General features: G+C 57.1%; 5 protein-coding genes across 14 annotated transcripts in view; 4 read left to right on the top strand and 1 right to left on the bottom strand.

Moving 5' to 3' along the window:
• The first annotated feature begins 23,905 nt into the window (after positions 1 to 23,905).
• ADAMTS10 (ADAM metallopeptidase with thrombospondin type 1 motif 10) lies at positions 23,906 to 64,624 on the top strand. Its single transcript, XM_054396102.1, has 24 exons — positions 23,906 to 23,993; positions 28,905 to 29,269; positions 33,120 to 33,279; positions 34,184 to 34,401; positions 36,612 to 36,695; positions 37,473 to 37,618; positions 40,626 to 40,669; positions 41,882 to 41,987; positions 42,135 to 42,281; positions 43,240 to 43,381; positions 46,872 to 46,979; positions 47,921 to 48,066; positions 49,004 to 49,067; positions 49,998 to 50,100; positions 54,133 to 54,266; positions 54,812 to 54,935; positions 55,408 to 55,488; positions 58,030 to 58,193; positions 59,772 to 59,898; positions 60,945 to 61,074; positions 61,716 to 61,920; positions 62,591 to 62,767; positions 63,619 to 63,775; positions 64,515 to 64,624. The coding sequence occupies exons 1-24, from the start codon at positions 23,906 to 23,908 to the stop codon at positions 64,622 to 64,624; spliced, it is 3,330 nt and encodes a 1,109-aa protein (XP_054252077.1).
• A 9,025-nt stretch (positions 64,625 to 73,649) lies between these two features.
• On the top strand, positions 73,650 to 91,891 carry MYO1F (myosin IF). Its single transcript, XM_054396074.1, has 28 exons — positions 73,650 to 73,721; positions 74,746 to 74,883; positions 77,863 to 77,952; positions 79,061 to 79,155; positions 81,777 to 81,864; positions 82,093 to 82,182; positions 82,756 to 82,887; positions 82,987 to 83,121; positions 83,196 to 83,328; positions 84,236 to 84,432; positions 84,537 to 84,617; positions 85,222 to 85,308; positions 85,462 to 85,548; positions 85,686 to 85,853; positions 86,756 to 86,841; positions 87,126 to 87,207; positions 87,453 to 87,559; positions 87,868 to 87,966; positions 88,045 to 88,189; positions 88,434 to 88,548; positions 89,100 to 89,269; positions 89,372 to 89,517; positions 90,034 to 90,180; positions 90,262 to 90,410; positions 90,661 to 90,744; positions 90,873 to 91,074; positions 91,559 to 91,725; positions 91,815 to 91,891. The coding sequence occupies exons 1-28, from the start codon at positions 73,650 to 73,652 to the stop codon at positions 91,889 to 91,891; spliced, it is 3,369 nt and encodes a 1,122-aa protein (XP_054252049.1).
• A 5,358-nt stretch (positions 91,892 to 97,249) lies between these two features.
• On the top strand, positions 97,250 to 101,577 carry ZNF414 (zinc finger protein 414). Its single transcript, XM_054396324.1, has 8 exons — positions 97,250 to 97,406; positions 97,814 to 97,909; positions 97,989 to 98,096; positions 98,285 to 98,390; positions 98,888 to 99,405; positions 99,770 to 99,820; positions 100,567 to 100,725; positions 101,501 to 101,577. Exons 1-8 carry the CDS (start codon positions 97,337 to 97,339, stop codon positions 101,575 to 101,577), a joined length of 1,185 nt encoding a protein of 394 aa, XP_054252299.1. The 5' UTR covers positions 97,250 to 97,336.
• Positions 101,578 to 105,824: 4,247 nt separating this feature from the next.
• Positions 105,825 to 113,320, bottom strand: LOC128978446 (acidic leucine-rich nuclear phosphoprotein 32 family member B). Of its 10 annotated transcripts, none has more exons than XM_054396367.1 (8): positions 113,234 to 113,287; positions 110,157 to 110,306; positions 109,405 to 109,527; positions 107,896 to 108,101; positions 107,789 to 107,793; positions 107,481 to 107,602; positions 107,038 to 107,089; positions 105,825 to 106,331 (listed from the first exon to the last, which is right to left on the bottom strand). In XM_054396367.1, the coding sequence occupies exons 1-8, from the start codon at positions 113,285 to 113,287 to the stop codon at positions 106,243 to 106,245; spliced, it is 801 nt and encodes a 266-aa protein (XP_054252342.1). In that variant the 3' UTR covers positions 105,825 to 106,242. The 10 variants fall into 10 exon arrangements, with proteins under 10 accessions (XP_054252342.1, XP_054252347.1, XP_054252348.1 ...); XM_054396372.1 differs by lacking the exon at positions 107,789 to 107,793 and adding an exon at positions 107,659 to 107,660 and having other exon boundaries at positions 107,920 to 108,101; XM_054396373.1 differs by lacking the exon at positions 107,789 to 107,793 and having other exon boundaries at positions 107,038 to 107,092; positions 107,903 to 108,101; positions 113,234 to 113,320.
• Positions 113,321 to 128,620: 15,300 nt separating this feature from the next.
• Positions 128,621 to 135,967, top strand: part of ACER1 (alkaline ceramidase 1) — a 10,282-nt gene continuing 2,935 nt past the window's right edge. Inside the window, exons 1-3 of the mRNA XM_054396300.1 lie at positions 128,621 to 128,713; positions 134,250 to 134,364; positions 135,564 to 135,702. Of these exons, the coding sequence (XP_054252275.1) occupies positions 128,621 to 128,713; positions 134,250 to 134,364; positions 135,564 to 135,702 (347 nt within the window). The remainder of the gene's footprint in view (positions 128,714 to 134,249; positions 134,365 to 135,563; positions 135,703 to 135,967) is intronic.

The raw sequence follows: 135,967 nt of genomic DNA, 5'->3' as shown, positions 1-135,967 counted from the left end.
CTTCTCTGCTTTGGAGGTTCTCCAACTCTTGGCTGACTATCTCCAGGGTGGTTTCTAGTGCTGCATGGAGAGTAGCAGGGAATTCACAGGATCATAGAATAGTTTGGGTTGGAAAAGACCTTCAAGAACATCCAGTCCAACCATTCTCCAACTCTACCAAGGCTGGGGCTAAACCATGGCCCTCAGCACCACATCTCTGTTGCTTTTAGACCCCTTCAGGGATGGGAATTCAACCACCTCCCTGGGCAGCCTGTGCCAGTGTTTGAGAATCCTCTCAGTGAATAAATTTCTTCTAATATACAACCTAAACTTCCCCTGATGGAATTTGAGGCCATTTCCTCTTGTCCTGTCACTTGCTCCTTAGGAGAAGAGACCAGCTCCCACCTGGCTCCAACCCTTTTCCAAGGAGCTGCAGAGAGCCAGAAGCTCTTCCCTCAGCCTCCTTTTCTCCAGGCCATCACTGCAAAGTGAGTTTATCCCCAAAGTCTCTGTCAAGCTACAACATCATCCTGAACCCCCCCAGTTCAGAACAGCCTCAAACCAGAAACCAACCAACCTACCTCTGTGCTGCTGGGCACCAGTTTGGGTGGGAATCCAGCAAGAAATGGAACTTTGTTTTGTTGCCTGAGTCAGCACAGAGCCCCTTCTGCCAACGAGCTGCAGGTCTTGCATCGAATCATCACCAAGGCTGCCCACAGAGAGGAGCCAATTTCCTCTGATCAGAGGGGAGATTTGGCAGAGTGAAAGAGGCTCATTTGTTCCCTGGGGCCTGCTCCTTGCTTGCTCAGGACCTGGCCCCCAAAAGTTTTGAATCTTGGTCTGCAGCCTGTGTTTGCCCTCTCCCCCTGCGTCATTCACCCTCAGAGCGAAGGCAGCAGAAGCTCTCTGGGCAGGGTGCTGAGTGCTGGAGCTGATCCCTCCCAGTCTAACTCATTTCTGAACGTGGAAACATGGAGTCACAGAGCAGTTTTGGGTGGAAGAGACCTCCAAGGTCATCAAGACCAACAGTTAACCCAGGGCACCACTAAACCATGGCCCTCAGCCCACATTTCTGTGGCTTTTTGTTCTCCCCAGGGATGGAGACTCCATCACTGCCCTGGGCAGCCTGGTCTAGGGCTTGACAACCTTTTTGGGGAAGAAATTGTTCCTCCTGTCCATCCTAAACTTCCCCTGGCACAACTGGAGAAGAGAAGGCTCCAGGGAGATCTTCTGGTGGCTTTTCAGGACTTAAAGGGATGAGCAGACAGCTGGGGAGAGACATTTGAGCAGGGCCTGTTGGGACAGGACAAGGGAGGATGGTTTGAAACTGAAAGAGGGAGATTCAGATCAGATACAGGGAAGAAATTTGTGATGCTGAGGCTGGTGAGACTTTGGCCCAGGTTGCCCAGAGATGCTCAATCCCTGGCTCCATTCCAGGTCAGGTTGTTTGTGGCTCTGAGCAGCCTGCTCTGGTTGGGGATGTCCCTGCTGCCTGCAGGAGGGTTGGACTGGCTGATGTTTGAGGGTCTCTTCCAACCCAAACCATTCTGTGATTCTATTTATTTGTTGTCTTCATGAAGCCCCAAGGTGGCCCTGATGAGAACAGGAAGGGAGAGCAGGCTCTGTTGAGAGGGTTTTCAGCTGAGGCAGGAAACCACAGCAGGAAGCTGTCAGTGGAGTTTGCAGCTTGGGCATGGGACTGGTGTAACCCAGACCAGGCACAGCCTGAGCTGTGAAGCCATTTCCATCAAATTCATCAAGGGAAGCCAAGTGAGGGATTGGCAGAGGCAGGAGGCAAAGGAAACCACTCTGTAGCTCAGGTCCTGACTGGAGTCAGTGCTTGGAACCAAAGCAGCTGAGCTAATCCCTTGATGCCACCAGCATCAAGACACTGGACAGGTGGATCCCCCAGGCTCAGCTCCTCAGCTGAGCTGCCTTCCAGGTCTTCCCACCCAGGGGAGAGCAAGTCCCAAGCAGGTGAGCTGAAGGACGTGAGGGGATGAGGATGGGCAGCTCTTGGCTGTAACTGCAGAATCAGCCTCATGAGTCACGTTCATGAGTGAAGGAAGAGGAAGCACTGAGTGGGCAATGGAAGGTTTGTGGCCTTCTTGATGTGCTCCTGATTTCCACAAGCTGCCTGAGATAAACAGGGATGAGCTTCTAGGACTCTGCAGCCAAACAGGCTGGCTCCCTTCTGTGGAAAGTCCAGGAGCAGAAGGTGACAGCAGGTGGAAGACATCTGACAGTTGTTCAGCCAGGTGAAAATGAGAGGGCAGAAGCCATTGATCACCACCAAGCTCCCACAGTTTCCAGCTGCCCACACAGGCAGTTCTGTGCCAAACAGCTTGGGGTTCCTCTCAGAGCACAGGGCTGGGAGGCAAGAAAGCCTCAGGGAGATGTGAGAGCAAAGTCCAGAGGGACCAGAGGTTGGTTCAGGCAAAGCCTCCCATTTCATCCAAGCTTTGCTACCACAGATGAGCCCTGTCAGGAGATTATTCTTTGTAGAAAAGGCTGCAAAGTCCCCAGCCAGGAGGGAAAGTCACCTCCTGAGGTCTGAGAGTGGATATGAAGAGGCCAATTTACAGCCCCCCAGCTTCTGTACAGCTCTTCCTCTACAGAAGTTTCTCCTACCACCCTGGCTCTCTTCTGGGGGTATCTCAGCTGCTCTTCCATACTGCAGCTCTGTTCCTTAGCACAACCTCTGCATGGACCTGAACAGCCCTGACATAGCCTCAAGGGAGCTGCACAGACCTCAACCAGCTTTGGCTTCCCACTCTGTAAGATGCAGATGAAAACAAGAACCAATTTCATGAGTTCCTTTCATGAGCATGGAAGAAGCTGTGCCAGGGACCCTCCATCACCATTAATTTTAAGTTACAGGACCTGCTGGTTGGATTTGGTGACCTTGGAGGTCTTTTCCAACCTAAACAATGCTGTGACTCAATGGTTTTTCCAGCATTGGCTTCATCTCTATCCCTTAGCTTGTATCAGCCCGGGCTCTGGGTGTTCTGCTTGGCTTTGGGTGCTCCCCCCAGGTTGGAAATAGCACCCAGAGGGAACAGAGCATGACTCCAGGGCTCGAGGAGCAACAGCCAGGTCTGCAAGTTGGTGTCATGAGGCAAAGATGCACTGAAGAAAAGCAACACCCAGGTGAAAAGGAGTCAGATCTGTGCCCCATGACACCAAGAAAGCCAGGCAGGGAGCTATTGAGATGTCAATCAATTAGCTGCCCACTTGCTTCTGCTGAGATCAGAGGAGAACCACCAGGAGCTGCTGTCCCCATCCCTAGCCCTGGGCTCCCTTCTGTTCCTGATGTGATCTGAGATGGAGATTTGCAGTGCAGAGCCTGCCTGAGGATGTGAAGGGCTGAAAAAATGATTGCAGTGCCCAAGGTCCCTTCCCAACAGGTTCCCATTTGCACTTGGGCACGAGGCTGAGCTGAAGAGCTGAGCCCTGGAGCTCAGAGGCAGCAAGGTTTTGAAAAGCTTTAAACAACAAAAGGTTTTGAAATAAGTCTGATTCAACTTGAAATGTTTCTTAGGTCAGAGAAAAGAACTGAAAAACAAACAAACAAACAAACAGCCTTAACCCTGACCTTCTAATTGCCCCTTGATTATTATTTTTGCACTCCATGGCAGCTCTTCCCAGGGTTTCCTCATGGGCACTTAGACCCCTGCTCTTCTCACCTCCCTGCTGACTGCTCATTAGAACCTCAGCTCCCCAATCAACTCCCCACGAGTGGGAGTTGATGAAAGTGTGAGCCCAGTGCTGTTTGCCCTCATTACCAGCAGTGCCTTCTGCTTGCCTGGGAAGATAATCATCTCCTCCGCTTCTCAGGGAGGGTCACTGACTCAGTCCTGCCTGCAGTGGTTGTGTTTACAGGAACTCCACAGACAAACCTGCATCATTTCCTCTAAGGACCTGGGCTGCTCTTGCTGACCTTGCAGCAAGCAGGTGAGTCCAAACCACTCCTCCTCTGCCTGTGGATTCCAGGGCAGGGCTGGAAATGCTTCATGTGCCTCCTCCCCTCCTCGAGGTGGACTGTGATGGTTTGAAACTGGCTTTTTAATTTTTCCTCTGCCAAGTTCAAGCAGAGAAAGCTAAAGAATGGAAATAAGTCATTATTGGGTGTAAGAAAGCAAACCAATGATTGTTCTAAACACTTCCACTGGAGAGAGAGAAATGTTTGAGAACCACTGCTCAAAACAAAGTTGGGGGCAGTCTGAGCTGGGGAGTTCACAACTTGCTGGGCTTCTGGCTGCTGTTTCTTTTTTTCTGGCTGAAGATAACACACTGACCTTGATGACCTAACAGCCTCTCTGCTGCTTAACTCTCTGCCTTCTGCCAGGGGGTCTGGGGATTCCTTCTGGTCTGGGGGGAGAGTCCCCTTGGGAGGTCCCCTCTTTGGGGGAAGCAAAGGAAGCTTGGTTGTGCTTTTTCTGTTGCTTGTACACATCTGTAAATGTTGTGACTAGTTTCTATTTGTACAGATTCATTGCATTGCGTCACAGATTGTAGATTTGCTTCTAAATACAGCTTGCATTTGCTGCCAGACTGAGCCAGCCTGGTTATTGTTGCTGTGGGAAGGGGATTTCAGCTCTCACACTGTTACAGTGGGACACTGACAGACAGGAGCTGTCTGGGGACAATCCTCCCTCCCTTTTGGAAGGCAAAAGCCCCCACAGCAACACCTACAGTGCCCATGGAGGGACCTGGTGCTCTGTGATCCACTGGGTGTGGAGGCTCCTGGCAGTGACAGGACTGTACCAGACGCAGCTGGTTCTGTGGAGCTCAGTCCCCACTCTTCCCCCATCTGAACCATTGGCCAGAGATCTAGTGCCAGCCCATCACAGTCCTGGAGAGGGGGGATGGTGCTGCTGAAATGCTGCTGGCCTTGGTCTTGTGCTGCCCCAGGGGCAGGGCAATGGTTAACTGGTTCCCTGTCCCTCTGTCCACCCAGCATCCGAGCTGGGCAGGCTGCCTTGGGTCCCCTCAGCTCTGCTCAAACTATTTATTCCCAGGAGCCAGTGCCCTCCTGCAGTTAGTGTTTGAGGGTCAGTGCCTGAGCCTTCCTGCAGAGCCAGCCTGGCACTCACATTGGTGCCCAGAGGCTGCAGGGCTGCCATGTGTCACCTCTGCTCCCACCCTGCAGCTCTCAGATGCTTCCTTCTTGCCTCTCTGGTTTGCCTTGGCCCCACCCGGGGGAGGGTGAGGGTGCTCATCCTGATCCAGAAGGGAGCAAGGGGGCAACAGAGCATGGAAAATCGGTGACATGCTTGCCTGGTGCAGTCAGATGGCAATAAAGGCCTGAGCTCATTCATCCCCTGCTGGGGACTTGTTTGCCTTCGGTGGTTATTTGTCAGATGCTAATGAGCGGAAGCGATTTGCTCCTTCAGCTTGGAGAGCAGGAGATGGGGAGGGGGCTGGGCAGGGGGAGGCCACCTGCATGAAGTGCTGGTGGGTATAACCCTCTGCTTTTTTGTTGTTGAAGCTGTTGCTGTAACGGCTGGGATCACCTTTCTGCTGCTCCCCTGCTTCCTCTGAGCCTGGCACTGCTGGTGGTGAGCCTGCAGTGCAGCTGCAGCAGCGGCAGCTTGAGGCAGGGCTTGGTGCCTCCCCCCCAGGAGGCTGGGGCAGATTTGCCTGCAGTGCCACAGCAAGGAGGGCAAACAGGCTGAGAGGAGTCCCCTGAGCCAACGCATGGGGAGAAAGTTTGAGCTCCCAGCCCAGACCCAGCTTGTCCTGGGCAGGAGGGGCAGGGAGGGGATTCTGCTCCTCTGCTCCTCTGCAGTGCTGGGGCAGCTCTGGAGTCCTCAGCACAGCCAGGGACCTGTTGGAGCAGGGCTAGATTAGACTACAGCAAAGCTGGCAGGGCTGGAAGCCCTCTGCTGTGAGGCCAGGCTGAGAGAGTTGGGCTTGGGCAGCCTGGAGAAGAGAGGAGGTCCCTTCCAAATCAAAGCATTCCATGATTCTGATGGTGCTGAGCAGATGCCATGTCTGGAAGGACTGAAGCTTGCTGAGCAGGTCTGATGCTGCTCTGAAGAAGGTGCCCCTCTCTCCCCACCCCCTCTCCCTGCTCCAGGTGGCTGACAGCTCTATTTCCAACCACAAACTGGGGGTGTTTTTGCTACAGACACATCTGCAGTTGTGCTTTTGCTTTTGCCACTTGAGAAAAAAATTAATAGCTGAGCTTCAGAGTTCAGCAGAGTTTCTTTTTTAGAAGCCTAGAGACTCCCTGGAAGATCTCAGCCACCCAGGAGTGTGCAGTCCTGGTCCTGAAAAGCCCAGGAAGAAGGAAAGACTAAAGGAGAAAGGGATAGAGGTCAGCTGAGGAAAGGAGGACCTGGGTTCAGTTTTGGGGCACTCACTCCAAGAAGGGCATTGAGGGGCTGGAAGAGGTCCAGAGAAGGGCAACCAAGCTGGGGAAGGGTCTGGAGAACAGGGTTGAAGAGGTGCAGCTGAGGGAGCTGGGGGTGTTCAGCATGGAGAAAAGGAAGCTAAGGGGAGAGCTCATTGCTCTCTGCAGCTCCCTGGAAGGAGGTTGGGGTGAGGTGGAGTTGGTCTCTTCCAACATGCAGCAAGGTACAGGACAAAAGGAAATGGCACAGGCTGTGCCAGGGGAGGGTTAGTTTGGATATTAGGAAAAATTTCTTCCAAGAAAGGGTTCTCAGGCACTGGAAGAGGCTGCCCAGGGAGGTGGTGGAGTCCCCAGCCCTGAAAGTGTTCAAGAAATCTGTGGCCATGGCACTTGGGGCCATGGTTTGGTAGCCATGGTGGGGTTGGGTTGATGTTGGACTGGATGACCTCAGAGGCCTTTTCCAACCCAAACAATTCTCTAATTCTGTGACTCATCAGGGGGTGGAACAGGGGAAATAGTGGAAGTCCCATTGCTAGTCACTCAGAAAATGTAGTGCAGGGAACAATCCTCTGCAGGCAGGAAGAAATGGATGAGCTAATTGGACTTTCCCATATCTCAGTTCTGCGATTCCAGGTTCCATTAGGGAAAGTAAAGCTTTCAGTTTCTCTCTCTGGCCAATGTAGTTTCCAGGTCAGTCAATGTTCCATGGAAGGCTGAAGGACACTGAGTGCAGAAGGATTTCTGGTGGCCCTGTGTGAAGCCCTCTCCTTTCAGGCTGGGCTTAGCTGCACAGCTGTAAAGATTCTCTGGCACATTTTTATACCTCCTGACCCACCAGGCTGCCCAGGGGGGCTGTGGAGTCTCCCTCTCTGGAGATATTCAAGACCTATCTGGATGCATTCCAGTGTGGTCTGCCTTAGGTGACCCTGCTCTGTTCAGGGGGGTTGGACTGGATGATCTCTGGAGGTCCCTTCCAGCCCCTTCTGGTTCTGTAAATCCCCAGCTCCACAAAAGTGGTGAAGCCAAGCTCAGAGTCCCCTAACTCACCCCAGATTTAAAAGCCAAACTGGTGCCAGGGTGAAGCAACCCAGACCTGTTCACACCAACACCCCCCCAGGTTCTCCTCTCCCACCACCAAACTCCTGATGCCATCAGGGCTGTGCAGAGAGGTACAGGACAAGGAACAAAGCAGCCACGACACCCAGCAGCCACCTACAGTACCCACAGCCACAAAACTGCCTCTTACCTGCTCTGAGGTCCTCCTGGGGCTTCGTTTGCAGCAGTTTGGGAGAAAGAAGGGAGAGATGAAGGCAAAATGTTCTCCAGGGGGTGAGAAATGAGTTGATCTGGGGGAGATGAGAAGAGGCCACAGCAGCCAGCGAGCTGCCTGGCATTTGCCCACCTCTGTGTCTGAAACGTGACCTATTTCCTTCTTGCACAGGAAAGGAAAGAAGAGAAAATAAAAGCTGTGTGGAGTTGAAAGAGCCCCAAGACCTTCTCAGTGCCAGGGTCTTCTGTGGAATAAAACAAATCAAAGGTGGTAGAGACTTCTTGGTCCTTGGACAGATGAGTTTGAGTGAGGAGATCTCTCCTCTTGCCTGTGGAAGAGAGGTGGATGGGGAAGTGAGCAGTGCCCTGTGGACATCTTTGTCCCTTGGAAGTCACAAGGTGGGTAGGAGGAGCTTTGTTTCTTTGGATCTTCCACACCCAGGCCTCTGTGGAGGGCTTCTTTAGAGCTGTGATGGTCAAGACCTAGGCTGGATAACCCAAAAGCCCCCAACAGCTGGGCTGGGAACCATCCTCCACCAGTCCCACCAAATGGGGCTTGTTTCCGGCAGGACTTTGAGGTGCTCCTCAGGGGCACATCTGCCTCAACAGAAGGGAAAAATTTCCCTGGGTCATCCCCAGCCATGGTCAAGAGGGCAGTGCTGGTGGTGACTGTGGAGAAAGGCTTTGGCACCAGGACTTCTGCTGAATGCTAAGAGGATTTCCCAACGAGGTGTGTGAGAAATCTCCAAGTGTCTCCCTGTCCTGGGCAGGAGACTCTGGACTGCAGAAGGAGTTGGGGCTAGGACCTTAATCATGGCAGCTTGGGCTTGCTGATGACTTTATGTAATTAATTAATTAATTGAAGGAGGGAATTCAGGTGAGAGAGAAAGAAGAAAATTTTGGTGCTGAGGATGGTGAGAGCCTGGCCCAGGTTGCCCAGAGCTGTAGGAGATGTCCCATCCCTGGAAGCATTGCAGGTCAGGTGCTGAGCCTGGCCTGGGCAGGATGTGAGCACACAACCTCTGCCTGTAGCCACAGGAGGGTGCAGTGTCACCAGGCTCTGAGCTCCCAGGACCAGGTCCTGGTGCTGAGCTGAGCACAGGGTCCCCTCTACCCCAGGAGGGAGTGAGGATGCAGGGGAGCTGGAGGGAGAGGATGTCAAGTGCCTCCTGGAAGTGTATCCTCCTCTCCTCACCTCAGAAAGAGGAAGCCAATGGTTAGCACTGATTGATGAAGAAAGGCTGAGAGAATTGGGGTTGTTCAGCCTGGAGAAGAGAAGGTTCCAGGGGGACCTTCTGGTGGCCTTTCAGTGCTTAAAGGGGTGAGCAGAAAGCTGGGGACAGGCATCTGAGCAGGGCCTGTTGGGACAGGACAAGGGGAGATGGTTTGGAACGAAAGAGGGAGACTCAGAATGAAGAGAAGGAAAAAAAACTGTCCCAGGTTGCCCAGAGAGGTGAGAGCTGCCCCATCCCTGGAACCATTCCAGGTGAGGTTGTTTGGGGCTCTGAGCAAACTAGTCACCACATTTACCATCCAGGAGGGGCTGGAGACACTGCACAGCAGGGAAAAGAAAACTTCCCTGGGAAGGGAGAGGAGAAGGGAAGGGAGAGGAGAAGGGAAGGGAGAGGAACAGGGAAGGGAGAGGAACAGGGAAGGGAGAGGAACAGGGAATGTAGAGGGGCAGGAAAAGGAGAGGGGCAGGCAGGGTCGAGTTGCTTGCAGCTGGGCAGGGCAGATGGCTGCAGGGTGTGTTTGGAGCCAAGCTGCAGCAGGCAGAAAGCCTCTGGCATGGCTCTGGGCCACGCTTTCAGCAATTCTTTTGTGACTGGCCCCAAGTGGCACTGTTCAGTCAAACCCCAAATCCTTCAGTTGCTCCTTTGTGTGTGTGTGCTGGGGGAAGCTCGGATGGTGGCCAGCACAGGGGAGGAAGGAAACCTCTCTTTCCACCCAGGCAGGGAAGCAGCCAACAGTCCAGCCCAGCAGCTGCTCAAGTGCCTTGGAATTGGGTGTTCAAGTGCAGAGCCTTCCCTGTCTGAAGGTCTGGAAGGAAGAGTGGCCCTGTGCTCGTGTTGGGATGGCCCAGGGCTGGGGGCTGTGCTCCCACCACCTCCTGGGAGCAGTGGATGCTTTCTCCTCTTTGCTCAGGGCTGTGAGGACAAGCACCAGACAACACCAAATACCTCAGGAGGTCCTTCCTGGGCATCTCCTGCTCAGGCCACACTGCTGTTTCTCCAAGGAGTGGAGCTCAGAGAGCTTCAATGAGGGTTCAGACAAATCCATGGGAGAAAATTAATTGTGGCTGTGAAATGCAAAGATGCAGCTTCTGGCTTGGGAGCAACCCTGCACTTGGTGTGCTGCTGGTGGAGGATGTAGGAGGATACACCACAGAAAGCACCACAGCTTCTTGCTCTGCTTTTAATCCCTTCTCTTAGACTCACCAGGACCAGCATCCGACCAGGATGTTGAGCTGGCCAGGCCTTTGTGGCTTTTTTCCTTTCTCCACTCTCATCTAATGGTCAGATGGTTACAGACTAAGCGCTAGGTCAGCCTGGGTGGCACCCAGGAGCACTGCCAAGAGCCCTGGCTGCTCAGGCCTGCCAGGCTGGATCCTGTGGCTTTGGCAGTGACCACAGCTAGAAGGGCCACGGCAGGACACACAGTCTGGAGGAGCTGGCTGTCCTCCAGACCTGGCATCCATGCCATGCTTCACAGGGCTGCAAAGCCTCCAGCTGCCTGCTTTAAGCCTCCCCTTGCAATCTGCTCCTGGGTAGAACCATCTCACATTCAGGGAGCTCAGTCTAAGACTCAGCTGACAGCTTCCCCCAGTGCCCCTCTTAGTCTCCATTCACATCCTCTTAAAGCAAAGCTTCTGACTGCAGAGGAGCTGCACCAGGTGAGCTTCAAAGGTCCCTTCCAACTCAAAGCATTCTATGATTCTATGATTCAGGATGGTCTTGGAGTCTCTCTGTCCCCAGCGGTGGGCTCAGGCTGGAGGTCCTGCTGCTGTTGTCCTTTCTCCCCTCTCTGTCTGCAGGGGAGAGCCAAGCAGTGCAGAGCAGTTTGGGAGGGCTCCTTTGGGTACCAGCTTTCTAATCTCAAAAAGGTGACTTCAGAAGATAGAAGGAAATGAGCTCCTGCCCTTTCTTGTTGCTGATTGTTTTTTATGTATCCTGAGAGGGCTTTGTTTTCCAGCAGGCAGCATTTGATCCCTTGCAGTGTTTATTCTTTGCTTGAGGAGTGCATTGTCCTCTGTGGGACACTCCATGGTGGCAGCAGAACAGGAGCAGATGTGGCACCCCAAGAGCCAGCAGAGCAAAAGTGATGTACCTGGGGAGGGAAGGGACTTAGAGAATCATGGAATTGAAAAAGACCTCCAAGATCATAGAGTCCAACCATCAACCTAACACCACCATGGCCACTAAACCATATCCCCAGCTGCCATGGCCACATGGTTCTGGAGCACCTCCAGGGATGGGGACTCCACCACCTCCCTGGGCAGTCTCTTCCAATGCCTTCTCCTAACACCAGTGAACTCTTGAGAGCTTTTTCAGCTGGAAAGCCAACACCTGACAGTGCAGCTCAGCTGCCTTTCATCAAAGCATTCTGAAGGCTGGGGTCAAAATGAAGGCTGGGAGGAGTGGTGGTCATAGGGGAAAACTTCCCAGATCTCAGTTTGCTTTTGGCTGGCACCATCAGTGTGACCTCTCTGCTTTCTCTCTTTCCTTGGGTTTTTGGTCAGCCAGGGATTTATTGCTTCCCTTGGACTGTTTGATCAGCCAGGGTTATCTCCTCAGGGCTCTGCATGCTCTTCTCTGCTTTCTCTCTTCCCTTGGGCTGTTTGATCAGCCAGGGGCATCTCCTCTGGGCTCTCCCTGCTCCTCTCTGCTTTTTCTCCTTCCTTGGGCTGTTTGATCAGCCAGGGACATCTCCTCTGGATTCTGCCTGCTCCTCTCTGCTTTCTCTCTTTCCTTGGGCTGTTTAATCAGCCAGGGTTATATCCTCTGGGCTCTGCCTGCTCCTTCTTCACCCATGAGCTTTATACTGGTGCAGGCAAGACCTGCCTTCTGCACTGATGTCAGCAGTCAGGGCGGGACGTCTCCAGCCCTCTAGCTTTGGGGATTTTTCTATATTTTTTTTCTTTCTTTCTTTCTTTTTTTTTTTTTCTGGATAATCCTGGCAAAAATTCCTGAGCAAGGAAGATTTTTTTTGTTGTTGTTTTGGTTTGGGTTTGTTGGTTGTTTTTTGTTTTTTGTTTTTTTTTTCTCTCTCTCTCTCTTTTTTTTCTTTTTAGATTTTTTCTTTTCTTTTCTCCCTCTCTCTCTTTTTTTTTTTTTTCAGCTGCCCCTATACATGCTGCCTCCGAGCTGCTCTCTTGTTACTGCTCACTTCCTGAAAGGAGACTTTTTAAAGCAAAGCCCTTTAGCTCCAGCACTGCCTGGGTCTGACAGAAGAAGGTTATTGAGGAAGGCGACATAAAACCCTCAGCCTGGAAACTTTCTGACACGCACAGGACTGAGAGAGAAGAAAGAGAGATTTTTTTTTTTTTCTATTTTTTTTGGCTGCTGGTGGGAAAAGAAGAAAAAAAAAAAAGGAAACAACAACAACAACAAAAAAGAAGCTGAAGGAATTAAAAGGGGGAAAAATAAAAATAAATTTAAAAAGAAGAAGAAGAAAGAAAGAAGGCAAAACACTAGAAAAGGTAAAACACTCTTTAAAATAATTTTTCCATAGAAGGCTCTTGGAAGTGGGGTGGTCTGAGGTGGAGGGAAAGGGAATGTTCTTTGAAATCAGAACCTTCTCCCTGGAGAAGGAATGAGCCCGAAGAGTACTGCACGCTGGAAAAACATTTCTGAGAATGAAAACCATGTTCACCCTGCTCCAACATTCAGAGTTTCCATAAAAACCCCAGGGTTGTGTTTCAAAAGTGGCTGCAGGCAGCGGCAGGCAGGCAGCGGCGCTCGCCGCCTTGCCTCCCCCCATCCCCTCTCCGCTTCTCCTCTCGCACTCAGGCACCAGAGCCCCATGTTTGCTGCTCTAAAACCTCCTTCTCCCCTGCACAACTGCTTCAGGCAAAGCTCTCGATTACAGAAGGCAACAGCTTTAATCTCTCCTTGCAGGTTCAGACGTTCCTGGCTGTCCTCATTCCCGAGGATAAACACAGCTTCTGCTCCCTCTCCTTCTTTTCCCTGCCTCTCCCCATCTCCAGTGTCTCTTCTTCTTTTCTCTCTCCCCCCCTCCCATCTTCTGCCTACTCTGCAGAAGTTGCAATGTCATTAACTCTGTGTGCATCAGCAGGCATCCAGCCCCATCGCTCTCAGCGTTTCTTTGCTTTGGTTCTGGTTTAAAGGCTTTTTTTTTTTTTTTTTTTTTTTTTTTTAAGGGATCAATCCCTTTGAACATGTTGTTTTAAACATCAAAGTAAATGTTAGTGATGGGAGGGACTCCAGAAGATTATCTCATTAGAACTGAAGGAGCTGGGCTATAAATAGAAAGGAGTTTATAAAACAACCTTGGCAAACAACTTCCAGAGGGGAAGAAATCAACCAAAGGGGAAAAGAAAGAAATCAACCAAGGGGGGAGTGGGGGTAGAGCCACGCTGGCCAGAACTGCTCTCACAGAACCATAGAATTGTCAGGGTTGGAAGGGACCTCCAGGATCATCCAGTTCCAACCCCCCTGCCACGGGCAGGGACACCTCACTCTAGATCAGCTCTCTCCAGGGCACGAACCCTGCTTTGGGGCCAGCCACAGCTTTCAGTCAACGTTTCACAGGGAGGCTGATTTTTGGGGCTACTTTTCTGGTCGAACCATCCCCAGGGCTGTAAACTTCAGGGGCTGTTTGTTTTCCTGTGTCGCTCCACGCCAGTCCCCGTGGTGGGTGGAGGGAGCTCAGCCACCCCAGAGCTCTGTTTCCCTGCTCTCTTCATTAATGCTCTCATTAGCAGAGCTCACGTGGTGACAGCATGCAGCCTAGAGCCTGGTGATGGTCTAGTGCCTGATGGGTGAGAGAACAAGAAGAATTTTGCAATCTTTGTTCATTTCTGGTCTTCCTCCCCCGCCCCAGAAGACATTTCCCAAGGGGAAATGCTTTGTCGGGCGCCCAGGTAATTCCCCAGCCGGAGCAGGGCTGTTCCCTCGGCTCTGCTCGCCACAGCCTTGCCCAGACTAGTCTGAAATGCCTCTGTCAGGGAAGCTTCCTCCATCCAGTTCTTTGGGAGGTTGTTCCAGTGTCACAGTTTCTCCATATATGGAACGTGCCGAGCTCTCCGCTTGCTCCATCCTCGGCTTCCCCTTGCTCTTGCTTCGCCCCCCAGCAGCAGCCTCTCCTTCCCTTCTCCTCCTCGGCTCCCTAAAGCATCCGGCGGTGTGTCTCCATTTGCATTCCCCAAGCAGCTGCTTGTTGGGGGGAATGGGAAAGGTCCTGTCATCCCCTGTAAATCAGCCTTGTCCCAGATAAGACCCTGAGGGCTGAACTGTTTCACTTGGCAGAGGACGACCCCTGATAAGCCGCAACCCAGCGAGCAGTGGATGGGGCTGAAGTGGAGCCCTCAGGGCACTGTCTGCCAGTCATGGGAGAAGCCTTTTAAGTACCGACACCCAAACCTGTAACCTGAGAGGCTCCGTTATCTCGGTGTGAGAGGCTCTGTTATCTCTAATGGCCACCCAGAGAGGAGTGAGTGTGTTCATCATCATCACATGAAGCCCTGCCCCAGGGGCAGTGTCGGCTCATCTGCCCACAGGACTCAGCTCTGTGGAGAGCTTTTCATCACAGGTTGCATCAGGCCCACCCAGGGGGGGTGATTCTATCCAAACACTTCTCTAAAGCTTATCTTGAAACCCCCCAACTCCAAACCCCCACTTTTCTTGCCAAGTTTCCAGTGCTTAGTTCATTCTAAGCCAGGAGCACCACAGGATGTGTTTGTCCTGTCCTGCCTAGATCTCAAGTTAACACAAACGAACTTTAAAACAAACAGAATTTGGACCAAATTTGTCCAGTTTTCAGCAAGAGTTCCCTAGGGATTCAGCTGATGTCACCTCAGATGTGCTGGGGGGAAAAAGGCAAGGCAGAAAGATCTCTTGACCCCAGCACCATGGGAAATGTTTGCAGGGGGAGTATTTACAACATTTCCTGGGAAACTGTAAGCAGGGGAGTGGGAAACATGGAAACCCACCTGGATCCAGGCTCCTTCTCCAGCACTGAAGGAAGTTTTAAACGGACAGCCTTAAAGCAGAGCTTTTTGAGGTTTCTGGGAGTGCCTTCAGTTCAAGAGTTGGGAGATTCTCCTCTGAGAATTTCTGCCAAGGAGATTTTTCGAGCTCCATCTGGGTTGGTCTGGCAGTGGTGTGGGGTTGGCAGTTGGACTTAAGCTCTTCCAGGTGTCTTCCAAGGGTAGGGTCTCCATCCAGCTGCTCCATTGCTGCTGCTCTCTCATGTTCTGCATTCACCCAGGCTGGGAAAACACTTTTAGGGATACATCCTGTCTGACTCTTCAGTGTCTTCACCTTCTGGCCATCACCTCAAACCACTGTTACTGCAGTTGTGTTTCCTACTCCTTCATTGTAGCTTAGTTTTTAAAGAGCAAGTTGAGTTAGGATCAATTAATTCCTGGGCAGTTCTGCAAATCCTTCTGAACTCAAAAGTTCCTAGGGGTAGGCTCCAGCTAAGCTGACCTCAGCAGGTGAAATCAGGACATTGAGGTGCTGTCCAAAGAGCAGAAACCAGGCTGGTGAAGGGCTTTGAACACAAGGCTGAGGAGGAAGGGCTGAGGGGACTGGGGCTGTTTAATCCTCAGAAGAAAAGGCTGAGAAAAGCCTCAAAGGAGGCTGGAGCCAGGTGGGGGTTGGTCTCTTCTCACATGCAACAAGGGACAGGACAGGAGGAAACAGCCTCAAGTTGTGCCAAGGGAGGTTCAGGTTGGATATGAGGAAACCAGCAAAGGTTCTCAGGCCCTGTCTCAGGCTGCTCAGGGAGGTGATGGAGTCCCCATCCCTGGAGGGGTTTAAAAGCTGCATGGGTGTGGTGCTGAGGGATGTGGATTAGTGGCAGTGGTGGGACTGTGAGCTCTAGGTGACTGCTTGGACTGGATGATCTCCAAGGTCTCTTCCAACCCCAGCAGTTGTGTGATTCCATAAATTGGTGGCTCCCTGCTGTGTGACTGTGCCACTGACCTCAGCAGACTTCACCCCAGAGCAGCTTCAGTCAAACCCCAAGCACCCAAATATGAGTTCAGTTCTATCAGGGTCAGCAGCTCTGCATTCTCTGGCTGGGAGCTGAGGCAGCTCCTCCCCAGCCAGGCACAGGGAAATGTGTTTGGTGGCCTCTGGGCTGCAGCCTCCTCCTTAGGGGAGGTCACATGGTGCTTGTGAGTCGACATAGTTCTGCCAGACCCCACCAAATCCAAACCAGCTGGGCCATCTGTTTCCTTGAGCAGAGAACCTGCAGGGAGGGGAAGAAGGGCTCAAAAACCTTCTGCACAGATCTCCCTGAACTTGCTTAAGGGAGCTGCAGCCTGGAAGCCATCTGCAGCTCTTCCAGGTCCTTAAGGGCTGGGGGGAGTCCATAGCTCGATGTGGTCTGCAAGACTTCACCTCCCTGCAGAGCTTCCCTGGTATGTTCCTCCAGATGTCTTGGGGTTTGTAGGTGCCTTTGGGGTCTTCTAATGTGGTTTGGGGCCTGTGAGTGCTCACAGTTGTGGTCATTTTGCCTTGGATGAAGGGGTCCTCAGGGTGTTTGCATGGTGGGGTCCCTATGCTCTTCTTGGCTGTCACCAAATCCCTTCTCCACTCAGCTTGGTTTGCCCTGCTGTGAAACAAAGCCAGGAGCTTGCAGGGAAGCTATGAACACCCAGGAGGCTCCAGGAGTGGCAGAAGCTGGGCTGGGGGTCTGTGTTCTCATGCTCTGGGTGCTGCCCACGTGTCTGCAGAGGGCTTGTCTCAGCCCCAGGGTGCTGGAAGCATGCAACCAAGAGACAGGGAGGGCAAATCAGGACAAGCCACCTCCCTGGCCAGCCAGAGCTCCTCTCTCTCACTCTGTGTCACCATGATGCAGTCACTTCTCTGAAAGGACACATTCCTGATGTCCTGGAAGGACCACATGGTCCCAAGAGACTTTGCTGCTTTGGGATCCTGCTCCACAGCTCACTGCCTTTCCTCCAAGCTACTTCTCTGAGGCAGCCTGGGGTTTGTGATCCAAACCAGATCTGATGTCAAAGTAAATCCTGTTCTGAGAGGGACCCAGAGATCCTCTGGATTCCCTTCTAACCTCAGTTATTCTTTGATTCCACCTGGCAGGACCAAATCAGCAATGGGTGCTGGAGACAGGCAATGCTGTGGATCCCGTAGAACCCCAGACTGCTTTGGAAGGGACTTTTAAAGCTCATCCAGTCCAACCCCCTGCAGTCAGCAGGGACATCTGCAACCAGAGCAGGTTGCCCCAGACAATCTGACCTGGAATGATTCCGGGGATGGAGCAGCTCCCATAACTCTGAGCAACCTGAGCCAGAGTCTCACCAGACTCAGTGTAAAGGATTTCATCCTTCTCTTCAGTCTGAATCTCCCTACTTTAATTCAAACTAAAAGGGGCAGTGGTTTGAAACTGGAGCAGGGTAGGTTTAGGTTGGACATCAGGAGGAAGTGCTGCACAATGAAGGTGGAACAGGTTGCCCAGGGAGGTGGTTGAGGCCCCATCCCTGGAGACATTCAAGGTCAAACTTGCTGTGGCCCTGAGTACTCTGCTCTAGTTGAGAGATGTCCCTGCTGACTGCATGGGGGTTGGACAAGACGAGCGTTGAGGATCCCTTCCAACTGATGCATTCTGTGACTCTCCGAAGGCAGTCACACAGATGTGGAGATGCCAGCATCCCCACCTGGCATATGCAAAGGTGTTGGTGGTGCCTGATGGCATGGGGAGGGAGGTGTGGGTCGCCAGCACAGGGCTGCCTGCAGGCAGTGCACGTCCTGGTGCACAGCCACACACACAGAGCTGCAGTCCTGCTCTGCATACATGTGGCTGGTCTGTGTCCTCACACACATGGTGCCTGCCTGCAGCTGGCAAGGACACTTCTTCACTTTGAGGGTGGCAGAGCTGCCCAGAGAGGTGGTGGAGTCTTCTGTATCAGGAGAGGTTCCAAACCTGCCTGGATATGTTTCTGTGTGGCCTGCCTGAGGTGACTCTGCTCTAGCAGGGGGGCTTGGAGGAGCTGACCTCCAGAGGTTCCTTCCAAGCCCTGCCATTCTCTGTGTGCCTGCATGGCAGGCCAGAGGAACTTGCTTTTAATGACTGCTTGGTTGTCTTTTTACTTCCACTGTTTTGTTTCCACTGTGCTATGGCTGAAGCCAGCAAGGAGAGCAGTGGCATGGGGCCAGCAAGTCTGGGTCACATGGAGCAGCTCCAAGCTATTGCATAAGTCCTGTCTGAAAGCAGACCTGCTTGGTGGAGTCATCTCCTTAAAGCAAAAGAAGTCCAAGGCTTGGGAGCCTTGGGTGGCTCAGTGGCCACCTTACATCTGCCTGAGGTCTAGCAGCTGGGTTTGGGCACTGCCCCTTGCTGAGCAGCCTTCTCTGCTCGTGGCACCAGCTGGCTCTTCTCTCCCACTCTCCTGCTGAGGACCTCTCTGAGCAGTTCACCACACTTGGAGCAGTGCAGTGACCCCAGCTTCCCAGATAGGGCCAGATCCTTATGTAACACAGAGATAGGATTTCCAGAAAGCAAAGCAGCTGGTGTCAGAGACAGGTCGGAGCTCCCAGCTCTCCCCTCTCCCTCTCTCTGCCTTGTGGGTTCCTTTTGCCCCTTTGCTGGAGAAACTCAAGATCCCATTGGATATTTTTGCAGAGGAGCTAGGGGGGGAATTCAGTCCTTGCCTCACTACCGTGGCACTGAATAGACTCAGCTATAAAATAATTCTTGTGTTTTATATTAAAAAGAAAAAAAAAAAAAGAAGGGAAAAAAAGGCAAAACTCAAACCTAGTCCACTCCCACGCAGTCCTGGAGGGAGCCCAAAGCCCTCTGAAGCTGCTTGCACAAAGGGCTGGAGGGTGTGCCCGGCTCCAGCACTGCATGGAGCAGAGCAGCCAGCTGGGGAGAGGGCAGAGAGGGTGACCCCTGCTCACCCAGGCTGCTGCCAGGGAGGATGATGGAGACCTGGGCTCAGCCTCCTTGCCTCTCAGGCTCAGACTGGCAGCAGCAGTCTGGGTTTCCCACGTTGCCTCGGGATGGGGTTGGGTTTGATGCTGGCAGGGTGACAGCAGCAGCAGCAGCAGCAGCAGCATCCCCCCTGCCGCGGGCAAGCTCTGAACTGGACCCCGCGGGCGCTGGGCTGGGTGGCTGCAGAGAACCACTCACAGGGTGAGCTGGGAACAGTCCTTCCGAGCAGGGTGAGCTGCTGTCGTGAGTCCCCTCAGCCCAGGGGAGGAGGGGGGGGAGATGCCAGCAAGAAGGGGAGAGACAACAGCTCCTTGTCCTTGCTCCAGAAGCAGCCGGAGGGATGGCAAAGGGATCCGAAAGGGTTTGCAGTGGAGCAGTGCAGGCAGGAAGCATCCCGCGGCTGGAGGCTGCTGTGTTCTGGTGAGCAGTGATAACTACGTGTTTCTAATTCCTTGCTTGCCGTGCCCCCAGAGAGGCCAGGCTTGGAGCAGCAAAGCGGATTGAAGGTTCAAGTTCTTGTTTTCAGTTCTGCAGAGCAGGGACTTTAACCCTTTTTTTTCCCCACACTCTGCAGCTGATGCTGATTTATTTTTTCCCCCCTGGGCTTATCCTATTCTGCTGCTCTAGAGCTGAGAGATGACTTCTCAGTGGGAATCCTGTCATGCTGGCAGGATGGGCTGCAAAAAAAAACCCCAACTTCTACCATCTGCAGCTCAGCATGGTTCCAACTCAGCAACCCAGCCAAATATTTGCTCAGGAATATCAGGACAGCCTCTTGCTGAAAGCTGAGGAGGTCTCAGGAAGTTTTGCATCCCCCAGCATGCTCATTACCCATTGCAGCGTGGTGAGGGGGAGCAACACTGTGTGCTCTTGGCCTCAGGAGCATGCAGGAACCTGCTGGGAGCTGTGGGGTGGTGACTCTGCACACCTGGAACACCTACCAGCAGCCCCCAGCTGCCTTGGCAACACAGAGATTGCCCCAGAGGGAAGGAACCTGGGTTGAGGTGGGGAGAAGGAGGGAGGTAGAAATGATGAGAAGTGATTTGAGAGGATTCCAAAGCAAGGAGGCAGGAGTGGCAGTTGGTGGCTTTCTACTTTCCATGTCCTCCCTCCCTCCCCCAGCTCAGCACAAGAAGGACATAGACCTGCTGGAGCTGGGCCAGAGGAGGCTACAACAATGATTGAGGGCTGGACCCCTCTGCTATGAGGCCAGGCTGAGAGAGTTGGGGTTGTTCAGCCTGGAGAAGAGAAGGCTCCAGGGAGACCTTCTGGTGGCCTTTCAGAGCATAAAGCGGCAGAGGAGAAAGCTGGGGACAGACTTCTGAGCAGGGCCTGTTGGGAAAGGACAAGGGGGGATGGTTTGGAACTGAAAGAGGGAGATTGAGAGTGGAGAGAAGAAAGAATTTTCATGCTAAGGGTGGTGACACTCAGGCCCAGGCTGCCCACAGAGGCAGGAGATGCCCCATCCCTGGAACCACTCTAGGTCAAGTTGCTTGGCAGCCTGCCCTTGCTAAGGGCACCTCCCAGAAATGCTGCTGGGATGCAGTGCTGCAGCCATGGGACACTGCTCACAGGAGGGGAGATGTCAGAGGAGGGGCTAGGGGCTGGTGGGGAAGGCAGGGGGGATGCCCTGCAAGCATTTCCTCCCACCAGGGAAAGCTGGAGGCAGCAATCTGTGTTTGTATTTATTTCTCTCTCCAGAAAACAAACCCCAAACCCCTCCAAACCCAGGGAAAGGGACACCTGAGCTCATAATTTGCAAAAGTTGGATGAGAAACCTGGAAGCTGCCAGGCCCTGCATCTTTAAAAGCAGTTAAATTCCTTTTCTTTGCACTAGGAGGCACCTTGAACCTTCCTCTTGGCCCCAAGTCGAGCCCATCTGCTTCCTATTACCTTCCCATAAAGCTTTCTCTCCGGCCAAGCCTGGCTTTCAGGGAATTCTGTCTGCAGCCCCGATGTTGAAATTAGTAACAGTTGTCATCTGCTTTGCTTTTTTGCTTCTCTTCTCCTTTTGCTTTATTTCCAGCTTGAATTTTAACCTCTCAGCCCTCTCCTTTCTCCTGTGGGGTTTTTTTTTTTTGGGGGGGAGGTTGGATTTTCGGGTAGGTTTTTTGTCTGTTGTTTTTTTTTTTTTTTTTCTGGGTTTGGTGTCTTTTTTGGTTTGATTTGGTTTTTTTAAGTGCAGGAAGATGTGACCTGGAAGCCACACCACTGTGGCATCTTCAGCCCTTTGCTCCCCTCAGCCTTGTCCCTGCTGCCCACGGGGTTCACAGTGGCGACAGCCACCCTGGCGCGGGGAGCAGGGAGCGGCGGCTGCCTGCTGGCTCCTGCCAAGGACAACGAATTCCTTGGGAAGGAGCAAACTGGAACAGGCCCAAGAGAGGGAGGCACGAGAGCAGAGAGGTCACCTCATGCCCTCAAGCCTCTCTGTGGCCCCTTCCATCCCCACCACCCCTGGGGTGGGCTTGGGCTCCTGGCGCATGGCCATGCCGGTCGCTGGGGAAAGCGAAAACAAAAATCTGCAAAGTGAGGTGGTGGAAAAGTTTGTGAGGAGCTGTGGGGGCTAAGCTGCTCCAGGTTCTCTGCTCTTCCTCGTCGGGTCCTTCACCTGCAGGAGATGGGGGCTGGTGGGGGTCTCAGGAGTGAAGCCCTGCTGGGAAGGGGCCACGTTTGCCTTGCTGCCTGCAGGCAGGAATTGCAGCCGGGCCCTTCCCCCAGCGCTGCTGACAGGAATCTTGCAGCTGTAATTCCTGACTTTGTGCTGTTCCAAGCGTCCCTCCTTCCCTCCAGGCTTAGGGCTGCGGGGTCCTGGTGCCTGCAGCCCCCTCCCAGCCTTTCTTATGGGGGATGCTGAGGAGCTGGGGCTGAAGGGGAAGGTCAGAGGATGGGAGACAAGGGCACCAACCGTGCCTGCTCAGGGTCGTGGAGAGGCTGAGGAAGGATGGGAAATGAGGAGAGCCGTGAGGAAGCTGAGTTCAACAGATGGAAAACAAGGAAAATTAGTAGTGTGAAGCCCAGGAGAAAATACACTTCAGCTGAGTAGCTTTCTGTCCACAGACCTTGGAGCCATGACAGGATTTAAAAGCTGGAATCTCAAACTTTAATAGATGCTGAAAAAATGCTGACTGAGGAGAGGGCTGCTGCAGGCCTGGCTGGCAGGTCACCTTCTCCCTCTTCCAGCTGACTTCCTGCAGCCCTGCAGGGAGCAGGCATGGAGCAGCTTGGCTGTGCATTGCTGTGGGCCTGCCTCTGACCCCTCTGTGCCCCACTCAGGGGTGAGGCTGCAGAAGATGCTGTCACCAGGTAGACATAGCCTCAGAGAGCCACAGTGCTGGTCTCAGCATCCTCATATCCTGTGAGAGAGTTGGGGCTGTTCAGCCTGGAGAAGAGAAGGCTCCAGGGAGACCTTGGAGCTGCATTGCAGTATCTGGAGGGGACCTACAGAAAGCCTGGGGAGGGACTGTTCAGAAGGTTCTGTAGGGATAGGATGAGGAGAAAGGGTTTGGATCTGGAGCAGGGCAGAGTAAGGTTGGACATCAGGAGGAAGTTCTGCACAGTGAGGGTGGGAAGACACTGGAACAGGTTGCCCAGGGAGGTGGTGGAGGCTCCATCCCTGGGGACATTCAAAGTCAAACTTGATGTGGCCCTGAGCCTGTTGCTGGGCACCACTGAGAAGAGTCTGGCCCCAGCCTCTTGCCCCCCACAGCTCCTTTAGCTCTTGCTGAGCATTGCTCAGATCCTGGGGCTGCTCTTCTCCAGGCTCTCAGCCCCAGGGCTCTCAGCCTTTGCTCCTCACAGAGCTGCTCCAGGCCCCTCAGCAGCTTTGCAGCCTCTGCTGGACTCTCTCCAGTAGCTCCTTGGTATCACTGCTCAGATATTTGGTAGTTCCTTGGCACCACTGCTCAGACATTGGGGATTCTCCAGGCTGTGGTTAGGTTTGTGCCATCCTCCTCCCATCCATCATCTGCTCTCCGGGTAGGAACGAACCCCACAGGCTTTCTCCAGCACTCTGTGAGTTGTGTGTAATTGTCTCAGCCTTGAGTGGAAATCCTCTCAAGCCAACAATCTTTCACTGGAGCAATTAGCAAATCATTTTAAATAACAGATACAATTGGAATCTCCCAATCTGTGTGTGGATGGCGCTGAGGAGCAGGGGTGAGTCCCCTGAATGGTTCCTTTGTTCCCAGGCGCCAGGGTAGGTTTAAGCCAAGGCAGTCCGGGGGTGAGCGCCTGTCTCCATGCAGGGACTGTCATTAAAGGCGATTTGAACACCAGGGAACCCGGAGCGGGGAGGATTGTGAGGCTGCTGCTCACTACCACCCTCCTCGCGCTTTGATTTCCTGCTCGCCTTTAAGGGATCAGGTAACTGAGACTCTTCAGGTCACTCTTCAGTCTGTGCTTCCTCCTGGCTGTTCCCACAGGACAAAGGGTTCAGCTCCTTCCCTCAGGTAAATTGCAGCCCCTCGGTGCCGCCGAGGGAGCAGAGCTCTCCCCTGGGAGCGTGCAGTGTCCCAGGGGCAGCCTCCCATGCCGTGAGGTGGTTCACTGCGTTTGCAGTAAATTCCCATCCTGTTCTCCCCTTGTTATTTCCTTTCTCCAGGCCCAGGCTTTCCTCCTCCACCCTGCCCACCACTTTCTTCCTCTTCTCCTCCATCCTTTGTTTCCCATCTCTCCATTCACTCATCCCCACCCTTTCCTCTTTCCCATCTCTCCATTCACTCATCCCCACCCTTTCCTCCTTCCCATCTCTCCATTCACTCATTCCCACCCTCTCCTCTTTCCCATCTCTCCATTCACTTATCCCCACCCTCTCCTTTGCAGGGGCCATGCCACCGAGAGCTTCCGCTTCCAACTAGCCCAGGCTGAGCCCAGGCTGTGCTGGCCCGGGCACAGCTCCCAGCACTCACATCAGCAGCCTGGGCACAGCACCCAGCACCTACACCACCGGCCTGGGCCTGGGCACAGCACCCAGCAGCCAGCACCCACACCAGCAGCCTGCCTCGGTGCTTTGGGGACACCACGGAGCAGCTGAGGATGCCTGCGGAGGGCCCGAGGACTCCTGTCCCTACATAAGCAGTGGCCAAGGGAGAGACATGTTGGGACAGTGCCCTTCCAGCTGGCACAAGACTCCCTGCACTGAGACAAGCAGCACCAACCATGGCAATAGCTTGGAGGCTTCTCACCTGGACTGTCACCTTCACTGCGGCTCTGTGCGGCTCTCCCGGCTACATGTTCCAGTCACAAGGTAGGGATCAAGGTTTGGGGGGCAGGGGGAGCTGGATCCACCCAGAAACCCCAATGCTGGCCCCAAGGGAGGTGTGAGTGGGATGTTGTGCTGAGAAGCAGGTGGAGACACCTCAAAGTCTGCTCATTGCAGTGCTGCAGAGCTCCTCCTCAGCCCTGACTTTGCAGGTGGTTTCTGTTCACCTCCAAGGGAAAGAGGTGGAGCTGAGGCAGGATGGAGAACTGGGTGGAGAGGAGCCTCATGGAGCTCAACAAGGGCAGGCAGGCATAGGGTCCTGCACCTGAAGAGGAATAAAGCCCTGCAGCAGCAGAGGTGAGGGTTGAGCTGCTGGAAAGCAGCAGCTCTGCAGAGGAGGACCTGGAAGTCCAGGGGGATAGCAACAACTTGCAACGTGCCAAGAAGGCCAAGGACCTCCTGGGGTGCATGAAGAAGAGTGGGAGCAGCAAGTTGAGGGAGGTTCTCCTTATCTACTCTGTCCCAATGAGGCAACATCTGGAGTCTTGGGTCCAGCCCTGGGCCTCCCAGTTCAAGACAGAGACAGGGAACTACTGGAGGGAGTCCAGCAGAGACCAGAAAGATGCTGAGGGGCCTGGAGCAGCTCTGTGAGGAGGAAAGGCTGAGAGCCCTGGAGCAGGCTGCCCAGAGAGGTTGTGGAGTCTCCTCTGCAGAGTTTCAAACACACACCCCCTGCGCCTCCCCCAGCCATTGTGCTCCTGGGCAAGCTGCTGTGGTTGCCCTGCTTTAGCAGGGGGTTGGACTGGGTGAGCTCCAGAGGTCCGACCTCCATCATGCTGGGATTCTGGGATGTGTTTAGCTCTCAGATGTTCCCTTCCTTGACTTTCTACATCAGAGCAGCAGGGGCTGTGCAAGAAAAGAGCCACAGTCAGGCAGGGAAGGTGAAGGAGATGTGGCAGCAGTAGAGGAAGTTTCCCTTTCCCTGGTGTGGAGCTGCTCATCCTCAGCTGAAGAGAGGCTTTGCTCTGTGGAGGGCTGTGTGTGTGCAGCCACTCCTCTGTGCCTGCAGGGATGGACACTCTTCTGGAGGAGCAGGGTTGGGTGCTGGAGGAGCAGGGTTGGGTGCTGGAGGAGCAGGGTTGGGTGCTGGAGGAGCAGGGGTAGGTGCTGGAGGAGCAGGGGTGGGTGCTGGAGGAGCAGGGGTGGGTGCTGGAGAAGCAGGGGTAGGTGCTGGAGGAGCAGGGGTGGGTGCTGGAGGAGCAGGGGTGGGTGCTGGAGGAGCAGGGCTGGGTGCTGGAGGAGCAGGGCTGGGTGCTGAGCAGGGTTAGCTCCTACACAACCTTCTGCAAGGGCTACCTCTAGTAAATGGAGCAGCAAAATGCCTCTCCCCACATCCCTCCTCTCCTGCTTCCCAGCTTTCTCCTCTGCCTTCTCCTGGCAGGTCTGTGATCCTTCAGAGGTCCCCAGTGTCCCAGAGAGCCATGAGGAGGTTTTCCTGGAGAAAGGCTTTTTATAGCCTCTCTTCCCAAGCAGTCTGACAGCTCTCTGCAAACACCAAGGCTGCTTATCACAGGCACAGACCCCACTGATACCTTGGGTGCAGCACTGCACGATGCAGACCAAGAGCTATTAATACAGCCTGAGGTGGCTGGGAGGTCAAAGGGCACTTGGTGGCCTCTGGAAGGAATGAAGGAAGGGCCAAACAGTGCTGCTCTTGCTGCTGGGAGCTCCTGGTATGGTCTAGAATAGGAGAAGGCAGTGGTGAGCAAAGGAGGGAATGAGGGAGGATCTGGCAGGGAGCACACAGCTTTAGGGAGCAAAGGATCCAAATCTCTTCAAGCCTAATCTGATCTTTGACATCTTCAGAGGAGCAGAAGGAGTCCTTGTGACACTGGATGAGGACTCCGCTTCTTCCCTGGGTGCCAGTCCCCCAGCATTGCTCATTCTTCATTCTGCTATGAGGACAGGCTGAGGGATTTGGGATTGCTCAGCCTGGAGAAGACTCCAGGGTGACCTCAAGCTGCCTGCCAGTACCTGAAGGGATCCTACAGGATGCTGCAGAGAGACTTTTCCTGAGGGTGTCTAGAGACAGGACAAGAGGGGATGGTTTGAAGCTGTGGCAGAGCAGGGTTAGACTGGAGCAGAGTTCTTCAGTCTGAGGGTGGTGAGACTCTGGAACAGGCTGCGCAGAGGGGTTGTGGATACCTCCTCCCTGGGGGTGTTGAAGGCCAGGCTGGATGAGACCTTGAGCAACCCGGGCTGGAGGGAGGTGTCCCTGCCCGTGGCAGGGGGTTGGAACTGGATGATCTCTGAGGTCCCTTCCAACCCAAACCATTCTGTGATTATTTTTGCCCTGCCTGGCTTTGCACATTCAAAGCATCACTTCCTACCACATCCAAGTGATGCAGGACACTGCTCTTAGATCTTTCTTCCTGTGCCTCAGCTTCTAGAGTGACATCCCTGAGAGGTGACCAGCACCACAGCAGAAGCAGCTTCTCACACACAACCTCTGCCCCAGGCTCTGGACACTTTTTTTTTAAATCCACCTGGAGATACCTTGCAGGTCAGGGTCCCAGGGATTGCAGCCCAAGGTCCCAGGTCCTTTCTAGCTGCTTCTTACCCAAACCTCCTTCCAGTTCAGTGTTTTGCAAGCCCACGTGGGCTGCAGAGAAGGAAAAATCAAAACCAAGGCACTTCTGAGAGCAAATTTTTCCAAGCCTGAGGTCATGGTTAAGTGCAAATAGTGGCTCTTGTTTGCCTGGCTGCATGGGGTGATGCAGGAGAAGCTGAAGCACAGGAAGGTAAAGAACTAATAATTATTTCTGGCTGGTGGAGGCAAGGGAGAGGTGCCAGAAGTGCTTTTGGTTTGGAAGGATGGTAGCTAACCCCTAAACCCAGCTGGTGGGAGGCTCTGTCCCATTACTGGTGGCCAAGCAAACCACTCAGTCAGGCTCCCATACTGGAAAACACACCAGAGGAAAAAGGAAACTTTCCAGTGCTGCCATGTGGGGAGGGTGAGCCCAAAGTGCTGCTGGCTGGGGAGGATTTGAGGATGGGTGCTGTGGAGCCACCCTGGAGCAGCTCAGCCTCTCCCGGCTGCTTAGGAAACAGCCATGAATGGGATGCAGAGAGCACAGGAAAGGTCTTCCAGAGGGAGAAAAGAGCAAATCCTGCCCCACTCCATGAGTGCTGGGTGACAGCAGCTGAAAAGGAGCCAGCATGTGACCAAGAAGGTCACCAGCATCCTGGCTTGGATCAGTGTGGGCAGCAGGACCAGGGCAGGGATTGTCCTCCTGGACTCAGCAGTGCTGAGAGCACATCTGGAGTACTGGGTTCAGTTTTGGGGTCCCCATTCCAAGAAGGACATTGAGGGGCTGGAGAAGGTCCAGAGAAGGGCAACAAAGCTGGAGAAGGGTCTGGAGAACAAGTCTGGGGAGGAGCAGCTGAGGGAGCTGGGGGGCTGCAGTCTGGAGGCTGAGGGGAGACCTCATTGCTGCCTGCAGCTCCCTGAAGGGAGGCTGAGGCCAGGTGGAGTTTTGGTCTCTTCTCCCAAGTAACAAATGATTAGACAAGAGGAAATGGACTCAGGTTTTCCCCAGGGAAGGTTGAGGTTGGACATTCAAAGAAACTTCTTCACTGGAAGGGTTCTCAAAGCCTGGCACAGGCTGCCCAGAGAGGTGGTTGGCTCCCCAGCCCTGGAGGTGTTTCAAAGCCCTGGACAGGTGGTGCTGAGGGCCATGGCTTAGCCTCAGCCTTGGCAGAGTTAGGGAATGTTTGGGCTGGATGCTCTGCAAGGTAGTTTCCCACCAAAATGATTCTCTGAGCAAACCTGCAGCCACGAGGGGTTCAGAAGGACACCCAGTGATGGGGCAGCTCTCCTGCCCAGGCCATGGGAGCTTTGACATCCTCTGCTGGAGGCTTTGGTGCTGAGCTGAGGGCTGTTAGAAGCAGGCAGAGCTGCAGCCACATGGAGTCTGGCAGTCCCTGAGCCATTTTGCTTGGAAAGGTTTGCAGAGTGCCAATTTCTTTGACAGGCAGAAGTGTTGGGTGGCTGGGTGAGTGCAGGCAGACAGGTCTGACAGTGCCCCTGTCAGAGCACAGCTCCTGAGTGCTACAAGGCAGGCTCAGAAGCTCAAGTGCCCCAGGAGAAGGTGCTAAGCCAGGCTGATATGCTAAAGAGCACCAAGCCTGAGGAGCTGGGAAAGCAGGCTGGTGTCACTCAGAGAGAGACCTGCCTGGGGAACTGAGCTCTCTGACTTCTGTTCTTGCTGCCTTGGCAGCTCAGCTGGGGAGCTCTGCTGACCTCCTTTCTTGCTTCGATCACAAGACTGGAACTGCAAGAGTGGTTTTGTGCCTCTCTGCAGGATGCTCAGGACCTAATCACAGAATGGGGGCAGCCACAGCCTCCCTGGGCAACCTGTTCCAGGGTCTCCCCACCCTCATTGGCAAGAATTTCTTCCTCCTCTCCAGTCTCCATCTCCCCTCTGCCAGCTCAAAGCCATTGTCCCTCTTCCTGTCACTCCCAGCCCCTGTCAAAAGTCCCTCCCCAGCTCTCCTGTAGCCCCCTTCAGGCACTGGAAGGCTGCTCTTAGGTCTCCCTGGAGCCTTCTCCAGGCTGAACAGCCCCAACCCCTAAGGGGAGCTGCTCCCCTGTGGCAGAGATGGGCAGAGGAAGTGGCCTGAAATTGTGCAGGGGAGGGGTAGGTTGGAGATGAGGAAAAAATTGTTTGCTGCAAGAGTGGTCAGGGATTGGAAGAGGCTGCCCAGGGAGGGTGGTGGAGTCCCCATGCCTGGAGGTGCTCAGGACAGGTATGGCCATGCCTCTTGGGGCCATGGCTTGATGGCCATGCTGGGGTTGGGTTGCTGCTTGCACTGGATGCCCTCAGAGGTCTTTTTCAACCAAGAGAAGTCAACAACTCTGTGTCATTCCTCCCGTGTTGGCTTTCCCTCCCCCAGAGGAGTTCCTCTCCAGCCTGGATCACTATGAGATTGCCTTCCCCATCCAAGTGGACCAGAACGGAGACTTCCTGACCTTCGACATGCGGCGGCAGCTGAAGCAGCGGCCCCGGCGCAGCCTGGGCTCCCTGCCCTACGAGCCCCCTGAGCAGCAGGTCTTCTACAAAGTCTCTGCCCACCACACCCACTTCCTCCTCAACCTCACCCTGCACTCCAACCTGCTGGCTGAGCACTTCACTGTGGAGTACTGGAAGCGAGATGGTGTGGACTGGCAGCACGACTTCCACGAGGACTGCCACTACGCTGGCCACCTGCAGGACCAGTACCTCAGCTCTAAGGTGGCCATCAGCAACTGCAATGGGCTGGTGAGTGCTCTGCCCAGCTGTGGTGGGTTGAAAATCCTCCCCCCCTCCTTCCCTCCCACCCCTTCAACGTGAAATTGCCAGCCCAGCCCAGCTGGAAGCAAACGGAAGCTGAGTTTCCAAGCAAAACTACAATCTAAAAATGAAATGCAAGGGACAGGGACAAAATGCACAACATTGGCAACATTTGCAGGCATTGACAATTTATAAACAGCACAAGAACCTTCTCCATCCCCATGGCAAAACCAGGGGAGCTGCCAACAGCTTCCCCCCTCCCTGCCCACTTCCCCCTACCCTCCATCCCTGTACACAAGGGACAAGAGAAAGAGCAGAGAGTTGTTTTGGTACTCAGCCACAACAAAGAACACAGCGAAGGGCAGCAAAGCCAAGCAGAAGCCAGAAGTTAGAGTGAGGAAACCATAAAGAGAGAAAGAAAGTTAAGTCTAAAGCACCTTTGTCAGTAGTCTCTCCAATGGGATTGTTTAGACCTTATCATTATTTTCCTTTTTACAGCCAGTGGTGATTTATTTACATTCTGCCACTTTCTGTTCAAGATCTGTGGACAATTTTCAAGGCACAGCCTGAAACTACCACACCAGCCAAGGGCAGGACCAAACTGGAGCTGCCCACAGAGCAGAGCTGGTTGCAGCCTCTTTGACCTTGGGTTTGGGACTCAGTTTGGGTCCCCAATGGGTCCACAGTGGTGGGAAAGGCTTGGGGTTGGTGTCAGAATATTGCATGGTGACATTGAACCTCATGGTTAGGGTCCCAATACTGCAGGGTGACATTGAACCTCAGCTGAACCTTGGGGTTGGGGTCCCAGTATTGCATGGTGACATTGAACCTCCTGGTTTGGGTCACAATACTGCAGGATGACCTGAAACCTCAGCTGAACCTCCATGGTTAGGGTCAGAATATTGCATGGTGACATCAAACCTCAGCTGAGGGAGGCATCATGGGTTTACAAATCAGCAAGAAAGCTCAGTGGGAGATGTCAGTGGTAAGGAAGCTGAGCTCTGGGCTGGGGGTGCTTGGAGGGCACATGGGCCCTGCACCACTGGAGAGCTTACAGTGAGGGTGGGGAGACTCTGGAATAGGTTGCCCAGGGAGGTTGTGGATGTTCCCTCCCTGGAGGTGTTCAAGGCCAGGCTGGATGAGGCCTTGAGCAACCTGTGCTGGTGGGAGGTGTCCCTGCCCATGGCAGGGGGTTGGAGCTGGATGATCCCTGAGGTCCCTTCCAACCCAAGCCATTCTGTGATCTTTAAGAGGGCAGACAAATGCCTTTCAAAGCCACTCCAGGTATGATTCAGGAGCTCTTCCAGCACTGGGCATAGACTCAGGGCTTCCATCCTGATTTTTGTGTGATTTTTCTGCCATTTCTGCCTCACTACAGACATTTCCTGCCCTGCCAGATGGAGGCATGCAGCAAACCTACCCTGTTGGCAAATCCCAAGGGTGCTGTCTCCCTTGGAAGGGTAGCATGGAGCCTCATAGGCCAGGTTCATATTTCTGCTACAGCTCCACCTCTCTGCAGCATTCTGGCAGGGTGGAAGAGCTTCCAAATGGGAATAAATTCGTGTTTGATTTATTGCTCAATTGCAGTGCCAGAACAGTGCTGAGGGTTATTAAGAGAAATGAGAATCTGACTCATTATATCACAGAGTCTAACGTTTCCACCTCACAGCCAAAGCTCAGAGCTCCATAAGCTCTCCAGTCCCCAGTCAGCTCTTTGTTTGGATATGGGAGCTCTGCTGGAGCCCAAGAAGATTTCCTGGTGGTCACAAAAGCACTGAAGGGTGAGCTGGAGGTTGAGGTCTTCTGGGTTAGTGAACATCCCCAGTTCCCTCAGCTGCCCCTCACCAGCCCTGTTCTCCAGACCCCAGGCTGCCCAGGGCAGCGGTGGAGTCCCCATCCCTGGAGGCTGTGTAGATGTGGTGCTGAGGACCATGGTTTAGTGGTGACCTGGCAGTGCTGGGTTAACTGTTGGACTTGATGATCTTAAAGGTCTTTTCCAGCCCAAATGATTCTGTGATCCTGGGAAGGTCATCCTGGCTTTAGCAGTTGGAGGCAGAGGGTGAAATGGTCCAGGCAGGACACACAGAGCTGTGAGCTGCCAGCAGAACCAAGCTGGAGCCTGCAGGGAGCAGCCCAGGGGCAGCTTTGCCTCAGCCTGGCCAGGAGCTGAAATCCCTAGCAGAGCAAAGCCTCTGCCTGCAGAAGATCCCCAGGACCTGTGTCCTACCAGCAGAAAAAAAAGTCATAGCAAAGAGAAAATCAACTTCAGGGTGGAAATGCCACTGCCTCAGCTCCAGTGTCAGAGCTCACCAGAGGACAGCTCAAAGGGCAGGATTTCAACCCCCTCTGCCTGTGCTGGAATGCTGCTTTCACCTGAGAAGCCCTCCTGAAGCCAGCATGGACCTGGAGCAAGGCAGCTGGCCCTGGTGTGCCTGCAAGAGGAGGAGGAGGAGGAGGAGGAGGAGGAGGAGGAGGAGGAGGAGCTGAGCTGCAGCCTGTGGCTGTACTGCTCTTAGGTGCGGTCGTAAGCTAATAGCATGAAGCATCCCTGCTCTGCAGATGACCTGGGTGAATCACAGGCAGGATATCCAGCTGAGCTCCCCCACAAACCACAGGGATCTCTCAAAGGACTTCTCACCACCCCCTTTCAACAGCCTTCTGCCAACGTCCAGCGCCTGGACCTCGGAGCTTGGTCTCTGGGGGTCAGCGCTGGGGCAGCTTCCAGGCTCCTCTGATAGCTGAAGGACGTCAGACAAGCAGAGGAGCCTCCTGCTAGGAAGCAGGACCTGAAGCAAGGACCACCCTTTTCCACACACAGGGTTTTTTGGGGGGAGGGGGAGGCAGGATTTGCTCTACCCCAAGCTGGTGGTGACCTCCTTCTCCCCATCCCAGCAACGCCGGCAGCCAGCTGGCTCCGTAGGCTGCCGCTGGGCTCCGCGCCGCAGCCCTCGCCAGGCTCACCTCACAGTACCTCACTTGTGCTTGGAAGGCTGGAGCTGAGCCAAGAGCAACAGAGCCTGGTGCAGGAGGAAATCCCCCAGCACTCCTGAGATGGGGACTCTGCTGTGCACACACTGCCCTGATTCAGCTGTTGGGGCAGGGAAGGAGAGGGGCAGAGAGCTGCCGTGGAGGCAGGAGCTGCCCCAGAGGGGCTGTCCCCCACCAGCACCTTCCATGCAAGGAGCTCAAGATGTTCTACAGAGATCTGTTTCCTCCACTCCCTGTCCTGCCAGATCAGGGCTTCTGTCACCCTTGCATAGAGAGGAGCTGGTGGCATCCAAAGGGCAGCACCAGTGGAGAGCTGCCAGTGGTGCCCAGCGACAGGACAAGGGTTAACTGGCACGAGCTTGTCCATAACGTGATGCACATCCACTCCTCTGCAGCTCTGAGCCTGAGCTTCCCAGCTGGTGGTGGTGGTCCTGAGCTGCTTTCAAAGGTGCTTTGGTGAGGCTGAGAAGCAGAGGAGGTAGAGCTCACTGCTGAGTGGTGCTGCTAGCTGTAGGGATGGCATTTAGGATCCCACAGGCAGTTCTCAGTGGGTAGGAAGCAACTCCTTCATAGCTTTGTGAGGAAAGATTGTGACTCCCAGAGGACTGCAGTGAGCACAGCTGGCCCAGGAAACCCACAGCCACCTGGCTCAGTTTGCTTTGCTCTGCTCTGCTCTCCAGGTTCCTTCAGTGCACGCAGGGAGGATTCCTTCACATTCTCCAAAGTGTTTGTCAGGCCTCAGCTATTTGTTGGTTCATCACCAGGAAGCTGGCTAGGAGAAGCCACCAGCAGGTCCCCCTAGTTCTTCTCCACCTCTTTCACTGCCTTTCCAACCCTTTCCCTCCTGCAGCACGGGGTGATCGTGGCGGATGAGGAGGAATACTTTATCGAGCCACTGAGCCCGGGAGCCAACATGAGTGCAAGCAGCGAGGGCAAGGGCAGCCCCCACGTCGTCTACAAGAGGTCATCTCTGCAATACCCACACATGGATGCAGCCTGTGGCGTGCTAGGTACCTCCACAGCCACCCAACTCATCCTCAGGGCAGGCTGGGAGATCCCAGTGCCCCACGCTCTGGTGGGCCACACTGCTCTGCCTAGCGAAGGGACAAATCTGAGTCGCAGAAGCCCAGCACGGAGGGGAGCAGAAGGGAAATTTGGAGGTCACCCAGTGCACCCCTACTGCTAAAACACTCCCTCAGGCTGGCCACTGGGCAACTCCCCTGCAGCCAGGCAGGTGGTTCAGGGCAGATGTTCTCCTCCAGTGTCTTCCCTCCCTCTTTGCTGGGCTCTCAAGGAGCTGAGTTTGCAGCCACAGCTATTTGTGCACCAGAAGTCAGTGGTGCAGGGGGTGAGGTGAAGCTGGGGATGTTCAGGAACCCAGGCTGGAGTTGTGGAGCATTCTACTGAAATAGAGAGTCCCATCCCACCTCTACACCTGCCTGGATGCCTTCTTGTCTGATCTGCTCTGGGTGATCCTGCTCTGGCAGGGGGGTTGGACTGGATGAGCTTTCGAGGTCCCTTCCAGCCCTTACCATTGTGTGATTCTGTGATCCACCTCTGCTGTGAATGGTGCAGAACATAGGAGTGGAGATCCTGCAGTGAGGGTGGGCTGTAAGAGCTGGGGAGGGACTTCTGACAAGCGCCTGGAGTGACAGGACAAGAGGCAATGGCTTTGAGCTGGAAAAGAGGGGACTGAGACTGGAGATGAGGAAGAAATTCTTGCCAGTCAGGGTGGGGAGACACTGGAGCAGGCTGTCCAGGGAGGCTATGGATGCCTCCCTGGAGGTGTCCAAGGCCAGCTTGGCTGAGCAGCCTGGGCTGGTGGGAGGTTGGCACGGCAAGGGGGTCGGATCTGGATGATCCTGGGGGTCCCTTCTGAGCCAACCCATTCCGCGAATCTCTTTCCCTCCTCAGACGAGAAGCCGTGGAAGGGGAGACACTGGTGGCTGAGGTCTCTGAAGCCTTCTCCCCTGAAACCATCAGGCAACCACAGCCAGAGGGGGCAGCTGCCCCTCAAGAGGTCTGTGAGCACGGAGCGCTACGTGGAGACGCTGGTGGTGGCTGACAAGATGATGGTTGGGTACCACGGGCGCAGGGACATCGAGCAGTACATCCTGGCCATCATGAATATTGTAAGTGTTATAACCACAGCATGAGCCAGGGGGGCAGGGGACACCCAAGGCAGCAGGCAGGGATGCCACCTTGCCCAGCACCACCCCCAGTGCCTGGGCTTGGTGGAGGGGCCATGGGCATGACCTGCAAGAGGACAAAAAGGGAGTGGGAATGCGGTGGGGGAGTGAGGTCTGCTCTGGGATACCACCCAGGATTCTCACCTGGAGTGCTGGGTTCAGTTTTGGGACCCTCACTCCTAAAACGACATTGAGGTGATGGGAATGGGTCCAGAGAAGGGCAACCACGCTGGTGAAAGGTCTGGAGAGCAAGGCTGGGGAGGAGCAGGTGAGGGAACTGGGGGTGTTCAGCCTGGAGAAGAGGAGGCTGAGGGGAGACCTCATTGCTCTCTGCAGCTCCCTGAGAGGAGGCTGGAGCCACGTGGGGTTTGGTCTCTTTTCCCTAGTATCAGTTTATAGCACAAGAGGAAATGGCCTCAAGTTGCCCCAGGGGAGGTTTAGGTTGGAGATGAAGAATAATTTCTTCCCCAAAAGGGTCTCAAAGCCTGGTCCAGGCTTCCCAGAGCAGTGGTGGAGTGCCCATGCCTGGAGTTGTGTAGATGTGGTGCTGAGGCCCATGGTTTAGCAGCAGTGCTGAGTTAATGCTTGGACTCCATGATCTTGAAGGTCTTTTGCAGCCTGAAGGATTCCATAATTCTGTGGTTCTATGGCAGTGGTTTCTCCCCATCCTCAGAGCAAGACATTTGGGTCAAAAATCCCAGCCTGCTGCTGCTTGTGGTGAGCAGGGACACTCCAGAGGCTGCAGGGAGGAGTTGTGTAGGGGAGGCTCTGCAGGAGAGGTAAAGCCTGGGCTGCCTGACCATGCCCCAGGCCAGACCTGCAGAACAAAGCCCTTTCTTTGAGCAGCATCTCCCATCTCCAATTAGCATTGCAAATAGGGCAGGGGGCTGGGGAGCACGTGGGAAAGCAGAGGGCCCCGGAGCTCTCACGCCTGGGGGGCTGGGAGGTGTGAGGGGTAGGCAGTGATACCCTCCTGCTCCCATACCCACTGCCCGCCCCTGGGCCACTACAGAACAGCTTCCTCCGATGATCTGATGAGTTAGGTCATTGCTGGTGGCAGGAGGCATGAACAGCCTGAATTGGCCATGCTGAGTCCTCCTGTGAGGTGAGATAGGTTTGGAAGTTATCCATCAGCAGCTGAAAGCCCCTCTGTGATGGTTCTTTGTCCTGGCCCCTGCAGGATCTCTTTTCAGGGGCTGCTCTGTTTGCATTTCTAAAGCAGATGCCAGATTTCAAACAATCTCCTTCTTGGCTCTCAGCTGCTCTGAAACAGCCGCGGGGTGGGGGCAGAGCTCTGAGGGATGCTCTGTGTGCCCTCCCCTGCCGATGGGCAGCCAGCAAAGCTTCCTCCAGGACCAGGAGGCTTCCCCTTCCCCACCTCAGCTTCAGGCAAGGAGCAGGTGTGGTGAGATTACACAATCTCAGAATGGAAGGGGCTGGAAGGGACCTCTGGAGATCATCCAGTCCAACCCCCTGCTGACACAGGAGTGCCTGGATCAGGTTGCTCAGGAACATGCCCAAGCAGGTTCTGGAAGCTCTGCAGAGAAGGAGACTCCACAACCTCTCTGGGCAGCCTGCTCCAGGGCTCCAGCACCTTCACACCAAAGAAGTTTCTCCTCCTGTTCAGATGGAACCTCCTGGCTTCCAGTTTGTATCCACTGCCCCATATCCTATCACTGGGCACCACTGAGAGGAGCCCAGCACCATCCTCATAGCCTCCACCCTTTAGATATTTGCATACCTTGAGCAGATCCCCTCTGGGGCTGCTCTTCTCCAGGCTCTCAGCCCCAGGGCTCTCAGCCTTTGCTCCTCACAGAGCTGCTCCAGGCCCCTCAGCAGCTCTGTAGCCTCCACTGGACTCTCTCCAGTAGTTCCCTGTCCCTCCTGAGCTGGGGAGATGTTGGCTTCACTGCTTCAATCTCCCCAGAAGGAGACAGTGAGGTCTGAACATGGTTTGAGAGGCTCTGCAGTCCAGGTGCTGCCATGGACCCCCACACTCAGCTCTGCTTTAGGACAGGATTGTGCCCAGACCCTGCAGCCCAGTTTCCCTCCCCTGGGTGCCCAGTACCTGGTAGTTCACTCCCTGACCACACCACTGCCCAGCCAGGGAGCTCATTTTTAAGACTCCTCTTTTCTTGTTTCTTGGAGGTCAGGTTGCCAAACTTTTCCAGGACTCCAGTCTGGGCAATATTGTCAACATCCTGGTGACCAGGCTGATTCTCCTCACTGAGGACCAGGTAAGGTGACCTTGGCTGAGCTGCTGCCATCAGGATCTGTCTGTTCCCCTTGGGTGCATCACATCCTTCCCATGGTAGCTGGGGACTGGCTCCAGGTGCTGGGCTGAGGAGACCTCTAGGGCTCTGAAGGGGTGTGATGAGGTGGCTTGAGAGAGGCTTATTAGGAAGGATCTGGAGGTGCTGGAGCATGTCCAGAGAAGGGCCATGAGGATGGGCAGAGGGCTGGAGCACCTCTCCTGTGAGGACAGACTGAGAGTTGGGGTTGTGCAGTCTGGAGAAGAGAAGGATCCCAGGAGACCTTCTTGTGGCCTTCCAGGATCTGAAGGAAAGCTGGGGAGGGACTTTTGAGGGTGTCAGGGAGTGATAGGACTGGGAAGAATGGAACAAAACTAGAAGTGGGTACATTCAGATTGGATGTTAGGAAGAAATTCTTGCCCATGAGGGTGGTGAGAGCCTGGCACAGGTTGCCCAGGGAGGTGGTGGAAGCCTCATCCCTGGAGGCTTTTGCAGCCAGGCTGGAGGTGGCTGTGAGCAACCTGCTGTGGTGTGAGGTGTCCCTGCCCATGGCAGGGGGGTTGGAACTGGCTGAGCCTTGAGGTCTCTTCCAACCCTGACAATTCTCTGATTCTAAGCAGCTTTACTCCTCCCAGGGTCTTGCTTTCTCCTGGCCTCCATGCAGGGTGAGGGCACCTGGTGTGGTGCTGGCAGGGGAACAGGCAGTGCCCTCGGCTCACAGCTTTCCTGGGGACACACAATGTCCTACTCCTTCCATTCCAGCCCACACTGGAGATCAACCACCACGCTGGGAAATCCCTGGACAGCTTCTGCAAGTGGCAGAAATCCATTGTGAACAGGAATGGCAACGGGAATGCCATTCCCGAGAACGGGATCGCCAACCACGACACCGCCGTGCTGATCACCAGGTGAGGGCTGGCCCCTCGGGGGGGATGTCCTCTGTGCAGCTGCCCTCCATCTGCCTGAGGGCTTCATCCTGCCCAAGCACTCTCCCACCAGCTGCCTGGCAGTGGATGTCCCTCAGGCTGGCCCCTGGGCACTCCCCTGCAGCCAGGCAGGTGGTTCAGGGCAGATGTTCTCCTCCAGTGCCTTCCCTCCCTCTTTGCTGGGCTCTCAAGGAGCTGAGTTTGCAGCCACAGCTATTTGTGCACCAGAAGTCTGTGGTGCCAGGGGATGAGGTGGAGCTGGGGATGGCCAGGAAGCCAGGCTGGAGTTGTGGAGCATCCTACTGAAATGGAAAGTCCCATCCCTCCCTGCTGTGAGGGGTGGAGAGGAGGAGATGAGTGAGACCTGAGCATGGTGACAGTGACAGAGAGCCTCCAGCCACTGCAGGGTTTGGCTCACTTCCTTGTGGGTGCTTACATCTGGGGCTGAATCACAGAATCCCAGCATGGTAGGGGTTGGAAGGGACCTCTGGAGATCATCCAGCCAGCAGAGTACCCACAGCAGCTTGCCCAGGAGCACAATGCCCAGGGGGGGTTGGAAGCTCTGCAGAGGAGGCTCCACAATCTCTCTGGGCAGCCTGCTGCAGGCCTCCAGCAGCCTCACACCAAAGAAGTTTCTCCTCCTGTTCAGATGGAACCTCCTGGCTTCCACTTTGTGCCTATTGCCTCTTGTCCTGTCTCTGGGCACCACTGAGAGGAGTCAGCAGCTGCACCTGGATGCTGAATTAGACCTTCAGAGCTGGGTGAAGGGATCTGAACCTTCACATACAGAACAAATAACTCCCACCAGGGGAGATGGATGCTTGAGCCTGGTGGAGCAGCAGAGGACATGGGAGGGAGGTCTGTAAGGATGGATTGGAGGTTGGAAGGAAAGAAGATGTGCTGAGGACAGCAAGAAGAGAGGACAAGATTTATTTGTGCCCCTTTTTGCCCTCTTGAGGAGTGCAAGAAAGTCCTAAAATGAAAGCACTGGAGAGGGGACAGCCCCAGGTGGGAGCTGCTTTCATTGGCCCCAGGAACTGCTGACCTGCTCCAGTTCCCACTGGTGGCCAGAGCCTGGATCATCCCTCCTGGGAAGCTTGCAAGATGAGACTCCATAAGCACCAGGGGAGGAGCAAGCAAAATGCTCCTCAGTCTCTGCTTTTCCCCTTTCCAGGGCTGCAGCCTCTGCTTTTCCCTTTCCCAGGGCTGCAGCCTCTGCTTTTCCCTTTCCCAGGGCTGCAGCCTCTGCTTTTCCCTTTCCCAGGGCTGCAGCCTCTGCTTTTCCCTTTCCCAGGGCTGCAGCCTCTGCTTTTCCCTTTCCCAGGGCTGCAGCCTCTGCTTTTCCCCTTCCCAGGGCTGCAGCCTCTGCTTTTCCCTTTCCCAGGGCTGCAGCCTCTGCTTGCCCTTCCCTCCCACCACACATGTGGGATGTGGATGCCTGCTCTGAGTCCTTCAGCCTCCCACCAGATGTTTGAGCTAACCCAGAGCAGCTCCCCAGGCTTGGACAGCACCAGCACATCCTGTCTCTAACAAATTCCCTGTCTCCAGATAACATCTTGCTGAGCTTTGGGCTTTTTTCTTTTTTTCTGGGTTTTTTTTTTTTTTCCCCTCTTGCAGGGAGGTGTCAGACCCAGAGCCTCCAAAGGCTTCAGCAGAATCTGCTGAAAAACAAAGCACCAAATGGTTTGCACTTGCTGGATTCCCTGCCAGGGGTGAGAGCTTTGGACACTTCCAGGGGCCAAAAGGACAGGAGCCATCAGCAGCAATGTGCTGTGCTTAACCCATAGTGTGCCCTCAGCTTGCTCCTTCCCCACTCTTGTGCCCTTGGTGGCACCAGGGTGAGCAGTGTGGGGTGTCCTCAAATTCACACCATGGTTGGCATCCTCAGATTATTCCCTGCTGTTGTTTCCTGGGTGTCTCCCAAACCCACACCATGGTTGGCATCCTCAGATTATTCCCTGCTCTTGTCCCCTGGGTGTCCCCCAAACCCACACCATGGTTGGCATCCTCAGATTATTCCCTGCTCTTGTCCCCTGGGTGTCCCCCAAACCCACACCATGGTTGGCATCCTCAGATTATTCCCTGCTCTTGTCCCCTGGGTGTCCCCCAAACCCACACCATGGTTGGCATCCTTGGTGCCCTGGGCAGTGCAGATTATTGGGGTGTTGGTTGCCAGCAGCTGAAGGGTGAGTCAGCAGTGTGCCCAGGTGGCCAAGAAGGCCACCAGCACTCTGTCTTGGATCAGCAATGGTGTGGCCACAGGAGCAGGGCAGGGACTGTCCCCCTGCACTTGACACTGCTGAGGCCACATCTCAAATCCTGGGTTCAGTTTGGGGACCTTGGGGACCTCACTCCAAGAAGGACATTGAGGAGCTGGAGCAGGTCCAGAGAAGAGCAACAAAGCTGGGAAAGGGTCTGGGGAACAGGGGTGGGGAGGAGCAGCTGAGGGAGCTGGGGGTGTTCAGCCTGGAGAAGGGGAGGCTGAGGGGAGACCTTCTGGCTCTTTGCAGCTACTCCAACAGGACAAGATGAGAGGAGTTGGCCTCAGCTTGCAGCAGGGCAGGCTTGGGTTGGACCTGAGGAACAATTTCTTTCTCAAAAGGGTGATCAAGCCTTGGGGCAGGCTGCCCAGGGCAGTGGAGGAGTCCTCACCCCTGGAGTTGTGTAGATGTGGTGCTGAGGGTTCAGTGGTGTCCTGGTTAGTGCTTGGACCTGATGATCTCCAAAGCCTTCTTCAACCAAACCCATCCCAGGATTCTGTGATTCCAGGAGGAGCCTCAGCCTTCTGCTCTGCAAAACAGCCCAGAGGGCTCTCACCTCTTACAGGTGGTACTTTCCACCCCAAAAAGGGTGGGCTGGCTGGGCTGTGACCACACCAGTGACATGGAGCTGTGCTCCTGGGGAGCCACCAGCCTTGGCAATGATCTTTAAGGTCCCTTCCAACCCAACCCATTCAATGATTCTCACTGCTGCCTTCTCTTCTTTGCAGATACGACATCTGCATCTACAAGAACAAACCCTGTGGCACTCTGGGTAGGTGGTGAGGACCCTGCAGGCACCTCCTGGGGAGGTGGTGGGGACCTTGCAGACAGGTCCTGGACAGGTGGGACCTTGCAGGCACCTCCTGGGGAGGTGATGGAGACCTTGCAGAGAGGTACTGGACAGGTGGGACCTTGCAGGCACCTCCTGGGGAGGTGATGGAGACCTTGCAGACAGGTCCTGGACAGGTGGGACCTTGTAGGCACCTCCTGGGGAGGTGGGACCTTGTAGGCACCTTCTGGGTAGGTGGTGGGGACCTTGCAGGCACCTCCTGGACAGGTGGGACCTTGCAGGCACCCCCTAGGTAGGTGGTAGGACCTTGCAGACACACCTTTGGGTACATGGTGAGGCCAGGCTGTGCCATCCTCCCTTTTCCTAGGCTGAAGGGGAAGCACAGGGCCCAAGGCTGCCAGGAGCAGCCCTGTGGTTCCCAGCTTCCATCCTCTGGCCTGGAGCCTCCTTCCTTCTGTGAACACTCCAAGCAGCAACCCAAGGCCAGATGGGTTCTGGAACACTTCTCTGCTCTACCCCTGGTTCAGGGCCAGGCTGGTGATTGAGGACTGCTCCCAGCTAGGGCTGGTTTGTAGCCTAGTGGAGTGTTCCTGGGTTAGCAGGGAGGAAGAAGACTTTTTGGTGATGGCTATAAAGGGACTTCTGTGTTGAAACCTCCAGACACAGCCAGAGCCTGCAGCTCTTTCTGCCTGCAGCTCCTGATTTGTCTTACCCTGTCCTAGATGGAGCAGGCAGGGAGGGATTGCTGCTTGGAATCACTGCAGTCAACGAGGAGGAGAGGAAATGGCCTCAAGTTGCCCCAGGGGAGGTTTAGGTTGGACATGAGGAACAATTTCTTCCCAGGGCAGTGGTGGAGTCCCCATCCCTGGAGGGGTTTCAGAGCTGTGTAGATGTGGTGCTGAGGGCCATGGTTTAGTGGTGCCCTGGTGGTGCTGGGTTAAAGGGCTGGACTGGATGATCTTGAAGGTCTCTTCCACCCAAAATAGTTCTGTGAGTCTCTGCTAACTGCCATGAGAACATCCCAAAGCTCACTGCTGCTGCTGGGAAGGAGCCAGCAGGCTCTGCTCAGTGTCAGTGAGCAAGAAGGAGATCAGGTAGCGCCCAAACACCACCTGTGCCTCCTGCAGCTTCTCTGTGCTGACCTCCTGTGACACCTCTGTGGCCTTTGTGACAATCTCTGCCTGGCTTCCTTAGGCCTGGCCCCCGTGGGTGGGATGTGTGAGCGAGAGAGGAGCTGCAGCATCAACGAGGACATTGGCCTGGCCACAGCCTTCACCATCGCCCACGAGATCGGCCACACGTGAGTCCCAGGAGGGGTCACAGGGAGGGGTTCCTCTTGCTTTGTCCCTGCCACCAGCAGCTGAAAAACCCTTCCCTGAGATGACCCAGAGTTGCCCAAGCCAGCAGAGCTGATCTCTCCTCTCTCTTGCCTTGGTGATGCTCTCAGGTTTGGCATGAACCACGATGGGGTCGGCAACAGCTGCGGCTCCCGCGGCCAGGAGACAGCCAAGCTGATGGCTGCTCACATCACCATGAAAACCAACCCCTTTGTCTGGTCCACCTGCAGCAGGGACTACATCACCAGCTTCCTGGAGTAAGGAATCCATCCCACCTCGCCCTCCCTTCTACCTGCCAGCCTCTCGTGGGCATTCGCATGGAAGGGGTAAAGCCAAAGTCCAGCCCCCGAAGCGCACAGCCCCAGCACCTCCTGCCTTGCCTCCCAGCATCTCATCCTGGCCCAAGAGTCAGCTGCTTTCCCTCCTTCCTTCCTGGAGATGCTTCCTGGGGCTCCTTAGTCTGGAGAAGAGAAGACTGAGAGGGGATTTAAGAAATTTTTATCAGTATCTGAGGGTTGGGGGTCAGGAGGGAGGGGACAAGCTCTGGTCACCTGCACCCTGGGACAGGACAAGGGGCAGTGGATAGAAACTGCAGCATAGGAGGTTCCACCTCAACATGAGGAGGAACTTCTGCACTGGGAGGGTAAGAGAGCACTGGAACAGGCTGCCCAGAGAGGTTGTGGAGTCTCCTTCTCTGGAGCCTTTCCAGCCCCATCTGGATGTGTTCCTGTGTGACCTGTGCTGGATTCTATGGTCCTGCTCTGAGAGTAGGACACTCTCCTGTAAGCCTTCCTCCACCTCCACCTGCAGGACACTCTCCTCTGAGCCTTCTTCCACTTCCACCTGCAGGACACTCTCCTATGAGCCTTCTTCCACTTCCACCTGCAGGACACTCTCCTCTGAGCCTTCCTCCACCTCCACTTGCAGGACACTCTCCTCTGAGCCTTCCTCCACCTGCAGGACACTCTCCTCTGAGCCTTCCTCCACCTGCAGGATCCTCTCCTAGCAGGACACTCTCCTCCAACCCTTCCTCCACCTGCAGGATCCTCTCCTAGCAGGACACTCTCCTCTGAGCCTTCCTCCACCTGCAGGATCCTCTCCTAGCAGGACACTCTCCTCCAACCCTTCCTCCCACCTCTACCCCTAGGACCCTCTCCTCCAGGCCGAGCCTTCATGAGCTCTGCTTTCTCCTCTCTCTCTCTCTCTCGTGTGCAGCTCAGGGCTGGGACTGTGCCTGAACAACGCTCCTCCCAAGCAGGACTTCCTGTACCCGACGGTGGCCCCGGGGCAGGCGTACGACGCCGACGAGCAGTGCCGCTTCCAGTACGGAGTCAAATCCCGCCAGTGTAAATACGGGGTAGAGAGCCTTCCTGCTTTACTATGCTTCCCAGGGGCTGGAGCATGGGGAGGGAAGGCAAAGGGCACCAGTGGCAGGAACAGAGTGGCCAGCAGGAGCAGGGGAGTCATCCTGCCCCTGCACTCAGCGCGGTGGTTTGGGTTCTCGCTGGAGTTCAGGAGCTCGAATGATTAACAGATTGAGATTCCTCCCCTGCCCCTCTCCCTTTCTCTTGGCCAGGTGGAGAGAGAAAGAGGAAAAGGAAAAAAAAAAAAAGGGTAAGGGAGAGGGAGAGGGGAAGTGAATTCGTGAAAGAAATAGTCTGAAATCGGTTTGGAAGTAGGAGAAGTGAATTTTCTTTTTTTTTTTTTACAAAAAAAAGGGGGGAAAAAGATACATATGTATATATAACAGGGAGGGCTCACAGAGGTGAGGGATGAGGGCAAGTGGGAAAATATACAACACCAAGGCTGAGGAGAGGGACTTGGGGTTGCTGGTGGACAAGAAGCTGTCAGTGTGCACTTGCAGCCCAGAGAGCCAAGCAGAGCCTGGGCTGCATCAGAAGTGTGGCCAGCAGGTCAAGGGAGGGGATTCTCCCCCTCTGCTCAGCTCTGCTGAGACCCCACCTGGAGTACTGTGCCCAGTTCTGGAGCCTCTGTTACAAGAGGGATCTGGACATGCTGGAAGGTGTCCAGAGGAGGGCCACCAGGATGAGCAGAGGGCTGGAGCACCTCTCCTATGAGGACAAACTGAGAGAGTTGGGGCTGTTCAGTCTGGAGGAGACCTTCTTGTGGCTTTCCAGTACCTGAAGGGGGCTCCAAGAAAGCTGGGGAGGGACGTTTTAGGCTATCAGGCAGTGACAGAACTGGGGGGAATGGAATAAAGCTGGAAGTGGGGAGATTCAGACTGGACTCCCACAAGGCTGGGGAGGGGTCTGGAGCACAGCCCTGTGTGAGGAGCAGCTGAGGGAGCTGGGGGTGTTCAGCCTGGAGAAGAGGAGGCTCAGGGCAGACCTCGTTGCTCTCTGCAGCTACCTGAAGGGAGGTTGCAGCCAGCTGGGGGTTGGGCTCTTCTCCCAGGCAAACAGGGACAGAAGAGGACACAGCCTCAAGCTGTGCAGGGGGAAGTTTAGGCTTGACCTTAGAAAGAAGTTCTTCCCAGACTGAGAGATTGCCCTTGGAATGGGCTGCCCAGGGAGGGGATGGGGTCAGCATCCTTGGAGGTGTTTAAGCAAAGCCTGGATGAGGCACTTAGTGCCATGGTCCTGTTGATTAGTTAGGGTTGGGTGATCAGTTGGACTTGATGATCTTGGAGGTCTCTTCCAACCTGGTTGGTTCTGTGATTCTGTGAAAGGGCTCCTGGGGGCTGCCCACACAGCTTTGCTGTCCTGCTGCAGGTGAAGGGCTCCAGCATGTTTCCCCCCCGGAGCTCTTTCGTGTTGCTCCCCAGTGAGAGGTCAGAAGAGGTTGGTTGCAGTCCACTGTGGTTGACCTCAGCTGACTTTGGATCAGCTTAAGCCTGAAGTTGTGCCAGAGAAGGGTGAGGTTGGAGATTAGGCAAAGTTTCTTTGCTGCAAGAGTGGTCAAGAAGAAGCTGCTCAGGGAGGTGGTGGAGTCCCCAGCCCTGGAGGTGTTCAGGACACCTATGGCCATGGCACTTGGGGCCAGGGTCTGGGAGATGATTCAGTGGCCATGGTGGTGCTGGGTTGCTGGTGGGGCTGGATGATCTCAGAGGGCTTTTCCAACCCAAACAACTCTCTGATTCTGTAAGAAGAGATCTCTTGCCTCTGCCTGACACCTTGGCTGCTGCTGGTCTCCCAAGGTTGCAGCTGAAAGCCAAGCTGTAGTCCCTCAGCCAGACTCCCCTGGGGTGTTGTGGTGCCTGATGCCAGCTGCTACCACCTGCAGCCTGTGCCTCTCCTCAGCTGAGCCAGAGGCAGTGGAATGTGAGCTTCCCACCTTGCCCTGCCCCTTTCCCAGCTCATTTTTAACTGGGACAGACACTTGCTGTACATATCCAAGGATCACAACAGCAGAAGATGTCCTTGTGATGACCCTTCCAACCCAGCCAGCCTTGCATGCTGCTTGGGAGGAGCCCAGAGGGTGGAAAGGCTCAAGTGTGTGGAGATGAATCTGGATAGAGGTCTAGGGCCACCCATCCTGTGTCCAGGGTGATGACATATATACAGCAGCATCCCTTCCTCCATGGAGTCCCAGACTGGTCTGGCTTGGAAGGGACCTTTAAAGCTCACCTAGACCTCCTCCCTGCAGCCAGCATGGACATCTGCAACTAGAGCCAGGTTGCTCAGAGCCCCAGAGAGCCTGACCTGGAATGGTTCCAGGGATGTGGCATCTCCCACCTGGGCAACCTGCTGGTACTGAGCAGATAATTAATAGGGATAAGGAGGACAGAGCAAGCTTGGGTGAAGCTTAGAGGTCCTCTCCCTTGGTGACACAGAGGGAAGAGACCTCAGAGGAGCTCCAGTCATGCTGGCTCTGCAAGAGCAGTGAGGGGGTAGATGCCTTCTGAAGACTGAAGAGACTTTCTGCTCTGCAGCTGAGCTTTGGCAGAGGACTTGGCACCCAAAACCTTCATGTCTCAGAGCTGCTCTCCTTGGCCCAGACCCTGTGGGGTTGTCCTTGCCCTGTGGCACTCTGCTACCACATCCCCAGGACCAGGAGGGGAGCAGAGAAGTGCTGAGCAGTCCTGGGCTCATCCTTTCACCCCTCTGGGTACCAGTGAGGAGGATCCCCAGGGATCAGCTGTGCTGCAGGGCTGTCTGTTACTGGGGGGAGCCCAGCCCTTGGCAGGCTGCAGCAGTGCCTGGCTGGAAGGCTGGGGCAAGCCTGCAGGGTGGGGAGCAGGCTGCTGCCTGGCTGGCAGCTGTCCTGTGGGTCACACTGACACAGGGGCAGGCAGGAGGTCACTGTCCCAGCACCACACAGAGCACAGCAGCTCCCTCAAGGCCATCCTGCAGCTTTGGTTGCTGTGGGGCCAGAAGAGGCCACAACAATGATCAGAGGCAGGAAGCCCTCTGCTGTGAGGCCAGGCTGGTATTCTTCAGCCTGCAGAAGAGAAGGCTCCAGGGAGACCTTCTGGTGGCCTTCCAGTGCTTAAAGTGGCAGAGGAGAAAGCTGGGGACAGACTTTGAGCAGGACCTGTTGGGACAGGGCAAGAGGGGATGGCTTGAAACTGAAAGAGGGAGATATACACTAGAGAAAAGGAAGAAATTCTGCACACTGAGGGTGGTGGGAGCCTGGCCCAGGTTGCCCAGGGAGGTTGGGGACTGCAGCTGGCTACACCTTGCCAGATTTGATCCTACTTTTCTCCTACCCCATGCTGAACCCCTCCTGTCCCCCCATGTCCCAGCCCAGCTGGTGCTCCTCAAGCTGCCCCAGAGCCTCACAGCCCCTTGCCCAAGCCAATCCTAATCAAAACTTTGTTTCTTTGTCTCTTTCTTCCTCTTTCCCTCTCCCCTCTCTCTCCCTCCCCCCAAAAAATCTCTTTCCAGGAAGTCTGCAGTGAGCTGTGGTGTCTGAGTAAGAGCAATCGCTGCATAACCAACAGCATCCCTGCTGCTGAGGGCACCATCTGCCAGACCAACACCATTGACAAGGGGGTAAGGGAGCCTGGGGGCACCCCAGCCAGTGGGCAGGGAGGGTCTGAATCCCTCTCCCACTCATTCCCAGCAATATTGATCGTGCTGGTGAGCATGGAAGTGATTTAAGAGCATCCCAGCAGCTGGCATCCAAAGCACAAGGGGGACCTGATCTCCTTGAGGATGCTTCTGCTGACTGTAGGGGGGGTTGGACTGGGTGGCCTTTGGAGGTCCCTTCTAACCAGGGTGAATCTATGACAGCAGAGAGGCTGTGCCTGGAGAGCATCTGCTCTGCAGGGCATCACACACGGCACAGGAGGTCACCAGCTGGGTGTCCTGGGAGGCCAGGCTGCCTTTTTCCCTGCTGGCTGTGCTGTCCATGGAGAGCCTGGCTGGGGAAGAGCTGGGAGAGGCTGTGCCAGCAGCTTCAGGGTGGGTTATCAGCCCCTGGAAGGAGCACACAGCAGTTTCTTCCTTCCTGGGATTATCTCAGCCCCCGGGGCATGGGGTCCGGCACCATGCCCGGAGAACGGCAGCAGGTCTGGCACTGTCCTGCTCCTTGCATCACCACTGACTCCAGGGGTGCAGGACACTTGCCAGCTCCAAGGGAACTATTTCAGAGGTAAGTTTCCATCAGCATCTGTCACTCAGTAGGACAGGGACAGGCAGATTCCTGAAGGATCCTTGGCAGAGCAAAGGGCACAAGGACATTGCTGTTTCAACCAAAACTTGATTGTTTTGACCTGGAGCCTTTGCAGATCTGGGGCATTTTTAACTCCTTCAGCACAGCCTCAGCTCCCAGCAGCTCACCCCCTGAGTCCTGGCAGGCAGCAGATGGTGCTGAAGGTGTCCATGGCCCCCCAGGGATCCCTGGCCCCTGCTGCCCAGCAAAGCAGCAGCCGCAGCCCCCCGAGGGAGGCCGGGAGGGTGCCCAGGGTGGTTCAAGCTCTGTCTTTCCACAGTGGTGCTACAAGAGGGAGTGTGTGCCCTTTGGCACCCGCCCAGAGGGTGTGGATGGTGCCTGGGGAATGTGGTCCTCCTGGGGAGAGTGCAGCAGGACGTGTGGTGGAGGAGTCTCCTCGTCCGTTCGCCACTGCGACAGCCCACGGTGGGTGGCCCCCAGCGGGGTCCTGCCTGGCCCAGGCTGCAGGGCATGGCTGGTGGGGGGGAGTAGGGGGAAGGCAGCAGCTGTCTGGGCAGATCCAGCTTCAGTTCCCAGCAGGATCTTGGCTCCTGCATGGAAATCCCCTGCCCTGCTTTCACAGCAGCTCGGTGCTCTTGCTTTGGTGCTGGGTCTGCAGCCGCTGGGGACAGTTGTTGGGTACAGCTCCATGTGTGGGGCTGGGGGCTGCTGGGGGCTGCACTGCTGCAGAGCTGCAGCAGGTGGAGGAAGGGGATTCTGCCTCTCTGCTCTGCTCTGCTCTGCTCTGCTGAGCCCCCCTTGCAGTGCTGGTGCCAGCTCTGGGGTCCTCAACACAGATAGGGACCTGTTGGAGAGGGGCCAGAGGAGGCCACAGCAGTGCTGGCAGGGCTGGAAGCTCTCTGGTGTGAGGCCAGGCTGAGAGAGTTGGGGTTGCTCAGTCTGAAGAAGGCTCCAGAGAGATCTTCTGGTGGCCTTTCAGTGCTTAAAGGAGTGAGCAGAGAGCTGGGGACAGAATTTTTAGCAGGGCCTGTTGGGACAGGACAGGGAGAGATGGTTTGAAACTCGAGGAGGGAGATTCAGACTGGAGAGAAGGAAGAAATCTGGTGGCACTGAGAGTGCTGAGAGCCTGTCCTGGGTTGCCCAGAGAGGTGGGAGCTGCTCCATCCCTGGCACCATTCCAGGTCAGGCTGTGTGGGGCTGTGAGCAACCTGCTCTGGTTGGGGATGTCCCTGCTGAGCGCAGGGAGGGTTGGACTGGAGACAACCTTGAGAGGTCCCTTCCCATTCAAACCATTCTCTGTCTCTGTACTTTTATGGCAAGCCCTGGTGCTGCTGCAGCCTCAGGGCAGCCAGGCAGGCAGCAGAGCTCAGTGCCCTAAGCTGCTTGTGGCACCCCCTTGCAGGCCAACCATCGGAGGGAAGTACTGCCTGGGCGAGCGGAAGCGTTACCGCTCCTGCAACACCGACGTGAGTACAGCTGGGCAGGGGGCAGCAGCAGGGGTGACCTAGCAGGGCTGGGTCCCCCCAGCAAGCAGCTGAGCCATATGGACCTTCTCCTCCTGGAATTCCTCCCCAGGGCTGTTTGTGTGGAGCTGGCTGTGGGTGGGGGGAGCTGTGCCAGCAGTGTTCCCGCATCCGGGGCAGGCTGAGCAGGATGCTGCATGCCTGATCTGGCTCAGGGGGTGGCTGGGTGGGGAGTGGGTGGCTGGGTGGTGTCTACCTGCAGGCCTTCAGCATGGAGAAGGGGCCCAAAAAATTATAAGGAGGTGAAGGAGGGGAGGGATCAGGGAGTTCCAGCACAGACAGGACAGAGATTGCCTCTTGCGTGCTGCTAATGCAGGCTGGGAGCAGCTCCTGGAATTCCCAGGGCTGAAGGTTAAACCTGAAGAGGAGCAGAGGAAAGAGCTGTGCTGCAGGGAAGCTCTGGGGAGCTGGGAATTGGTACCTCAGCATCCACAGGCTGCTAGTGAAGAACAGATGGTTGCCCACTGCTTCTCCTGGGCTTAGCACCCAGGCTTTTGCTCACCAGAGCGAGGGTGGCATCAGCAGACAGCCCAAGAGCTCCTGCCAGGAGCCTTCAGCAGTGCCTAGCCTGGCAGGAAGGATGCTCCTGCTGTGCTGTAGTGCCCAGATGCCAGGGCTGGTGTCATCCCCTCACAGGGCTGGTGTCAGTGGTGGCTGAGAGGGCTGTGGCAGCTCCTGCCAGGAGCCTTCAGCAGTGCCTAGCCTGGCAGGAAGGATTCTCCTGCTGTGCTGTAGTGCCCAGATGCCATCTGGTGTCATCCCCTCACAGGGCTGGTGTCAGTGGTGGCTGGGAGGGCTGTGGCATCTCCTGGTCTCCTAGCAGACGAGGTGGGCTGCTCCCCCCACCCCTGACCCCTGGCTGTGTGGCCACAGGACTGCCCCCCAGGCTCCCAGGACTTCCGTGAGCTGCAGTGTGCCGAGTTCGACAACGTCCCCTTCCGAGGGAAGTACTACAGCTGGAAGACCTACAGGGGAGGTGAGTGCTGCCCTGGGGGCCCCTGCAGGGCTGTGCAGGGGCTTCCATCTCCCCAGCTCTCTGCAGGGGGCAGGGCTTTGTGCTCCATTGTTCTGGTAGGCTCTTAGTCACCATGTCCCCTAGCCCAGGTCCTGTAGGTTGGGAAGGGACCTTCAAGGTCATCCAGCTCCAACCCTCCTGCCATGGGCAGGGACACCTCCCACCAGCACAGGTTGCTCAAGGTCTCATCCACCCTGCCCTTGAACAGCTCCAGGCAGGAGACATCCACAGCCTCCCTGGGCAACCTGTTCCAGTGTCTCCTCACCCTCACTGGCAAGAATTTCTTCCTCCTCTCCAGTCCAAATCTCCCCTCTGCCAGCTCAAAGCCATTGTTCCTTCTCCTGTCACTCCCAGCCCTTGTCACAAGCCCCTGCTGAAGTGTCTGGTGAGAAGATGGGGCAGGAGGAGGAGGCCTCTGTGGCAGAAATCTTTTAATAATGAGCAAGAGCAGCACTTCTCCTTCATGGAGTTAATGAACTTGACTGGGGAAATCCTCCCCAGCTGGGTAAGTAAACACAACCCCCAGCTGCAGCAGATGTGCTGAGGCTGCAGGGGATGGATCAATAAAAATGGAAGCAAGCTGCAAAGCAGGAAAGTCACAAAAGCTTCCCAAGTGGGAACACAGCCCCCAGGGCTGGATTTGCCCTCACTTGGACCTCTCTCCCTCTTCCAGGCCTGGCCAAGTGGTTTGAGTCCTGGGGATGCTTGGCCAGTTGAACATCAGCCCTTGAAATGAGCAACCTGGGCTGGTGGGGTTGGAACTGGATGATCTTCCAGGTGCCTTCCAACCCAAAGCTCTGTGAATCCTTGTTGGCAGCCTCCTCCTTGCCCACTCTGCCCCCCAGCTGGTAGCACATCTGCTCCTTGAGTGCTTTTGGGCCATGTGTCCTTGCTCTGGGGACAGAATCCCAGCATGGTAGGGGTTGAAGGGACCTCTGGAGATCATCCAGTCCAAGCCCCCTGCTAAAGCAGCTTTGTCTAGGTCAGGCTGCCCAGGATCACAATGTCCAAGCAGGTTTTGAAAGCCTCCAGAGAAGAAGACTCCACAACCTCTCTGGGCAGCCTCCTTCAGGGCTCCAGCAGCCTCAAAGTTAAGAAGTTCACCACTCTGGACCTCTGCTGAGCCTCTTCCCCTGCTCAGCTCAGCCACTGCCCCTTGGCACTGCCCCCTTGAGCCCTTCCTTTGCCCAAAGGTGTGGTGCTGTGGTGGTGCTTGTGCCATTTGGCCATCAGACGTTGTCCCCAGTGTTGGCTTGGGGAAGTGTCCTGAGTATGGAGGATTGCTCCACTGGCTTGGATGTGGGGGGACACTGACCCCACAGAGGGAGAGGGAAAGGGGAAGAGGAAGGGAAAAGGGGAAGGGGAAAGGAAAGGGGGAAGGGAAAAGGGGAAAGGGAAAAGGAAAAGGGGAAGGGGAAAGAAAAAGTGGAAGGGAAAAGGGGGAACAGAAAAGGGAAAAGGGGAAGGGGAAGTGAAAAGAAAAAGGGGAAGGGAAAGGGAAAGAGGAAGGGAAAGGGAAAGAGGAAGGGAAGGGAAAGGGAAAGGGAAAGGGAAAGAGGAAGGGAAGGGGGAGGGGAGGAGAAGAGAAGGGAAGAAGAGAAAGGAAGGGGAGGAGAAGGGAAGGGGAGGGGAGGGGAAGGGAAAGAGGAGGGGAAGGGAAAGAGAAAGGGAAGGGAAAGAGGAAGGGAAGGGAAGGGAAAGAGAAAGGGAAGGGAAAGAGAAAGGGAAGGGAAGGGAAAGAGGAAGGGAAGGGAAGGGAAAGAGGAAGGGAAGGGAAGGGAAAGAGGAAGGGAAGGGAAGGGAAAGAGGAAGGGAAGGGAAGGGAAAGAGGAAGGGAAAGAGGAAGGGAAAGAGGAAGGGAAGGGAAAGAGGAAGGGAAGGGAAGGGAGGGGAAGGGAGAAGAGAAAAGGAAAAAAAGGAAAAGGAGGGAAAGGAAGGGAAGTGGCCACCCACTGAATGCCTGATGCCAGCCACAGGGTCCCTGGCAAGTTGATGTTGGCTGCACAGGGCCAGTCCAGCAGGGCCAGCACAAGGTGTGCTGGGGCTGATTCCTAACAGTCCTGGAGCCCAGAGCCCAGGAGTGCAGGACACAACCCTGGTGAGAAGTGCTGAGCTCAGCCTTTCAGAGCTCAGCAGTCAGCAGTGAGCTGTTGGAATGCAGCTTTGATTGTTTGCTTGCTTTGCTTTGTTCACTCAGTTGTTCATCCTGCTCTTGGCGGATGCAAGAGCTGAGGGAGAGTGGAAGTGGCTCAGGGGGCTGGGACTGGGCTGGGGAGGAGCAGGGGCTTGCAGAAAACAGGAGATTGCTGGTCATAAATTACAAGGCATTTTAATTCCTCCCTGGGACAGGGCAGGCAGGAGGAACAAAACATCCTCTGAGGCACCACAGAGCCAGATGAGATATTCTGTCCTGTCCTAATAGCTCTGCTGAAGATTAAAAGGAGGACCCTTTAGGTACTGAGCTGAAGAGCTCTGAGCAGGATCAATACCTTCACCCAATTTGCTGTCATCTGCAAACTCACTGAGGGTGGCCTCAAACCCTTTGTCCTGATCATTGATAAAGAGCTTAGAGAGAACTGCCCCAAAACTGAGCCCTGGAGGACACCCCTGGTGACCAGCCAGCAACTGGAGCTAACTCCACTCCTCACCACTCTTGGGGCCCAGCTCTCAGACAGGTTTTTACCCAGCAAAGCCTCTACCCATCCAAGCCATGAGCAGCCAGTTTCTCCAGGAGAATGCTGTGGGAGACAGTGGTAAATGCTTCACTAAAGTCCAAGCCTTCACTGTCCTCCTCAGGGCCCCTGGAGCTCCCTCCCTAGCCAGGAGAGAGCCTGGGATGCTGTGGAGGGCCTTGGCCCTCCTTGGAAGGGTTGGTAGAACCCCTTCTCTAAGGGGCTTGCCCAGGCATCCTGCTTGGCAGCATGGCTGCAAGCTGCTGAATTTCCCTCTCCTGTCACCTCCTGTTCCTCTCTCTCCCGGCTTTCCTCTTTCTTCTGCACCAGCTGCATTTGGGAGCTCCTAGGCACAGCTGGGCCACTCCTCCCCCTCCAGCTGAGCCTGTCTGAAGTGCTCTGGTGAGCTGCAAGTTTTGCAGGCTTTGGTTGTTCCCAAGCTAGGTGCTTCCCCCTCTGGCACACAGCTCCTGACTGTTGCTGGTGCCTGCAGGAAGTCAGCTGCCACAGCCCAGGCTTGCTTCTCACTGCCAGGGTGGTGCAGGCTGTGGGATGCTCAGAAAAGGCAGGAAAAGCCTTGATCTGCACCAGCAGTTGGTAAGATCCAGTGATGGAGGCAGGAAGCTGCTCTGCTCAGGTGTCTCCTTCCATAACCAGTCCCAAGTCCTCCTCCCAGGCACCACAAGTCAAGGTCCAGCTCTCCAGGCTCTGTTGCTGTGATGGTTCTTGGGCAGAAGGTGCTGGGGAGCAGGGGTTGTAGCTATGCCTTGAACATCCTTCCCCTGACCTCATCTTTGCTGTGAAAGACTCAGTGTCCACCAGCCAGGAGCAGGAAGACAGGAACAGGTTGCTCTGGCCTAGTGTAGCTGTTCTGGCAGCTGACAAAGTTGGTTGCTCTGCTCTAGGAGCTGAAAAACCTTGGGCAAGTGCCTTGAGAGCTGCTGCCTCAGTTTCCCTCTCTGTCAAATGGGCAGGAGGGTGTTGGCAGTGCCAGGAGAGCCAGGAGGGCCCAAGAGCAGATAAGAACAAGTCAGTTTGTTTCCTTCCCTGGCACATAAAGCATCTCCCAGGCTGTGCAGGAGGCACAGTGCCTCTCCATGTGTCAGTGCCCATTCAAGGGCCTTGACCTGGTGCTGATCAATAGGAGGAGTCCCTGGGCTCCTCCGGGGGTCCCTCTGCTTGGTAGGGACAATCTCCTGGGCACCTGGAGCTGTGCAGTGAGCCAGGCACACGATGGAGGCCTGGAGAAGCTCCAGATCTGGCTCTTCACTTCTTTCCTCTCCTGGGGGGGCATCATCTGAAGCTGTTTCTCCTTGCCCAGGGGGTGTCAAAGCCTGCTCCCTCAACTGCCTGGCCGAGGGGTTCAACTTCTACACGGAACGAGCAGCAGCTGTGGTGGATGGGACGCCCTGCAGGCAGGACTCCAACGACATCTGTGTCAATGGGGAGTGCAAGGTGCTGCCAGGGGAGCCTGGCCATGAGGGAGGGGGAAGGACAGAGCCCTGGGCAGGGAATGCTGCCCTCTGCAGGGACTTGGGCATCCCTCTGCAGGGACTTGGGCATCCCCCTGCCCAGCAGCCAGTCTGGGAGCAGGAGCATGTCCCTGAATCCCAGCATGGTGAGGTTGGAAGGGATCTCTGCAGCTCACCCAATCCAACCCCCCTGCTAAAGCAGGGCACCCACAGCAGCTTGCCCAGGAGCACAATGCCCAGGGGGGTTGGAAGCTCTGCAGAGAAGGAGACTCCACAACCTCTCTGGGCAGCTGCTGCAGGGCTCCAGCAGCCTCACACCAAAGAAGTTTCTCCTCCTGTTCAGATGGAACCTCCTGGGGTCCACTTTGTGCCCATCCACCTCTGGCACAAAGCTGGGGCTGGGTGGGGGAGATGTTGCTGAGCACTGCCTGGGGGGTAGGGTGTGATGGAGGGGAGTGAGGTGGAACCCAGGTGTGGGGAGCAGAAGGCCCCCCAGGACCACTGACTCCTTGCTGCTGCCTCCTGCAGCACGTGGGCTGTGACCGTGTGCTGGGCTCTGACTCCAAGGAGGACAAGTGCCGTGTGTGTGGGGGAGATGGCAGCTCCTGTGAGACCATCGAGGGTGTCTTCAACCAGTCCCTGCCTGAGGGAGGTAGGCAGCAAGCAGCCTGGCCCCAGCAGCCAGAGTCACCCCACCCCATCCCCCCCCACCTTGAGCCCCTCCTCGACCTCCCCTGCTCCTGGGGACACGCAGGACAAGCAGGGACAGATCCCACAGGGACACCCCCAAAGAGCAGGACCAAGCTACAAGCAGGGAGCTCCTCCCTGCCCTTCTCCAGCCAAGCAGCACCATTGCCACCCATAGAATCATAGAATCAACCATGTTGGAAGAGACCTCCAAGATCATCTAGTCCAACCTGTCACCCAGCCCTAAGCAATCAAGCCCCCAGCAGCCAAGGCCCTGGCAGAGGCCACCAAGCTCCTTCCCTCTTCCCCCAGCTCATGCTGCCCTCAAGCCAGGCTGTGGAGATGCCCATGGAGAGCCCAGCCCCACAGCACCTCCCCAGCACCTCCAGGCTTGGAAGCTGAGCACCACTGCTGACCAGCTCTGGGTTGTCTCACAGGTTACGAGGAGGTGATCCAGATCCCCAAGGGCTCCGTCCACATCGACATCAGGGAGCTGAACCTCTCCATCAACTACCTAGGTGAGCTGGGGTGGGGGGACTGGAGCTCCTTGATATGCCATCTCCCTGAGGTGTGGGAAAGGACCAGCAAGGGAAACCTCCCTGCCCAGCAGGGAATGGGGTTGGGATCTCAGCTTGAGTTTGGAGGTGGTGGAAGGCAGCAGGGCAGTGTGTCCCTGGCCAACTGTGACCCACACAGCCCTTGTCCCACCACATCATTGCCTCTATCCTGCACTCATTGCTTGGCACCAGAACCCTGATCCAACCCCACACTCCATGTTCCTGACCCTCTGTGCTCCTTGGCATCCCTCCTCCACCAACATCTCAGGTCAGGGGTTAAACCCAGCCCTGCTCACACTGTCCTTAGGCTTCAGCTTCCAGCCAGCCTCTGGCTCACTTTCACAGCAGGCTGGTTCCTTTCCCCTTGTCCTCTTTCTGTCCTCCAGATGATGGTCACACAGGGGTGGGCAGGCTGCTTGCTGCTGGGAGCCTCTGCAGCAGCTCTCCAGGAGCAGAAGCCTGGCTAGATGCTGACACCAGTGGGAGGTCACAGCAGGGCTCTCCTGGTGGCATCTCTCCAGGCCAGATCCCTTTGCTGGGTTCAGAGATGCCAACCTCCCTTCCTGCCCATGGGGCCCACCCAGGCTGGATTCCTGTGCCCTGGAGGCACTGCTCAAACTTCTGTCACAGCTGACACCAGTCACTCCCTCTCCAGAATCATAGAATCCTAGAATCAGTCAGGGTTGGAAGGGACCACAAGGCTCAGCCAGCTCCAACCCCCCTGCCATGGGCAGGGACACCTCACACCAGATCAGGCTGGCCAGAGCCTCATCCAGCCTGGCTGCAAACACCTCCAGGGATGGAGCCTCAACCACCTCCCTGGGCAACCCATTCCAGGCTCTCACCACTCTCATGGTGAAGAACTTCTTCCTCACATCCATTCTGAATCTCCCCATTTCCAGCTTTATTCCATTCCCCCCAGTCCTATCACTACCTGAGAGCCTAAAAAGTCCCTCCCCAGCTTTCTTGGAGCCCCCTTCAGATCCTGGAAGGCCACAAGAAGGTCACCTCAGAGCCTTCTCTTCTCCAGACTGAACAGCCCCAACTCTCTCAGTTTGTCCTCATAGGAGAGGAGCTCCAGCCCTCTGCTCATCCTGGTGGCCCTTCTCTGGACACCTTCCAGCATGTCCAGATCCCTCTTGTAACAGAGGCTCCAGAACTGGATGCAGTACTCCAGGAGTGGTCTCAGCAGAGTGGAGCAGAGGGGCAGAATCCCCTCCCTGGCCCTGCTGGCCACACTTCTCCTGCTGCAGCCCAGGCTCTGCTTGGCTCTCTGGGCTGCAAGTGCTCACTGCTGGCTCCTGGTGAGCTTCTCATCCCCCAGCACCCCCAAGTCCCTCTCCTCAGGGCTGCTCTCCAGCCACTCACTGCCCAGCCTGGATTTGTGCTTGGGATTGCCTCGACCCAGCTGCAGGACCCAGAATCTGTCCCTACACCTCAGTGGGAGCAGAGGGAGCATCCTCATCAGCCAGTGCCCCCCAGAGCGTTGTGGCAATGAGGAGGCTGGCAGCAGTGGTGCAGAGCTCCAGCGCCGTGCCGGTGGCAGGGAGCGAGCAGGGACAATGTGGGAATGAGAGCAGGAGAGGAGCCGAGGAGATGATCCCCCTCTAGTGCCTCGCTTGGGCAAGCACAGGCAGGCTGCCGGGGACCTGCCTCCTCCGGGAGCCCCAGCGGCACAGACCCGGCTTGCAGAGCAGGATTTGAGTTTGGCTTCATGGGCACAGCTTGTCACACTGCCAGCTGCCCCCCACCACCCCCCCAGGGAGCTGGCTGAGCGCCCTGCAGCAGCAGCCTCCCACAGCCAGCTGGTGGGCAGGCTGAGAGAGGGCAATGGGGACATTAATCCATGATGGGGACATTATTCCCACCTCTGCTAGGGACATTCTGGGTGACCCTGGCCCAGACACCTGCTTTGCTTGCCCCACCTGCTCTCTCCTGATGGATGGAGGGTGATGTGCTTTTGTCACACAGCCACAGGGCTGGTTGTGGTTGGGAGAGACCTTTTAAGATCATCAAGTTCAATCTTCAACCCATCAGTGCCAGGTCACCACTAAACCCTCAGCACCACACCTCCACAGCTTGGAAACCCTTCCAGGGATGGGGACTCCACCACTGCCCTGGGCAGCCTGGGCCAAGAAGAAATTGTTCCTCAGGTGCAACCTAAACCTCCCCTGGTGCAACTTGAGGCCATTTCCTCTCATCCTATCACTTGTTTCTTGGGAGAAGAGACCACCCCTCCCCTGGCTCCAGCCTCCTTTCAGGGAGCTGTAGAGAGCAATGAGGTCTCCCCTCAGCCTCCTTTTCTCCAGGCTGCACACCCCCAGCTCCCTCAGCTGCTCCTCCCCAGCCCTCTTCTCCAGACCCTTCCCCAGCTTTGTTGCCCTTCTGGACCCACTCCTGTGCTGTAACCATGCCCTGGGCCTGGCAGCTGAGAGGTGTCCAGCTGAAGCTGGCCCTGGGTGCTGAGTTCAGCAGCTGCCCTTTGCTCTCTTGTCCTCACAGCACTGAGAAGGGAGGGAGGAGAGTTCTACATCAATGGGAAGCTCTCCATCGACCCTCCGCGCCGCTTTGACATCGCAGGCACAACCTTCCACTACAGGAGATCCCCCGAGGAGCCTGAGTCCCTGGAAGCCTTGGGGCCCACCAACATCACCCTCTTTGTCATGGTTGGTGACCTGGTGCTCTCCCCCCACACCTGCTATGGGTCTGCTCTGGGCCAGAGAGATCCTCCCATGACTTCCTGGAGCTAACCCTGCCTCATCTGCAACCTAACCCTGCTGTCCCTCAGCTCCAGCCCAACCCTGCTGTCCCTCAGCTCCAGCCCAACCCTGCTGTCCCTCAGCTCCAGCCCAACCCTGCTGTCCCTCAGCTCCAGCCCAACCCTGCTGTCCCTCAGCTCCAGCCCAACCCTGCTGTCCCTCAGCTCCAGCCCAACCCTGCTGTCCCTCAGCTCCAGCCCAACCCTGCTGTCCCTCAGCTCCAGCCTAACCCTGCTGTCCCTCAGCTCCAGCCTAACCCTGCTGTCCCTCAGCTCCAGCCTAACCCTGCTGTCCCTCAGCTCCAGCCCAACCCTGCTGTCCCTCAGCTCCAGCCCAACCCTGCTGTCCCTCAGCTCCAGCCCAACCCTGCTGTCCCTCAGCTCCAGCCTAACCCTGCTGTCCCTCAGCTCCAGCCCAACCCTGCTGTCCCTCAGCTCCAGCCTAACCCTGCTGTCCCTCAGCTCCAGCCTAACCCTGCTCTCCCTCAGCTCCAGCCCAACCCTGCTCTCCCTCAGCTCCAGCCTAACCCTGCTGTCCCTCAGCTCCAGCCTAACCCTGCTGTCCCTCAGCTCCAGCCCAACCCTGCTGTCCCTCAGCTCCAGCCCAACCCTGCTGTCCCTCAGCTCCAGCCCAACCCTGCTGTCCCTCAGCTCCAGCCCAACCCTGCTGTCCCTCAGCTCCAGCCCAACCCTGCTGTCCCTCAGCTCCAGCCCAACCCTGCTGTCCCTCAGCTCCAGCCTAACCCTGCTGTCCCTCAGCTTCAAACCATTCCCCCTTGGCCTGTCTCTAGGCACCCTTATGGAAAGTCTCTCTGCAGCCTTCCTGTAGGATCCCTTCAGGTCCTGGCAGGCAGCTCTAAGGTCCCCCTGGAGTCTTCTCTCCAGGCTGAACCACCCCAGCTCCCTCAGCCTGGCCTCACAGCAGAGCTGCTCCAGCCCTTGGATCATCTTTGTGGCCTCCTCTGGACCCATTCCAGCAGCTCTGTGTCCATCTTCTGCTGAGGGCACCAGAACTGGAGGCAGAATTGGAGGTGGGGTCTGAGCAGAGCAGAGTCAAGGGGCAGAATCCACTCTCTTGCCCTGCTGCCCACACTGCTCTGGCTGCAGCCCAGGATCTCTGTCTCCGATGGTGCCACCTCCATGGCTGCACCACTGCCAGCACTGCTGGCTGCCATCTCAGTGTTGCAAGGGACTGGAGAGGGAAAGTGAGGATGTCTCAGCTGCCCTGGAGGGCATGCTGAGCTCATGGGATGGACCATGCTGGGCTTTGGTGGCACTGATGCCTTGCTGGTGGCACTGATGCCTTGCTGGTGGCATTGATGCCTTGCTGGTGGCACTGATGCCTTGCTGGTGGCACTGATGCCTTGCTGGTGGCATTGATGCCTTGCTACTGGCATTGATGCCTTGCTGGTGGCACTGATGCCTTGCTGGTGGCACTGATGCCTTGCTACTGGCACTGATGCCTTGGTGCTGCTTCTCTCCACAGGTGCTGGTGCGGACGGAGCTGCAGGGGATCCGCTACAAGTTCAATGCCCCTGTGGGGAGGGACAGCTCCAACCTCTACTCCTGGCACTACACCCCATGGACCAAGTGCTCTGTGCTGTGTGCAGGGGGTGAGTTTTGACCCCATGTTGGCTGGGGGGGTTGGGGGAGGGTCATGTCTTCACTTCTCTGCCCCCCACATGCAGTGTCTGGGCCTCCTGGGGGACAGCACATGGATGTTAGCAGCTGCTGTGCTCCAAAGGGGCACTCAAGCTTCTACATAGTCCCACCCTGGGCTCAGCCACATGCAAGCTGGTGGCCATCAGCTTGATCCTGAGGGCAAAGGGTCAGGGCAAGCAACCTGGATCACAGGATGTCAGGGGTTGGAAGGGACCTCTGAAGATCATCAAGTCCAACCCCTCTTCCAGAGCAGGACCATAGAATCCAGCACAGGTCACACAGGAACACATCCAGATGGGGCTGGAAAGGCTCCAGAGAAGGAGACTCCACAGCTCCTCTGTTCTTCAGCTGGATCCCAAGTCTAGGTGGTAGAGGTGATGGAAGATGGCATGGCAGGCTCGAAATCCATTTTCTTGTGGGATGCAGGACAGGTTTGTCCATCACATCAGCCCCTCTGGCCTTCAGATCTACCTGTTGGGGAAAGGAAACACCTCTGATGCTTCCCTGGATCCCCTGGGGATTGACACAAACCTGGCTGAGTGGTGGAGCTGGCATTCAGCGCAGGCAGTTTCCAAAGCAAGAGCCCCAGCCTGGTCCTGTGCAGGCTTCAACAAGATCTTGCCACCTCCTCTTCCAACTCTTCCACCCAATACTGCCCAGAATGTGTCACAAGGCCAAAGTTAGAAGAAGTTTATTTGAGGACAGGATCCTTGGAATGCTTTGGATGGATCCTGGATCCTCTGTCCTGGCTGGTGAGCCTTCAGTCACCCCAACCATTGTGTTCTGAAGATGTTGGAGCTGAAGGAGGCCTTGGTTACAAGAAGTGTACAAGAGAATGGTTGTAAAGAAGTAGGCTCAGGCTTGCTGAGCTGCCCCCAGGGACAAGTCCCTGTCCCCATTGCTTGTCCACGTGGGAGCAGGGCTGTGGGGCTCCTACTGCAGCCTGGCTCAGCACAGGATCCTTCTCTCTTTCCCCCTTACCTCTTTCTCCTGACAGGCAGCCAGGTCCAATCTGTGGTGTGCAAGAAAGCCTCTGATGGCTCAACTGTCCTCAGCCACTTCTGCAGCCCCCAGAACAAACTGCCGGAGCGGCAGCGGCTGTGCAACACTGAGCCCTGCCCCCCAGCGTGAGTGCCAGGCCTTGGAGCAGGGGGGAGGGAAAGCCAGAGTGGAGCAGGGTGGAATTCCCACATCCCTGCCATAGGGAAGCACCCTACCACTACGGGGACAGGTTGGGAGAGTTGGGGCTGTTCAGCTTGCAGAAGAGAAAGCTCCAGGGAAACCTTAAAGCAGCCTTCCACAGTGCCTGAAGAGGCTACAGGAGAGCTGGGGAGGGACTTGGGACAAGGGCTGGGAGTGACAGGATGAGGGAGAATGGCTTTGAGCTGGCAAAGGGGAGATGGAGGCTGGAGAGGAGGAAGAAATTTTTGCCAGTGAGAGTGGGGAGACACTGGAACAGGTTGCCCAGGGAGGTTGTAGATGTCCCCTTCCTGGAGGTGTTCAGGGCCAGGCTGGATGAGGCCCTGAGCAACCTGTGCTGGTGGGAGGTGTCCCTGCCCATGGCAGGGGGCTGGAGCTGGATGACCTTGAGGGTCCCTCTTGCTCCCTTTTGACAGAGAAAGGGAGATGCAGAGGAACTCCATGATTCACCCAGAGCTACCTGGGAGGCTGTGGCCAGAGCCAGGACTAGAGCTATGTAGAGGAGTTATGGGGGGCACCCTTGGAGCCCCCCTGCCTCTCAGAACGTTGATGTTTCGCCTGCCTGCAGCTGGGTGATTGGGAACTGGTCCGAATGCAGCCGGAGCTGCAACGAAGGCGTCCGCACGCGCAGCGTCTTCTGCAGGCGCAGGATCTCTGCTGCTGAGGAGAAGACCTTGGATGATGCTTCCTGCAGCCAGCCACGGCCAAAGATGCTTGAGCCTTGCAATAACCAGACCTGCCCTCCAGAGTGGGTGGCTCTGGACTGGTCTGAGGTAAGGGCTTAGCGTTGGGCATCACCTGGAGCTCAGGAGGTCAGGGCGTGGGAGGTGGCTGCTGGCCTCGGAGAGCATTGTGTGGGAGATTCCAGCTCTGGAGTGCTCAGCACAGACAGGGACCTGTTGGAGCTGGGCCACTGAAATCATCAGAGGGCTGGAAGGCCTCTGTTGTGAGGCCAGGCTGAGAGAGTTGGGCTTGTTCAGGATGGGGAAGAGAGGGCTCCAGGGAGACCTCCTGGTGGCCTTTCAGTGCTTTAAAGGGGAGCCCAGGAAGCTGGGGACAGAATTTTGATCAGGGCCTGTTGGGACAGGATAAGTGGGGATGGGTTGGAACTGAAAGAAGGAGATTCAGAGTGGAGGGAAGGAAGAAACTGATGATGCTGCGGGTGGTGAGAGCCTGGCCCAGGTTGCCCAGAGAGGTGGGAGCTGCCCCATCCCTGGCACCGTTTCAGGTCAGGCTGTTTGTGGCTCTGAGCAACCTGCTCTGGTTGGGGATGTCCCTGCTGAGTGCAGCAGGGTTGGACTGGGTGGACCTCGAGAGGTCCCTTCCCAACCACTCTGTGACTGACTCAACACCAGCCTGGCAACTGAGGGTGGGAGCAGAGGTGGGGGGGGGGGGGGAGCAGTGCTGCTCTACATCCTGACCAGCTGTGTCCTCTCCTTGCAGTGCACCCCTAGCTGTGGGCCAGGCTTCCGGCACCGCATTGTGCTCTGCAAGAGTGGTGACCACGGAGCCACCCTGCCCACCTCCCAGTGCAGCCAAGCCCCCAAGCCCCCCACCAGCATCAGGTGCAACCTGCGGCGCTGCCCCCCACCCCGCTGGGTGCCTGGCGAGTGGGGAGAGGTAGGCACCAGCCTTGGATGGGCTTCCTGAAGGGCAAGACCCTCCCTCACCTGCCCCTCAGATCCCAGAGCACAGCAGGCTTCCACCTGAAGCCCAGCAGAACTTCATGTGGCCACCACAACTGCCTGGGGAAGTAAGGGCAGGGAGCAGTGCAGGGCAGCTTTGGGGCCACTCACTCCAAGAAGGACATTGAGGAGTTGGAGCAAGTCCAGAGAAGGGCAACAAAGCTGGGGAAGGGGCTGGAGAACAGGGCTGGGGAGGAGCAGCTGAGGGAGCTGGGGGTGTGCAGCCTGGAGAAGAGGAGGCTGAGGGGAGACCTCATTGCTCTCTGCAGCTCCCTGAGGGGAGGCTGGAGCCAGGTGGGGGTTGGTCTCTTCCCCCCAATAATAAGGACAGGAAGAAAGGGTCTCAAGTGCACCAGGGGAGGTTTAGGTTGGGCCTGAGGACCAATTTCTTCCTCAAAAGGGTTGTCAAGGCCTGGCCCAGGCTGCCCAAAGCAGTGGTGGAGTCCCCATCCTTGGAGGGGTTTTGAAGCCATGGAGATGTGGTGCTGAGGGCCATGATTTAGTGGTGCCCTGGCAGTGCTGGGTTAAGGGCTGGACTGGATGATCTGAAAGGTCTCTTCCAATCCAACTGACTCTGAGCCTGTGACCTCTGCTGATCCCTGGAGGTTCCAACCAAGCTTTCAGGGAAGTGAGGCCACGGCGCTCAGCTGAGCTGCTGAGGTCCAGGGGAGGGGCAGCTGGATGCCAGCCCCCTTTGCAACTCCTAGACCTGGCTGTGCCCTCTCCCACCACCTTGGCCAAGCCGTGGTGGTCAGTGCAGGTCAGTGCTGTGCTGTCTCCTGGCAGTGCTCTGCGCAGTGTGGCCTCGGCCAGCAGCGGAGATCCGTCCAGTGCCTGGCTCACACCGGGCAGCCGTCCAGCGACTGCGTGGAGACCCTGCAGCCAGCCAGCATGCAGCAGTGTGAGACCAAGTGTGAATCAGGACCTACAGACAACCCTGAAGGTGAGGGGGGTGGGGGGCAGACGGGGGCATGGAGCACTGCCATGGGGCTACGTGGTACAGGCACAGCAGAGCCGCACGGGCGAGGCTCCCCGTGGGCTCCCCTCTGGTCCCAGGGCCAGCTGGCATGGTGTGACCCTGCTGAATGAGGTGATAGTATCTCTGTGAGGAGCAAAGGCTGAGAGCCTGGGGCTGTTGAGGCTGGAGAAGAGCAGCCCCAGAGGGGATCTGAGCAATGCTCAGCAAGAGATAAAGGGTGGGGGACGAGAGGCGGGGGTCAGACTCTTGCCAGAGGTGCAAAGAGACTGGAAAAGGGACAGCAGGAACCAAAATAGAAGCCAGGAGGTTCTATGAGAAATTTGTTGGTTTGAAGAGTCCCAGATCCCTGCAGCAGGCTGCCCAGAGAGGTTGTGGAGTCTCCTCCTCTGCAGAGCTTCCAACCCCCCCTGGCCATTGTGCTCCTGGGCAAGCTGCTGTGGGTGCCCTGCTGGAGCAGGAGGTTTGGGCTGGGTGAGCTCCAGAGCTCCCTTCCAACCGTGCTGGGATTGTCTGGACTGCAGCTTGACACAGAGAGGCTTTCAGCAGTGAGTTTCTCAGCAGCTTCTCCATCCTGGCTGCATCTTGCTGCTCCCTGGCAGGAGCTGAACAGCCAGGATGGAAAACCAAATTTGGGTGGCAAGAAGGAGGAGTTCCTCAGCCCCTAGGGCAGCTGTAACCTTCCTTCCCTCTGTCCCCCCTGCAGAGTGCAAAGATGTGAACAAGGTGGCCTACTGCCCACTGGTGCTGAAGTTCAAGTTCTGCAGCAGGACCTACTTCCGACAGATGTGCTGTAAAACCTGCCAGGGGCACTAGGGACAGTGCCACCCCCGGGGCAAAACTGGAAGGCAGAAGCTCCACCAGAGGAGTCACCCAGCCAGGCCCTCCCTCTCCACCTCGGGCATCTCCCCCTGGCCCCACCACAGACACTGGTTGTGCTTCCAGAGGGAGCTGGTGGCACCCATGCCCCCCTCCCCCACAGAGCAGCACCTTTTGACACCCCTCCCCCTCCCCCTGAGCTTCACCAGAGCAGCTTCCCACTTAAACCACTGCCAGCTGCTGCAGAGACCACCACAGCCCAGCCTGGCAGGAGCCAGGGGACGAGTGATGGCAGAGGGAGAAGCTGGGCAGACCGTGGCAGCAGGGGCAGGACCTGAAATCCTGAAGTTGTTATTTATTAGTAGAGGTCCCAGGTCCTGCAGGTGCTGAGAGCCACCAGAGAGGCACCACTGCCCCATCCTGCCTCGTCCTGCCCTGTGCCCACGTCCCAAGGGCACCAGTGGGCATCGTGGGGGCAGCCCCAGGGGAGGCCAAGAACCCCAGGGGCTGCTGCCCTTCCCTTGGGGATCCCAGAGGAGACAGGGAGGAGGTTTCAGGTGCCAAGGGTGGCTTGTGACTTCTGGGTGCTGGCTGAAGAGGAGCTGCTGTGGGGTGGGGGTGGGAGTGGGGGGCAGCAGGAGGTGGGTGGTGTTGGTTTGCTTCCTGTCACCTTGGGCTGTGGAGTGGGGGACAGGGAGCAGGTGCCCCAGGGAGCAGAGTGGTGACCCCAGTTTAACTGGGAGTGGGTCACTCAAGCTCTGCTTTGCCTGGGGGACTCTTCCTGGCAGCCCTGGTCCCTGTCCTCACCTCCAAGCCAGAGCTGAGGTGGAGGCTGAGGTGTGCTCAAGGCTGGGCTCACCCCAGGGGTGCTCAGGACCTGCTGGGCTGCAGGAAGCACAAGGGGATGTAGGTCACAGTGTCCCCATGGCCAAGCCATGGCTCAGGACCAGTTTGCCTGGTCCTGGCAGGGCCCTCCCCAGCCAAGGCCACAGACTCCAGGGCTGCTTGGCCTCCAAAGGTGCTTTACTTCCAAAGGTGCTTTGCCTCCAAATGGTGCTTGGCCTCCAAAGGCAGGGTGGGTGCTGGTCCCAGTGCCACCCACTCCTCTGCCCCAAGGAGACCTCCAGTGATGGGAACAGAGCAGGCTTGGGGTTCCTCCAGGTCACCTGCTGGCCACATCTGGGGGCCAGGACACATCTTCTCCATGGGCCACCACAGCCTGCAGAGGAGCCCTGGCTTTCAGCTCTGCAGCCCCTGCTTGCTGTGCTCCTTGGTGTGCTGAGGAGAAACATTCCCAAAGCTTCCTGCATCACCAAAGTGGAGAATCTTGCCCACAGCCCTGCTGGGTTCCTCTGGAGTTGGGGACAGGTCCTCCCTAGGCTGCAGGGAGGTGGACAACCCTCTGCCCCTCCAGCAAACCTCTCCACCCTGCCGGCCCTCCCCTGTTCCTGCCCCTGCTCTGTTCTCTTCCTCTCCTCTCCTCTCAGCTCCATCACAGCTTCCCTGGTGCTCAGCATAAACCAAACCCCTCCTGGCTGTGGAGTGGGACCTGGCTGTGTGTCCTTGCTGGTGCCATGCTCCATGCTGAGGTTGTGGGGAGGGGCTGGGGGGGTCCTCACCTTTTTATCTAGATAGCTGTATCATGACAAATGTTTAACTCACTAACTGGGGGGAGGAGGAGCGACCTAAACGCCATCATTATAATAAAGGAGTAGCTACCACCCCGCCTGCACCTTCTGCTCCCACTCCTCTTCCTCCAGCAGCCAGCCTGGGCCAGCCCCTCTCACCCAGGAGGGTCTCACACACACACACACACAACTCCTCTGCTGGCAGGAGACCTCCAAGGTCACCCACTCCAACCCCTGACCCACACCAAACCACAGCCCCAAGGACCAGGTCCAGAGTGCTCAGGGCTTGAGCAGCCCAAGGGTGCTGACTCCAGCACTGCCCTGTGCAGACCATTCCAATGGTTGGGAATCCTTCCAGGGAACCCTTTCCAAACTTTGGGAACCCTTTTAGTGTCTGAGCACCCCCATGAATGGTGACTCCAGCACTGCCCCATGCAGACCATCCTAATGTTTGAGAATCCTTCCAGGGAACACTTTCCAATGTTTGGGAATCCTTTTAGTGCTTTGAGCACCCCCAGGAATGGTGACTCCAGCACTGCCCCATGCAGACCATCCCAATGTTTGGGAACCCTTCCAGGGAACCCTTTCCAAACTTTGGGAATCCTTCCAGGGAACCCTTTCCAATGTTTGGGAGCCCTTCCAGGGAACCCTTTCCAAACTTTGGGGACCCTTTTAGTGCTTTGAGCACCCCCAGGAATGGTGACTCCAGCACTGCCCCATGTAGACCATTCCAATGTTTGGGAACCCACTCAGTGAAGAAATATTTCCTGATATCCAGCCTGGACCTCCCCTGGCACAGCTTGGAACCAGTTCCTCTACTCCTGGTCCCCTGCTAGGACCTCCAAACGAGCTCCTTTTGACTCCACTGTCACCTGGAGAGGTTGGACCTTCCTTGGGGTCCCTTCCCACCTGGCATTCTGTGATTGCATGGAGCTGGGCAGCCCCCCCACAGCTCCTGGTGCTGCTGCTGAGGGAGGGCTTTGAGGAGCAGGAGTGGTTCTGCCTGCAGCCTGAGTGACCAGAGGAGGTTGGAGAGCTGGAGATCACCCAGAGCTGCTGCCTGACACAGAGGAGGAGGCTTCTCCTTGGCAGCTCCAAGGGCACACAGCCCCCGTGCTGGTAATGCTGGGGGGGGTCTGCATGTCTGTGACCCTGAAACACTGCTGGGGGGTCCCTGAATCCCAGGGGCTGCTTCCTCTGGGACTGGCACAAAGGTTTGTGCCTTGCCTCTGGAGAACCTGAGGGACAGGACAAGGGGTGGTGGTCTGGAACCGCAAGAGGGAGATTCAGGTTGGAGAGAAGGGAGGAATCTTCTGCCTGAGGGTGGGGAGAGCCTGGCCCAGGCTGCCCAGAGAGGGGGGAGCTGCCCCAGCCCTGGCACCACTGCAGCTCAGGTTGTTTGGGGCTCTGAGCAACCTGCTCTGGTTGGGGATGTCCCTGCTGAGTGCAGGGGGCTTGGACTGGATGAGTTTGGGAGGTCCCTTCCCACCCAACCCATTTTATGATTCTATTGCTCCTAAAAGCTCCTTGAGGCAAAGCTCCCCCCCCAGCACTGGCTGGCTGCCCCTGGAGCCACACCAAGCTGTCACCTTGGGGCATCAAATTGTCACCTTGGGGTGGGGGTGAGGAGGAAAGGATTTGTGGCAGCTCTGAGCATCCCTGCCAGGCTCTCCCCAGCACCCACCTGCTCTCCCAGCTCAGAGACCACCCCTCCAGCACCTGTCTGCAGCAGAGATGAGGTCAGCCAGGGGCAGTGCCACCTCAGTGTCCCCCCACAGCAGCCACCCTCATCCTCCCCACCCTCCCCTAAGCCAGCACGAAACGAGGAAGTGGGAGGAGAAAAAAAAAAAAAAAAAAAAAACCAGAAGAAGAAAAAATTAGCAACAATTTGTAGTTGCAGCAGAGGCAGAAAAGCAAAGGGATGGCCCTGAGCCCTCGGTGACAGCAGCCCCAGCACACGGGGGACACCATGGTGAGTGCAAGGGGGACCCTCCCTGGGCTCCCCCCACCCTGTCTCCCTCGGGCACCCTGGGCAGGTCACCCTCTTCTCATGCCACCTCAGAGCTGGCACTGCCCCCTCCTGCAGCCTTCATGGCCCTTTGCTGCCTTCTGGGAGGTGCCAGCAGCCCACTCAAAGTCCCCTCTGGAGAGGGCACAGTGCTGCCCAGGCCTGGGGACAGGGAGCTGGGGCTGGGTGAGGCTCTGGTGCAGGGCAGCAGCTGGGGCTGGGTGGAGGGTGCAGGATCGGTGCCCCCCAGGATCTGACCCCAGCAGATGGAGGACATGGGGTGGGTGAGGCCAGGCTGGCACTCAGAGGGGTTGGGTTTGCTAGGGGTGCCCACAGGAGAACTTTTGTGTTCCTCTTGGCCCAGCTTCCCACCAGCACTTCTGGTTTCAGATCTGGTGGTGCTGGCAGGATGTGGGCAGAGGGCTGTAGGGTGGCAGGGGGTGCTGGGGGCAGATGGAATCCCCTCCCCAGGCCAGCCCATGCCTGGAAGGACCCTCTGGGCATCAGTGCCAAGGGCTGGACCTTGCAGCCTGGCACATGCAGGACACAGAGCTGCTGGAAGGGCAGCAGCCAGAGCTGGAGGTTGGTGTGGAGGCAGAAGGGGCCTCAGAAGCAGCTCAGGCATGGAGTGAGGGTCTGCAGGGGGTGGCCACAGCTGTGTCCTTCAGCCTACAGCTCTGCTCCCTCCATGCCTGGGGGTGATGCTGTCCCCAGACCCTTCCCCACAGCCTGCTCCACCCATGCTGTCTGTTGCCACCAGTGAGAAGTTGCTCAGATGCTGTCCCCTGCAAGACACAAACCTTCCCCTCCCCACACCTGAAGATGTTTTGTGGCTCTGTGAAGGGCTCCACGACCTCAGCCCCAGCCCTGAGGCCAGCCCCCAGCCCCAGAATGCTGCAGGAACCTTCCCATCCCCAAACCCTGCCTGTGCCTGGGGGCTGGGGGTGGTGACCACCATGCAATTCCTTCCCCCCCACCCCATGCTGGCTCTCCTGAAGGCTTCCTGTGGTTTGAAGGTGTTGGCTGCACCTGGCCTTGGTCTGTCTCCAGATCAAAAGTGCCACCTTGGGCTCCTTGCTTCCTGCCCAGGGCTTGCTTTTGGTGGCTCAGAGCTGCAAACCAGAGGATGTTTTGTCATCTCTGTTCCTCTCCCTGTGCCCCTCCCTGCCCCAGCAATCACATGTGGGGACAGTGCTGGTGGCACTGATGGTGACAGTGAAGGTGACAGTGGTGGTGGCAGTGCTGGTGGCAGTGAAGGTGACAGTGATGGTGACAGTGAAGGTGACAGTGAAGGTGACAGTGAAGGTGACAGTGTTGGTGACAGTGCTGGTGACAGTGATGGTGACAGTGCTGGTGACAGTGATGGTGACAGTGAAGGTGACAGTGAAGGTGACAGTGAAGGTGACAGTGCTGGTGACAGTGCTGGTGACAGTGGTGGTGGCAGTGCTGGTGGCAGTGAAGGTGACAGTGCTGGTGGCAGTGCTGGTGACAGTGGTGGTGGCAGTGCTGGTGGCAGTGAAGGTGACAGTGATGGTGACAGTGATGGTGACAGTGAAGGTGACAGTGCTGGTGACAGTGATGGTGACAGTGATGGTGACAGTGAAGGTGACAGTGAAGGTGACAGTGAAGGTGACAGTGCTGGTGACAGTGCTGGTGACAGTGGTGGTGGCAGTGCTGGTGGCAGTGAAGGTGACAGTGGTGGTGGCAGTGCTGGTGGCAGTGAAGGTGACAGTGAAGGTGACAGTGATGGTGACAGTGAAGGTGACAGTGCTGGTGACAGTGCTGGTGACAGTGATGGTGACAGTGAAGGTGACAGTGAAGGTGACAGTGAAGGTGACAGTGCTGGTGACAGTGCTGGTGACAGTGGTGGTGGCAGTGCTGGTGGCAGTGAAGGTGACAGTGCTGGTGGCAGTGCTGGTGACAGTGCTGGTGACAGTGATGGTGACAGTGATGGTGACAGTGCTGGTGACAGTGGTGGTGGCAGTGAAGGTGACAGTGAAGGTGACAGTGAAGGTGACAGTGCTGGTGACAGTGCTGGTGACAGTGAAGGTGACAGTGATGGTGACAGTGATGGTGACAGTGTTGGTGACAGTGAAGGTGACAGTGCTGGTGACAGTGAAGGTGACAGTGAAGGTGACAGTGCTGGTGACAGTGCTGGTGACAGTGAAGGTGACAGTGAAGGTGACAGTGATGGTGACAGTGAAGGTGACAGTGAAGGTGACAGTGAAGGTGACAGTGCTGGTGGCAGTGTTGGTGACAGTGTTGGTGGCAGTGCTGGTGACAGTGCTGGTGACAGTGAAGGTGACAGTGATGGTGACAGTGCTGGTGACAGTGAAGGTGACAGTGAAGGTGACAGTGAAGGTGACAGTGTTGGTGGCAGTGTTGGTGACAGTGCTGGTGGCAGTGTTGGTGGCAGTGATGGTGACAGTGATGGTGACAGTGATGGTGACAGTGAAGGTGACAGTGAAGGTGACAGTGTTGGTGGCAGTGATGGTGACAGTGATGGTGACAGTGTTGGTGACAGTGCTGGTGGCAGTGTTGGTGACAGTGCTGGTTGCAGTGTTGGTGGCAGTGCACTGGTGACAGTGCTGGTGGCAGTGCTGGTGACAGTGTTGGTGACAGTGTTGGTGACAGTGCTGGTGGCAGTGCTGGTGACAGTGTTGGTGACAGTGTTGGTGACAGTGATGGTGACAGTGCTGGTGGCAGTGCTGGTGACAGTGTTGGTGGCAGTGCTGGTGACAGTGCTGGTGGCAGTGTTGGTGGCAGTGCTGGTGGCAGTGCTGGTGGCAGTGTTGGTGGCAGTGCTGGTGACAGTGCTGGTGGCAGTGCTGGTGGCAGTGTTGGTGACAGTGTTGGTGGCAGTGCTGGTGGCAGTGCTGGTGACAGTGCTGGTGACAGTGCTGGTGACAGTGTTGGTGACAGTGCTGGTGGCAGTGCTGGTGGCAGTGTTGGTGGCAGTGTTGGTGACAGTGTTGGTGGCAGTGCTGGTGGCAGTGCTGGTGACAGTGCTGGTGACAGTGTTGGTGACAGTGCTGGTGGCAGTGCTGGTGGCAGTGTTGGTGGCAGTGTTGGTGGCAGTGCTGGTGACAGTGTTGGTGGCAGTGCTGGTGACAGTGCTGGTGACAGTGCTGGTGACAGTGTTGGTGACAGTGCTGGTGGCAGTGCTGGTGGCAGTGTTGGTGGCAGTGTTGGTGGCAGTGCTGGTGACAGTGCTGGTGGCAGTGTTGGTGGCAGTGTTGGTGGCAGTGCTGGTGGCAGTGTTGGTGGCAGTGTTGGTGGCAGTGCTGGTGGCAGTGTTGGTGGCAGTGCTGGTGGCAGTGTTGGTGACAGTGTTGGTGGCAGTGTTGGTGGCAGTGTTGGTGACAGTGTTGGTGGCAGTGTTGGTGGCAGTGTTGGTGGCAGTGCTGGTGGCAGTGTTGGTGGCAGTGTTGGTGGCAGTGCTGGTGACAGTGTTGGTGGCAGTGCTGGTGGCAGTGTTGGTGACAGTGTTGGTGGCAGTGTTGGTGGCAGTGCTGGTGGCAGTGTTGGTGGCAGTGATGGTGGCAGTGCTGGTGACAGTGCTGGTGACAGTGCTGGTGGCAGTGCTGGTGACAGTGCTGGTGGCAGTGTTGGTGGCAGTGCTGGTGACAGTGCTGGTGGCAGTGTTGGTGACAGTGCTGGTGGCAGTGCTGGTGACAGTGCTGGTGGCAGTGTTGGTGGCAGTGCTGGTGACAGTGCTGGTGGCAGTGTTGGTGACAGTGCTGGTGGCAGTGCTGGTGACAGTGCTGGTGACAGTGCTGGTGACAGTGCTGGTGGCAGTGCTGGTGGCAATCTCCATCCCACATCCCTTGGCTGGATGAGTTCAGGCTGGCCTTAGGGAGACTTTTTCCTCCCCCTGAGGATGGTGAGGGCCTGGCCCAGGCTGCCCGGAGGGGTGGGAGATGTCTCAGCACTCAGGGGCAGGTTGGGTGAGGTCCTGGGCAGCCTCACCCAGCAGAAAATGTCCCTGCCCATGGCAGGGGGGGATGGGCTCAGTCACCTTTCCAGGTCCCTTCCCACCCAAACCCTTCTGTGCTTGCTGAGGGTCTTGCTGAGGCTCTCCAGGCATGCACCCAGGAGACCACCACCAAAGTCCTTTGTGCAAAGCAGCTGTGGGCTGCACCTGGAAGCCCAGGCCAAGGGCTGCTGAGCACTGCTGGGCTCAGCTTGAGGATCAAGGGGAGGTGTTTGGCTCAGGCCACCTGCCCTGGGGACCCCCAGGGTAGAGGCTGCTGCTCTGCTGCTCTGCTGCTCCCTGGCTCAGCCCTGGGGCAGAGGAGGGGACAGAGGAGCCACTGCCCCAAACCTCTGACAGCAAAATCTGTGGGGACCACTGCCCACAGCCCCTGCCCCACGAGGGCTTGCTGGGCACTGGTTCTGAGGGAGCATCCTTCCTCCTCATCCTCCTCAGAAGGCTTTCACCCAGCTGAGTCAGCCCCAGCCCCAGGACCCTCCCTGCCCTGCCACCTTCTGGGACATGTGGGGGCAGCCAGGCAGCTTTGTGCCCCCAGACACATGGTGGGCACACATCCAGAGGGGACCTCCCTCTAAAGCCACTCAGTGCTTGCCCTGCAGCTGGCTGGCACCAGCTGCCCCAGCCCAGGGCAGAAAAGCCCCAAGCCTGTGCCCAGAGGAAGAGGAGGTGTGGTGAAGGGCACAGCTGAGAGCTCTGAGCAGGTGGTTTGACTGAAGGAGAAACTCTGGGTTTCAGCTCAAAAGTGACAAGCTCACAGCACAGGAAATGTTCTTTTTTTGCCTTAATTTGGTGTCCTGAGTGCCCAGCCCAGCCCAGGTGCCTGTGCCAGGGGGCTCAGGGGGATGGAGGCAGGGGACAGTGTTGGGTTCTCTGTGGGCTCCTCCTGACCTGATCCTCTCCACCTCAAGCACAAGAGTTTGGCCAGGTTGGGTTGAAGCTGGGAAGCTCCCTGGGGCCACCAGCAGCTCCCTGGGGCCACCAGCAGCTCCCTGGGTGGCAGGATGGTGACCTGAGCCCAGCTGAGCTTTTCCTGGTGACTCTCCTAGGGGCTTATTAGGCTGGAGGGGAGGAAGAGGAGGGGAAGGCAAGGGGAAAGCTCATGAGCAGCCAGCAGGAGGATGAAGAAAAACTCCTCAGGTGGTCTCAGGCTATGTGAGCAGCCCCCCTGCACCCCCTGAGCTGAGCCAGGTCCATGCAGCCCAAGGGGAGGGGATGGGAACCCTAAAGCTCCTGCACCAGGGCTTGGGGTGCAGCACAAAGCCCAAAGCCCTCCCAGCTCCGTGGGAGGCTTGGGTTGCACTTGGAGTCTGGGGGGGCATGGGTGGTGTTCTGGATTGTAAAGCCCAGCAGGGAAGGAGGCAGTCAGGGGGTGCAGCACCATCCTGCTCCATGATGGCACTTCTGTCCCCCACCGTGCTGGGGCTGCTGGGCAGTGCCAAGCACCCACGGGGCAGACAGGAGGCTGTGAACACATCAGGGGCTGGAGGTCTGAATTCTTGAGAGCCAGCAGGAAAATGAAGCAAAAGGGGAAGAGAAGAAAAGGGAAATGGAAAGAGTGAGAGGCTGGGGGTGATGGGGGGGAGGAGGAGAAGTGAAATCAGTACTGGGAGCAGTGGGGTGAAAGAGGAAGAGTGGGAGCCAGGGGCAGCTCCAGCTGGGGTGTCCCCTCCTGGGCACCATGGCTGCATTCAGCAGGTTTCTTCTGCAGCATGCTGGACAAGAAGCCTTTGAGTTGTTTTCTTCCTCCCCCTCCCTCACCCCCTCCCAGCCCAGGGCTGTGTTTGCCCCAGGAGGGTTAAATCCCAGCCCCCTGAGGATGGAGCCAGGGCAGCTGGGAAGCAGGTCCTGGCATCATGGTTTGGGGCTGGCTTGCTGAGGCCCTGGGCAGCCTTGCTCGAGCTGGAGGTGTCCCTGCTGCCTGCAGGGGGGTTGGACAAGGTGCCCCTGGAGGCTCCCTTCCAACCTGCTGCATTCTGTGAATCTCTTGAGTCAAGGCTTGCACTTGACCCTCTTAAAGCTCTGCTCCAACCAAGATGATGCTGTGACTGTGATGCACTTCCTTGGGCAGGAAGGGAAGAGTGCTGGAGGCACCTCAGCCCTGGTGTAAATGGGGTGTAAAGGGGTGCAGAGCATGCCCAGTGCCAGGGATGGTCCCCCCAGCTTCATGCTTTGGCCTTCCCCTGGGTTATTTTTGCTGCCCCTTTGACTCAGGAGCAGAGTTGCCCTCAGAAACCTCCATGAGGAGCAGGAGGGAGGTCACAGAGATGCCCACAGGCTGTCAGTGCTGCTCCCCTCCAGGGTGAGGCAGGCTTTGGCCAGAGGGATGGAGCAAGGCCAGGCTCCGGGGTTCTGAGCTTTGCAAGCTGCCCAGAGGAGCCTGCTTTGGGCTTGGGCAGGGACCTGTCAGAGCTGTCAGCAGCTCAGGGGGGGCTTCTGGGCCATTGCTGGGGGCCCTGGTGCAGTCCCTGTGCTCCTCCTCTCCCCACAGGGCAGCAAGGAACGCTTCCACTGGCAGAGCCACAATGTCAGGCAGAGTGGGGTGGATGACATGGTGCTGCTGTCCAGGATCTGCGAGGAGGCCATCGTGGAGAACCTCCAGAAGCGTTTCATGGACGACTACATCTTTGTATCCTCCCTGCAGCAGGGGCACAGCAGCAGCAGGGACACAGCAGCAGCAGGGGCAGAGCAGCAGCAGGGGCACAGCAGCAGCAGGGGCAGAGCAGCAGCAGGGACACAGCAGCAGCAGGGGCACAGCAGCAGCAAGAGCACAGCAGCAGCAGGGGCACAGCAGCAGCAGGGGCACAGCAGCAGGGGCACAGCAGCAGGGGCACAGCAGCAGCAAGAGGACAGCAGCAGCAGGGGCACAGCAGCAGCAGGGGCACAGCAGCAGGGGCACAGCAGCAGGGGCACAGCAGCAGCAAGAGGACAGCAGCAGCAGGGGCACAGCAGCAGCAGTGGCACAGCAGCAGCAGGGGCACAGCAGCAGCAAGAGGACAGCAGCAGCAGGGGCACAGCAGCAGCAGGGGCACAGCAGCAGCAGAGGCACAGCAGCAGCAGGGGCAGAGCAGCAGCAAGAGCACAGCAGCAGCAGAGGCACAGCAGCAGCAGGGGCACAGCAGCAGCAGCAGGGGCACAGCAGCAGCAGGGGCACAGCAGCAGGGGCACAGCAGCAGGGGCACAGCAGCAGGGGCACAGCAGCAGAGGCACAGCAGCAGAGGCACAGCAGCAGCAGGGGCACAGCAGCAGCAGGGGCACAGCAGCAGGGGCACAGCAGCAGCAGAGGCACAGCAGCAGGGGCACAGCAGCAGCAGCAGGGGCACAGCAGCAGCAGGGGCACAGCAGCAGCAGGGGCACAGCAGCAGGGGCACAGCAGCAGCAGGGGCACAGCAGCAGGGGCACAGCAGCAGGGGCACAGCAGCAGCAGGGGCACAGCAGCAGGGGCACAGCAGCAGGGGCACAGCAGCAGCAGGGGCACAGCAGCAGCAGGGCTGTGCCTCAAGGTTTGGCCAGGCTGTGGGCCAGGCTGGGCTTGCTCCAGTGCCTGCAGGGTGTCCCAGCCCCACTCTCTGGTGGGACAGGCTTGGGGTCAGCTGGGGAATTGCTGCTGCTCCCAAGCTGAGGCTCTGCAGCCAGCATCTGGGACCCCTTCTTGGCCACAAAGCCCAAAGCAGAGAGGACTAAGCAAAGAGCACTGAGCAAAGCCCTTTGTCTGCTGTCCCCCTCTGCTTCTGCACACTGCAGACCCTCCAGGCTGTGCTGAGGGAGCTGGACCCCTGTGGGGGCAGTGACCATCACCCCCCGTTGCTGTCACCCATCTCCCCCTCTCCCCACAGCTGCTCTGTGCCCACAGCAGGAGCATCTCTGCAGGAGATGTGGAGGAGGTGCCACCAGTGTCAGGACCCCTGGGACACCATCAAGACCAAGCAGGGTGCAAGGCTCCCACCTTGTCCCCACTGCACCATCCCCCAGCCCAGGGACCTTTGCAGCTGCAGGGTTGTCACTGCTGAGCACCATGCATGGGGCTTGGTGGCTCTCAGGCTCTGTGGGACAGGTGGGGACGTTCTCCTGGCCACAGGCTGAGGTTCAGGCCAACCACAGGAGTGCTTGGCTTGGAAAAGGCCTCAGAGCTCCTCCAGCCCAACCATCAGCCTCACACCAGCATGGCCCCAGGTGCCAGGGCCACACAGTGCCAGGAGATGTTGTGGTGAGCCAAGAGCAGGACCTGGCACTTGGCCTCGTGGGACCTCAGCCCACCCAGCTCAGCCTCACACTTCAGCTCTGGTGGGAAGAGGACAACCTCCTGCCCTGCCCTGCTCTGCTCTGCTCTGCTCCCTGCAGAGCTGGACACGGGGGGGCTCTGGTGGCCACGGGGCCCGAGCTGCCTGCTGAGGGTTGTGGTTTCCCTGAAGATGATCTCTGTCCTTACAAGGCCATGCTCTGGCCTGGGCTGGTGGTGACACAGTGACACTGCCACCCTCAGAGCTCTCTCAGGGCTGTCAGTGTCTGTAGGGCTTGGATTTGGGGTTAGATTTTTTTTTTTCTTCTTTTATTTTTTTGAGCTAAAAAAAAACAAACAAAACACCAACCCAAACCAAACCAGACTGCCCCAGGCAGCCTCTTTCTTCCTTTTTGTGGTGCTGCTGAGCACCAGACCCCATCGGGCTGTGACTCAGCACCCCCAAGCTTCTGCATTTCCCAGCAGAGCCTCTTGCTTCCTGCACCTCACCAGCACCCCCCACCAGCTCTTCCCCTCCTCAGGGGGCTCAGGGGGAGTCCCACCAGCACTCTTCTGTCCCCAGCCTCCATTATCTCAGTACAGATCAGGAGGGGATGGGAGGGACCTCAAAAGCTCATCCAGCCCAAGCCCCCTGCAGGGGAGGGTCCCCCCGGGCTGGGGGTTTGAAAGTCTGCAGGGCAGGAGGCTCTACAACCTCTCTGGGCAGCTGCTCCAGGGCTCCAGCACCCTCACAGTGCCAAAGTTTCTCCTCCTGTTCCTGTGGCACCTCCTCTGCTCCAGCTTGCCCCCAGTGCCCCTTGGCCTCTCCTTGGGCATCCCTGAGCAGAGCCTGGCTCTGTCCTCCCCACACTGCCCTGCACATCTTTATCCACATGGATGAGGACATCCCTCAGGCTCCTCTGCTCCAGGTTAGAGAGTGGTCAGGGACTGGGACAGGCTGCCAGGGGGGTGGTGGAGTCCCCAGCCCTGGAGGTGCTCAAGAAACCTCTGGCCATGGCACTTGGGGCCAGGGGTTGGTGGCCACGGTGGGGTTGGGTTGCTGGCTGGACTCAAGGAGCTCAGAAAGCCTTTCCAGCCACAGCAATCCCATGATTCTATTAATTCCAGGATGCTGGAAATGCATTTTTGGGGACAGACCCTCAGCCAGGGAGCTGAGGGGATGCTCCTGCTGTACCCTGCTCTGATGGCAGCACAAGGACACCCCAAGGCAAGGCACTAGGGACAGCACCAAGCTGTGGCAGCAGCTCTGCCTGCACCAGAGCTGAAAGCCTCCAAGATGAGGCAAGGACCTCCCCAACCACCTTCCTGCCTCTGGATCAGGAATGGGGGACAAGAGCAAGGACAGATGGACCTTAACCTGCCACTCAGACCTACATTGGGCCAGTGCTGATCTCCGTCAATCCCTTCAAGCAGATGCCCTACTTCACCGACCGCGAGGTTGAGCTCTACCAGGGAGCGGTGAGCCTGCCCCTGCCCCCTGCCCCTGCCCCTGTCCCCTGCCCCCTGCCCCTGCCCCCTGCCCCTGCCCCTGTCCCCTGCCCCCTGCCCCCTGCCCCCTGCCCCCGCCCCCTGCCCCCTGCCCCTACCCCTGCCCCCTGCCTCTGCCCCCTGCCCCTTACCCCTGCTCCCAGCCTCTGCCCCCAGCTCCCTGCCCCGTCCCTGCCCCCTACCACTGCCCCCTGTCCCCTGCCTCTGCCCCCTGCCCCTTACCCCTACTCCCTACCCCCTGTCCCTGCCCCTGCCCCCTGCCCCCTGGGGGTTGGGGGGACACAGCCAGGGCCTCACTGGGCTTCCTTTGGGGTGATCTGGGGAAGCCACAGCAGCTGCATGAGTGGAATGAGGCTCAGCAGGGCCAAGTGCTGAGTCCTGCACTTGGGTCCCAACAATGCCATGAGTGGAACTGGCCTGAAGTTGCCTCAGGGGAGGTTTGGGTTGGACATAAGGAAAAATTTCTTCCCCAAAAGAGTTGTCAAGGCCTGGCCCAGGCTGCCCAGGGCAGGGGTGGAGTCTCCATCCCTGGAGGGGTTTCAGAGCTGTGGAGATGTGGTGCTGAGGGCCATGGGTTGGTGGTGCCCTGGCAGTGCTGGGGTAAGGGCTGGACTGGATGACCTTAAAGGTCTCCTCCAGCCAAAATGATTCTGGGATTCCATGGAGCACCTGGGGGTGTCCCATGAGTGTCCCCACCCTCACCAGCCCTCTGGGTGCCACAGGGGTCACTGCTCCCAGACTCATCCATGAAGATTTGCTAAATGAGCCTCAGGAGCAGATCCACATTCCTGGGAAATTCAGCTCAGACACCCACCCCAAAGCAACCCCAAAATGGTCAAATCCAGCCCCAGGGAAGAGCTCAGCCCCCAGGAGCTTCCCAAGGAGGAGGGAGGAGTCAACCCCCAGCAGGCACACTGCTGCCAACCCCAAGTCTGTGGCAGGAGCTGCCTTGCCTATCCCTGCTGGGTGCCACCGCCCTGTGCCAGGCGTGGGCAGAGCCAAGGGGGCTTGGGGAGGGGGCTGAGGGCAGGGAGCTGCTGTTTGCCCTGTGCTCAGCTGTCCCTGCCCCTGTTTGCAGGCTCAGTATGAGAACCCCCCCCACATCTACGCCCTGACAGACTCCATGTACCGCAACATGCTGATCGACGGCGAGAACCAGTGTGCCATCATCAGGTACAGCCACAGGCCAACAACCCCCTCGGGGCTGCCTGCTCCCATTCACCCCTTTTCCACACCTCCTGGTTGCTGGTTGGTAGTAGGCTGAACCTGAGCCAGCAGTGTGCCCAGGTGGCCAGGAAGGCCAATGGCATCCTGGCCTGCATCAGGAATAGTGCAGCCAGACGGAGCAGGGAGGTTATTCTTCACCTGTGCTCAGCTCTGGTCAGGCCACAGCTTGAGTGCTGTGTCCAGTTCTGGGCTCCTCAGTTCAAGAGAGATGTTGTCTGGAATGTGTCCAGAGAAAGGCAACGAAGATGGGGAGGGGTCTGGAACACAAGCCCTGTGAGGAGAGGCTGAGGGAGCTGGGGGTGTTTAACCTGGAGGAGAGGAGGCTCAGGGGAGACCTCATTGCTGTCTGCAACTACCTGAGGGGAGGTTGTAGGCAGGTGGGGGTTGGGCTCTTCTCCCAGGCAGCCAGCAGCAGAACAAGAGGACACAGTCTCAAGTTGTGCCAGGGGAGGTCTAGGCTAGATGTTAGGAGGAAGTTCTTCACAGAGAGAGAGATTGCCCATTGGAATGTGCTGTCCAGGGAGGTGGTGGAGTCATCATTACTGGAGACGTTCAAGAGGAGACTGCATGAGGCACTTAGTGCCATGGTCTAGTTGATTGCTTAGGGCTGGGTGATAGGTTGGACCAGATGATCTTGGAGGTCTCTTCCAACCTGGCTGATTCTATGATTCTATGATTCCTGGGCTTGTCCAGGTCATCCAGGGTTGCACAGCAAGAGGTGATGCTCACTGGTAGGTCCTGAGGCATGCAATGCATCAAGGTGTGTGGAGGGATCCAAGGCATCAGGGTGTCTGGAGGGATCCAAGGCATCAGGGTGTCTGGAGGGATCCAAGGCATGGAGGTGTCTGGAGGGATCCAAGGCATCAGGGTGTCTGGAGGGATTCAAGGCATGAAGGTGTCTGGAGGGATCCAAGGCATCAGGGTGTCTGGAGGGACCCAAGGCATGGAGGTGTCTGGAGGGACCCAAGGCATGAGGGTGTCTGGAGGGACCCAAGGCATGAGGGTGTCTGGAGGGACCCAAGGCATGGAGGTGTCTGGGGAGATCTAAGGCATGAGGGTGTCTGGAGGGACCCAAGGCATGGAGGTGTCTGGAGGGACCCAAGGCATGGAGGTGTCTGGGGAGATCTAAGGCATGAGGGTGTCTGGAGGGATCCAAGGCATGGAGGTGTCTGGAGGGACCCAAGGCATGGAGGTGTCTGGAGGGACCCAAGGCATGAGGGTGTCTGGAGGGACCCAAGGCATGGAGGTGTCTGGAGGGACCCAAGGCATGGAGGTGTCTGGAGGGACCCAAGGCATGAGGGTGTCTGGAGGGACCCAAGGCATGGAGGTGTCTGGAGGGACCCAAGGCATGAGGGTGTCTGGAGGGACCCAAGGCATGGAGGTGTCTGGAGGGACCCAAGGCATGGAGGTGTCTGGAGGGACCCAAGGCATGGAGGTGTCTGGAGGGACCCAAGGCATGGAGGTGTCTGGAGGGACCCAAGGCATGGAGGTGTCTGGAGGGACCCAAGGCATGAGGGTGTCTGGAGAGATCTAAGGCTTGAGGGTGTCTGGAGGGACCCCTGGCCATGAGCACCACGAGGAGCTGCAGAGCCTTGTCCTGGGCTGAGACCCAAGCCTTGTGCAATGCGTTTTTCCGGTTGAGTGTTGCAAGGGGATGTGGGGCAAGGCCAGAGACTTCCCCTTGGAGCTCCCAAGCCTTCTTCCTCCCCTCCAAACTCCAGCAATGAGGAATCCAATATCTTCCCCTGCAGCAGCTCCTCACCCAGCCTTGCTCTGCCCCCTCTTATGCCAGGAGCAGTGGTCAGGCCTGGGGCTGTGTCTGTCCTCCTCTGTTCAGCACTGGGGAGGCTGCACCTTGAGTGCTGGGTTCAGGTTTGTGCCACTCACTCCAAGAAGGACATTGAGAGGCTGGAACAGGTCCAGAGAAGGGCAACAAAGCTGCTGAGGGGTCTGGAGAACAGAGCTGGTGAGGAGCAGGTGAGGAAGCTGGGGGTGTTCAGCCTGGAGAAGAGGAGGCTGAGGGGAGACCTCATTGCTCTCTACAGCTCCCTGCCAGGTGGGGGTTGGTCTCTTCTGACAGGCAGCAAGTGCCAGGGCAAGAGGAAACAGCCTCAAGCTGTGCCAAGGAAGGTTCAGGTTGGATATTAGGAACAATCTCTTCCCAGGAAAGGTTCTCAGGCACTGGCCCAGGCTGCCCAGGGAGGTGGTGGAGTCCCCATCCCTGGAGGGGTTTAAAAGCCGCATGGAGGTGGTGCTGAGGGAGGTGGTGCAGTGGCAGTGGCTGAGCAGCTGTGCTGGGACTGTGAGCTCTGGGGAAGCCTGGACTTGATGCTCTCAAAGCTCTCTTCCATCCTCAGCAGTTCTGTGATTCTCTGACTCTAAAGCCCCGACCACCCCCAGGCACCCCCACCCCCAGTGTGCTCAGAGGACTTGGCAGGGGGTGGACACATCCTCTGTCACCTGCTGCCGACCCCTAGCCCTTCTCCAGCATCCCACCCCGAAGCCCCCCGGGTGGGTGTCTCTGCTGGGGCCACTCCACCTCTCCTCTGCTCTTGGCTCTTGCACAGCGGAGAAAGCGGAGCCGGGAAAACAGTGGCAGCCAAGTACATCATGGGCTACATCTCCAAAGTGTCTGGGGGAGGAGAGAAGGTGCAGGTATGTCCCTGTGTGCCCCCCACTGCACCCCCATCCCCCCAACCACTCCCCACTGCTCCCTCCATCTGATACTGGCCCCAGGAGCAGCCCCAGAGACAGATCCCCAAGAGCAGCTCCAGAGACAGACCCCCCCCCCCAGAGCCCTGGGTCTGTCCCCAGCTGTGAGCAGTGCTGGTGTGGGTGCGTAACCCCCACCCCAGCTCCACCTTCTCCCTCCTCTGCCCCCAGCATGTGAAGGACATCATCCTGCAGTCCAACCCTCTGCTGGAAGCCTTTGGGAATGCCAAAACCGTCCGGAACAACAACTCCAGCCGCTTCGTGAGTCAGCAGGGCAGGGGCAGAGGGGCAGTGCCACGGCCAGGATCCATCCCAGCAATGGTCCCAGAGTGGTGGGAGAGAAGGGGAAGGTGCTGAGGAGCCTGGAGCAGCTCTGTGAGGAGCAAAGGTTGAGACCCCTGGGACTGAGAGCCTGGAGAAGAGCAGCCCCAGAGGGGATCTGAGCAATGCTCAGCAGGAGCTGAAGGACCTGTGGGGGACAAGAGGCTGGGGCCAGACTCTGCTCAGTCGTGCCCAGGGGCAGGACAAGAGGCAGGGGGCACAAAGTGGAAGCCAGGAGGAGAAACTTCTTTGGTGTGAGGCTGCTGGAGCCCTCAGCAGGCTGCCCAAACAGGTTGTGGAGTCTCCTCTGGCCATTGTGCTCCTGGGCAAGCCTCTGTGGGTGCCCTGCTGGAGCAGGGGGCTTGGACTGGATGAGCTCCAGAGGTCTCTTCCCACCCTCACCATGCTGGGATTTGGGGATTCTACAACTGCATGAGAGAAGCCAGGGCTGAAGGGAGCGAAGGGTGCCTGCAGCTGGGGTCGTGGCTCTCAGTGGGAGCTGTGCTGGTGCAGGGGAAGTACTTTGAGATCCAGTTCAGCCGAGGTGGAGAGCCTGATGGAGGAAAGATCTCCAACTTCCTGCTGGAGAAGTCGCGGGTGGTGAGCCAGAATGAGTGCGAGAGGAATTTCCACATCTACTACCAGGTACAGCTTGGGGGGGGGGGGGGGGGGGAGGAGGCACAGAGCCAGCTGGGCACTGCAGGGGTAGGGGCCAGGTGCCCACAGCTCCTGTTTCCCAAGCAGCTCATCGAAGGAGCATCCCAAGAGCAGAGGCAGAACCTGGGCATCATGAACCCAGATTACTATTACTACCTGAACCAGTCGGACACCTACCAGGTGGAAGGCACCGATGACCGCAGCGACTTCCACGAGACCATGGTGAGCACCTGGGGTGGGCAACCCCCAAAGCCAGCTGCAAGCTGGGCAGGGGCTGATGGGGTCCCCACCCCCAGAATGCCATGCAGGTCATTGGCATCCGTGGAGAGGAGCAGCAGCTGGTGCTGCAGATCGTGGCAGGGATCCTGCACCTGGGGAACATCAGCTTTCGGGAGGAGGGCAACTACGCACGGGTGGAGAACCCTGACTGTGAGTAGTGACCTTGCTCTGCTCCAGGGAGGCAAGGGGGGACGTTCACAGACCCCTGGCAAAGTGTCCATAGCACAAATCCTCCTGGCAGAGAGAAGGAGATCAGCATCATAGAATCATGGAATCGTGGGTTCTTAGAATCAGTTTGGTCAGAGGAGACCTTTAAGAACATTGAGTCCAATCCTTACCCCAGCACTGCCAAGGCACCACTGAACCATGGTCCTCAGCACCACATCTCCATGGCTTTAAATCCCTTCAGGGATGGGGACTCCACCACTGCGCTGGGCAGCCTGGGCCAGGCTTTGACAACCCTTTGGGGGAAGAAATTTTTCCTCATGTCCAACCTAAATCTCCCCTGGAGCAACTTGAGTTCATTTCCTTTTGTCCTGTCCCTTGTTCCTTGGGAGAAGAGACCAACTCCCCCTGGCTCCAACCTCCTTCCAGGGAGCTGTAGAGAGCAATGAGGTCTCCCCTCAGCCTCCTTTTCTGCAGGCTGAACACCCCCAGCTCCCTCACCTGCTCCTCCCCAACCCTGCTCTCCAGACCCTTCCCCAGCTTTGTTGCCCTTCCTTGGACCTGCCCCAGCTCCTCAATGACCTTCTTGGAGTGAGTGGCACAAAACTGAGCCCAGTACTCAAGGTGTGGCCTCACCAGTGCCCAGCACAAGGTGTCCTGGCCCTGCTGCCCACACCAGTTCTGATTATTTTAGACATGGTGCAACCTAAGCAGCACAATTCAGTACCCAGAGGATGGATGCCAGGAGTCACTTGCTATAATTTAGCAGCAGGACCACATCCCACACCCCCAGCTGCCGCCCTGGGATGGGGCTGGAGGGTGGCTGTGGGCAGTGAGCTAGGGGTGCAGGAGGGAGCAGGCAGCCCTGAGCACTCCTCCTCACTCTGTCCAGCCCTGGCCTTCCCTGCCTACCTGCTGGGGATCGACCAGGAGCGCCTCAACCAGAAGGTGACCAGCAGGAAGATGGACAGCAGGTGGGGTGGCCGCTCCGAGTCCATCACTGTCACCCTCAACGTGGAGCAGGCAGCTTACACCAGGGATGCCCTGGCCAAGGGGCTCTATGCACGAGTCTTTGACTTCCTGGTGGAGGTTGGTGGTCCTTGGGCGCTGAGGGCATGGAGGGGATGTTCACCACCCACCCCTGGGTGCAGCTGGGCCCTGCTGGAGTTGGCTCAGACCATCTCTCTTTGCAGTCCATCAACAGGGCCATGCAGAAGCCCTATGAGGAGTACAGCATCGGGGTGCTGGACATCTATGGCTTTGAAATATTTCAGGTAGGGGCTGCTTGGCTGGAGGAGGTCAGCTGGGGAATGTCCTTCCCTGCTCCTTGCAGCAAGGAGAGTGGCTGGAGTAGGGGACTGGAGTGGGCCACAGCCCCAGGAAGGGTCCCTGGAGCAGTAGCCAAAAGCTCTTCTGTGTGGGGCAGAGGAATAGTCACAGAATTCCTGCATGATCCCAGCGTGGTGAAGTTGGAAGGGACCTCTACAGCTCACCCAGTCCAACCCCCTGCTCCAGCAGGGCACCCACAGCAGCTTGCCCAGGAGCACAATGCCCAGGGGGGGTTGGAAGCTCTGCACAGACTCCACAATCTCTCTGGGCAGCTGCTGCAGGGCTCCAGCATCCTCACAACAAAGAATTTTCTCCTCCTGGAACCTCCTGGCTTCCACTTTGTGCCCATTGCCCCTTGTCCTGTCCTGGGCACCACTGAGAAGAGTCTGGCCCCAGCCTTTTGGCCCCTACTCTTTAGCTCTTGCTGAGCACAGCTCAGAGCCCCTCTGGGGCTGCTCTTCTCCAGGCTCAACACCCCCAGGGCTCTCAGCCTGTCCTCCAGGAGCCAGCTCAGCCCCATCTCCTCTTTTATCTTCTGCCCTTTTGCAGAGAAATGGCTTTGAGCAGTTCTGCATCAACTTTGTGAACGAGAAGCTGCAGCAGATCTTCATAGAGCTGACCCTGAAGGCAGAGCAGGTACAGGGTGGGGGCTGCAGGGCTACACCAGCACCCCAGTTCCTGCACCCTGCATCCCTGCTGCCAGGCAGCCCCAGCAGCAAGGCAGGAGCAGGGGGGCTGCAGCACACCATAGGGCTGGGGACCCAGCAGCTCTCCCTGCACCTCTCCAAGGAGGAATATGTGCAGGAGGGGATCAAGTGGACCCAGATCCAGTACTTCAACAACAAGGTGGTGTGCGACCTGATAGAGAACAAGCTGGTGAGTGAGGTCCCCTCCTGCCTGGGAGCTCTTGGGGAGCTGAGGCACACGGGGAGGGGGACACTGCCATGGCCTGGGTGCTACCAAGGATGGGTGGCAGCCTTTGGACCCCCATGGCTTTGTTCTCCCTCCTCCAGAACCCCCCTGGGATCATGAGTGTCCTGGATGATGTCTGTGCCACCATGCATGCCACCGGCGAGGGGGCAGACCAGACCCTGCTGCAGAAGCTGCAGGCAGCTGTGGGCACTCACGAGCACTTCAACAGCTGGAGCTCAGGCTTCATCATCCACCACTATGCAGGCAAGGTACAGCACCCTGCACCCCTCCTCCTGCACCCTGCACCCCTCACCCTGCACCCTGCATCCTGCACTCCTCTTGCACCCTGCACCCCTCCTCTTGCACTCCTCCTGCATCCTGCACCCCTCCTCTTGCACCTCTCACCCTGCATCCTGCACCCCTCCTCCTGCACTCTTCCTCCTGTACCCCACACCCTGCATCCTGCACCCCTCACCCTGCACCCCATACCCTGCACCCTGCATCCTGCACTCCTCCTCTTGCACCCTGCACCCTTCCTCCTGCACTCCTCCTCCTACATCCTGCACCCCTCCTCCTGCATCCTGCACCCCTCCTCCTGCACTCCTCCTCCTGTACCCCACACCCTGCATCCTGCACCCCTCCTCCTGCACTCCTTCTCCTGCATCCTGCACCCCTCTTCCTGCACCTCTCACCCTGCATCCTGCACCCGTCCTCCTGCACTCCTCCTCCTGTACCCCACACCTTCCATCCTGCACCCCTCCTCCTGCACTCCTTCTCCTGCATTCTGCACCCCTCTTCCTGCACCTCTCACCCTGCATCCTGCACCCCTCCTCCTGCACTCCTCCTCCTGTACCCCACATCCTGCATCCTTCACCCCTCCTCCTGCACTCCTTCTCCTGCATCTTGCACCCCTCCTCCTGCACTCCTCCTCCTGTACCCCACACCCTGTATCCTGCACCCCACACCCTGCCCCCTCCTCCTGCACCCCTCCTCTTGCACCCTGCACTTCTCCTCCTGCATCCTGCACCCCTCCTCCTGCACCTCTCACCCTGCATCCTGCACCTTTCATTCTGAACCCTGCACCCCTCCTCCTGCCCCCCACACCCTGCATCCTGCACCCCACAGCCCTGGCCACAGCAGCATGGGGCTGAGGTCCCTCTCCTGCCCCCAGGTCTCCTACGACGTGAGTGGCTTCTGTGAGCGCAACCGGGACGTGCTCTTCACCGACCTGATTGAGCTCATGCAGAGCAGTGAATAGTGAGTCCTGGCATTGCTGGGGTCCCCAGGGCCACCCCAACAGGGCTGGGGCAGAGGGTGGCATAAAGCTTTGCTGGTCCTGCCTCTCCTGGAGCCGTAGTTTAGGGTGCTAAGCACTCTGCATCTCCCATGGGCACCGTTGGCATGCCCTTGTCAAGCGCACAGCAGGCAGGGGCTGCAGAGCTGGGCAGAGAGGTCCTGACCCATCAGCACCAATCCTGCTCGGCCCAGGGACAAGGCCCCCTGGCAGCTCTCACCTGGGGACTGTCCCCTGCCTTTTTCAGTGGCTTCATCCAGATGCTTTTCCCAGAAAAGCTTGAGTCTGACAAGAAGGGAAGGCCGACCACCGCGGGCTCCAAAATCAAGGTAGGACCCTGAGGCTGCAGGACAGCAGAACCAGACAGTCATAGAAGGATTAAGGCTGGAAAAGACCTCCAAGGTCATCAGGTCTAACCTTCTACCCAACACCTCCATGATCACTAGGCCATGTCCTGTGTTTATGAAGGTGTTGGGCAGAAGAGTGGACTTGGAGCTGTTGCCTGTGGGGTAGAGGCAGGGTGTTGGGCTTGCAGCAGCACCTTTGATGCTACAGAGGTTGATCCTTGCATCAGAAACAGGCCAACGACCTGGTGAACACACTCATGAAGTGCACCCCACACTACATCCGCTGCATCAAACCCAACGAGACCAAGAAACCTCGGGACTGGGAGGAGAGCAGGTAACAGAGAACCCAGGGAGCCCCACAGAGCCTGGACAATGGGAGCCAGCCATGGAGGTATGGCCAGGAACTGCCCTTCCTCCAACAAACTGCACCCCTGGGCTGCTCCTTCCGTGCTGCCCACAGACCCAGGGGACTGCTGAGGAGGACGTGGGGACAGGCACACAGAGAGGCTCCACCTGAGCCCCTGAAGCTCTCCCTCCCACACAGTCACGGGCACCTCCACACAAAGCAGTGGTGGAAGGGCCCAAGCTGGTCCTCCCCACAAGCTGCCAACCCATGCCAACCTGTCCCCCACGGCTCCACAGGGTGAAGCACCAAGTGGAGTACCTGGGCTTGAAGGAGAACATCCGAGTGCGCCGCGCAGGCTTCGCCTACCGCCGCCTCTTCCACAAATTCCTGCAGCGGTGAGTGGGCACCAGGATGGGGGGCGGGGAGGGGGGTCCTGCAGCCCAGTAGTGACTCTCAGGCCCCTCTCCCCACAGCTATGCCATCCTCACCCCCGAGACATGGCCGTCCTGGCGCGGGGACGAGCGGCAAGGGGTGCAGCACTTGCTGCGCTCTGTCAACATGGACCCAGACCAGTACCAGATGGGGCGGAGCAAGGTGTTCGTGAAGAACCCCGAGTCGGTGGGTGCCCAGGGCTCTGCACCCCCAGGAGATGCTGCACAGAGCTGGGCATGGCTTTGGGCAAAGCTGGGGAGGCTTTGGGGTGCAGGAGAAGTGATGCAGCTGAGGCTTGGTGCTCGGCTCCCTCTCAGCTCTTCCTCCTCGGAGAGGTGCAGGAGCTGAGCACTGCGCTGGGGAGGCTTTGGGGGTGCAGGAGAGGTGATGCAGCTGGGGGTTGGTGCTCAGCACCCTATGCCCTTCCCAGCTTTTTCTCCTGGAGGAGATGAGGGAGAGGAAATTCGATGGCTTTGCCCGGGTGATCCAGAAGGCCTGGCGCCGGCACGTGGCCGTCCAGAAGTATGAGCAGATGCGAGAGGAGGGTAAGGCCAGCAGCGAGCCTGCACCCCGCGGGGGGACTCCTCCTGCAGCTTAAAGAGGGGCTCAGACTTCTTCACAGAATGGTCACAGATTTCCCAGCATGGTGAGGTTGGAAGGGACCTCTGGAGATCACCCAGTCCAGCCCGCCTGCTCCAGCAGGGCACCCACAGCAGCTTGCCCAGGAGCACAATGGCCAGGGGGGGTTGGAAGCTCTGTAGAGAAGGAGACTCCACAACCTCTCTGGGCAGCCTGCTGCAGGGCTCCAGCAGCCTCACACCAAAGAAGTTTCTCCTCCTGTTCAGATGGAACCTCCTGGCTTCCACTTTGTGCCCATTGCCCTTTGATCCATATGACGCCAGCTGCCATGATCCATACGACAGCTTCCACATCTCCCACATCTCCCACAGCTCCCACATCTTCCACATCTCCCACCATCTTCCACAACTCCCACAGCTGCTTTGGGAGGGCAGGCACCAGCCAGGCAGGCAGGCAGGCAAGGACTGAAGGCTGAGCCTCCTGGTCCCACCAGCATGGCTTTTGGGATCCTTCACAGCATCCAACATCCTCTACAACTTCAAAGAGCGGAGGAGGAACAGCATCAACAGGAACTTCGTGGGCGACTACCTGGGCATGGAGGAGCGTCCGGAGCTGCGGCAGTTCCTGGCCAAGAGGGAGAGGATTGACTTTGCCGACTGCATCACCAAGTACGACCGAAGGTTCAAGGTACCTGGGGCTTGGGACAGGCTCTGTGTGTGTGTGTGTGCAGGGCTGGTGTCCCCCTGCAAACACCTCCTCACCCCCTGCTCCTTCTGCCCCACTCCCCAGCCCATCAAGAGGGACTTCATCCTCACCCCCAAGTGCTTCTACCTGATCGGGAGGGAGAAGGTGAAGAAAGGTCCTGAGAAGGGGCAGGTCAAGGAGGTGCTCAAGAAGAAAGTGGAGCTGCAGGCGGTGAGCGGCATCTCGCTGAGGTGTGTCCCTTAGCACAGGCTCTCTGCAGGGGGTCCATGGGGTCAGGCTTCACCCAGCAGCTCCACCAAGCTCTGGTGGCTTCAGTGTCCTCAATCCAGGCCCCAGCACCTCACCTGTGGAGGCAGCAGGACGTTGAGCCATGGGGAGGAGGTTCCCCATAGAGCGTTTTGGAGGCCAGGGAGCTCCATTTGGCCTGGCAGTGTTGGATTGATGGTTGGACTTGATGACCTCAAAGGTCTCCTCCAACCACAATGATTCTGTGTCTCTATAAACCACCCTCCACCTTTGCTCATAGAATGGTCAAGGTTGGAAGGGACCTCAAGAATCACCCAGTTCCAACCCCCCTGCCATAGGCAGGGGCACCTCCCACTAGATCAGGTTGCTCAGAGCCACATCCAGCCTGGCTGCAAAAACCTCCAGACCCAGCAAGGCTCCCAGTTTCCCCCTCCCCCAGAACTGGTTGCTGCCAGCCTTGCCCTCCACTGATGCCCCCTGCCACGGGGTTTGTCCCTCAGCACCAGGCAGGATGATTTCTTCATCCTCCACGAGAATGACTCCGACAGCTTCCTGGAGTCCATCTTCAAGACGGAGCTGCTCAGCCTGCTCTGCAAACGCTACGAGGAGCTCACCCGCACCAAGCTCTGCCTCTCCTTCAAGGACACGTGAGGATGGGGGGCAGGGGAGGTGGCAAAGCAGGGCAGGGCACTGTCCCCGTGGCCTCACAGCCTCTCCCTCTCTCCTAGACTACAGTTTCGGGTGAAGAAGGAGGGCTGGGGCGGTGGTGGCACTCGCACTGTCACCTTCGTCAGGGGGCAGGGAGATGTGGCCACCCTCAAGGCTGGAGGCAAAACCCTCACGGTCAGCATCGGGGATGGGCTCCCCAGGAATGCCAGTGAGTGCCAAGGGGGTCTGGGGAGGTCTACCAAGGGAGAAGGGGGGGGACAGGAGTGCTGGGGCCACAGGTCACAGCTGGAGGCTGGGAACATCTGGGTGAGCCAGCCTGTGGCCTGGGCCCGCGTTTCACTGCGGGGGGACCTGCTGCTGCTCGGGTGGTTGGGCAGCTGGGTGCCAACCGTGGGGACACCCCTCCCCGCCAGCTGGCTCTGAGGACATCACCTAACGGGGGGCTCATGTCCCCCCAGAGCCCACGAGGAAGGGGGTAGCACAGAGCAGAGGTGGCGGCAGGCGTCCAGCACCATCCCGAAGTGCCCCACCAGCCCCCAGAGGTGAGAAGGGCAGTGCCAGGGTGGGGCGTGGGGGACCCCAGCCTGGTTCCATCCCACGGGGTGGGAGTGCAGGTTGAGCATGGACCCTCCCCACCTGTAATGCACCATGCTGGGGTGGGGTTTCCCAGGTGCCTGCAGGAATGGAGCACCCCAGTTCCCACGTGGTGACCCCCGGGCTCCGAGGGACACCTATCCAGTGCCCCAGAAGCAGGCCCGGGGGCCACCGGCCGCGGTGCTTCCCCCCTACAGCACCGGGCACCAGCCCAGGGCACGGCCACCCTCCGAGCACAACATGGACTTCCTCAGCGTGCCCGACCAGGGGGTGGCTGGGTAGGTACCTCCCTGCCTCGTCTTCCCTTCCCATTGCTCCCAGTCCCAGGAGATGCTCTGTGCCCTCTGAGCAGTTTGGTTGCCCAGAAGTCCAACCAGGTCTGGGCTATCCAGACTTACTGGCATCTCCCAAGTCCTCACTAGCACCTCCAACTCCTCACTGGCATCCCCAGCCCCCTGCTGGCATTTCCAACTCCTTACTGGCATCCCCAAGTCTCTTGCACACCTCAGTTCTCCCAGACTATAATCATGAAGGCTGCCAAAGACCTCTACGTCCTCCAAGCCCAACCTTTCACCCAGCACCTCCACGATCACCTCACCACCTGTCCCCAAGTGCCACATCTACTCATGGGCTGGTGACTCCACACTCCCCTGGGCACTGCCAGCACACTGAGGACCCAAAGCACCCTGTTGGGAGGGGAGGGCAGGCTAGGAAGGAGGGTGCAGGACACCCCCACGACTGCCCTCTGCCCTGCTCCCGCAGCATGCAGCGCCGGCGGAGCCTGAGCCAGCGGCCGCCCCCTGCCCGGCGTCCCAAGCCCCAGCCCAAGGCCACCCTGCCACGCTGCCAGGCTCTCTACCAGTACATTGGGCAGGACGTGGACGAGCTCAGCTTCAACGTGGGCGACGTCATCGACATCCTCCTGGAAGGTACCACCGGGGGCCTGCCCTGCCCGGCTCCTCCCCGCTGTGGAGGTCAGCACCACCCCCGGCTCAGCTCTCTTCTCCTCCCTTCCCAGATATCTCAGGCTGGTGGAAAGGTCGACTGCATGGCAAGGAGGGGCTTTTCCCTGGCAATTACGTGCGGAAGATCTGAGCTGGGCACAGTGGCCAAAGGCAAGGAGGAGGTCACCATCTTGCTACCTGCTGTGGTCGTGCCAAAGGTGGCTCTGGGATGGTTCTCCAACGAGGTTGGCATTGAGCAAAGGCTTCTTTGTGAGCCACCCCTGTGGGCTGTGCTGGCTACTGGGCTGGGCCAGTGCCAGCCAGTGGACTCCAGCTTTAGGTGGTGACCTCCCTGCAGCGAGGACAGGCTCCTTGCTGCTTCTTCATACCCTGTGGAAGCAGTGGAGCTGCTCTGGTGATCCTGGGCTGTAAAGAGAATTGTTGTTAATAGTTAAGGGAAATAATCAGGCTCAGAAATCGAGTCCAGAGTTTGTCTTTCACCCATGGCTGCTGCTGGCCCCATGACAAGAGTCCTGCACCCCCATGTACCCCAAAGGGGGAGGACACACATCAGAGGCATCCCTGCCCACCCCATGTTGAACCTTCCAGAAGATGCTGGACATAGAATTCAGCTCCTCCAGGAACCCAGCTCGGGGGGCTCCACACTCCAGCACGACTCTGAACCACTGCGCACAGCAAAGTGGGTCACAGCAGGGCCCTAGGGTGCAGCAGGACCAGGATGCCATCACCATTCCCTGGTTCCTGGTTGGAAAAGCTGAGAGGACTCAGCCAAAGCCTCCTGAGCTCCAGCACAGTGCCAGGGTCGATGTGTGTGGGGGGAAACACCATCACTGGCTGCACCATCACCAGGATTTGGGGGATCTTCTCTGCCCTGACACCCTGGGATTCAGGGGGTGCCCTCTCCCCTAATCCCCTGGGATTCTGGGGATCTTCTGTGCCCCAGTCCCCTGGGATTTGGGAGAATCTTTCTGCCCCAATTCCCTGGGATTCAAGGGACACTCTCTGTCCCAACACCCTAGGATTCAGAGGATCCTCTGGAATTCAGGGGACCCTTCTCTGCCCCAATCTCCTGGGAGTCAGGGTACCCTCTGGAACTCTTCTCTGCCCCAACCCCCCAGGATTCAGGGGACCCTCTGGAATTCAGGGAACCCTCTCTGCCCCAATCCTCCGGGATTCAGGTGACTCTCTCTGCCCTGACCCCCGGGAGAGGGGGACAGCTGGGGCTCGGGGGTGGTGTTGCTGTGGAGGGTGCTGACTCTGACTGGGGGCTGCTGCAATGAGTTGGCAGCAGGCAGAGGGTCAAATGGTGCCAACATGCTGGGTGCCCCCTCCCCGCTCCCCCTCGCCCCCCCTCGCTTAGCCCTGCGCAGGGCAGATGGAGGAAGTGATGCCAGGCGCTCCTGTGTGGCCTTCACCTCCCAGTCCTCCTCTTCCTCCCTCCCACAGCCTGCAGCAGAGCTTGACCCCCGCAGGCAAACCCCTGCCCCACAGATGGAGAGGGGCCCGGGGGGAGCCAGGTTCTTCCAGGGGAGGAGGCTGCTGGGATGCAGAGTCCTCCTTAGCTTCATCAGGATGGGAGTTCAGATTTTACAGCCCCTGTGGTCCTTTGGGTGACTTTTCCTGGGAATCCTGGGGCTTTAGGAGTCCTTGCACTGCAGAGTTTGGGAGTGGGGAACAGACAGAGCCTCTGGTTTTATTTTAATTGGGGGAAGAAAGATGGCTTTGAAAACTCCTTCTTGTGCCTTCCTTCCAGCCCTTCTCTGGGGCTTGGGGTGGGGGACAGCACCCTGGCAGTGGGTGCTGTGCAAGTGGGATGCTCCCAGTTAGTCCTGCTGGGACAGTTTGGGCACTCACTGGGGTGCTCAGAGGAGTTCCAGGGGCTCAGAAGAACTTGGGGGTCTCTGAGAAGCTCCAGTTGCTCTGAGGGTCCTGGGGGGGGAGGGCTCTAAGGCACTTGAGTGGTCAGGAGGGCCAGGGATGTTCCCAGGAGTCCATGGTGCTCCAAGGAATTTAGGGTGCTCAGAAGGACCCTGGGGTGCTCTGAGACGTTCAGGGTGTTGTGAGGGGTTTGGGATGCCCTGGGATGCTCAAGGGGTCCAGGGTTTCCCAAAGGGATCATAGTGCTCGGAGGACCGCAGGATGCTCTAAAGACCCTTGGGATGCTCCAAAGATCCCTGAGATCCTCAAAGGGCTTGGGATGCTCCAAAGACCCTGAGATGTTCCGAGGCCCCCAGGATGCTCCAAAGACTCCCCCCACCCAGATACTCCAACCCCCTCGGACTGCTCCGGCAGACACCGAGGTGCGGAGCTGCCGTTGCCAGCAGCGGAGGTGGCGGCAGCGGCAGGAGGGAGGCTGTACCTCCTCCCGGTAAAAACAACCGGGGAGCCCCGGGGCGGGGCCGAGTCGCCCCCGCAGCCCCCGTTCCCTGTTCCGCACCGCTTCTTCCTCCTTCCCCCCGGCCCCCCCTCAGCCTCCTCCTCCTCTTCCTCCCCCCTGCTCTCGCGACAGCTCGGTGCAGAAAATGGCCCCGCGGCGCCGCCGCTGCTGATGCGCATCCGGGCGGCACCGGCCCCGCCGCGGCCCCGGTACGTGCCGGGACGGCACCGGTGGGCACCGCCGGGGGGGAAACTGGGGATGACATCAGAGCTACCGGCACCGGGAAGGGGGGCACCGGCACGGAGAGGTGGGGGAGGCGGTGACGGAGCGACACCGACGGTGGGGGTGGGGGGGTTACCGGCACCCGCGGGAGGGTACCGACAGCGGCGGTTAAATGGTACCGAGGAGGCGACCGGCGCTGGGATAGGGGAACCGACAGCGGAGGTGGTACCGGCATCGGTAGGGTGGGACCGGCACCGAGGGAGGGGATCGGCACCGGAGGTGGGGCCAGCACCGGGGGTGTGCTGGCACCGGCAGGAAACCGGCACTGGGAGAGAGGTACCGGCACCGGGAGGGTACGGGAGGCAACGAGGGGCATGGCGGGGTACTGGCATTGGGGGGCTGTGTCACCGCCGGGAGGGGGGTACAGGCACCGGGAGTGTACCGGTACCGGAGCGGGTACCCGGCCTGGAGTCCCGGGGCTTTGCCGGGAGCTGGGACGTGCGCCGGGGCTTGCGGGGTCCTGATATCTTCGGGAGGAGCTCCGGGCGAAGCCTCCCTGCCCGGAGGGATTCCAGGTTATGGGGGGCGGGAGCACTACATCGACAGTGTCGGCAGCAGCCCTGGGTGTAAGACCCGGGGGGGACCACTGGCCACAGAAACCGCTAGCCATGGGGGGCTGCTAGCCATGGGTGTGTTGCTATGCACAGGGACTAGTAGCCATGGATGTATTGCCCATGGGGGGCTAGTAGCCATGGCTGGGGTGCTAGCCATGGGGTTCCTCCCTGTGGGGCTAGCAGCACAGTGCCAGTTAGCCATGGAAGCTGTTAGCACCCAGTCTCTGCAGGTGTGTGTGGCCCGGGGGAGCCCCCTGACCCATTTCCCCCACCACCACCTACTCCACTGCTGAGCATCCCAAGGCTGCACCCCCCAGGCTCACACGCAGGTGGGAGCTGTTTGGTGCTGTCAAGGGCTGCTTGGAGCTCCCACCTTAGCCATGGTGTGAACTTGACCCAGGCCAGCAGACAGCTTTGTCCAGGCTCAGGCAGGAAGCTCCATCCTCCCCAGATGGCTCTTGAAAGGAAAAAGTTGTTTGTTTTTTTTTTTTCCCCATCTGATGGAGCTCAGGGGTTGGAGCAGTGGTGGGCAGGCAAGTGAAGGTTATTCCCTGCTATCCCATCACCTGGGTTGCCAGTGGCTTCGAGCAAGCTGGGGGCATGGCAGGGACCCCAGGATGGCTGATAGATGTTCCCCAAGGAACCACTGGAAGGCCTCAGCTGAGCTGTCCCCACACCCACCGTGGGGACATGGCACAGTGGCTGGGCACAGGGCTCAGAGCTCATCCCTTTGGGTGCCCACACTGCCCCTGGAAGAAGCAGTGGTAGGGTTCAGGGTGGGCTCCATGGGGGTCTCCAGGCAGATTTTTCTCCCTTGGAAAGCTGGGAGCCTACCCTTGGTGTGAGGAAGAGGAGGAAAACATCGAGGCAGCAGCTTTGCTCCAGCCCAAAGTTGGGATTAGGGCACCTGAGTTGGAATTGGCATCGCCAAGCCCAGAGCTGCTGGGTGCCAGCAGTGCTTGGAGCATCTTGCCCCCTTCCCCAGCTCTTGCAGGGCTCTCTGCTCCAATCTCCTGGCACTCATAGGATCCTTTCTCTCTGATCCCCAGGATTCAAGAGACTCTTTTTGCCCCAATCCCCTTGGATTCAGGGAACCCTCTGCACCCTGATCCATGGGATTCAGGGGACCCTCTCTGCCCTCACCCTGTGGGATTCAGGGGATCCTGTTTTACCCAGTCCCATAGGATTCAGGGAGCCCTCTCTGCCCCAATTCACTGGGATTCAGGGGACCCTCTCCACCCTGACCGCTGGGATTCAGAGCACCCTGTTTTACCCAATCCCATGGGATTCAGGTGACCCTCTCTCACAGCGAATGTAGAGGGTGGGTTGGATGCAGGACCGGGGTTTTACCCCCCGAGCAGTGCCAGGCACGGGGCTCGCTGTGCTGCTGTCACAGCCCGGGTCCCTCCCTCCTTCCTTTCCTGGGTTCCTCCCTCCTTCCCTCCCTCCGCTCCCACCGCCGGAGCCATCACATGAGCCTCTTGTTCCGAAGCCTTTGTCTCTCATCTCCTACCCCCGGGAGCTGCCTTTTGGGGAAACCTCCACAACCTCCAGCAGCAGACCGTGGCCAGATGCTCTCCCATAGGATTTTCTTTGTCCCCTTGATCCACCCAGGCTGGCTTTGTGAAGGTTTTCTGTGCTTGGCAGTAGCTGGAAAGACCCTCCCCATCCCACCCCACCCCCCTGGTTCGTTGGAGGGAGATGAGCTGTATTAATTATTAACTGAATCAGTACCAGAGGCTACTCTGGGTGACCAGGAGCTGCAAACTCTTCTGCTCACCCTTGGTGGTGTCAGCCCCACACACAAAAAGGATTTTTCCAGGGTCCCAATTCACAGCAGGGGCTGGTGTGAGGAACTTTGGTGCCAAAGGATTCTCAGGGATGCTGAAAATCTTCTTGGTGACATCAAATTTGAGCTGGCTCCAGGTTTCTTGACAGTGAAGGTGCTGAGACACTGGCACAGGTTGCCCAGGGAGGTTGTGGATGCTCCCTCCCTGGAGGTGTTGCCAACTTGGATGAGGCTTTGAGCAGCCTGGGCTGGTGGGAGGTGTCCCTGCCCATGGCAGGAGGTTGGAACTGGATGATCTTGAAGGTCCCTTCCAACCTGGCAGTGCTGGGTGAAGGGTTGGACTTGATCTTAGAGGTCTCTTCCAACCAAAATGCTTCTGTCATTCTATCAAGTGAAGCTGGGGGTCTCCTGCCAGCTTGGCCATGGAGGTCCCACAGCTACAGGGCACTGAGGAGGAGGCAGCTAACAAGCTGGCATTGAACCTCTCTCCCTTGTACTTGCTGCAGCATCACCAGGAGCAGACAGACACCTCGGCAGCACTTATCTCACCCTGTGCCCACCACTGGCCAGGCCATGAAGACAGAGAAGGAGGAGGCTGTGCCCAGCTTCTCCGTGGGGGGTAAATACGCTGGAGAGGGGGCAGGTGAGTCCTTGGTGCCACACTGGGGTTGGTGAAAGGAGTTGGGGCAGGACTGGGGAGAAAACCCCTTCCCCCCTCTTGCTGTGTGGTCCCTTTGGCCAAGTCCCACCCCAGAGGGGTGTCTAGGAGCACCCTGAGGGTCTGTGTGGGCATGAACATGGCATCACCCACGGGTTCAAGCCACCAGCACCTTTGCCTTCATCCCAACAGCTTGACCTAGAGCAGAGACCCTCCTGTGGTTAGAAAACCACCCTGGGGGGCTCCTGCCTCTCTGGCCCCTTCTAAACCAGACCCCACCAGAGCCCCCCAGTGTCCTGCACCCCTGCCTGTAAGGGTCTGAGGGAGGGCAGTGTGGGGGCAGTTGGGGCAGGGCTGAGGCTGGGGGCTGTCTGACAGCCTCTCCCCAGCAGGTTCCAGAGAAGCAGCTCTGCCTGGTGGCCCAGTGACAGGGAATGGAGGGACCCCAGCCCAGGACCTGCGGCCACTGAAGCGCAGAGCAGTGCCAGGTGAGCTCCTGCCCTGCCCTGGGTTGGTGACAGCAGCCACCAGGGCAGGCATGGTGCCAACAGATCTCTGTCCTTCCAGGGAAGCACTACCAGTGCTCGAGCTATGGCTGCAAACTGGCCTTCTCCAGCATGCAGGAGCTGATGGACCACCTGAAGGTCCACTACAGACCCACACAGTCCCTCGAGGGTAAGGCCAAGACCACCCCCACATCGCTCCAGGGCTGGGAGGTGGCAAAGTTGAGGCAGTGCTGGTGGTGGTGCTGCCCAGCACTGGATGGGAGTGGGGAGAGCGTGGGAGGTGCTGCAGATCCCCTGGTGGGGCTGCCTCCAGCCCCTGGGGGTGTTGCTGAATCTCTGCCCTGTTTCTCTGCTCAGGTAAAACCTTCCAGTGCCCCACACTGGGCTGCACAGAGACCTTCCCCAGCATGCAGGACCTCATGGCCCACATGAAGGTGCACTACAAACCAAATCGCTACTTCAAGTGAGTCCCACTGCTCCCTGGCCCCATCCTGTGCCATCCTGCACACACCTCCCATGGCATAGTCCTACCTGCGGGCACCTGGCAGCTCCCCAACAGCCCTGAGAATGTGGTGGGCTCCCAGCTCTGCAGAGGCAGGAGCTAGGGTGGGAGGGTGATGTGGAGGGGATCACCACCTCTGCAGCCAGGGTAGAGCTTGTTGTGGAGGCAATTATCACCTCTGCTGCCAGGCTGGGAGGGTGATGTGGAGGGGCTTACCAGCTCTGATGCCAGGGTAGAGGTTGATGAGGAGGGGATCACCACCACTGATTCCAGGGCAAAGGTTGATGTGGATTTGATCCCCATTGCTGATGCCAGGGTGGAGCCTGATGTGGAGGGTCTCACTGCCTCTGACGCCAGGGTGGGAGGGTGGCAGGGAGGGGCTCCCCAGCTCTGCTGCCAGGCTGGGAGGGTGACGTGGAGGGGCTCCCAGCTCTGATGCCAGCTCCCTGGCCTGGCAGGTGTGAGAACTGCCTGCTGCGCTTCCGGACTCACCGCTCCCTCTTCAAGCACCTCCACGTCTGCTCCGACAGCGCCAGCAGCCCCGTGCCGCCCCCCAGATCCGACCGGCCCCCGCTGCCCTCCGCCACCGCCACCACCACCCCCCCGGAGAAGGAGCCCCCTGCCAAGCCACCCACAGGGCTCCCCAAGCTGCCGAGCGTGCTGCGGCCCCCGGAGAGAGACTCTGCCCTGCGGGGCGCCGACACCACCCGCAGGCTCCCCACCGGCCTCCCCGAGCTGCCCGGCCCGCTGGGGGCGCTGCCGCTGGTCTCCCATCCCTTCCCGCTGCTGGAGCCCAACCTTTTCGGGCCATCGTCCTTGCCTCGCTTCTCGGGGCCCCCTCCGCCGCCCCCTTCCTCGGGGCCGTTCCTGCCCTATGTGCCCCCTGCAGCCTACAGCCTGCCCGCGGCCCAGCACCGCCCGCGGCCCCTGGCACCCGGCCATGGCGTCTCCAACGCCGTCTGGAAGAAGAGCCAAGGTGAGCCTGTGGGGCCCAAACCTCCTCCTGTGCTCCCACCTTCACCAGCAGCTCCCAGAGGAGGACTCAGCACCGGCCAGACAAGGATTCCAACCCCCCCTGCCCCGCTCCGCTCCTCCTCCCTGGCCCCTCCAGCCCCATCCCACCTCTGTGCCCCCACCCAGCTTTGTCCTCACCAACCAACTCCATCCCGCTCTGGGGGATGCTCAACTGGAGACAGCCTCAGAAACCAGCAAAGCCTCCAAGCTGTCCCAGCCCTGCTGCTCCCCAGCGTGCTGGGGGTGCGAGGCAGGGGCTGCCCTCCCACCTGTGTCCCCCATCCCCAGGGAGGGGAAGCCCTAATGCCCCTCGATTCCCTCCGCAGGTGTGAGTGTCAGCCCACTCCTCCCATGCTTTGGCTCAGGAGTGACTCCAGGTTAGTTTTGGCACCGACTGGGGTGGGGGCTGCTTTCTGTGTCACTGCTGGGGGGGGTCGTGGGGGTCGTGGAGGGGCCCACCAGGGGATGGGAAAGGCCCCAGGAGGTGCCACGATGCTCCCCAGGGAGCAGAGGGGGAGGGCAGGCTCCCTCCTCCTCAGGAGCCACGCAGAAAGGGGAAGCTACCCAGGTAGGCTTGGAGCTAAGGGGGGGTTATTGGCTGTGCCCCCCCTGCAGGAGTCACCCAGCCTGGTTCATCCAGTGCCAAAGGGCAGAAGCAGCAGGAGAGGAGCTGCAGCAGAGGCCTGGGCTTGAGCCCCCCACCACCACAGCTGGCTCAGCTCTGAGATGGGGCTGGAAACTGCTGCCTGTGCTCCATGGGGTACAGAGAGGCAAAGGGAGGTCAGAGCCTGACAGCCTTGCTCCCCACTCCCAGACTTTGGGGTTCCTCTCTTGGAGGAACCTCTGTGTATCTGAGGCTTGGAGCTAGTGGGGGGTGCTCCTGCCCCTCACACAGCCCTGTCCTGTCTGAGCCCCACAGCACCCAGCAGGATGCAGCCAGCACCCCAGGGCTGCCAGCCCTGCACCCTGCGTTGCAGCTCGGCCTGGCTGCCATCAGCCTGGTGGTGCTGCTGGGCACAAGGAGCTGTGTGCCAACCCCCCCGTCCCCCCCCCCAACTCCGTGGCTGGTGGGGGCTTGGCAGGGGGGTGAGCTGTGTGCTTCCCTCCTGGCCCATCCTTGCAGGGCACTCCTCCAACAGCCGCATCGTGTGGGAGCACACCCGGGGGCGCTACACCTGCATGCAGTGTCCTTACTCCACCGCCTCCCGCCAGGAGATGACTCTGCACATCGAGGACCACCGCAAGAACCCCTCCCAGCCCGGCCGCCTGGACGCTGAGATGGGTATGGGCAGGGGGGGTGGCATCAGGAGAAGGGGGGAAAGGGGGAACTCCAGCTACTGGAGTGGTCGTGGGGAGCTGCCTTCATAGAATCAGAGAATGGTCAGGGTTGGAAGGGAGCTCAAGGCTCAGCCAGTTCCAACCCCCCTGCCATGGGCAGGGACACCTCACACCACAGCAGGTTGCTCACAGCCACATCCAGCCTGGCTGCAAAAACCTCCAGGCAGGAGGCTTCCACCACCTCCCTGGGCAACCTCTGCCAGTCTCTCACCACCCTCATGGGCAAGAATTTCTTCCTAACATCCAATCTGAATCTACCCATTCCCAGTTTTTGTTCCATCCCCTCAGTCCTGTCACTCCCTGACACCCTCAGCTTTCTTGTAGCCCCCTTCAGATACTGGAAGGCCACAAGAAGGTCTCCTCAGAGCCTTCTCTTCTCCAGACTGAGTAACTCCTGTCCTGCATGGCATGGAGGAGGTGGCCACCTGGCTGGGGTGGGAAGCAGCCTGCACCTCTTGGCTCCTCAGCCTGAAGCAATGGCCTGGGGGAGGGAGGAGTATGGGGAAAGGGGGTGGCCTCATTAGGGGGACTAGAACCTCCTTTGACCTGCTTTGGCACCTGGAGTTGGAGCAATCCCAAGCATCCAAGTGCCCTCCTTGTGCTTCCTCACCGGGCAGCAGCCCCCCAGTAGCCTCCTGTGGGAGCCAGGCTGCCAGGGGCTCTGCCACAGCTGACAGCTCCCTCCCCTCTCTCTCCCTTCTGTGTCTCTCTCTCTCCAGATTTCGGGGTGGGCCTCACCTCCTTCCACACCAAGCTGACACCAGAGATGGAGAACTCCCTCTACTCCCAGCTCTGATGCCCCCAGCTCCTTGGGGACTGCTCCTGCACCTCCCCACCCTGAGCCGGCCAGGAGGGCACTGTGCAGCCCTGTGCCACTGTGCTGGCACAGGGACCCCTTCCTGGTAGCAGGAGCCATCCCCCAGCCCCAGCACAGGGTGGCAGAGGGGGTTTGGGTTTTTTTTCCTCTTGGATTTCTACCTTCCCTTTCATTTTTGGAAACTCTAAGCACTTGGAACCCCACAGCTCCCTCCCCTAAAGATTTTGATGCTTCAGCTCCAGGGGTCTGGGGGGGAGCCCAGTAGGTTGCTCAGGAGTTAGTGGACTTCTCTGGAATGAGAGCTTCAAATAATAAATGGGAATTGTACAGGAAAGCCTCTGTCAGTGCCACGGGGCTGGGGGAGATGGGACTGCAGTGCCACCTCTAAGGGCACCCAAAAGAGGGGACAGAGGAGGGTGGGGTGCAGGTTGTGTATCCACACATCCAAACCGTGAAGGGCTCCTGAGAAGCAGAGATACAGAATCCCAACCCGGTAGGGGTTGGAAGGGACCTCTGGAGCTGCTCCAGTCCAGCCCCCCTGCTAAAGCAAGGCCCCCACAGCCTTTGCTCCTCACAGAGCTGCTCCAGGCCCCTCAGCAGCTTTGCAGCCTTTGCTGGACTCTCCCCAGCAGTTCCCTGTCTCTTTGAAACTGGGGAGCCCAGATCTGGACCCAGCACTGCAGATGTGGCCTCCCTAGGGCGGAGCAGAGGGGAATCAGAACCTCCCTGGACCTGCTTTGGCACCTGGAGGTGGAGCACCCCAAGCATCTTGCCTGGGCACCTAGACCAGGGCAGGACCTCAGTTCCCTTCTCCAGCACCCAGCCTGTCCCCTCCCACCACAGGCAGAGGTGCCAGGCAGCAAGTGGGGAACGGAGCCCCTGCCCCACCCCCCTGGCTGCTCCATGCCCTGGCCCCCTGCCCTGGGGGGCTGCACCACCCCTCCCCCCCCCCGCCTCCGTGGGAGCCAGGCAACTGCACATTCCCACCCTGAGGCTTCCCAGGTCCCACTCTGCCTGTGCAGGTGCTGGCCTCGTGCCAGCCAGGTGAGGTTTGCTCCAAACTGGTTTGGGCAAAGGCTTGCCACCACCTGCCAGTGCCCACGCTGGCTCTGTCCTGCTGCCAGCCACTGTGGGTGCAGGGATGAGAGCTCTGGCCCCCAGCTGCTCTGCACCCCCGTGTTGGGGGGGGCTGCTGCCAGCCCTGGGAGGGGACACAGCCCCCAGGGGATGATTTTTTCCCCAGCTCAGCCCCTGGAGGTGCCCCAAACACACTCACCCCAGAACTCAGCTCCTACAGGGAAGCTTCACCTTCCAACCTTTCCTGTTCCTACCATATCCCTTTTCCTACCCAGCAAGGGGGAAGCACCCTGGCACTTTGGCACAGCTGGGACCCCTCCAGCCTGAGTGAGGAAGGAGCACCCTGGCACTTTGGCACAGCTGGGACCCCTCCAGCCCAAGTAAGGAGGGAGCACCCTGGCACTTTGGCACAGCTGGGACCCCTCCAGCCTGAGTGAGGAAGGAGCACCCTGGCACTTTGGCACAGCTGGGACCCCTCCAGCCCAAGTGAGGAGGGAGCACCCTGGCACTTTGGCACAGCTGGGACCCCTCGTCCAGCCCCAGCACAGCTCAGCCTGCAGGGGGTTCCTCCTCCCTGCCTTACATTCATGCATCCAACACCCACCCAGCTCCCTCCTCCAGGGCAGGGGAGGTGCCCACCCTAAAACCCAGCAGTGGGACCTCTTCCCCACCTCTCCTTGAGCCTGTGAGCCAAGCTGAGGCTACCTCCAAAGGCAGGATCTGCACCAGTCACGCAGGCCCTGCAGACACATCCATGCCAGGAGTTGGCATGGTCTGTGGCACCCCACACCAGAACCCCCTCACACTCCACCCCAGTCCCCACCAGCAGCCTAGATCAGCCTCCAAGGCTGAGCTGCACTTACCAAGGACCCCCCCCAAGCCAGGGGCTGAGGGCACAGGACAGGCACCACCCACACCAGCAGCTCAAGAGCTGCCCCAGGTCTTCCAGGAGGTTCCTGCAGAAAAAGGCAGAGTGAGACTGGAGAGGAGAAAGAAATTCTTTAGAGTGAGGGTGGGGAGAGCCTGGAAGATGTGGATGCCCCCTCCCAGGAGGTGTTCAAGGCCAGGCTGGGTGAGGCCTTGAGCAACCTGGGCTGGTGGGAAGTGTCCCTGTGCATGGCAGGGGGTTGGAACTGGATAGTCTTGAAGGTCCCTTCCAACCCAACCTATTCTGTGAATCTATGAAGAGCTGCTCTGGGCCTTCCAGCAGGTTCCTGCTGCAGGCAAAGCTGCCCCAGCTGCAGCTCAGCTGGGCCAGGAGCAGATGCAGCAAAGAGGGATGCTCAGCACCAGGACTTTTTAAAAACTGAAGTCTTTATTAGAAGTTTTTTTGTTGTTTATTTTTTTAATGGAAATTTTATCTTTTTTTCTCTTTTTTTTTTTTTTTTTTGTAACAAAAGATACAAAAGGGCTGAAGAATCTTTTTTTTTTTCTTTCTTTTTTTTTTTTTTTTATTGTTCCTGGGACTAAGTCTGACCAACGGAGACCCAACAGTTCCTAAAGCTAATATAAAATCCTTACAAATCTGCTAAAAATGCAGGGAAGGAAAAGAAATCATCAAAACCAAACAAAAGGAAAAAAATAAAGGAAAAAAAAAAGCACAAAACCAAAATTAAAGCAACTGCTGCTCTCAAATTTCTTCTTAAAAACTCCACTTTTTAAACATTTATAAGTTAACTCCGTTTGCATTTTACAGGACTAAGTTCTTCTCCCAACGGTTACAGCTACTGTACAAAGCAAGAGACGACAGCGAGGAGAGGACAAAGCGACAGGAACTCGGCTCTGCTGCTGCGACGCCCACCCTGCTCCTCCCCCAACCCCCTCCCCCTCCCTCCCTCCCTCTCCTCCCCCGAGGGAGAGCCGACAGATCCTACCGGGAATGCCACAAAAGTGCCAGCGTGCCCGGGGAGAGCCCCCACAGCAGGAGGAACAGCAATTACCCAAGCCCAGCACCCAGCACCTTCCCTCCCTTGGCTGCCACAAGGGTCAGCTCACTTCCCAGCCGTGGCAGCAGCAGCAGCTGAACGACCTCCAGGTTAAGGAAGGGTGGGCAGAAAGGGGGCAGAAACCCCTCTGGTGGCAGGGACACCTGGCTTCAATCCCACCCTACCCTGTCCTCCTTCCAGCCACCACGGACCAGCAGGGCTGGGTGGAACACCACGGGGTGGTGGTGGTGCTCTGAGGCACCATCTGTGCTCCCATGCTGCTGGGTCTCTGCTCAAGGCTCTTCTCATCGTGCTGGGAAGGAGAGGAGGAGGAGAAGAAGAGGAAGAGGAGGAGGTGCAGCCCAGGCTGGAGCTGAGGCAACTGTCCAGAGCTGGTTCTGGCTAGCAGAAGGACCCTGAGAAGATAGAGGCTAACACAGACCCCTGGGGAAGGCTGAGTTAGGTGCATCACAGTGCTACTGGCTGAACGTGTTCTGTACAGTGAGGAATGGAGCCTGGCAGACTGCAGTATCCCTTTCACCTGCTCTTTCCTCTCTCTTCCTAAAAGGCAGAGAAGCTGCTGAGGGGGTGGAGGAACTCCCTCATAGCTCACAAAACCTTCTTAGGTGACCACCAGGAAAAAAAAAAAACCAAAAACATTCCAGTTTATCATCAAAAAAAAAAAAAAAAAAAAAACCCAAAACCAAACTAGTAAAGCAAGAGCAGGGCTACTGCAAGGTGCATCAAGGTACCAGGGCTTGCAAGCAGCCACCCCACCCCCTCCTCCTCTCCCCCAAGCCCACCCCACCCCCAGATTCCCAGCACTAAAGTATCTTGAAGCATCTCCAGAGATCAATCACATCACCATCAGAGAGAGAGAGAGAGGAAGAGAGAGCTCAAAGCTTGGAGTCCACAGAGTCAAGAGGAACCAGTTTGGAACCTCCACTGCTCCAGATGGTTCTTCAGAGAACTTGGGCTGAGGGCAGGTGGGGAGAGCAAAGAGGCCTTGGTGGCTGGTGGGGTGGAGCTCTGGGTCCAGTGTGGCAAGGCTGAGTTCAGACACCAAAAATACCCTGGGAGGACCTTTTTTTTTTATCTTTTTTTGTGGTTTTGTTTTGTTATTTTTTTGATTTTTTTTTTTGGTCTTGTTTTGGAGTTGTTTTTTCTTTGGGGGAGGGGGTGAAGGTTTTTTTGTCTTTTTTTTTGAAGTTTTTTTTTGTCTTTTTTGAAGATTTTTTTGTCTTTTTTGAAGATTTTTTTTGTCTTTTTTGAAGATTTTTTTTGTCTTTTGGGGGGAGATTTTGTCCTTTGTTTTGTTGTTTGGGGGGGTTGTCCTTTTTGGGTTGGGTTTTTTTTGCCTTTTGTTTTGCAAACTGCTGCACAAACCACAGAACGGAGAAAAGCCTTTGGTCATGAGATACTTGTGAGAGAAAAAGTGAGCCTTGGATGGAAGATTTTTTTCCCCTGAATGCCTACAGTATTCTACATCTTAAAAAAATATATTGTGGAGGCTGCAGCCATACAAAGGGGGGAGGAGGAGGAAGAGGAGGAGGAGATGGGGGTTTACAGTCTCACATAGACACAACTGGGAGGTTAAGACAAAGCACAGTCAGAGTCTGTAAAACTGCTTGGCTCCCTTGGCTCAGTCATCCTCATCATCCTCTTCATCTTCTGGGTCTTCCTCTCCTTCATCCTCTAGATTTCGTTTTCTCTTTTCCCCTCGTGGAAGGTCTGCAGAGAGAGGCAGAGAGTGAAGCTCTGCTCAGCCTTGAGGAACAGCAGCTCAGCTGGGGGCTGCCAGCTCAGCTGGGGGACAAGCACAGGTCAGACTGGCAGCAGGAGGGAGTGGAGATCCACCACTGCCCTAGGCAGCCTGGCCCTGGCCTTGACAACCTTTTTGGGGAAGAAAATGTTCTCTATGTCCAACATAAATCTCTGCTGGGGCAACTTGAGACCCTTTCTTCCTGTCCTATCACTTAATGGGGAGAAGAGACCAAACCCCACCTGGCTCCAGCCTCTCCCGTCTCCAGGCTGAACACCCCCAGCCCTCTCAGCTGCTCCTCCCCAGCTCTGTTCTCCAGACCTTTTTCCAGCTCTGTTGCCCTTCTCTGGACCTGCTCCAGCCCTTCAATGTCCTTCTTGGAGTGAGGGCCCCAAACCAGACTTCCTCAGCTTGGTTGGTACTGGAAGGAGCTGAAGCCTGTTTCCCCATCACCCCTGGGTGACCCCTTGGCTTTCAGCACCATTCAGCAGCCAGCTGAGGCATGAAGCAAGAGCCTCAGGGGTGCTGTGAGCAGGAATGTTGCAGCTTCCATCAGGGAACAGCTGCAGGCCACAGCAGCCTGCTGTGAAGCCTGGGAAGCTCTACAGAAGCAGTCAAAGTGTGAGACTGCTGAGGCAGCTTGGCAAGTGTTTAGTTTGTGACGGTTGGACTCACCATCATCAGCTTCATCTTCCTCATCATCCTCACCATCTTCATCCTCATCTTCCTCCTGGAGTCAAAAGAAGGTTTGTTGCAGCAAGCAAGGTGCAGCTCCACAGAAACTTTTCTCCACCTTTGCTCCTGCCCTGCTCTAGCCTCAGAGGCAGGTCCAAGCTGAGCAGGGAGGAGCTGTTGGTTCTTAAACACAAAGGGGGCTCTAGGGCTTCATCACCTGAAGCCATGGAGAGGCAACAAACCAGTCTGAATTGGCCAAGTCTGTGGCCTAGGAGCCAAGGAATGGCCAGGAAAAGCCAAAGCACCCAGTGGGACTCCTGAGATCTGCCTACAAAGCATCATCTGTGATACCTGAGGTCAGAGGTCACCTCACTGAGGGACAAATGTGCTACATAGACAGCAAGGTGGTGCCTCAGATTTACAGTGATGGTAGAAATCCTCACCTCATCATCTAATCCATCCTCCTCCTCTTCACCTTCCAGATCATCATCATCATCATCTTCATCATCAATGACCTCTTCATCCAAATCATCTTCCTCATAATCATCATTCTCTTCCTCACCTTCTGCCAAGAGAGGGAGGTTAAGTGGGATGGGATGGTTCCCAAATACACCCAGACACCACTGACACCTCCAAGCCCACAGGAAAGGGCAGGACATGACCTACAAGAAGGAGAGCCAGCAGTGAGCCCCTTCAGCCTGCAGCAAGCCTCATTTCTTACAGAGCTGGCCAAAGGAGGCAGCAAGGCCACCCTGACTTCCCCAACTTCTGCTCACCATTTATTCAGCGACACAACCACGCAGGAAGGCCAAAGGCCTCGTACCCCAGCGGGGCAAAAAATAAATCAAACAAAGGAACTCCTCACCTTCCCCATTCTCATACTCATCTTCCACTCCATCCCCATCTGCTTCAGGGTCTGAGTCAGGGGCCTCCTGGTCATCAGCATCAAAGCCATCCAGGTAGGAGAGCTGGGGCAGGAGGGTGAAGACGCTCTCGCGGTAGTTGATGAGCGTTGTCACCTCGCAGTTGAAGAGGTCCAGGCTGCGGAGGTTGGGCAGCTTTTTCTGCAAGAGCAAACCCAGTCCAACCCTCAGAGCCTGCCTGCAGCCCAGAGGACAGCTTGCTTTGCAACCCAGATCCAGCACCCAAGTGTCTCTGCAGGCATGATTTGCACCACGTGCTCCTCAGGCTGAGAGAAGTTATTGGAGGCAAAGATTTCTCTTCAGCTGCTCTGTCCCAGTTTCCTCTCCTTGCAGCCAGCTCTCTGTGAAACCATTTGTAGGTCTTGCTGCCTTCTGAAGGGGGTGGGCAGCAAGCAGAGAGTGCCCCTAAGGAGCTCCCCTAGATGGAGGAATCACTGAGCTGGATTCATCCTGCCCAGACATCAGGAAAATACCCAAGAGCAGGACACTGGAAGAGCTGCAGACTGCTCCTGCATGCCCCTGGCACAGCCACAGCAGCTCTCCTGCTCCAGCCACCACATCCTGCACCACAGAATCCCAGAACCCAGCATGATGAGGGTTGGAAGGGACCCCTGAAGATCACCCAGTCCAACCCCCCTGCTCCAGCAGGACACCCACAGCAGCTTGCCCAGGATCACAATGGCCACAGGGGGTTGGAAGCTCTGCACAGAAGGAGACTCCACAACCTCTCTGGGCAGCTGCTGCAGGGCTCCAGCAGCCTCACACCAAAGTTTTTCCACCTGTTCAGATGGAACCTCCTGGGGTCCACTTTGTGCCCCTTGCCCCTGGAAGCCTCCTTCTCCCCACCCATTAGATATTGACAATATGCAGATCAAGACAAGGAGGAGTAGGCCAGCTTCAAGCTCTTTCTGGAGAGGATGGAGGCAGCAGCTAAGGAGGCAAATGCCTTCAATGAGACCCTTTAGCCAGAGTCAAGCAGGAGCCTTCCTTGGGGCAGTTCAGATGCAAGAGGAACCCCCTGCCATACTGTGACAGCACCCAGGTGAGAGGGTCCCAGCACAACAGCACCTCTGGACTAACACAGTGGACACCCTCACTGGTGTCCAAGCAACTCCTCTCCATGACACCCCAGGTGCCACCTACCTCAAACTGTGTCTGACCCATTCATGATCCTTTCTCAGGTGGACACTGAGCACTGCCTCCTCAGTTTCACTCACCCAGCCCAATTTCCTGCTTCATTTAGCAACTGCCTTGCTGGTTTTCCAGACAAGAGGAGCCATTAGCTATTAGCCCAGCCTCAAAACTGGACCCACTCCTCTGTTCCCAAAAGAACCACAAAGTGCTGCTGGAACAGTTACCAAGGTGTTGGACTCCTACTGCAGACAGAATGCCCAGAGGAAACCAACTCCTCCCTTAGATGCCAGCACAGCTTTCCTCCACTCACCAAGGGCTCCAGGGTATTGATGTCTTTGATCCTGTTGCCACTTAGGTTCAAGTGTGTCAGGTTGGGAGTTCTCTCTGCTAGAACTTCAAGGCCACCAGAAATCCTGTTATCACTCAGCTCCAGCTGCCAGGAGGGAATGTCACATGGTTAGAAAGTGCCTCAGCTTGTGACACAGGGAGCAAAGCTGCCCTGAGAACTGGACTACAAAAGAGCACCCAAGCTGTAGGACCCAGCTCGTTGGACCATGCCACAGAGCAGCAGCAGCTCCAGATTTTCACTGGAAGTCCTTTCCTGTGGTAAGGCCACTCCCAGCCACCTGCAGGACACAGGGACACAAGCTCCAGCCCCCAAAATATTTCTGTTACTCAAGCTTCTGACAGCAGCAGGACAGCAAAAGCAAGAGAAAGGACACCAAACCTACAATGAGCTCAGAAGTGTAGACTGAAGGACACCAAACCTACAATGAGCTCAGAAGAGTAGACTGAAGGACACCAAACCTACAATGAGCTCAGAAGAGTAGACTGAAGGACACCAAACCTACAATGAGCTCAGAAGTGTAGACTGAAGGACACCAAACCCACAATGAGCTCAGAAGTGTTATACTGTATAAAATCAACCTCACTTGCTCAGACTCCAGACTATGGACCCAAAAATGGCCTTTTCCTGGCCAGTGTAGGAGGAGCTGTCCCCAGGAACAGGGCAGCAGAAGTCCAGCAAGGAGTGCTGGAGATGGGAGCCCAGGTCCGACTCACCTTCCGGAGTTTGTTGAGTTTGGGGAGGTTGGAGATGGACATCAAGCTGACATTGATCATGCTGAGGAACTCGAGGTTCTCGAAGTCTGAGGAGAGCCCAATGACCTTCCCATCATCAGAGAGGCAGTTGTCAAGGACCAGCTCCTTCACCTGCCAACAGAGACACCCAGCAGCTGTCAGCACCCCCAGCCAAGCCTCACCTCCACTCTGCCAAGCTGACCTCAGGCACTGAGCCACACTTCAGAGCAGATCCTCCTCACTCACAGCAAAGAACACCAAGATCGTGACTCCTGGGGAGGCACAAGGTGAGAATCCCTCATGGTGGTTAGGACTTCACCCTTCAAGCACAAGCAACACACAGCTGCTGCACCACCCTTGAGGCTTCAACCTTCTCCACTAAGCAGCACCAAGGGGTTGTTGAGCCATGAGGTAGCTTCAAAATATTTCATGCACAAAGCATCAAAAAAACCCCAAAAGCTTTCAAAGTCATGCTTCAGGCTTCCTGAACAAGAGGCCAAACAAGGTGATCTGGTTCTGTCCCTTTCAGGTGCTGAAAAACCTGCCTCCAGAGGATTCACCTCCCTGTGACAGTCTCCATGCAGAGGTGACATCTGCCTCAGGAGCTCAACCTCAGGCTCACAGAGCAGGGCCACTGATGGCACCTAGCATCTCACCCAGCACAGAGGCCATTTGGGAATTCAGCACAAAAACAAAACAACAAAAACATCACCCCCCTCTGGCACCAGGACCATGAAGCAGCAGCAAAGAGCTGCTCCCCCCTGACACTTAGAAGCCAAACATAACTGCCACCCCTCCTCTCTCCCACAAAACTCAAGCCCCAGCTCTCCTAAGCCATCTCCAGAATTTGCTTTCACCCCACACATTCCTCACAGCAAGAAAGAAAAACCAGCCTTGGCCAGAAGGCTCCCAATGCTCCCTCCAAATTCCTCCTTCCCAGCACTCCCATTTTCCCTCTCTCACATCAGCCAAGGATTAGGAAGTCGTTTGAACACTGCTTTGCCTCACTGGCAGCAGAGTTTCAGGGCTGCTCTGCCAACAAATTAATGCTTGAAACTCCAGAAGTGGCATCTCTGGCCAGGCCTCTGAGCTGAGCAGCAAACAGGCTCTGCCAGGAGCTTGGTTTGCTCCCAACAGCCCAGACAAACCTCCAACTGCACCAAGATTGTGCCCACAGTGGGGATAAAGGTGGCCACAGCCAGCCCTCCACTGCTGACACTGTGTTGGTGCAGGCACAGAGATGAGCCCAACGTTCTCAGGTTAGTACCTGAGCCAAGACCAGTTTGAACCGGGACCAGACCCCTGCTCTGGGTGGCAGAGCAAGTGCTGCAGTAGGACAAAGCAGCCAGGACAGCTTCTGCCAGCAGTGCCAGCTCACACCAGCTGTGGGCCCAGAGCACGCTGTGACCTCTGCAGCTGAGGCTGTGCCAGTCGCTCCCTTCTAGGGTCAAGCTAGAGGAGACCTGCAGCTCCCAGCCTCCGAGGGACACAAATTGCTCTCACCCTGCAAAACCCTTCACCATCATAGACTTGTAGAATAGTTCGAGTTAGAAGGAATCTTTAACTCATTGAAACCAACCCCCTGCAGTCAGCAGGGACATCCCCAACCAGAGCACGTTGCTCAGAGCCCCAAACAACATGACCTGGAATGGTTCCAGGGATGGGGCAGCTCCCACCTCTCTGGGAACCTGGGGCAGGGTCTCCCCACCCTCAGCATAAAAATTTCTTCCTTCTCTCCAGTCTCAATCTCCCTCTTCCAGTTTCAAACCATGCCCCCTTGTCCTGTCACAACAAGCCCTGCTCAAAAGCCTGTCCCCAGCTTTCTGATCACCCCTTCAAGTACTGCAAAGCTACCAGAAGGTCTCCCTGGAGCCTTCCCTTCTCCAGGCTGAACAACCCAACTCTCTCAGCCTGGCCTCACAGCAGAGGGCTTCCAGCCCTGCCGTCACTGCTGTGGTCTCCTCTAGACCTGCTCCAACAGGTCCATCTCTCTCCTCTGCCCAGAGCTCCATCTACAAAGTGTCTTTAACCAAAACTGCCCCTTACCACCCCATCTGCCTTGACTTTAAGCTGCCCCCAGCCACCCGCTGCTGCGCCCTTGTCCCCAGCCGGGTGACAGCTACCCTCTATGTGCCTGCACGGCGCCCAGCCAGGCAAGGGCCGGCCGCCGCTCCCAAGCCGAGCTGGCTCCCGAAGAGCAGCAATGAAGGAAGAAGGAAACGCTTCCAGCGGCTGCGAAGCGCCGGGCCCGGCCTCGCGGCTGCCGGCTGAGCGGAGCGGGCGGCGGCTTCGCCTCCTCCGCCGGGCGGGATGAAGCTGCCGGGAGGAAGCAAGTTGAGAGACGGCAGCAGCGAGGTCCGGGCGGCGGGGTCCCACCTCAGCCCCTTCGCCAGGCGAGGAGGAACCAGAGCCAGGCGTGCCCGCGCCCCGGCACCCAGCTCCTCCCCGGGCCTCCGGGGCAGGCGGCAGGTCCCGCTCGGGCCTCGTACCGGGACACACGGTGCCTGCCCCCGTTCTGACAGCACGGCTCCCTGAACTCCAAGGCCGGTCGGGGAAATGCCCTGCGCCGGGCCCAGGTGCAGGCCCCGCGGGAAGCTCAGGCCTCGGCGGGGCGGGCTGGGGCAGGCCCGGGCGGCCGCTAACATGGCCGAGCCGCCATGGCTGCGTGGGGCCGCGCCGGCCTTGCCTGCTGGCTCCGGCACGGCGGGAACTGGCCCAGACCAGCCCAGCCCGACCCAGCCCGGCCTCCCCCGGCTCCGCCACCCGCCGCTCCCCTCTGCGGGCCGGGCCGAGCCGTGCCCAGGCGCTGCCCCCGGCCGGGCCGAGCCCCGCTGCGCACGTGCACGCCGCCATGCCGGGGCTCCCTGCCGCCGCGCTCCTCACCCCATCGCCCCTCTCTCACCCCCACCTTCCACCCTACCGAACCCCCGCGGGGCACATCTTCCCCTCACCCCCTCCCTCCCCCCTCCGCTCCACAGCACGGCCCGTCCCAGCCTTAACCCGGTCCGGCCCGGTTCGGTTCGGTCCGTCCCCGCCACGCGTTCTACGGCTTACGTTACCTCGCCCGGTTTCTTGTTGCGCAGCTCTAGCGTTAACCGCCTTATCATCTCCATCCTCCCGCCGAGCCGAGCCGAGCCCGCCGCCGCCGCCCCGAGCTGCTCCCGCCCCGCTCCGGCCGCCGCCGCCGCCTCCCGCCCGAGCCCGCGCGCGCCGCCGCCGCCGCCCGGCACGAGGAAGGCGCCAAAGGCAACAAAGGCGGTGCGCGCCGCGCCCCCTGTCGGCCGCGCCCGGCACCGCGCCCCCCCAACCGCACGCACTCCCGTATGGCAGCGCCCCCTGCCGGCCCTGAACCGCCGTAGCGGTCGTGGAAGCGCAGAACGGTTTGGGTAGGAAAACAGCTTAAGGAGCATCCAGTCCAGCTCCACCTAGTCTCGGGCTAAACCGTGTCCCTCAGCACCGCATTCCTGTTCCCAGGCACCACGTTCCCATCCCTAGTACCGCATTCTCCTTCCCAGCAAAATGTTCCAATCTAAAGCCAACCTCATTCCTGTTCCCAGGCACCATGATCCCATCCCCAGCACCATGTTCTCAACCTCAGCACCACATCCCCATCTTCATCACCATATTCCTAGCTTCAACATCACATTCCCATCCCCGGCAAAATGTTCCCATCTTCAGCCACCGCATCCCTGTTCCCAGTCCCCATGTTCCCATCCACAGCACCACATTTATTCCCATCCCCATGCCAGGCCTCCCTCCTCTCTTGGCCACAGCCAGACTACAGCAGCCAGCAGTGCTGCAGCCAGGGAGGCTGATAAAGGGGGGTGTTGGCTGGGCTTTCAGCTGAAGGAAGGGTGAGATAAGGGTGGGAACTCCCTCGTTACTCTGAGGGTTCTGATGATGTTTTTCCCTTCTCTCATGTGACAGGCAGCCCATGGCTGACCCTGGCCAGGGTTGTGCTCCGGGTGTGGACACGGTGAGCAGGGAATCCTGCTGCCATCAGCTGGGTGAGGTGAAAGCAAGCAAGGTGGTCACAGCATGAGGCTCCCAGCAACAGGAGCTGCTGGCCCAGATGCTGCTGTCAAGCCTTGGCGGCACTCAAAGAAGCAGCAGAGCTGGTGGGACTCCCTGCATGGAGCTCGGGAAGCTCCTCCACCAAAACACGGTGCCTCTGCTCCTGGGGAGCCTGTGCAGGAGGAGGATTCCTGCAGGATGTGGGCACTGCTGGTGATAACTTCATCAAAAAACACCCAAAAAAATCTCTCTGATCGAGGACCAAGCCACTAAGTAAACAGGAACACGAGGGTGAGCAGGACCAGCCTCAGAGTCCCTCATTGTCCCCGTTGGCAGGGGGCCACTGGCCTGCCTTGTATGGGAGGAAATGGCTTTTGGTCCATTGCAGCTCACTGCTGCCAGTTGGCTCGGATCTGAACTTGATTTTATTAGGAGAAGCAAAATGAAGCAGCAGGGTTCAGCAGAGGGTTTAACCTCCAAAGGGGTCAGAGCCAGGGGCAGTGTTAGTGGGGCATCTCCACGAAGGAAAACTGCTTTCAGTGTTGGTGCATTCTTTGCATCTCTGTCATCTCCCCACTCCCTTGCTGCCCAGGTTGTTTCTCCAGCCCAGCTGCGTGACAGAGAGCTCCCAGTGCCCTGCCAAGGGGTGAGCAGCCTGTGGAGCACCACACCAGCCATAGAATTATTTTGGCTGGAAGAGACCTTTAAGATCATGGAGGCCAACCCAGCACTCCCAGGACACCACTAAACCACTCAGCACCACATCTGCAAAGCTTTGAAACCCCTCCAGGGGTGGGGACTCCACCACTGCCTTAAAGCAGATTGCTCACCCCTCCTCCTAACTGTGGGCCAAAGGAGCTCCCCAGCACTGGTGTGTGGAGGTGTGCAGGTGCTGTGGAGGGCATGGAGAACAAGATGTATGGCAAGAGACACTTCAGGAGCAAGGAGAGCAGCACACAGCTGGGAGAGAGCAGCCTTGTTGTGTCCTGTCCAGGTCAATCGCAGCTGCATGGGTGAAGCAGCAAGTAGGTCACAGAATTGCTTAGCTTGGAAAAGATCTTTAAGATTACATGGCATGGTGGGGGTTGGAAGGGACCTCTGGAGATCACCCAGTCCACTCCCCCTGCTCCAGCAGGGCACCCACAGCAGCTTGCCCAGGAGCACAATGCCCCGGGGGGGTTTGAAGCAGAGAAGAGGGCTCCACAACCTCTCTGGGCAGCCTGCTGCAGGGCTCCAGCAGCCTCACACCAAGGAAGTTCCTTCTCCTGTTCAGATGGAACCTCCTGGCTTCTACTTTGTGCCTCTTGCCCCTTGTCCTGTCCCTGGGCACTGCTGAAAAGGGTCTGGCCCCAGCCTCTTGACACCTAAACGTCTGACCATAAAATCACCGATTCCAACCATAACCAGGTCCCTGCTCTGCAGGGTGAACCCAGACCCTTTTCTACTTCACCGAGACCTCCTCGGGAGCGAAGAGCAGATCCCTGAATCCCACTCCGAGCCTCCCCACCCCCCTGAGCAGCTCTCCAGCAACAGCTTCAGCGCAGGGTGCCCCTGGGCAGAGCAGCTGGGAGATGAGCCCAGAGGTCCCCCCCTTGCTGATCTGCATTTGTTTTAAGCTCTCTTTCATGTCCTCTTTGAGGCTCGTTTCCTGTTCTTTGTAGAAAACAATGCTCCCCCCCACCCCTCCCATCCCAGGGTGGTTTTATCTCCTCTCCCTTGGACTGCCTTCCCTCGGGAGCTGAGCTTTTTGTTTGTCCTAAAACACAAAACCTCGGAGCTCCCCGAGTGGATGCGAAAGCTGCGGCGGGTGGCTGAGCTCTGGTGGCTGAGCTCTGGTGGATGCACTGAATCGGGCGAGTTCCGCTCTCTTTGGGCCGATTAAGGCGAAGCTGGTAATTGATTGTGCGAGAAGCAGCAACCGGGAGGCTGAAATTCAGGTCTGGAGCTTTTCAGGGAAGCTGGAGCACAGATGCTCTGCTACGCAGCAGGACCTTATCTGCTGGAGCTCTGCGCTGCTTGAACCGCCTGGCTCCTAGCCCCCCACCCCGAGAGTCACTCCCGTACAGACAGCCCTGCGCTGCTGTGACACAAGGACCTTCTCACCACACTGTCACGACTCCCACATCCTCCTGGTGGTTGCAGATCCTGCTGGCATCCTGCTGGGACATGCTGGGGGGGATGTGGCCACCGGAGAGCTCTGACTTCCCCAAACTGGCTTCTCCCGTGGGAGCTAGGAGCTGCACAAGCCCCCAGCATGAGGTGGTTTGGAGACTTGCTTCAGGGAGGTTTGGGGGACTTGCTGCAGAGAGACCTTTGGGGTGGTTTAGGGACTTGCTCCAGATACCTTCAGGGTGGTTTGGAGGATGTGATTGGGGGATTTCACTGAAGATTTGCAAGCCAATAAAGCACCATCCGGGACACCCCCAAAAGCCCAGCGCCCACCATGCACTCCAAAGTAGGAGGCAAACAAGGTTTACACCCTCCCCGGCAGCCTCTCGAAGCAATTCCTGTGACTTTTGTTTGTTAGTTTCGCTGGTGGAAATGGGGGATTTAAAACCCCCTGGGTCCCCGGGTGCTCCTTCCGGTGCCCTCCCGGTGCCCAGGCTCTCCCCGCTGCAGAGCCGCGCCGGTACCGGCAGAGGGAAGCATCCCCCCGGCCGTGCGGCCACCGCTGTCCAGGCTGCGCTGAGAGGATGGAGCTCAGCACCCTCACACCAAAGAAGTTTCTCCTCCTGTTTAGATGGAACCTCCTGGCTTCCACTTTGTGCCCCTTGCTCCTTGTCCTGTCCCTGGACACCACTGAGCAGAGTCTGGCCCCAGTCTCTTGCCCCTCACCCTTTATCTCTGTCTGAGCATTGCTCAGCTCCCCTCTGGGGCTGCTCTTCTCCAGGCTCTCAGCCCCAGGGCTCTCAGCTTTTTTCCTCACAGAGATGCTTCAGGCCTCTCAACATTTCTCTTGAGCTTCCTGCATGGCAAGCTCCTTGCAAGCTCTGTCGTTTGCACCTCGATATTTTATCAGCCAGTCAGTGACTGAAATCCACTAACTTCTTCCCCAAAGGGGTTGTCAAAGTCTGGGACAGGGCAGTAGTGGAGTCTCCATCCCTGGAGGGGTTTCAGAGATGTGGAGATGTGGTGCTGAGGGCCACGGTTTAGTGGTGACCTGGCAGTGCTGGGTTAAGGGCTGGACTGGATGACCTTAAAGGTCTTTTCCAGCCTAAACAATTCAATGATTTCACAGTAAGAGCATCCCCAGCTGAACTGGAGTTCCTCCTCAGCTCCTCAGCTAGAGCATGAGGGGGGCTGCTGTGCTTTGCTCCCAGGCTGCAGTGAGATATGAAAACAGGATTTGGGAAACTCAGCAATTTGGGCAATAGTCCCACAGGTGCCACAGGCAGAGGCACGCTGCAGGAGGGACAGCTCTACTTCCCAGTTCCCATCCCAGTTTCCCAGTCTCAACAACGGGGCTGCACTGGGGAGATAGGCAAGGACCTAGCCTGGAGGCTGGGTTCCGAGACCAGCCTCCTCCTCCATCACAGGCCCTTGTGCAACCCTCTCCCCCTCCCTGTAAGGGGTGTGGGCAGAAAGCCTGGTGGGTGGCTGCTGCTCGGGGTGCAGCTGAGCTTGGGAAACAGTTCTGCACTGGCACCGACGCCGGGACAGCTCCGTGGGCTCCCTCCTGCACACCCTGCTGAGCGGCACAAGCTCCAGTCTCACACCCCCTGCCTGCAGCCGTGGTGTTGTCCCCTCCTGTGTCTTCAGAGAGGGGACAGGGTGGGCAGACTGGGCTGGAGGCAGCCAGGAGCTGCACCTCAGAGCTATTTGGGAGGCAAATTGAGCCCTGATGCAAGCAGGAAGTGAAGGGAATTGCACCAAGCTGGGGTTAATTTGAGCCCTTCAGACTCACCTCCCATCTGCCTGCAGACCACAAACTGTGAGGATGAGCTGGGTTTACTGTTTACAGATGGGTTTGTAATCCCTCTGTGCTTCCAGGGAAAGCTGGAAAGCAAAAAGTGAGCAACAAAGTTGAGAAAGGAAGAGTGCTGAGATGAATGAAGGGAAGGAATTTGATGAATGCAGGGTAATAATAATCATAACTAATAGAAATATAACAAATAACTGATTAATAATTGTAACAATAGAAAACATAACACGAAATATAAATTATATACATATGCTAAATGTAATAAATACAAATATAAATCTAAGTAACTGAGGGACCTGGGCTTGTTTAGTCTTCAGAAGAGGAGGCTGAGGGGAGACCTCATTGCTCTCTCCAGCTCCCTGAAAGGAGGTTGGAGCCAGATGGGACTTGGTCTTTTCTTGCAACAAGTGACAGGACAAGAGGAAATGGCTTCAGGTTGTGTGCCAGGGAGGTTGGATATTGGGAACAATTTCTTCCGAGCAAGGGTTCTCAGACACTGGAACAGGCTGCCCAGGGAGGTGGTGGTGTCCCCATCCCTGGAGGTTTAAAAGCCACCTGGTGTGGTGCTGAAGGATGTGGTGCAGTGGCAGTGGCTTAGCAGCAGTGGTGGCTTCGTGAGCTCTGGGTGAGCTTGGACTTGATGCTCTCAAAGGGTTCTTCCAACTCCACCAGTTGTCATAACAACCTCTCTTGCCTGCCCATGGGGCACTGACACCAAATTTTAGTCTCCCTTCATTTCTGCAGGCAGACAGAGGCTTCAAAGCAGCTGGGATAGAATCACAGAACCATTTTGGTTTAAACTCATCCACTCCAACCATTCTCTAACTCTACCAAGGCTGAGGCCAAACCATGGCCCTCAGCACCACATCTCTGCCTCTTTTAAACACCTCCAGGGATGGGGATTCAATCACTTCCCTGGGCAGTCTGTGCCAGGCTTTGAGAACCCTTCCAGGGAAGAATTTCCTCTAATGTCCAACCCAAAGCTTCTCTGGTATGCAGCACTGGTCTGCTCTGACTGGTCAGACACGATGGCCCAGGACCTCCAGCTGTGGAAGCATTAAGTCACTGACCACCAGGAGATGGGGCAAGATTATTTCCTGTTTGCCTTGCTGCTCCTCTTCCTTCCAGCAGACCAAATCTGCTGCTCAGGGGGTCAGAGGCAATGGGCTGCCCTCTGAGTGCTTACACAGCTTTAACCAAGGCACTAATCACCCAGGCTTTAGCCTGACCTTCAGTTGAAACAGAGGCAGCAGCTCCTGCCCTCTGCCCCATGGGGAGCAGAGAGTAAAGAGGGGCTGGGAAGTCTCCCCTTTGAATCCTCAGAGACAGCCCTGGGTGAAGAAGCCTCAGAGACAGCCCTGGGGGAAGAAGCCTCAAGGGCAGCCCTGGGGGAAGAAGTCTCAGAGACAACCCTGGGTAAAGAAGCCTCAGAGGCAGCCCTGGGTGAAGAATCGTCTGGTTCCCAGAGCCTGGTGCAGATCCTGCAGTTCTTCTCTGGCAGAACTTGCACAAACCATGGCTGGCTCCTGTGCCAAAGCTTTGCACCACCCAAGGCAGGATTGCACCCTTAGATAAACACATCCACCTGGGCACCACGTTCTGCTGAGCTGCTGCCAGCTGGGAGGTAAAAGCTGCAGCCTCAGCCCCAGCAAAGGGGCAACAGAGCTGGGGAAGAGTCTGGGGACCAGGACTGGGGAGGAGCAGCTGAGGGAGCTGAGGATGTTCAGCCTGAAGAAGAGGAGGCTGAGGGGAGACCTCATTGCTCTCTACAACTACCTGAAGGGAGGCTGGAGCCAGGTGGGGGTTGGTCTCTTCTCCCAAGGAACAAGCAACAAGCTGCACCAGGGGAGCAGCTTGGACTTTAGGAGAAACTTCTTCACTGAAAGGGTTCTCAGAGACTGGCACAGGCTGCCCAGGGAGGTGGTTGAATCCCCATCCCTGGAGGTGTTTAAAAGAGACAGAGATGTGGTGCTGAGGGCCATGGCTTAGCCCCAGCCTTGGCAGAGCTAGAGACTGGTTGGAGTGGATGCTCTGAAAGGGCTTCTCCTGTCAAAGCAACTCTGTGATTCTGTGACAAAAGGAACCTTCTCTTCTTCCCCTCCCATTTCCACATCTCTTCAGAGTCAGGATTCCTATGGTAAGAAAGGGGAGAGGATGCAGGGGGTTGCTTTGGCAAGAGATGCCTCCTCGCCCTGTGTCTGCTAAACTCCAACCCTCCTGGGGGCTCCAGGCAGGCTTTGTGGGACAACTTAGAGGCTTACAGCTCTGCCAGGAGCAAGGTGATTTCTCTCTCTCTCTCTCTCTCCTCAGCTTAACTTTTCATCCCCAAGCCAGGGAGAGTGGCAAAACTCCCTGCTCAGCCCCTGCCCCCCCAGCAGCTCCTGCCAGGCGAGCCCAAGCCCTTGCAGCCTGCACGCTGCTGAGAGGTGCATGTGACAGGTGACAGCACTGGGAGAACTTCCTTTCATTATTCCTGCCAGGAGCAATTAAGGCATTTGTTTTAAGCCTGCCTGGATTTCCAAACAACCACAGAGGTGCTCAGATTGGCAAAGACTGATTGGGGCAGAGCAGTGTGGCAGCCTGCCTGGGGTCCAGATAACAGCAGCAGCCTGGCTGATTGCTCCACGATGATGGATTAGGTGTGGGGAATTTCTCTTGGACCCTGGGCTCAGCTGTCTGGGGCCTGACAAGGCTTGTGCTCTGCTCCTCTGGAGGCTGCCTTGCACAAGCAGCAGGGCCAGGATGTTGTAAAGAGCAGGTATTTCAGGCAGGGGAGACTTGAACACCACCCCTGGCGTGGGGTGGGAGCTGTCCTTGCTGCTGCTGCTGCTGCTGCTCCCTCAGGGGTGTTTTGGGGTCTCCTGCAGCTCCTGCCCCCTACCTGCTGAAGAAACCAGACATATTTCCAGCTCTGCAGATGCAAACAGGAGCTGGGTACATTGCTCCCAGGAGGCTGCAGAGCAGCAATGGAGATGAATGCTTTCATTTGGCTGTGGAAAGCACATCCAGCTTCAGCAAAGTCTCCTGCTGCTGGGATTATTTCTTCCAGACCACATATTTGCTTAAACAGCTTCCAAACTAAGCAGAGGACACCATTCCTGCCCTGTGGAGCCAGGAATGATGGGGATTATCTAACTGTTCCCTGTTAGCATGCCTTCCAGGGCCTTTTTGGTTGTTGGTTTCCTTTTTTTTTTTTTCCTTTTTTTTTTTTTCCCAAACCTGGAAGTCTGAAATTGCAACCCTGAAGCTAAAGTCATGTACCAAAAGCAAAGGAGCTGGAAGTGGGATGGAGCCCATCCAGGTTGGGCATTGCTGGGCACAGGCAGAGTGATGCAGCAAGCCACTGGTAAGCCAAAACATAGAATCAGAGAATCATGGCTGGAAAAAGACCTCTAAGTTCATCAAGTCCAATCTTCTACCCAACACCACCATGGCCACTAAACCCTGTCCCCAGGTGCCATGGCCACACATTTCTTGAAGACCTCCAGGGATGAGGACTCCATCACCTCTCTGGGCAGGCTGCTCCAAGCCCTGACTGCTCCTGAAGTAAAGAAATTCTTTCTCATATCCAACCCTGACCATTCCTGAAGCAAAGAAATTCTTCCTAATATCGAACCCTGACCACTCCTGAAGCAAAGAAATTCTTCCTAATATCGAACCCTGACCACTCCTGAAGCAAAGAAATTCTTCCTAATCTCCAACCCTGACCATTCCTGAAGCAAAGAAATTCTTCCTAATATCCAACCATGACCATTCCTGAAGCAAAGAAATTCTTCCTAATCTCCAACCCTGACCACTCCTGAAGCAAAGAAATTCTTCCTAATATCCAACCCTGACCATTCCTGAAGCAAAGAAATTCTTCCTAATCTCCAACCCTGACCACTCCTGAAGTAAAGAAACTCTTCCTAATATCCAACCCTGACCATTCCTGAAGCAAAGAAATTCTTCCTAATCTCCAACCTTGACCACTCTTGAAGCAAAGAAATTCTTCCTCATATCCAACCCAAACTTCCTCTGGTGTAGCTTGAGGCCATTCCCTCTGCTCCTGTTGTTAGTAACTTGTGAGTTACTTCTCTGGGTCCTCTTCCTGCCTTGTCCACTTCCAGAATGGGGCTAAGCCCTTTTGTCTCCTTCCACCCCAGGGCTCTGACTCAGCTTGCTGAGCAAACAGCAGGAGGGATGTGAGTTGCCAGCAGTCCCTCCTCATCCTCCCCGCCCCAGCAGTCTGTCACTGACCCTCTGCTGACAGCCACAGCCCTGCAGCAGCTGAGGCAATAAATAAAGACCCCAGCCCCTGACCCACAGCTTCTCCAGAGGGGCTTTAAAACCAATCCTTCACCATCCTCCCCCTCTCCCTGGAGGTGTTCAAGGCCAGGCTGTTTGAGGCCCTGTGCAGGATGGGCTGGTGGGAGGTGTCCCTGCCAAAGCCAGGGGGATTGGAACTGGATGGTCTCCAAGGTCCCCTCCAAGCCAAACCATTCCCTGGCTCTCTGAGTCAGCAGTTCAGGTGGAAGCCTCCATCCAAGGTGTTCCAGGACCAAGCAGGTAGGACCAGCAGCAAGTTAAGCAACTGGATTCTCCCAAACTCACCTGCCACTGGCCCCCATGCCCTGTTTTGGGGGCACCAGCAGCAGCACTGCCTGCTCACCATGGCTTGTGAGGACACAGCTGTGCTCTGCTGGCCCTCAGGCTGCAGTCTGGGCTCCTGTGGCAGCCTCTGCCCCTTCCACTGCCTGCTCTCAGCTGCCTCAGACCACACTGCCTGGCCAAGGGATGACAGAGGGGCAGAGGGGATGAGGTGCAACTCTCCAGATCAAAGCATTGTCCCACATGGCACAGCCTGGGATGCTGGCCTTGGATGTTTTGAGACTAAAGGAGAGTAGATTTTTGACCAGAGATCAGGAAGAAATTAGTGATGCTGAGGCTGCTGAGACCCTGGCCCAGGTTGCCCAGAGAGGTGGGAGCTGTCCCATCCCTGGACTCATTCCAGATAAGGTTGTTTGGGGCTGTCAGCAACTTGCTCTAGCTGCAGGTGGCCCTGCTGACTGCAGGGGGGTTGGACTGGATGAGCTTGAAAGGTCTCTTCCCACCCAAAGCATCTGTGATGATCCATGTGGTGTCTTGCAAGATGGCATCAGCCCCAGGGAGCAGGAAGGGAACAGCTGAGGGGACAGGATGAGGAACAAACCTCCTCCATGAGGTGTCCTGGCAGATTCTGGTGCAGAAGAGAAGCATTTGAGTGAGCCAGGATGTCACAGGGCACCAAGAGAGATGGAGAGGAGGCAGCAAATCTTTGCAAGGAGCTGAGGGCTTTGGGTGCAGCTTTGAGAGAAAGAAGTCTCAAAGAGATTCATTGGATGGTTTGGGTTGGAAAGGACCTTCAGGATCATCCAGTTCCCAATCTGTGCAACTCTCAAACAAGGCCCAGAATGCTTCCCCCCTGGGCAGCTCCATCTCATCCTAGCCCACTCCCATGGCATCACACTCAGCATGCCAGGCCCTGCTGCCCACAGGCAGGAGGATGTAAACATCAGAAGAAGCTGGGAAGGACTCAGCAGGAAATCAGCCTCTCCATGTCCTGAATGCTACTTATTGATGAATCAGGGAAGAAGTGGCTTGGTGACATCCTCCCTGGGCATGTATTCCTGCTGTGGCACAGGATATATTAGTGATGCTTGGCTGCTTTGCTCATGCCAAGGATGTCAGAGGGTTAGGGGTGGGAAAATTCATTCTTTTGGCAGATGTTCATCCAGGCCCAGCATCACTTGTCTGGGCAGTGATCCATCTTACCTTCAAACCCAGCTCTGCCACCTTCCCTGGCCAACACTGTGGGACAGGCAAGTCACCTCTTGCTTCCCACTCAGATCCCTGGGGGACCAGGTACCTTCCTTTGGGATCCAAATCCAGCCTCCAGCCTGCATGCTCCATCCAGGAGCTGTAAGGGAATGGCTGCATTGCAGTATCTGAAGGGGACCTACAGGAAGGCAGGGGAGGGACTGTTCAGAAGGGGCTGTGGGGATAGGGCCAGGGGCAATGGTTTGGAACTGGAGCAGGACACACTTAGGTTGGACACCAGGAGGAAGTTCTGCACAGTGAGGGTGGAGAGAGACTGGAGCAGGTTGCCCAGGGAGGTGCTTGAGGCTCCCTCCCTGGAGACATTCAAGACCAGACTTGATGTGGCCCTGGGCAGCCTGCTCCAGTTGGAGATGTCCCTGCTGAGTGCAGGGGGGTTGGGCAAGATGCCCTTGGAGGGTCCCTTCCATGATGCAACCTGAGAATCTGTGAAAGAAATACTTTGATCCCAGGCTTCCTCAAGGTGGCCACTGCAGTGTGGCCATCCAGGGAGTGCAAGCAGCTGCCTGGGGATTGCCTCTGACCCTCTGCTTGGTTGTCTGTCCTAGAAAGACTCCCAGCCTTGACTTGGTTGTGTGTAAGGGAGGCTCCACCATGGTGTAACACAAGCAGTTCTGGTGGCGAATCACCTTCTCATTTCAAAATCCACATGGATTTGGGAGGCTTTTGCAAACCCTGGCAGCTTTAGGAGGTGTTGCAGAGCTCAGGTCTCCCAGGTGTGCTCCTTTTTTATTTCAGAGAATTAGCTAAACAAATAAAGAGCTTCCCAAAGAGCCTTCCCCAGGGCAAACCTGGAGTGTCCCAGCAAGGGGCTGCTGTTTGCTCCTTGCTCTTCATGGAGCAGATGGAGAAGGACACCTTGGAGCTTGGTCTCACCATACCCAACAGGAAGATCTCAATAATAAGCTTTTGTGTTTAAAAAAGCAACATTTCTCTCTCTTTTTTTTTTCCCAGCCCTACATTGAGGAAAAAAAATGTTGGTTTGAGAGCAAAGTTCAATTGTTGCTGATTTATTTTATTTTGCCATCCTCAGTGGGAGTCAGGAGGAAGATGTTTGCCAAGCAGTCACCCCAAAGTGTCCTCTTCAGCCAATTCTTTAAGTCAATAACACAATCAACCAGAATTGGGATTGATTTTCTATAATAAGATGTTTTTTGACAGTAAAAGCTGGGGAGAAGTCCTGTCCCTGGAGACACTCAAGATCAGACTCAATGGGGTCCTGAGCAACCTGATCCAGCTGGAGTTGTCCCTGCTGTCTGCAGGAGGGTTGGACAAAACCAGAGTCACAGAATCCTAGAATGGCTCAGGTTGGAAGGTACCTCAGAGATCATCTCCTCCAACCTCCTCACCACGAGCAGGGACATCTCTCATCTAGACTCAGCTGATCCAGGCCTCATCCAACCTCCCTGGGCAGCCTGTGCCAGAGTCTAACCACCCTCAGACTGAAGAACTCCTTCCTCAGCTCCACTCTAACTCTGCTTCAGCTTTAAACCCTTCCCCCTTGTCCTGTCTCCAGACACCCTCATGAGGAGTCCCTCTGCAGCCTTCCCATAGGATCCCTCCAGCTATTGGAAAGCAGCTCTGAGGTCCCTTCCAACCTGATACACTCAGTCTGGGAAAAGCCTCCCAAACCCAAGGCAGCAGCATCTTGCTGGGTGTTTGGGGGTTTCTTTTTTTGGTGCAAACTCTTTTCCTGGGATTTGGGTAGCTGTGGAAGGGAGGCTGGATGGCTCAGTCCCTCCCCTGGGAGGAAAACAACAACCCAGGGTTGGTGCCGGGGTGTGTGCGGCTGCGCAGGGAAGCTGCCTGGGGCACAGGGATGATTTCAGGCTGCATCTCTTCCCACACTTCCAACCTTCCCAGCTCACACTTCCCTGCCCTCCCTTTCTGCCCCTGCCCCCTTTGGGTGCACAGATATAAACCCTGCAGCCACGATGTTTGCTCTGGGGGCCAGCAAGGTTTGCCTGCAGGGTGCCGATGGCTCTGGGCTCATCCCAGAGCTTTCCCTGAAGACGGTGCCAGGGGATCTGCTGGTGGCTGCTGCTGGTGAGCTCACACCGTGGGCACTCCTTCAGAGCCAGAGCAGCAGGGCAGGGTCACTGCTGCTGCCTTGCTAGAAACCTTGGAACTCCCAAACGCTTCTCCTCCTGCCGTGGGAGCAGTGCTGGCCCAGCTCAAGGCAGCACAGGTAAGCCAGGCTGGGGGGAGTGCCACTGGGCACTCTGGGCACTGCTTTGGTTTTTCTCTCCCCTTTCTCTTTGGGCAAGCAGCATCCCCTGGGCACTGCTTGGATTTTTCTCTTCCCTTTCCCTTCAGGCAAGCAGCATCCACTGGGCACTGCTTGGATTTTTCTCTCTCCTTTCCCTTTGGGCAAACAGCATCCATTGGGCACCTCTTGGATTTTTCTCTCTCCTTTCCCTTTGGGCGAACAACATCCATTGGGCACCTCTTGGATTTTTCTCTCCCCTTTCCCTTTGGGCAAACAGCATCCATTGGGCACCTCTTGGATTTTTCTCTCTCCTTTCCCTTTGGGCGAACAACATCCATTGGGCACCTCTTGGATTTTTCTCTCCCCTTTCCCTTTGGGCAAACAGCATCCACTGGGCACTGCTTGGATTTTTCTCTCTCCTTTCCCTTTGGGCAAACAGCATCCATTGGGCACCTCTTGGATTTTTCTCTCTCCTTTCCCTTTGGGCGAACAACATCCATTGGGCACTACTTGGATTTTTCTCTCCCCTTTCCCTTTGGGCAAGCAGCATCCATTGGGCACTGCTTTGGTTTTCCTCTTCCCTTTCCCTTTGGGCACTGCTTGGATTTTTCTCTCCCCTTTCCCTTTGGGCAAGCAGCATCCCCTGGGCACTGCTTTGGTTTTTCTCTTCCCTGTTCCTTCTGCCTCACATCTCTTCCATCCTTTGCCCATCTCTTGACTGCCACCTGTTCAGCTAGGAGATGGATTCACCACCTTGGGGCTGATTCTGTTTTCCCCCTACACAGCCACCTGCATGGCTGTAAAAGCATAATGCAGAGCACCATGGCTCAGGAGAGAGCCACTGTGGTGTGGATGAGCAGATGGAAACTGAAGGTTAGGAGGAGGCAGACCTCAAACCTTTCATTTCTCTCCTGTAAGCTGTGATCTCACCTGCTCTGGGGAGCCAGGCAGCCTGGATTAAAGAGAGGGCAACTGTAAAAGACCTGTGGAGGTTTATCCACAGATCATTTATCTGCCTGGAGCAGGAGCTCACAGGGGAGCTTGGCTATATGAGTGTCACACTCCTGGGGCTTCTCCCTTTGAACCTCTCCCTGGGAAGAGAAGCAGAGGAAGCTGTGGTGGCTTCATACCTGCAGCAGTTGCTGAACTCAGTGGTGATGCTGAGCTGACACCAGGGCAAAGAGGGACTTGGCTCTTCCTCCACATGATCAAGTGATGAGAGGTTTGTAGATAAACTTCCTTTCCTTGTGCCAGGAAGGAAAGCAAAAGCTTTTCAGAGGGAAGGAAGCTGCTTTCCAGCAGTGCCTCAGGAGCTCAGAGTCTGTTTGGTGTCTCCACAGTCCCTGCTGACAGCCAGGAGGGTTAGCAGCAGCCAGGGAGCTCACTGCTCAGCTCCAGGGAATTTCTGTGGCTCTTGTGTACCAGCAGCTGCTGGAGTTTGGATGGTGCCTCCAAGCACCTCTAAGGTTGGCCCTCAAACAGCAGCTTCTGAAATAGCTCCAAAGGAGCTCAAGGATCTGAAACAAAACATTTCAAAAAGGGAAACCTGATCAGAACTTCGAACAGAAAGTGATGAGGGTAGGAAAGCCTTTAGCATGGGCAAGAAAGACAGGCAAAAGGTTGGATTCACTTTAGAACCTCACCTGGAGCTGCAGCTCCTACCACTGCCAGAGGCCAGGCTGAAGGACCTGGCAGTGCAAAGCTTGCTGACAGATTTTGGTTGGAAGGCAGCTTTGCTCTGATGCCTTTTGCTGGGATCCCAGGACGAGGTTTGCACAGCAGCACACTGACAGTGAGATCACTGCCAGCAGAGACACCTCCCAGTGTCTTTGCTCTGCACCCCGAGGACTTTGGTAATGCCCAAGGTTTATGCTGGTGCTGTGGGGCCAAGCTGAGCTCACACAAGGTGAGCTCCAGACCTCAGAAAGATGCTGAGGAGCAACTTAAGGAGAACAGAGCCAATGAGCAGTAAAGCAGGCAGGGTTATCCACTCCCCAAAGGTAGCTCACAGCCCACAGAGTGCAGGGAACTCCTCTTGGCAGAGAGATCTGAGTCATAAAGAATGTGAAGAGAAGGGAGAAGACAGAGTGGCAAGGCCAGGGCTGAAATGGGGAAGCATCATGTGGCAGTGACAACCCCTGCCTGGAGACCTTGCTGCCATGGATGGGGGCTGTGGGGACCACCCCCAGACGTTCCCTGGGGTGATTTATCATTGCTGCACCGTGGGGAGAGAGGAGCAAACAGCCTGCAGCAGGATGGGTGCTGGGCAGGGGCTAAGGCTTTGCTAGCAGGGTAAGGCTGCATTGCTGGAGCAGGCTGGGGGCAGGCAGTTCTGTGTGTGTGTCCTTCTCTGCCTTCCCTTGGGGTGTGCAGCTGCCTGCTGCTGTGAGCACAAGGCTAACCATCCCCTTCCTCTCCTTGTCTTCTCTTTGCCAAGGTGGCCCAGCCATGCCCAGCATTTTCTCCTACCAGAGTGCTGAAGTGGATTGGTGTGAGGGCAACTTCGAGCGCTCGCCTCTGATTGCTGAGTACTACAACACCGTGAGTCAGGCAGGCTGGGGGCACCCAGCAGCTGCTTCTGGGACACCAGATGGGACAACCTTCTTTCCTCTCCTCCTGCTCACCCCTCTGAACTCCCTGCTATTGGAGGGTTGCTGGGATGGGGAGCGTTTTCTGAGCTTCAGGTAAATGAGGAGGCTTTGATGGTTCCCAGGAGGCTGAGGAAAGGAGCTGGGGTCAGGGCTGCTGCTGGTATGGAGCTGGGGAAGGGGCTGGAGGATAAATCTTATGGAGAGAGACTGAAGAAGTTGGGGCTGAGTAGTTTGAAGATGAGGAGGCTGAGGAAAGGAGCTGGGGTCAGGGGTGCTGCTGGGGAAGGGGCTGGAAGATAAATCTTATGGAGAGAGACTGGGGCTGGGTAGTTTGAAGAAGAGGAGGCTGACAAAAGGAGCTGGGGCCAGGGCTGCTGTTGGCATGGAGCTGGGGAAGGGGCTGGAGGATAAATCTTATGGAGAGAGACTGGGGCTGGGTAGTTTGAAGAAGAGGAGGCTGACAAAAGGAGCTGGGGTCAGGGCTGCCTCTGGCATGGAGCTGGGGAAGGGACTGGAGAATAAACCTTATGAAGAGAGAATAAACCTTATGAAGAGAGAGCTGGGACTGGGTGGTTTGAAGAAGAGGAGGCTGAGGGGAGACCTCATGATGCTCTACAGCTACCTGAAAAGATGCTGTAGGGAGGTTGGTGCTGGTCTCTTCTTACAGGTAATGAGCAATAGATCAGGAGGGAACAGCCTCAGACTGCACCAGGGGAGGTTTAGGACTGGACAGCAGGAAAGATTTTGGCACAGCAAGAGAGGTTCAGGCATTGGAACAGGCTGCCCAGGGAGGTGGTGGAGTCACCATCCCCAGAGGTGTTGAAGGTGGTTGAGATGTGCTGCTTGGGGATGTGGCTTAGGGGTGACCTTGGTAGAAGAGGGTCAGTGGTTGGACCTGATGATCCCTGGGGAGTCTTCTCCAACCTGAGTGATTCTGTGGCACGTGTGGGGCTGAGTTCCCAGTGAGGAAACTCCAGCAGAGCTCCTTAGCCCAGGCTGGTGAGATCCTGTCATACCAGTCCTGCAGCTCTCCTGCCAGCTGGGTCAAGTCCCACACAGGGCTCCTGGATTCCAGCTCAGACATACAGGAGTGGCAAAAGAAAGAACAAGAGACACAGCACTTCCATGAACCATGCTGGGCAGGTTGGGAATCTGGAGCTCAAGGTAGAGGAAAGCTGCTGCAGGAACCAGTTTCACCTCCTGGGAGAGATCCTTTCTAATTCAGGCTCCTTCCAAGGCCAGCCCTTTGCATCTTCATCCAAGGCTCAAGCAGGGCTGGCAGCCTGCAGAAGCCTTGGTAGATAACTCCTTTGCAAGCAGCTCTACAGCTCAGAGCAACCCCAGGCTAGCAGGGCTGTGAGGGCTGTGGATTTACAACCTTCCAGGGGCCTTGTTTACAACTGTTAGCAATTGCTCTCTAACACCAGGAGTTCTTCTTCTCATGGAAATGGCTCTTCCCCTCCTTTTTTTTTTTTTTTTGTTTTTGTTTTTTTTTAAAGCATTTCCTGCTGTTAATAAATTGCCCACAACAACAATAATTCCCTCAGCCCAGTCCTGCAGCTCCCCAGCCCTAACTGCCCAGCAAGGGTCTCAAGGGAGGGACGCTAAGGCTGTAGAGAGTCACTTCGCTTTCATACAGCATGGTCAGGGCTGGAAGGGACCTCTGGAGATCATCCAGGCTCAATCCCTCTGCCAAGGAAGGCTCACCTAGAAAAGGTCACACAGAAACACATCCAGGCAGGTTTCGAATGTCTCCAGAGCCTGGCTGAGGCTCCACCACCTCTCTGGGCAGCCTGCTCCAGGGCTCTATTACCCTTAAATTGAAGAAGTTCCTCCTCATGTTCAGATGGAACTTCTGATGGTCAAGTTTGTGCCCCTTACCCCTTGTCCTGCCACTGGGCCCCACTGAGCAAAGGCCTTCCCCTCTTCTCCTCTCCCCGTCTTCTCCTCTCCCCATCTTCTCCTCTCCCCCTCTTTCCCTCTCCCCCTCTTTCCCTCTTCCTCTCCCCCCCTCTTCCTCTCTCCCCCTCTTCCTCTCCCCCTCTTCCTCTCTCCCCCTCTTCCTCTCCCCCTCTTCTCCTTTCTCCCTCTTCTCCTCTCTCCCTCTTCTCCTCTCCCTCTCTCTCTCTCCCTCCCCCCTCTCCCCTTCTCTCTCTCTCTCCCTTCCCCTCTCCCCTTCTCTCCCATGCGTTTCTTCTCCACATGGATCAATTCCTCCTTGTGGGATCTTTGTGGACCTCATCTCCCTGGCCTGCCCTGAGCCAATGACACCAACACTGAATCCACCAACACTGACTCCACTCTCCTTTTGCCCAAGGTTCAGACCAGCTGAGCACCCAGCTGGGCACCCAGCCAGCCCCTGCCCAAGCCTCCTGCCCCACTAAAGCAGCAGAGCTTCCTCATGGAGCATCGCCTTCAATGTCTTCTTCCCAACATTGCCTGGGGAGCTCCAGCAGAGGATGGTTTTGTGCCAGCAGCAGCAGCAGCAATGTGCTGCTGAGAATTCCTCTGTGCCAGCCCTGCTCTCTCTCAGCTCTGCTTGGGTTGGATGCTTTTTATGAGGAATAAGCACCAAGGGTATGAGCAAAGAATGTAAACAGGATATTTAAGCACCTAATGACAGAGGGTGGCTCATGATTGGATTCAGTTCAGCCACAAAGCTCTATTTATAGTGACTCACTGACCCAGAAAGTTATTGTCTTCTGCCTGCTGAGGGTCCTCAGGCAGGGATTTGCCTTTCTACCCTCAGCTCTTTCCTGAAAGAGCATCAGCAGGACAGTGACCATGTCCCTGTCCTCAGGGCTCACTGGAGAGAAACCCAGCTGCAGGTTCAAGTGACCCAGATACCCCCTGAGAAGCAGGAAGCCTTCTCTTCTCCAGGCTGAACAGCCCCAACTCCCAGCCTGTCCTCATAGCAGAGGTGCTCCAACCTTCTCAGCGACTTCCTGGCCTCCTCTGGACCTGCTCTAACAGTTCCACATCCTTCTTGTGTTGGGGGGCTCCAGAGCTGGCTCCAGTACTCCAGGTGAGGTCTCAGCAGAGAGGAGAGCAGAGGAGCAAAATCCACTCCCTCCACCTGCTGCCCACGCTGCTGGGGCTCAGCCCAGGATACTTCTGTCTTTGGCCCCCTGGGCTCTTCTCTCAGCTGAAGCTGTTTCTCTGGCCTTTGAGAGGATGAATATGCTCCAGTGAGTCTTGCAGGAATCTCCTTGCCCTGCAGACAGGACTTGTCTTGAGTAACCAGCACATACCTGGGCTGCTGCTGCCTCACTGCTGTGCTCACAGAGCCAGGCAGGGCTCTGCAAACCAGCAGTTCCTGTCCCCATCTCTCTCAGAGATGTCAGCAGATTCTCTGCAGGTCTCTCCTTCCATCTTGGGCTGCAAAGTGTCAAACTGCAGTAGCCCTGGGGCCTTTCCCATGATCCAGCTAAAGCACCAGGATTAGAGATGTGTGGCTGATCCTAGTTTCATTTTCCTCCTAGTGAAAGAGGGAAATGCCCAGCACAGGCTTGGCTCAGGCACATGGAGCAGTAACTCAGCCTTGTTAGGAAGTGGGGCAGCAGTGGGAGCTCACAGAGTGGAAAACCAAAACCTGAGTCACTCTCACAGCTCAAATCACCTCTTGGCTCCATCACCACTCTCCTATCTCCCTGGCTTCCTGGGTGCTTCCTAGGCAGTACAACTCTCCTGGCTAGGTATAAGCCCTGGCCAGTAGGACCCATCCAGGTAGAAGTAGAAGTTCCTAATGGGAATGGTGGGAGCAAGCCCCTCCTAGCCCCATATGAGATGGAGCTTGGAAAGATACAAGACAAAGCAGGGCTTGGCTCTGGTGACTGATGAAGATCCTGGCCAGGATCTTCAGATCTGGCCAGCCTGATCTAGTGTGAGGTGTCCCTGCCCATGGCAGGGGGGTTGGAACTAGATGATCCTTGTGGTCCCTTCCAACCCTGACTGATTCTATAATTCTATGATCCTCTGTCCTCCCCAGATGTGGGCTTGGAGCAGCTCTCCCCTAAGCCTGAAATTGTGCCAGGGGAGGGTTAGGTTGGAGGTGAGGCAAAGTTTCTTTGCTGCAAGAGTGGTCAGGGACTGGAACAGGCTGCCCAGGGAGGTGGTGGAGTCCCCAGCCCTGGAGGTGCTCAAGAAACCTCTGGCCATGGCACTTGGGGCCAGGGTTTGGTGGCCACGGTTGGGTTGGGTTGCTGGTTGGACTCGGAGGTCTCTGGCAAGCCAAACAATTGTAACGATTCAAAGCCCCGGGCCTGGCTCCTCTGCAAGGAACCGCTCTTATCTCTTCGACTGCGTTGGACCATCCCCTGCCGGTCCCTCCCCTCTGCTATCTGATCTTGCACACCTCCCACCGCAAGCAGGCAGCGATAAGGCTGCTGGCTGCTCTCATGTCATTAGCGGCGCTGTCGCAACGCCCCGCAGCCGCAGCCAGGCCTCCCCTCCGCGCAATCCCCGGCTCCGGCCTTTCCTCACTCCCAGCTGCGTGCTGGCACTTGCACTGCTGCCGCCCCTGCAAGCCTCACGTCTCTTGTGCTCCCCCTGCTCGGCTTCCAAAAGCCTCTTAAAAGCACGCCCCGGGAAAAGAGAAGGAGGTTTCAGCACGCAGCTGTCAGTGACCTTAAGGCAGGGTTTGGTTTCTGCATCGTTTCTGAAGGGTGCAAGTGGGACCAGAGCTTCCCTGTTCATAGCTGGCATGGGAACAGGCTTGGGTTTGGCACTGAGCACCTGCAGAAACCCCAACCACTTGGCCTGAGGATTGCCATCACCTGGGGCATCAAATGGTCTGATGAAAGCCTCCGTGAAATCCCAGCTGTTACAGGGAGCAGAGGCCTTCCCCTCTGCTTCCCTCTGGAAGCTGAGAGGAGGTGTTCCAGACACATGACAATATCCCCATGATTTGCAGCCCTGGTACCACAAGCAGATGCCAGGGGGCATCACAAGCCAGGCATGCATCTGGCAGTTTTCCTGGAGCATGTGAGGCTCCAGCTGTGAAGGTCAGAGTCCAGGCTTCAGCTCTGGGTCAGCACCTAGCTGGAGGATAAACAGCAAATGACTGGCAGGGTGAGATGCAAGTCAGCCTGGTGGCTCTGCCATATGGCATTTCCACCCCCCCTGGCATGGGCAGGGACAACTTTCCCTAGCCCAGACTGCTCAAGGCCTGCATCCAGCCTGGCCTCAAACACCTCCAGGGAGGGGGCAGCTCACCCTGGACTTACTGGATGCAGAGGTGCCTGCAGGGAGAGCCCAGATGCCTGCAGCTGTGGCTGTCCCAGCAGCTGCCCTCCCAGCACCAGCCTGACTCCTCCAGCATCGACTCTGCCCTCTCCCTCCCTCTGCCAGGAGCAATGCCTGCTCCCGCCCACTGCTTCCCACTGCAGATCAGCATCACTGTCCCACAGGGAGACACTGAGGCAGGGGGTGGGATGGGTTCCTGCCCAGGGTGGTGCAATAAGCTGCAGGTGCCTCTTGTTTTGCAGATCAGCAATGTCAGCTTCTTTCTGCTCTCTCCTGCCCTGCTCCACCTGAACCGGCAGTACCGGCAGCAGCGTGCCTTGCCCATGTACCTCGTCGCTGCCCTGCTCGTCTGTGTAGGTGGGTGCCAAGGTGCTGAGAGTACCAAAGAGGCTGGCAGAGAGCTCAGCTCTTCATGCATGCCACCTTTGGAGGCTGGTCTTTGGTGGCCAAAAGCCCAGGGGCCAACTGGGGGAGGGAACCGAACGGAGCCCTGCAGCTCCTGGCTCCTGCTGGCTGTGGGTGCAGGGCGTCCAGCCCAGGTGGTTGCCCTGGTGCTGTGTGGACTGACTCAGTCTGCCCTTCACCAACACCAAGCTCCATGCCCTGCTCTGGATTCACTCACTCTGCCCTCCACCAACACCAAGCTCCATGCCCTGCTCTGGATTCACTCACTCTGCCCTCCACTAACACCAAGCTCCATGCCCTGCTCTGGATTCACTCACTCTGCCCTCCACCAACACCAAGCTCCATGCCCTGCTCTGGATTCACTCACTCTGCCCTTCACCAACACCAAGCTCCATGCCCTGCTCTGGATTCACTCACTCTGCCCTCCACTAACACCAAGCTCCATGCCCTGCTCTGGATTCACTCACTCTGCCCTCCACTAACACCAAGCTCCATGCCCTGCTCTGGATTCACTCACTCTGCCCTCCACCAACACCAAGCTCCATGCCCTGCTCTGGATTCACTCACTCTGCCCTCCACTAACACCAAGCTCCATGTCCTGCTCTTCAGGAATGTTCTTCCTTTAGGAGAAGGGCAATAAAGCTGGGGAGGGGTCTGGAGCACGGCCCTGTGAGGAGCAGCTGAGGGAGCTGGGGGTGTTCAGCCTGGAGAGGAGGAGGCTCAGGGGAGACCTCATTGCTCTCTACAACTACCTGAAGGGAGGTTGTAGCCAGCTGAGGGTTGGGCTCTTCTCCCAGGCAACCAGGGACAGAAGGAAAGGACAGTCTCAAGCTGCTCCAGGGCAGGTTTGGGCTGGATATGAGGAAGAAATTCATCACAGAAAGAGAGATTGACCCTTGGGATGTGCTGCCCAGGGAGGTGGTGGAGTCACCATCCCTGGAAGTGTCTCAAAACAGCCTGGATAAGGCACTCAGTGCCATGGGTTGGTTGATCAGATGGTGCTGGGTGATAGGTTGGACTTGATGATCTCCAAGGTCTTTTCCAACCTATCTGATCCTGTGGTTCTGTGACTCTGTGAATGGCTCTCCAAGGACTTCTCAGGCCTGCCAGGAGGAAGCTTTGCTGACACAAGCTCTGTTTCCTCCTGGCAGGTATCTTCTCCATGTACTTTCACATGACCCTGAGCTACGTGGGACAGCTCCTGGATGAGCTCTCCATCCTCTGGTCCCTGGCTGTGGCTTATTCCTTCTGGTACCCAAAGGTTTACTTCCCCAGGTTCATCAAGAGCAGGTATGGCTCAGAGGGACACAGGTGACAGGCTCTGAGGGGAGGGGTGGGACACTCATGGGGGGACATTGGCAATTGATAGGGGGAACATTGACATTGATGAGGGGACACTGACATTGATGGGGGGACATTGACAATTGATAGGGGGAACACTGACATTGATGGGGGACACTGACACTGATGAGGGGACATTGACACTGATGGGGGACACTGATGGGGGACATTGACATTGATGGGGGGACACTGACACTGATGGGGGGACATTGAT

Source organism: Indicator indicator, chromosome 36 (assembly GCF_027791375.1).
Source record: "Indicator indicator isolate 239-I01 chromosome 36, UM_Iind_1.1, whole genome shotgun sequence".
In the NCBI taxonomy this organism is placed as follows: Eukaryota; Metazoa; Chordata; class Aves; order Piciformes; family Indicatoridae; genus Indicator; species Indicator indicator.
Note: the sequence above shows the minus strand (reverse complement) of the source record. Positions and strands in the feature narration are given on the sequence as shown.

Coding starts and splice junctions, on each gene's coding strand:
- LOC128978446 (XM_054396363.1), bottom strand. CDS start 113,287: ATGGAGATGATAAGGCGGTTAACGCTAGAGCTGCGCAACAAGAAACCG. Junction 109,528..110,156: donor AACTCAACAAACTCCGGAAG/GTGAGTCGGACC, acceptor CCCTCCTGGCAG/CTGGAGCTGAGTGATAACAG. Junction 107,090..107,480: donor AGGATGGATTAGATGATGAG/GTGAGGATTTCT, acceptor TGACTCCAGGAG/GAAGATGAGGATGAAGATGG.
- MYO1F (XM_054396074.1), top strand. CDS start 73,650: ATGGCACTTCTGTCCCCCACCGTGCTGGGGCTGCTGGGCAGTGCCAAG. Junction 85,309..85,461: donor TGACCCTGAAGGCAGAGCAG/GTACAGGGTGGG, acceptor CACCTCTCCAAG/GAGGAATATGTGCAGGAGGG. Junction 85,854..86,755: donor TCCACCACTATGCAGGCAAG/GTACAGCACCCT, acceptor TCCTGCCCCCAG/GTCTCCTACGACGTGAGTGG.
- ZNF414 (XM_054396324.1), top strand. CDS start 97,337: ATGAAGACAGAGAAGGAGGAGGCTGTGCCCAGCTTCTCCGTGGGGGGT. Junction 99,406..99,769: donor CGTCTGGAAGAAGAGCCAAG/GTGAGCCTGTGG, acceptor TTCCCTCCGCAG/GTGTGAGTGTCAGCCCACTC. Junction 99,821..100,566: donor TGGCTCAGGAGTGACTCCAG/GTTAGTTTTGGC, acceptor CCATCCTTGCAG/GGCACTCCTCCAACAGCCGC.
- ADAMTS10 (XM_054396102.1), top strand. CDS start 23,906: ATGGCAATAGCTTGGAGGCTTCTCACCTGGACTGTCACCTTCACTGCG. Junction 33,280..34,183: donor TGCAGCCTGTGGCGTGCTAG/GTACCTCCACAG, acceptor TTCCCTCCTCAG/ACGAGAAGCCGTGGAAGGGG. Junction 63,776..64,514: donor ACCTACAGACAACCCTGAAG/GTGAGGGGGGTG, acceptor TCCCCCCTGCAG/AGTGCAAAGATGTGAACAAG.